This window comes from Nicotiana tomentosiformis, chromosome 2 (assembly GCF_000390325.3).
Source record: "Nicotiana tomentosiformis chromosome 2, ASM39032v3, whole genome shotgun sequence".
NCBI classification, from domain to species: Eukaryota; Viridiplantae; Streptophyta; class Magnoliopsida; order Solanales; family Solanaceae; genus Nicotiana; species Nicotiana tomentosiformis.
Genome location: NC_090813.1, coordinates 93114187 through 93256731, shown reverse-complemented (window position 1 = coordinate 93256731; position 142545 = coordinate 93114187). Strand labels below are relative to the sequence as shown.

Sequence of the window (142545 nt, the reverse complement as noted above, 5' to 3'; positions counted from 1 at the left end):
CTATATTAAAAAAATGTAACAAAGCTAAAAATATATATATTAAATTTCTAAAAATATTTACATAGTAGAAGGTGGTAAAAATTCAAATATAGTCAAAAATTAGGTGCTCATAGCTGCCCCTCTTTGCTTGGAAATATAAAATATTTTCAGGCAAAGACTAGGTGAGCCATGTGACTAATTTTTTACCAAACCGTTATTCAAAAGAAAAAGAAATAAAAGATAGGGTGTAACCGAGTCCTGGTTTTGGACTGTCTATATATCCCGGGTTATAGGGGAATCAGGTCACGTGTAGTTCAAGGAGAATGGTGGAATAATGAGTTGAGGAGTCGAGTGAGGTTCCGTCGAGGCTCCGGTCCGCGATCCTGCTATTATAAAAAATAAAAATAAAAAATAAAAAATAAAAAACTAAACAAACCTATCAGCTATGAGTTACAAGATTCCTATCTATGAGTCTTCTGAAACTTGATCTTGAGTCTTGACTGGTTCTTCATGCAGACTCTGATCTAAGCCTTGATGCTCGCTAGCTGTAGGTGCTAGTTCATTGTTCTATAACTTCTTCTAATCAAAACAGGACTCCAATGCTCGTGGCTTCAGTCATGTCTTGAGCATTCCACATCTTTTCAACTGCTTTTGCATTTTGGATTCACCTATTTTTTCTTTTCTTTTATTCTGAATTGAGACTTCTTCTTTTGGCCATCTCGAACCCTGTGCCTCGAGGTAAAACCTACTCAGACACCAAAACAAACAAACGAACGAAATTTTTCTGCCCCAGTTTGCACTAGGAAAATTTCGTGAGTTATTGTAACAAAATTCTAAACTATTTCTTTATTGAAAGCAATAAAAGGTCGGGAATGGTGTACCCCGAAAAAAAATAGAGACTAGAGAATAGAGACCCTATGTCTAAAATGAAAGAAACTAAGGAGGGGAGACCCTATATTGGAAAAGCGATTAGGGATTGGTGTACCCTGATACTGGTAAGTAAATGTAAAAAGGGGTTGATACCCTATATTACGGGAAAAAAATGTAATCAGGGGTTGGTACCCTGTATTGCTGAAAGGAAATGAAACCAAGGGATGGCACCCTGTATTATGGAAAAGAAATGTAACCAGGGGTTGGTGCCATGTATTACGGAAATGAAAATGAATCCCCTGGGCGAAAAGGTTCTACCTGGGTTAAACTGCGAAAAGTGAGCCTGGGCAAAAATTACTTCTACCCGGAATATGAGCTGGATCCCACTAGGCGAAAAGTTTCTACCTGGGTTAAGCTACGTAAAACAACCTGAGCGAAGCATACTTCTACCCGGAACTATGAGCTGGATCCCCCTAGGCGAAAAAGTTCTACCTGGGTTAAGCTACGTAAACATCCTGAGCGAAGAGTACTTCTACCCGAAAACTATGATCTGGATCCCCCTAGGTGAAAAGGTTCTACCTAGGTTAAGCTACGAAAAATTCCCTGGGCGAAGAGTACTTCTACCCGGAAACTATGAGCTGGATCACTCAAGGTGAAAAGGTTCTACCTGCGTTAAGCTACGTAAAATAACCTCAGCAAAGAGTACTTCTACCCGAAACTATAAACAGGATCCCCCTAGGCAAAAAGGTTCTACCCGGGTTAAGCTAAGAAAAACAAGCCTGGGCGAAGAGTACTTCTACCTGGAAATATGAGCTGGATCCCCCCAGGCGAAAAGGTTCTACCTGGGTTAAGCTACGAAAAATAAGCCTGGGCGAAGAGTACTTCTACTCGAAACTATGAGCTGGATCCCCCTAGGCGAAAAGGTTCTACCTAGGTTAAGCTACGTAAAACAACCTGAGCGAAGAGTACTTCTACCCGGAACTATGAGCTGGATCCCCCTAGGCGAAAAGGTTCTACCTGGGTTAAGCTACGTAAAACAAATCGAGCGAAGAGTACATCTACCCGGAACTATGAGCTGGATCCCCCTAGGCGGAAAGGTTCTACCTGGGTTAAGCTACGTAAAACAACCTGAGCGAAGAGTACTTCTACCCGGAACTATGAGCTGGATCCCCCAAGGCAAAAATATTCTACCTGGGTTAAGCTACGTAAAACAACCTGAGCGAAGAGTACTTCTACCCGGAACTATGAGCTGGATCCCCCTAGGCGAAATGGTTTGTCACGCCCCGAACCTAGGAGCGAGACAAGCACCCCGTGCCTCACCTAACCTGGCGTACCAAATTGCGACTAAGGGACTCTGAACACATAATGTCATACTTTGGTCATGGGGCCACCTTGCAAGACAATTTGCGAAGCAAAATATAAAACTGAATGGAAACTAGCGCTAACTAAACATCAATATAAAGCTAGGCCGACAAGGCCGTCATAGCTACTACAGCTGACAAACCATCAAATATACATACCAGGCCTACAAACCCAACATACTGCACTAACCAACAGGATATGTCTACAAGCCTCTACTGATAGATGTACTATGATCGGAACAGGGCCCCGACCTACCCATAACATATATACAGATATACATAAGATGTACACAACACTCTAGACCTGGTAACTCCGAAAGACATGGAGCTTACCGATAAGGCTGAACTCGGGAAACACCTACTGAGGAGATCTACTCGTCCGTCTATCTGAACCTGCATGCATGAAATGCAGCGTCCCCGGAAAAGGGACGTCAGTACGAAATAATGTACCGAGTATGTAAGGCAATAACATAACTGAAAATCAAAACTGAACTGATAATATAATAATTGGAAGTAACTGGGAGTCAAAGATGATCTGGAGATATACTTACCTGCTGATACTGACTCAACTCCTTCAATATAGTAAGTAAAATAATTGTACGGCCTTATAAGGCTCGGTATATATATAACTGCTCTGCCATAGTAGGCTCGCTCATAGGCGCTCGGCCATACTAGGCTATGTATCTCGGCCATGCTGGGCTCGCTCATAGGCGCTCGGCCACAGTAGGCTCGGTATATAACTTTCCATCTGATCAGAGGTTGCCCAATAGGGGCCTGCCCATCGATTATAGCTCGATGGTAATGAAAATACTGTAATACTGTATATATAGGCTTGCTGCTCTCTTGACTGGAAGAAGACAATACTAAAATTGAATATAGAGTCTCGATAAGGAATAATATTGTAACTTATGAGACTAGAATAGTGTGAATAAATTCATGAATATGAACTTCTCTTTTTGTCTCATTACTAACACATGTAGCTACGAGATCATGCCAAAATGAAGGAAGGCTTAGCCTTAACATACCTTATCACAATCTTTTCAATCACCAAGTTGAACTCACCTCTTCACACCTTAATCTACAAGAATGATAATAATACTATCGTTAAGTTACGAAAGGTACAACTATCGCACAACGAACGACAAACCTATTTTGTATTAAAACGGGCAGCATCTCCCCTATAATATGCCCTTCCTCCAACTTCAAGATAACACCAACAATACAAGGACAGAACAATAACAACATATATACATCATTTTCCAGCCCTATATACACCATCAAATACTACAAAACAGCCCAACACACCCCAATCTCTTCGTACACAAAACGACCACTGTAGTAGTGTCAAACGACCCGAAAATGTTATGACGAACGACCAGCCAACCACCCTACATTTATATGGTGTTTATAAACCCCCTTCCTCCTCCAAAACTCCACAAAATAGTAATAAAACACGCAGCCCAACAGCAACACAAAACAGTCCACAAAACAGTCCGCTACAAGTGAATAACTCGAACTCACGGCTTCCGATCACCATCCCGTGAGTTCTTACAAGTATAGAACGACTTACCATGAATTTACAGAAGAAAAAATGGATGAAAGAGAGCAGTAAACTCACCTTATTTGTTGGATAACTCAGCTCCTATCTTGGTTCTTCAAACTCTAAGTTTTACCTCCAATTGGAACTTGAAAGGGAGAGAAAATCAATTAGGGTTTGTGGGAAATTTTTGGGAGGATTCTTTGCAGAGCTTATGTCTGGTTATTATGCTCTATTTTAAGTCTAATATATGAAGAAAATAGGCCCTTAAAAGGCCTCTTTGGACGACCCGAAATGGCCCATTTTTGGGCTTTCATTTAAGCAAGTAGGTGACACACCTACTTGTCACCTAGCAGCTTGCGCAGTATCGCAAAAATGCACATATCTCTCTACTCCGATGTCGTATTGACAAATGGTTTAATGCGTTGGAAAATAGACTCATAGATCTTTAATTTGATGGGTGGAACACACCATAACTCTAAGTATATTGGGAGAAAATTGCAGTTACAGTTGACCCAAAGTTTCAGTAAAACTTATGAATGTAACTTGTGATGACTTTCATCGACTTTTGTTCCACAACTCGCTTGACTTAAAAACATAACACACGGATGTAATACGACTAATATAAATCATAACATAATCTCTTTATCATATTAATCACCCTAGTCTCACCCCAAAGGTACATGTTATAACATTCCCAACTTGTCGACTTTCGATGAAACATTGTTTTATTTAATTGCTTTAGCTTCTGAACTGTCCAACCCTCTTTGTACTTGTTGTTCATGATCTTCAATATTTGTAACCTCAGAGGTAACATGATTAACTTACTTTATATACTTTTAAATATTATCTCATTTTTTTTGTCCTACATTAGTTTGCTTACGACGCATTTTTACATACGAAAATATAGGGTGTAACATCACTCCCCCCTGGGAACATTCGTCCTCGAATGTTTACTCTTGGAGACTTTGGAAACTTTTTCCAGAGTATCCTTCGTACACTAGGTTAAAACCAACCTGCACGTAGCCAGAAACATACTATGCATGCCACACATGGCCAATCTTTATAAATAGCAGCAATTTGCCTCACCGACCGTAAATCATAAATATTGAAAGTGAAAAATAAAAGCTTACCTGATGACCTGCTAGTCTACATAGAGCTATGTTGTAGCGTCCCATCTCGAACCATATCTTCATTTTGAAATAGGTGGGGGTATTTAGACTTCATTTCTTCCTCCGATTCCCACGTCATCTCTTCTACATTCTTGCTCCTCCATAAAACCTTTACGGAAGCTACCTCCTTATTTCGTAGATTGCGGATTTGTCGGTCTAGGATGGCAACTGGAATTTCCTCATATGACAAGTCCTCTGTAATCTGTACATCATCCGTGGGCACCACTCGGGTAGGATCGCCAATGCACTTCCGTAGCATAGATACGTGAAAAACCGGATGGACAGACTCCAATTCTGAGGGCAACTCTAACTCATAAGCTAGTTGGCCCACTCTCCGAATGATCCTATAAGGCCCAATATACCGTGGGCTAAGCTTTCCTTTCTTGCCAAACCTCATCACGCCCTTCATAGGTGATACCTTTAAGAATACCCAGTCATTAATCCTGAACTCTAAGTCTCGTCGCCGCACGTCAAAATATGACTTCTGACGACTCTGAGCTGTCAACAGTCGCTCCCGGATAACCTTTACTTTCTCTATGGCCTGCTGAACCAGGTCTGGCCCATGTAACCCAGATTCTCCAACATCAAACCACCCTATAGGAGATCTGCACTTACACCCATACAAAGCCTCGTACGGAGCCATCTGGATACTGGAGTGGTAACTGTTATTATATGCAAACTCGATAAGAGGTAGATGTTCATCCCAACTTCTTTTAAAATCCAACACACATACTCGTAACATATCCTCGAGTGTCTGAATTGTGCGCTCGGCTTGTCCATCAGTCTGTGGATGAAAAGCTGTGCTGAGATTCACCTGAGTCCCTAGACCTCTCTGAAATGACCTCCAAAAATGTGCTGTAAACTGAGCCCCACGGTCAGATATAATAGAAACTGGTACTCCGTGTAGCCGCACTATCTCCTTAATATATAACTTTGCATAATCTTCTGCTGTATATGTAGATCTGACCGGTAGGAAGTGAGCTGATTTCGTGAGCCTATCGACTATCACCCATATGGAATCGAACTTACGATTAGAACGAGGTAAACCCATGATAAAGTCCATGTTTATCGCCTCCCATTTCCATGTCGGGATCTCTATAGTCTGCATTAGCCCTCCAGGCTTCTGGTGCTCTATCTTCACTTGCTGGCAACTAGTACATTGGGCGACAAACTCAGCAATGTTCTTCTTCATATCATTCCACCAGTACATATCCTTAATGTCATGATACATCTTCGTCGATCCAGGGTGGATGGAATACCATGAATAATGTGCCTCTAACATAATCCTGTCTCGTAGCCCTGCTACATCTGGAACACACAAACGACCCTTGTATCTGAGAACCCCATCTCCCTTGAGCTCTAACAATGGCTTCTTCTGCTGCGGAACTCGCTCTCTCAACTCGACCAACTCTGGGTCCTCGTACTGCCTTTCCTTGACTTCAGCTATGAGGGATGATTTTGCAGTGTTTTGGATTACAACTCCACCATCCTCAGAATCTACTAACCGAACCCCCAACGAAGCCAATTGATGAATATCTCTAGCTAATTGTCTTTTCTCGGGCTCTACATGTGCTAAGCTACCCATAGATCGGCGACTTAAGGCATCTGCTACAACATTAGCTTTCCCTGGATGGTAGAGAATGTTAACATCGTAATCTTTCAATAACTCAAGCCATCGCCTCTGTCGCAAATTCAACTCTTTCTGCTTGAAAATATATTGTAGGCTTTTATGATCAGTAAATATATCAACATGAACACCATATAAATAATGCCGCCATATCTTAAGTGCATGGACAACCGCAGCTAACTCGAGGTCGTGGGTCGGATAATTCCTCTCGTGCTTCCTCAACTGCCTTGAAGCATATGCAATTACCTTCCCATGTTGCATCAGGACACATCCTAACCCGACACCTGATGCATCACAATACACGGCATAACCCTCTAGACCCTCTGGAAGTGTTAGAACTGGAGCTGAGGTCAACTTGTTCTTAAGCTCTTGGAAACTCCGCTCACAAGCCTCTGTCCATTGAAACTTAGTTTCTTTCTGTGTCAACTTCGTCAATGGTGCCGAAAGGGAAGAAAAACCCTCTACGAACCTCCGATAGTATCCTGCTAAGCCTAGAAAGCTACGAACCTCTGTCGGAGTGGTAGGTCTAGGCCAAGATTTCACGGCCTCAATCTTCTGAGTGTCCACCTTTATCCCTTCATCTGATACAATATGCCCCAAGAATGCTACAGACTTCAACCAGAACTCACATTTAGAAAACTTAGCATACAACTTACGATCACGAAGGGTTTGGAGTACCGCTCGCAGGTGGTCCGCATGCTCATCCTCTGAACGGGAATAAACCAGAATATCATCAATAAATACTATCACGAACAGATCTAAAAATGGCCGGAATAGGCTATTCATCAAGTCCATAAATACAGCGGGTGCATTAGTCAACCCGAAGGACATGACAAGGAACTCGAAGTGGCCATATCGGGTCCTGAAGGCTGTCTTCGAAATATCTTTTTCCCGAACTCTGACCTGGTGGTACCCCGACCTCAAATCAATCTTGGAAAAGCATCTAGCTCCCTGCAACTGATCAAACAAGTCATCGATCCTTGGAAGTGGATACTTATTCTTAATAGTTACCTTGTTCAACTGCCTATAATCGATACACATCCTCAGCGAGCTGTCTTTCTTCCGCACAAATAGTACCGGTGCACCCCAAGGTGAGGTACTGGGCCTAATGTAACCTTTCTCCAGCAAATCTTTTAACTGCTCCTTCAACTCCTTCAATTCGGCAGGTGCCATTCTATACGGAGGGACGGATATTGGTTGAGTTCCTGGAAGCAAATCGATGCTAAAATCAATCTCTCGCTCTGGAGGAATACCTGGAAGCTCATCTGGAAACACATCTGCATACTCTTTGACTATGGGAATAGACTGAAGTGTAGGTATCTCAGCATCTGCATCTCTAACTCGCACAATATGATAAATGCACCCTTTTGCGATCATTTTCCTCGCCTTCAGATAGGAAATAAACCTACCTCTAGGTGTTGGTGTATTACCTACCCATTCAAGGACTGGCTCACCCGGAAAATGAAATTTGGCTACCTTTGCTCGGCAATCAACTGTGGCATAGCAAGCTGCCAACCAGTCCATGCCCATGATAGCATCAAAGTCCATCATCTCTAGCTCAACTAGGTCAGCTGAGGTCTGACGACTACAAATTGTCACCGTATAACCTCGGTAAACCCGTCTAGCAATAATCGATTCTCCGACCGGTGTAGATACCGCAAAAGGATCACTTAGTATTTCAGGCACTATACCAAACTTCCTCGCGACAAATGGGTTAATATACGATAAAGTAGATCCTGGGTCTATCAAAGCATAAGCATCGTGAGAGAAAATGGTTAATATACCTGTCACAACGTCTGGTGAAGACTCCTGGTCCTGTCGACCCGCTAAAGCATAGATACGGTTCTGATTACCACTTGAACTGGAACCTCTACCTCTGCCTCGACCTCTACCAGCCGAAGACTGAGACTCACGCCTTGAAGGATGCACGGACATAGACGATCATGTTGCTGAACTCGCTGGTTGTGCCATTCCCCCAGAATCTCTATTTGGGCAATCTCGCATCATATGCCCCGGACGCCCACATGTATAACAAGCATCAGAACCTGCTCGGCATTGACCCAAGTGTCCTCTACCATAGATGTCACACCGTGGAGGAAATGACCATGTCTGCGCAGATCCTCGCTGTCGCTGCAAACCCAATGCCCGTGAGCTCTCACCTGGTCCTGACTGAGTATAGCGATCATACCTGTAACCCTGTAACCGAGGTGGCGGAGGCCTAGGTGGCCGTCCGAAGTACTGGGTCCTATAACTACCCTGAGATTGCTCCTGAGACCTGGGAAATCTCATCCTCTTACGTTGCCCTTGCTCAGCCCTCTCTGTACCCTGCTGCCGACGCCTACCCCTTTCTATATTCTGGGCGAATGCCTGAATCCGGGAGATATCCATACTATCCTGCAATGCAGCGGTGGCACATGCCTCGGTTAACTCTGGGGCTAACCCTGCTATAAACCTGTGAATCCTGTCCCGCATAGTAGAAACTATGGATGGTGCATATCTGGCCAATGAGTCAAAACGGAGACTATACTCTCGAACACTCATATTACCCTGCTTGAGGGCTAGAAACTGATCGACTCGAGCCTGTCGGATCTCCCGCGGTAAGTACTGGTCAAGGAAAGCATCTGAAAAATTCTCCCAAATAGCTGGAGGTGTATCACGTCCCCTGGACCTCTCCCATCCCTCATACCAAAGGATGGCTATATCTCGGAGTCGAAAAGCTGCTAGCTCAACTGCCTCTTTCTCCGTGGCATGCATAACACGAAAGATCCTGTGAAGCTGATCTATGAAATCCTGCGGGTCCTCCCTCTGATCTGTCCCCGTGAACTCTGGGGACTCAAAGCAATAAACTCTCGGACCCTTGAACTCCCAGACCCCTCAGAAGTTCCTGCACTAGCTGATGCCCTAGCATGTTGCTGGGTAGCTACCAACTGTGTCAACAAATGCACTGCACTCCTTAAGTCCTGATCTGATGGAAGTGGAGGGGGAACTGGATGTGCGGTTTCCCTAAGAATCTCCGTAGTTGGTGGAGAAGCCGGTAATGGCTGAGTAGGGGTCTCCCCTTGAGCTTCAGACTGGGCCCCATCTACTGGGGGTACCTTGTTGGTCCCCTCACCTACTACTGTATCTCTCCTCTGGCTAGCCGTAGTCTTCCTAGTCACCGTCATCTGTGCATGCAAACACCAACACATAAGTTTAATTCAAATTTCCTATAACTCAGTTCTATAGCACGATTTAGATTTCAAAGAAGTGTAACCAACTCCTAAATGCCCTGTAGTTCCTTGCTTATATAATGTGGTGCACAACACATCTATAAACAAGACCCTACTAGACACGGCTTGTAGACTCCCTAGGACAGAACTGCTCTGATACCAAGTTTGTCACGCCCCGAACCTAGGAGCGAGACAAGCACCCCGTGCCTCACCTAACCTGGCGTACCAAATTGCGACTAAGGGACTCTGAACACATAATGTCATACTTTGGCCATGGGGCCACCTTGCAAGACAATTTGCGAAGCAAAATATAAAACTGAATGGAAACTAGCGCTAACTAAACATCAATATAAAGCTAGGCCGACAAGGCCGTCATAGCTACTACAGCTGACAAACCATCAAATATACATACCAGGCCTACAAACCCAACATACTGCACTAACCAACAGGATATGTCTACAAGCCTCTACTGATAGATGTACTATGATCGGAACAGGGCCCCGACCTACCCATAACATATATACAGATATACATAAGATGTACACAACACTCTAGACCTGGCAACTCCGAAAGGCGTGGAGCTTACCGATCAGGCTGAACTCGGGAAACACCTACTGAGGAGATCTACTCGTCTGTCTATCTGAACCTGCATGCATGAAATGCAGCGTCCCCGGAAAAGGGACGTCAGTACGAAATAATGTACCGAGTATGTAAGGCAATAACATAACTGAAAATCGAAACTGAACTGATAATATAATAACTGGAAGTAACTGGGAGTCAAAGATGATCTGGAGATATACTTACCTGCTGATACTGACTCAACTCCTTCAATATAGTAAGTAAAATAATTGTACGGCCTTATAAGGCTCGGTATATATATAACTGCTCTGCCATAGTAGGCTCGCTCATAGGCGCTCGGCCATACTAGGCTATGTATCTCGGCCATGCTGGGCTCGCTCATAGGCGCTCGGCCACAGTAGGCTCGGTATATAACTTTCCATCTGATCAGAGGTTGCCCAATAGGGGCCTGCCCATCGATTATAGCTCGATGGTAATGAAAATACTGTAATACTGTATATATAGGCTTGCTGCTCTCTTGACTGGAAGAAGACAATACTAAAATTGAATATAGAGTCTCGATAAGGAATAATATTGTAACTTATGAGACTAGAATAGAGTGAATAAATTCATGAATATGAACTTCTCTTTTTGTCTCATTACTAACACATGTAGCTACGAGATCATGCCAAAATGAAGGAAGGCTTAGCCTTAACATACCTTATCACAATCTTTTCAATCACCAAGTTGAACTCACCTCTTCACACCTTAATCTACAAGAATGATAATAATACTATCGTTAAGTTACGAAAGGTACAACTATCGCACAACGAACGACAAACCTATTTTGTATTAAAACGGGCAGCATCTCCCCTATAATATGCCCTTCCTCCAACTTCAAGATAACACCAACAATACAAGGACAGAACAATAACAACATATATACATCATTTTCCAGCCCTATATACACCATCAAATACTACAAAACAGCCCAACACACCCCAATCTCTTCGTACACAAAACGACCACTGTAGTAGTGTCAAACGACCCGAAAATGTTATGACGAACGACCAGCCAACCACCCTACATTTATATGGTGTTTATAAACCCCCTTCCTCCTCCAAAACTCCACAAAATAGTAATAAAACACGCAGCCCAACAGCAACACAAAACAGTCCACAAAACAGTCCGCTACAAGTGAATAACTCGAACTCACGGCTTCCGATCACCATCCCGTGAGTTCTTACAAGTATAGAACGACTTACCATGAATTTACAGAAGAAAAAATGGATGAAAGAGAGCAGTAAACTCACCTTATTTGTTGGATAACTCAGCTCCTATCTTGGTTCTTCAAACTCTAAGTTTTACCTCCAATTGGAACTTGAAAGGGAGAGAAAATCAATTAGGGTTTGTGGGAAATTTTTGGGAGGATTCTTTGCAGAGCTTATGTCTGGTTATTATGCTCTATTTTAAGTCTAATATATGAAGAAAATAGGCCCTTAAAAGGCCTCTTTGGACGACCCGAAATGGCCCATTTTTGGGCTTTCATTTAAGCAAGTAGGTGACACACCTACTTGTCACCTAGCAGCTTGCGCAGTATCGCAAAAATGCACATATCTCTCTACTCCGATGTCGTATTGACAAATGGTTTAATGCGTTGGAAAATAGACTCATAGATATTTAATTTGATGGGTGGAACACACCATAACTCTAAGTATATTGGGAGAAAATTGCAGTTACAGTTGACCCAAAGTTTCAGTAAAACTTATGAATGTAACTTGTGATGACTTTCATCGACTTTTGTTCCACAACTCGCTTGACTTAAAAACATAACACACGGATGTAATACGACTAATATAAATCATAACATAATCTCTTTATCATGTTAATCACCCTAGTCTCACCCCAAAGGTACATGTTATAACATTCCCAACTTGTCGACTTTCGATGAAACATTGTTTTATTTAATTGCTTTAGCTTCTGAACTGTCCAACCCTCTTTGTACTTGTTGTTCATGATCTTCAATATTTGTAACCTCAGAGGTAACATGATTAACTTACTTTATATACTTTTAAATATTATCTCATTTTTTTTGTCCTACATTAGTTTGCTTACGACGCATTTTTACATACGAAAATATAGGGTGTAACATCACTCCCCCCTTGGGAACATTCGTCCTCGAATGTTTACTCTTGGAGACTTTGGAAACTTTTTCCAGAGTATCCTTGGTACACTAGGTTAAAACCAACCTGCACGTAGCCAGAAACATACTATGCATGCCACACATGGCCAATCTTTATAAATAGCAGCAATTTGCCTCACCGACCGTAAATCATAAATATTGAAAGTGAAAAATAAAAGCTTAGAAGAACTGATTCTTCCAGTATGGTACTAAGATGCTTGGATACTCTGTATAGCTTCCTGGAGACTTTGGCTCTCCGATGTTGCCCCCGACTATTTCTTATTCGGATGTCCATGGTACTGCTAACCCTTGTCCCTAAGGCAAGGCAAATTTCCTTTAAAATAGAACTTAGTTGTCTTGCAACTAGTACTAGTTCGTGTCTGTATTGCTTATCAACTTTCCCCACGAAGCAAGTCTTGCTTAGGCGACCTTTTCAGTTTCTTTGAGACGCTTTGTTCGTCTTATCAAAAGAGATCATGGATAGATTCGTGCCTTCATCAATGCCGTATATGCCCCAAATTATGATTGGTATTATAGGGAAACTGTAGTCAATTTTCCAGCCATTTCTTTTCTTTGCTTTTGATGCAAGATTAGACCGAAAAATGAATCAAAGAAAAATTATGGGTTAAAATAGAAAAGCAATTGAAAGTGAGAAAAAAAATGAATTGTGTCTAAAGAAAAGGTGCCCCTTTCGGGGGAGGGGAATAGGGAGACTTATCTGGAGGTATGTGCCTACTTCAATGAATCATGACATGCATTTTGGATTGGACGCTTGATCCGTCTGAGCTGTCTAATTCTCAAAAATCTGTCGCAAATGTTCATCTTGAAACTGTCTTAGTTGTGCTCATATCGGAGTATCAAAGACCCTCATTCGGCTAGTAGCGCCCTTTGCGGGTTTTCGCTAACTGGCCTCTCTCATTTCTTTTCTCACCATCGCCTTATAGTGCTCTTTGCTAGTTTTCAAATAAAGACTCTTTCATTTTCATTTTCTCTGCTCGTCATCGCCCTATGGTGCCCGTGAGGGTTTTCACCAATAAGACTCTCTCATTTTATTTCTCTCATTTTGGTTGCATCAGATCCAAATGATTGTATCCTCCAATTCTTGAACATTCTCGTTGATTGATAGGAAGGACTTGGAAAGGATTTGGGTAAAAAGAATTTGGATTGAATTACAACTTTGGGACCTTTCAGATGAAACCATCGCCGAACCATTGTAACATCTTCCCCAGTTTCAACTTTTGGGAGAATATGGATTTTTGTTTTGGTGTGACTGAACCACAGAGAGAGGCTGCCTACGTATCCTTTTGGAATCAAGTCGAACGTAGTTCAATGACTCAGAATATTTTATTATTATTTTATTTTTTTTTACAAGTACACGGGTTCTAAAAGGAGGGAAACCCAAGAAGACAAATATGGCTCAAAAGGTTTAACAAAAAGGTGACACTTATTTGGGGTAGTGAACAAAGATAGCCTTCGTTATCTCGATCTGAGAAAATCAATGCGTGAAAGTTTTTCAGTGGGCATGTATCAAACATAATATCTTTTGACTGTATCTGCGTTAATTATCATGTCCGGTACCAGTCCTTCTTCATCTACCAAGTGCAAAGCCCCTTTTGATAACACTTTCTTGATGATGTAGGGTCCTTGCCAGTTCGGGGCGAACTATCCTTTAGCTTCTTCCTGGTGCGGAAGGATGCATTTTAAAATGAGCTGGCCTACCTCAAAGTGCATCGGGCGCACTTTCTTATTATAAGCGCGTGCTATTCTTTACTGGTATAACTGGCCAAAACACACTACTGCTAGCCGTTTTTCATCAATCATAATTAGTTGTTCTAATATGGTCTTGACCCACTCGGTGTCTTCAATCTCTGATTCCACAATGATTCGGAGAGAGGGAATTTCAACTTCAACCGGTAATATAGCTTCAGTTCCATAAACCAACAGATAAGGAGTTGCACCCACAGATGTGCGAACAGTCGTGCGGTATCCCAAAAGAGCAAAAGGCAACTTTTCATGCCATTGCCTGGACCCTTGGATTATCTTCCTAAGGATCTTCTTGATATTCTTGTCAGCTGCTTCAACGGCTCCATTAGCTTTAGGCCGGAAGGGTGTAGAATGGCGATGCACAATTTTAAATTGCTCGCATACCTCCTTCATCAATGACTATTTAGATTGGCTGCATTATCAGTGATAATGGTCTTTGGGATACCAAAGTGACAGATGATGTTGGAGTGAACAAAATCTACCACTTCTTTCTTAGTGACTGCCTTGAAAGTAACTGCCTCCACCCACTTGGTGAAGTAATCAATGGCGACCAGAATGAATCTATGCCCATTTGAAGCCTTTGGCTCGATTGGCCCAATAATATCCATTCCCAAGCAACAAAAGGCCAAGGACAGGACATGGGATGCAACTCTGAAGGAGGCGAATGAATCAAGTCGCCATGAATCTGGCATTGGTGACACTTGCGAACGAAACTAAAGCAATCTCGCTCCATAGTAAGCCAATAATACCCTGCCCGCAGAATCTTCTTTGCCAAAATATATCCATTCATGTGAGGTCTGCATACCCCCGAATGCACTTCACTCATGATCCGCTCAGCTTCTGTGTCATCTATGCATCTCAATAAGGTCAAATCTGGGGTCCTTTTGTACAAAATTTCCCCATTCAGGAAGAAACCACCGGCGAGCCGCGTTATAGTTCTTTTTTTATCTCCCTTGGCATGCTCTGGTATTCCCTTGTTTTCAGGAATATTTTTATGTCATGGTACCAAGGTTTACCATCTAGTTCTGTCTCAATAGTATTGCAATAGCCGTGTTGATTCTAAATTTGGATTTGCAGTGGATCAATATGGGTATTGCCTGGATAAGGGAGCATCGAGGCTAAGGTAGCCAAGGCATCGGCTAGCTCATTATGAAACCTGGGAATGTACCCGAATTCGATGGATTTGAATCTTTTGCTCAGGTCTTGTACACATTGTCTGTATGGAATAAGATTGATGTCTCGAGTATCCCATTCACCTTGGGCTTGCCTGATAAGCAAGTCGGAATCTCCCATAACCAATAGCTCATGCACATCCAGATCAAGGGCCATTTTTAGACCCATTATATAAGCCTCATATTCCACTGTATTATTGGTACAGAAGAAACAAAGTTGGGCCATTTTAGGGTAATGTTGTCCAATAGGTGAGATAAGGATTGCCCCGATCCCAACTCCTTTGATATTGACAGCCCCATCAAAATACATTTTCAATATACGGATGTCATTCGAAACTACTTCCTCTATTGAGTTGACCTCTTCATCTGGGAAGTATCTGCTCAGTGGCTTGTAATCATCATCAACTGGATTCTCTGCCAAATGATCTGCCAAAGCATGTGCTTTCATTGCGGTGCGAGTGACATAGACGATGTCGAACTCTGTGAGCAGAATCTGCCATTTTGCGAGCCTTCCAGTGGGCATTGGCTTTTGAAAGATGTACTTCAAAGGATCCATTCTAGATATGAGGTAAGTAGTGTAGGCCAGGAGATAATGTCTCAACTTTTGAGCGACCCACGTCAAAGAACAACATGTTCTTTCTAAAAGGGTATACTTAACCTCATAATTGGTGAACTTCTTGCTCAAATAATAGATTGCTTGTTCCTTTTTGCCTGTTGCATCATGTTGCCCCAGAATGCATCCAAAGGAATTATCTATCACCGATAGATATAAAAACAAAGGCCTACCAGGTTCTGGTGGGACCAGTACATGGGGTTTTGACAGATAATCTTTGATCCTGTCAAAAGCTTTTTGGCAATCGTCCATCCACTTGATAGCAGCATCCTTTTTCAGCAACTTAAAGATGGGCTCGCATGTGTTTGTGAGCTGAGCAATGAACCTACTGATGTAGTTCAATCTCTCGAGCAAACTCATGACTTCAGTTTTATTATTCGGGGGTGGCAGATCTCGAATGGACTTTATCTTAGATGGATCCAATTCAATGACTCTCCGGCTGACTATTAAACCGAAGAGTTTCCTAGATGGCACCCCAAATTCACACTTGGATGGATTGAGCTTAAGGTCATACCTTCGAAGCCACTCGAAAAACTTTTTCAAATCGCACACGTGATCAGCCTGTGTCTTTGATTTTATGATGACATCATCAACATATACTTCAATCTCTTTGTGCATCATGTCATGAAAAATGGTGGTCATGGCCCTCATGTAAGTTTCCCCCGCATTCTTTAAACCAAATGGTATAACCCTATAACAATAGGTACCCCATGGAGTGGTGAAAGCGGTCCTTTCTGCATCATCCTCATCCATTAGAATCTGGTGGTATCCGGCATAGCGATCCACAAAAGATTGTATCTCATGCTTAGCGCAGTTATCTACAAGTATGTGGATGATTGGTAAGGAAAAATTATCCATTGGACTTACTTTGTTCAGGTCCCTGTAGTCAACACAAACTCTGGTTTTTCCATCCTTCATTGGCACATGCACAACATTTGCCACCCAAGTGGTGTATCGTACGACTCTAACTATATTGGCGCTCAGTTGCTTCATTATTTCCTCTTTGATTTTATCACTCATGTCCGTTTTAAATTTTCGTTGCTTCTGTTGGACTGGTGGAAAATCAGGATACATGGGAAGCTTATGAACCACTAAATCGGCACTTAAACCCGGCATATCATCATAAGACCAAGCAAACACATTTTTGTATTCAAATAAAATTTGAATCAAGGCATCTCTAGTTTCTTGTTCAGCGTGAATGCTTATCTTTATTTCTCTGACTTCTTCATGACCTCCAATATTAATTGGCTCAGTTTCATTGAGGTTGGGCCTAGGCTTATTTTGAAATTGCTCCAACTCTCTTTTTATTTCCTCAACAGCCTCATTTTCATCATATTCGACCTCTTGATGTATTATTTCGAAATTAAACAGCTTTTTAAGATCTGGGTGTGAATTCCGCAAGCATGTCATGTTATTAAAGCCGGCATTAACAAAACTGAAATGAAAACAAAATGACAAGATTTAGGAAAAGGAAAGATACAATACGAAATTGAACTGCATTTCATTGAAATTGAAATGATAGAAGGGTTAACATCAAAATAAAATAATCATACTGAGATGTTTGGATTACAACCCTGAAAGTAACCCAAATTATAAAAAGAAGCTGCAAAAGCAAACTACCAAGACTCTTTTCTTGTGGGGAGAGGAGTTTCTTCCCAGTTGTTGAGCATGGTGTCTGGGCCAATTAGTTGTACATCGGCACAGCTAGTGCCTTCACCAACCTGGATCATATTCACTTCAGAAAATATCTGGCTAAGGCCATGGAAAATTTCATCAATGTTTGCCTGTGCCGAGGAATTTTGACCCTCTTTGAGTCGTGGCTTGACAAAAGTGTACAAAATGTGAGGGATGGGCTGCCGCAAGACCCAACCATGATTTTTGCGGTGCTTAGCTTTATCTTCATCTGCTTGTGTTGGCCTAAAACCTAAGCCAAAAGTACCATTGTTGCTAAAGGGAGAGATGGGTTCCGAAATTCCTTGCAATGATGCCCCCAAGCCTTTTCCTGGCTCATAACCTTGTCTCAGCATAAGTGCAGCCACCATTACAGATGTGGCAGAAAGACGAGGATGCAGAATAGGCTTTCCTTCCTCAACGTGGTCCGCAATAACCACTTCATAATCCTGATAGACAATGGACTCGCACCCTTCCTTGGCCTCAATACACGGAATTAACAGATCTTTATAAATGGATAATTCGTCTTCTCCGTGAATAATAATCTTTTGCCTGTCATATTCGAACTTGAGCATCTGATGCAAGGTGGATGGCACAGCTCGAGCCGTATGGATCCATGGCCTTCCAAGAAGAAAGTTATAAGAAGTTTCCATGTCCACTACTTGGAAGATAATTTCAAAATCGACCGGCCCTATCGTCATGGTGAGGTTGATCTCCCTAATGGTATCTCTCGCTGAGCCATCAAAAGCCCGGATGCGAATATTGCTGGGTCGGATTCTGTTTGTATTGATCTTCATGCTTTGCAAGGTAGAGAGATAGCATACATCTACACTCGAGCCTCCATTAACCATGACTCGCTTTACATAATGCCCCTCACATTTGACAATCAGGTGCAAAGCCCTATTGTGCCCGGCTCCCTCCTCTGGAAGTTCATCATCAGTAAAGGAGATTCTGTTGACCTCGAAAAATCTATTGGCCACCTTCTCTAACTGATTCACGGTGGTCTTCTCTGAGACATGTGCCTCGTTCAGGATCTTGATTAGTACACGGGCATGCTCTTCTGAGTGTATGAGCAGAGATAACAAAGAGATTTGAGCAAGAGTCTTTCTCAACCGGTCAATGATTGAGTAATCCAGAACTTTCATCTTTTTCAAAAACTCTTCCGCCTCTTCTTCAGTGACTGGTTTCTTTATTGGCATTTGGCCTTCTCTGATTTGCTTGGCCTTCCTCAATTCTTCTGGAGGGTAACACCTCCCTGATCGAGTCAAACCTTCAGTTTCCCCCCACTTCTTCTATGATTTCCTTGCCTTTGCAGGTCACCACAATTTTGTTGTAGTTCCAGGGAATGGTTTTCGTGCTTGTCACACGGGGTTGTATGACAGGCTTGATTATGATCGGCTCTGTTATACCACTCGTACGACCCTGATTCTGCCTTGCGATGAGGTGGCCTCCAAGGACATACAACCTTGGACTTGGAACATTGAAGCGAACTTCCAACCTTAAGACATTGGGAACAAATAAAGTAGCCTTTTTTAAGCTCGGGGCGCCTTTCACAATCAACGGCACATCTTGTCTTAGACTTACTTCCAGTTTAGTTCTCTCTTGAATCGTTCCCGCTGTTATTTCTGCTTGACCAATCGGCTTGTATTCTTGATCTCGGCCAATCATTCCCACAAAATGAACATCATTGTGTACTGACAATGGGGTATTGGTCACATTATGAGGGTCCTCTACATTCATGACTACAATCAATTTTTCAGCAATGAGTCTTTCTATGGCTCTTTTCAGGGTCCAACAGTCATCAGTGCTATGCCTTGGAGCACCTGAATGATATTCACATCTAGCATTTGCTTGAAATCCATGTGAATCAGGATGCATATGGTGGGGAGCGATGGGTCCAATCACGCCCATCTGCTTCAACTTCTGGAACAGACTAGAGTATGATTCAGCCAATGGAGTAATATTTTCCACCGGCCTCTACTCTCGACCATAATCCTGCCTAGGACGAGTATTATAGGGTGCCCGAAAATTTTGCTGTTGAGGTAGGGGGAATCTTGGAGCTGGTGCTCATACCTAATGATTGAGAGGTCGAGCATAGGATTGAGCATTAAACATTGTATATTGTGGTGGGCCCATAAAGTACTGAGGAATTGGCGGGGGATAGTAATGTTGAGGGTAGCTGGATTGCCCATGCTGAACTTGCACATAAGGGTGTGATGCCCCTCTTTGAACTTCCCTGGATCCTGAAGTCATCATGGACCCTTCATCTCTCTTCTTTCTATTTGCCAAACTACCAGACCCATTTTGTATAGCTTGGGTGGTGGCTTTGAGAGCAGCTTGACTTACAATTCTGCCAGTCTTGAGGCCATTTTCGACCATCTCCCCTATCTTAATTGCTTATGCAAAAGGTCTACCTATCGCGGACATCATGTTCTGAAAGTAATCAGGCTCTTGAGCCTCCAAAAAAACAGTGATCAACTCGTGGTTATCTATGGGTGGCTTAACCCTAGCCGCTTGCTCCCTCCACTTTATGGCATATTCCCTAAAGCTTTCAGTCGGCTTTTTCTTCATACTGGATAGGGAAATGTGATCTGGTGCAATATCAATGTTGTATTGGAATTGTTTGATGAAGGCTCAGACCATGTCATCCCAAACATGCCAGTGAAAGATATCTTGGTCAATGAACCATTAGGAGGCTACCCCAACAAGACTTTTCCCAAAATAAGCCATCAACAACTCCTCTTTTCCACCTACACCCCTCAGCTAGTTGCAGTATCTTTTCAAGTGGGCGATAGGGTCGCCATGTCCATCGAACTTCTCGAATTTTGGGGTCTTGAACCCTGGTGACAAATGGATGTGAGGGAACATGCATAAATCGCTGAACGAAACACTTTTGTGACCACCTAGTCCTTGTATGTTCTTTATGTTCTCTTCAAGACTTTTCATTTTCCTGGCCATTTCATCCGGCTCAACCGACTTGGCATGTTTTTCATTTTCCACTGGTGACTCATATTGAGGAGTCAGATTGTGTGGATTCGAGACCTTTAAATCCATATTTGGAGAGTAGTATTGGCCATCATAAGCATGAGATGGTGGCTCATTATTTGGCCTCATCACATGAGGTGGTGGCGGGATTGCATATACCGATGAACCAGACATGACGAGAGGAGTGTTCCTGACCGGTGCGACTGGAGGTCGCACATTAGAGGTACCAGGGGCAGCATGGAGGCTGTAGTTTGGCACATACCCTGATGGTAGAATGTGATGAATGTGATCGCTCACTGTACGGAGCGGTGGTTGAGTAGACCGGGGTACGATGGAAGTTTCCTCTGAGGGACCCTGGGGTGGAGGCTGACTGAAAACCCAAGCTTGATATACATCAGACAATTGTTGTCTCAATTTTCTTATTTCCTCTGACTCTTGCCCAACTGACTAACCCTGGGGATTGTCACTGACCAACTCGATTTCATTTGGTGAGCTCCGCTTTTGTTCGTGGAGTACTCCTTAGAGTCATCTTTATTTAGCTATTTCTTTGTTCACTTAGAGAACTGGCCAGGAATTCTCATGTCCTGAGCAGTGCGTCAGTTTATCAGTAGAGGCTTCATAGACACAGTCGGTGGGTTAAGATTCAGATGTTTTTAATAATAACTTATCAGTATTTTAGTAGTTACTACGAATAAAGTTTTGGAGTTGATTTATTTTAAATATTTAAATTAATCAAAAGTATTTGGTTAAAGTATTGCCTTGTTGCATATAAAGTTTGAAGTTATAATAGATTTGATAAGCACAGATGGTTCACTCGGTCATGTTTAGTGATCAGGTGCCGGTCACGGCTTATTCAGAAAATGGGTCGTGACAAACTTGGTATCAGAGCCTCAGGTTTATGGAGTTCTAGGGGTCTATGAAGCCGTGTTAGTAGAGTCTTGTTTATGGGTATGAAGCGCGCCATACTTATAAACAGGAGGCTACAAGCATTTAGGAAAAATCTTTTTTTTTTCATACTTTAGATCGTGCAGTAGAGCCTACCTCTAAGAAATTATTTAATGTATTTGTTTCTCCAAAACTCGCAGAAATGGCTCGTACTCTCAACTCTAACACCGACACTCAGGATGCTGCTCAAGAAACTATTGCTACTATTGTGGCTCAAGGTAGAACTAAGAAGGCTTCAACTCAGAAAAGAAAGGGTAAATCCACAAAGGGGGTTCAAGTACCCCAGGTTGAACATGAAGAAGGGGTGGAGCATGATGATCCAGTATCTCAGGATCCAGTGCCGCCCCCAACAGTAGCTCCAACTCAGACAACTATATCTCCAGAGGTGGGTCGGATGTTTAATGCTGTCAACAGTGCTATGGAGATGTTTAAAGCCTTCATGGCCAACCAGAACAAGAGAAGAGATGAGATTCCACCTCAATCAAATAGACTGAACAATCCTGAGTCCTCAAGAGTGAATGAATTTTTAAAGTTTAGTCCTCCATTATTCCATGGTTCTATAGCTGATGAAGATCCAATGTTGTGGCTGGAGGGTGTCAAGAAAGCCCTCCGAGCGATGAAGGCATTTGATGATGAAGCTGTGGAGCTGGCTACTTACCAGCTTAGAGATGTGGCTGGCGCTTGGTTTGAGATGTGGGAAAAGGAAAGAGATGAAGATGATGGCCCGCCTACTTGGGAAGAATTTGAAGAGGCCTTCATGGCTAACTTTATCCCGGAAGAGGCTAGGGAAGCTAAGGCTACAGAGTTCGAACAACTCAAGCAAGGGAATAAAAGTGTGCAAGAGTACTACATGGAATTCATAAGGTTGGCTAAGCATGCTCCTCATATGGTTAAGACAGAAAAAGCAAAGATTCGCAGGTTTGTTGGCGGTTTGGCTTACCACATTAAGGATACGACATCAGCTGCAGCGGTAGGAATGACAGCTTTCTCCTCTGTTGTGGGATTCGCCAAGCACTTAGAAAAAGACAAACAACAAAGGAGAGAAGAAAAAGAGCAAAACAAGAAAGCCCGGATAGCGGGCAGGTTTAATGGTACATCCAGCGGAGGTGGAAGGGGTTCCTCTAATAAGGAGTCATTAGCACCAACTCAGTCCAGTCATCAGTCAGGTGGTGGGTCTTCCTTCAGACGTACTCAAAGTTATGAAAATCAGTCTCGCCATAATCAGAATTTTAGGACAACATCCTCACATAGCCAGAGTCATGATGAGCAACATTCACAACAACAAGGTCTTTGTGGAACATGTAAGCGTCAACATTCAGGTCAGTGCAAGCTCGGGTTTCATGGTTGCTATCATTGCGGAGACATTGGTCATATAAAGGCCAACTGCCCAAAGTTACGACGTAATTTTAGTGGTGGATCAACTCGTCCTTCTAGTTCCTCAGCTACTACAGTTGCACCACCACAAGCTCATGGTTCGTATAATCAGGCAGGGCATGGAGCAGGCAGAGGTGCAGATCGAGTTACTCAAGGAGGGGGGACAACCCCGTTTGTTTACTACACTTGATCGTCAGAGTGCAGAGGCATATGCAGAAGTTATTACAGGTATACTTCTAGTCTGCTCAAATAACGCTTATGCCATAATGGATCCAGGTTCAACATTTTCATATGTGACTCCATACTTTGCAATTAACCTCGGGCTAGAACCGGAATAACTTAGTGAGCCATTCCTAGTATCTACTCCAGTTGGCGAGTCACTGAAAGTCACAAGATTCTATAGAGGTTGTATAGTTTCAGTCCAAGGTCGCAACACCGAGGCCAATCTCATAGAGTTAGAAATGGTGGATTTCGATGTGATCATGGGTATGGATTGGTTGTCTTCTTGTTATGCCATGTTAGATTGTCGTGCCAAGATAATCAGGTTCCAATTTCCAAATGAAGAAGTCTTAGAGTGGAAGGGTAGTTCAGCATCGCTGGTAAGTAAGTTTATTTCTTACCTTAAGGCACAACGAATGATCGGTAAGGGGTGTCTCGCCTATTTGGCTCACATCATTAATCCAGAATCAGAACCACCAACTCTTCACTCTATGCCAGTTGTTAGAGAATTTCCAGAAGTTTTCCCAGATGACCTTCCCGGACTTCCTCCTGAAAGAATCATAGACTTTGGCATCGATCTCATACCAGGCACTCAACCCATATCTATACCTCCTTATAGGATGGATCCAGCAGAACTTAATGAGTTGAGAGAACAGTTGAAAGACCTTCTTGACAAGGGCTTCATCAGGCCGAGTGTTTCACCGTGGGGTGCCCCGGTCCTGTTTGTCAAGAAGAAAGATGGGTCTCTCAAAATGTGCGTTGACTATCGGCAGTTGAATAAAGTTACCATTAAGAACAAGTACCCACTTCCAAGAATTGATGATTTATTTGATCAACTTCAGGGTGCAAAGTACTTTTCAAAGATAGACTTGAGGTCGGGGTACCACCAGTTGAGAATCAGAGAAGAGGATATATCTAAAACAGACTTTAGAACTCGCTACGGGCACTATGAATTTATAGTAATGTCCTTCGGGTTGACAAATGCTCCAGCTGCATTCATGGACCTCATGAACAGAGTTTTCAAGCCATTCCTTGATATCTTTATTATCGTGTTTATAGACGATATTTTGGTATACTCAAAGAGCAAGGATGAACATACCGAACACCTCAGGATAGCCTTGCAGACCTTGAAGGAGAATGAGCTTTATGCCAAGTTTTCAAAATGTGAGTTCTGGTTGCAGTCCGTGGCATTCTTAGGCCATATGGTATCTAGTGAAGGCATAAAAGTAGATCCTCAGAAGACAGAAGCAGTCAAGAACTGGCCTAGGCCGACAACGCCAACTGAAATTAGGAGTTTCTTGGGGTTAGCTGGATACTATAGAAGGTTTGTAGAGGGATTTTCCTCACTTGCAGCTCCATTAACTAAGTTGACTCAGAAAGCAGTTAAGTTCCGGTGGTCAGACGCTTGTGAGCAGAGTTTTCAAGAGTTAAAGAAGAGGTTGACCACTGCACCTGTGTTAACCTTGCCGACAGGTTCAGGTGGATTCACAGTGTATTGTGATGCCTCTAGAGTGGGTCTTGGTTGTGTTCTTATGCAATATGGAAAAGTTATTGCTTATGATTCCAGGCAGTTAAAGAATCATGAAAAGAACTACCCCACTCACGACTTGGAACTTGCAGCAGTGGTGTTTGCATTAAAGATATGGCGACACTACCTTTATGGCGAGCATTCTGAAGTGTTTACAGATCACAAAAGCCTCCAGTACATTTTCAAGCAAAAAGAATTAAATTTGAGACAAAGAAGGTGGCTCGAGCTATTGAAAGATTATGACATCAATATCCTTTATCACCCGGGCAAAGCTAATGTGGTAGCAGATGCACTTAGTAGGAAGTCAATGGGTGTCTTGGCCCATCTTGCAGTACAAAGGCAATCTTTGGATCGAGAAATTCAAAAACTAGCAAATGATGGGATTAGATTGGATGAGACTGAAGAAGGAGGTATAACTGCTTATGCCTTAGCGCAATCCTCCCTTGTTACGCATGTTAAGGCTAAGCAAGACGAAGATCCGTACTTAGTGAAGTTAAAAGAAGGAGTCAGAAGCAAAGAAATCACTGTTTTCACTCTAGGAAGTGACGGAGTTTTAAAGTTGAATGATCGGTTATGTGTGCCTGATGTAGATGGTCTTAGAAAGGCCATAATGGAAGAAGCTCACAGCTCGAGGTACTCTATCCACCCAGGTGCTACCAAAATGTATCTGGACTTGAAAGGGTTGTATTGGTGGAAAGGCATGAAGAAGCAAGTAGCAGATCATGTGGCTAAATGTTTGAATTGCCAGCAAGTCAAAGTCAAGCATCAGAGGCCTGGTGGCCTAGCTCAAGATATAGAAATACCACAGTGGAAATGGGAGATAATTAATATGGATTTCGTAGTAGGTCTACCTCGCACATACCGTAAGCATGATTTAATTTGGATTATTGTAGACCGACTGACAAAGTCCGCGCATTTCCTACCAGTAAAGATGACAGATTTCACAGAGAAGTATGCGCAGTTGTACGTCAAAGAAATAGTCCGATTGCATGGTACTCCAGTTTCAATCATATCTAACAGAGGCCCTCAGTTCACGACGCATTTTTGGAAGGCATTTCAGAAAAGATTGGGTACCAAGGTCAATTTGAGCACCGCTTTCCATCCACAGACCGATGGCCAAGCAGAAAGGACCATTCAGACACTCAAAGATATGTTGCGGGCATGTGTTATAGATTTTGAAGGTAATTGGGATGATCACTTGCCACTTATAGAATTTGCTTACAATAACAGCTACCAGGCCAGCATTGGTATGGCTCCTTATGAAGCGTTGTATGGGCGAAGATGTAGGTCTCCAGTGGGTTGGTTTGAACCAGCAGATGTTCTATTGATAGGTCCAGAGTTTGTTTGTGAGGCCTTAGAGAAAATCCAGCTAATCAGAGAAAGACTGAAAGCGGCTCAGAATCGTCAAAAGTCCTATTCTGACAAGAGGCATCGTGACTTAGAATTCATGGTTGGTGACAAGGTGTTTTTGAAAGTTGCACCAATGAAAGGAGTTATGAGGTTTGGTAAGAAGGAGAAACTTAGTCCTAGATTTATTGGACCTTATGAGGTTATAGAAAAGAAGGGAAACGTGGCTTATGAGCTAGCGTTGCCCGTTGAGTTGTCCTCTGTTCATCCTGTTTTTCATGTGTCTGTGCTTAGAAAGTACATTCATGATGAGTCGCATGTAATACCTGCCGATACCATAGAGATTAAAGAAGGCTTGACTTATGAAGAGGTACCTATAGAAATTCTCGATAGGCAAGCAAGAAAGTTGAGAACAAAAGATATAGCATCGGTAAAAGTTTTGTGGAGTAATCATGATTAAAAAGAGGCTACGTGGGAGGTCGAGGAAGAAATATCCATATTTATTTGAGGAAAAAGGTATGTGAACCTAAGTTTGGCTTGGCATATATATTTTATTTATTAAATACAAGTCAGCATATGTTTATGTCATTGCTAGATTACACTTAGTTGTTGAGTAATTTAGTTTCTATCAGAGTATATTTAGTTATTTAATAATTTAGTGCCATGCCAGAGTATATTTAATTCATTAAAGTTATTTACTTTTTGCTGAAGTGCTGTGCTTTAGATTTTGGTTGGTTATTATGGTACCTCCTTGCTGGAGTGTGAGTAATTAGTTTATGAGTTGTGTATGGTGCCTATGAATGGCCTGTTATGGTATATTTTGTTATTGGTGGTGTAGTTGTGATATTGGTGACTGGGATATTTTTGGATAGTCCAATTTACAGGGGAGACTCTGCCAAAATTTTTGAAAATTTAGGGAGTTAGCCAAAATTTTGAGTCCCTTGGGAAAGTGAGTAGTGCTAAGAAACCTTAAAAAGTTCAAGGACTTGAGGAATGATTATTAGCTTAAGAATAAGGCCTTAGCAACATTCGAGGATGAATGCTTTTATGAGGGAAGATTGTAACACTCCTCAAATCTGTAGAAGTTTCAAAACTCGCTAAATATATAATTTAAATTATTTTTATCTTAAATTATACTTCTATTACGGATTTAAACCCTTGTGATTAATTTTTGAGTTACTTCTCTATTTGTAAATAATTGGATATACAATTAGGGAAAATATTAATAATTTTAATATTATTAACTATAAAAAGTAGGTATAATTAAACACTAGTAAAAAAGAAAAAAAAACAAAAAAAAAAAAACAAAAGGAAAACAAGAAAAGAGAGCACGTGAAAGGCCTTGGCCCATAAAGGGCCGTGGAAGGCAAAAGTATTAAAAAAGGGTTTATACAAAGAAACAGAACAAGCATCTGTTCACGCACGAAACACAAAATCGTGAAACAGAGCCTTGTTGCTCAGTACTCGCGCAGGCAACGGGATATTTAGGTTTCTTTACAAATCACTTATTCTTGAACTCAGGTATACAAAATTCCCTATTGTCAATTATCCTACAGTAGCAACAAGTAAGAATTGAATAGTTAATTCTCTTCTTTCTCTGTATCAACAGTAAATTTCATGTTTAGGTGAGAAACTTTAAAATTGATTAAAATGCACTGGTTGTTGTAGAATTGATTATTTGACTGGTGTCAATTGGACTGGGGCCTACGTATTGACTCGAGAAGTTTTGAGGTGAGTTGATATAACCCTTTACTAAAGTGGTTTAACTCACAAAATCACGCATACAATGTATTTGATGAATTGCTTAAAAGAGTTTATATGTACTTTATTGGAGCGAGTGAGTACTTATTAACTTAGAATTGTTCTAGCTAAAGTTTAGATGATTTATTATGATATATGTGCATAAATTTTCAGATTTTTGTGTTATTCTTATATGCCATTTTCATGTTGAAAATGCATGAAGGAGCAAGAATCTTTAGATATACTTTTGAATATTTATTTCATTCTTATACCATGCTTTACATTTAAGGATGCCAGCATAAGTATGTATAGGATGTTCCAGAAAAGATTTAGACTTGAAAAGTCACAAGAAGAAGTTTTAGAAAGAAAAGATTTTTGGGAGTATCCTTTATTCTGAGAAGGGGTCATCGTCTAAGCCGAGGGTCCTGACCAAGGCGTTGACTTCCTGAAACTACTTGTGCCAAAGTAGGGAGCACACGAGCCGAGGGTCTCGTTGTTGAGAATTTACTAAGCCAGGCTAAGGTATGATACATGAGCGCTGAGAACCATGAAGCGAGTGGCACCTCGTGGATTGGGCCTATTCGATCAGGTTGGGATCGAACCCGTGCCAATCACACGGTGACTAAGACAGAAATAGGTCAGGATAGTTGGAACTCCCAAAGTATAAAGTGATATATTTTTTTTTAAAAGAAAAAGAAAAGAATTTCTTTTAGAATATTCATAAACTGCTATTATGCAATTATTTTAGAATTGTTCTTATAAGCTTTATGTTTTACATACATTTAGAATCTTTGCTTGTAATGTATATGTTATTAAAGTTTCGTCCCTTGTCGTTGAGACTCACTGAGTACAATGGATGGTACTGATGTTCTCTTTTGGGAACCTACGTTGGTCTGCGGTACAACGTAGGAACGGGTTTTGCAGGCGAGCAGGCTACGGGTTAGGACTTCCCTCACTTCCAGTGTTATTGGTGAGCTCCGCTTTTGTTCGTGGAGTACTCCTTAGAGTCATCTTTATTTAGCTATTTCTTTGTTCACTTAGAGAACTGGCCAGGAATTCTCATGTCCTGAGCAGTGCGTCAGTTTATCAGTAGAGGCTTCATAGACACAGTCGGTGGGTTAAGATTCAGATGTTTTTAATAATAACTTAGCAGTATTTCAGTAGTTACTACGAATAAAGTTTTGGAGTTGATTTATTTTAAATATTTAAATTAATCAAAAGTATTTGGTTAAAGTATTGCCTTGTTGCATATAAAGTTTGAAGTTATAATAGATTTGATAAGCACAGATGGTTCACTCGGTCATGTTTAGTGATCGGGTGCTGGTCACGGCTTGTTCAGAAAATGGGTCGTGACACTACCGCTCCCTTTGATCTGGTGAAGTAATGATGTGTTGCCAGTTTCACCACAAACCAACCACCTTAAGCTTACTTTATAAGAGATAGCAAATGTGTTAGGGTTAGACATTTTATTGATATGAATCACACGTAATATGCCATGCTCCTAACATCATCACCATTTCTAACATGCTTTTGGAAGGCTTCATGTTTCATTCCGGCTTACCAGGTTATTTTTTATTGACGCTCTTATTTTCTTCTCTCAATTTTTTTTCTTTTTACTCACGCCTCATTTTTATCCCTAATCTTAGAATCGTTGAAAAATATTTTGATCGAACTTTTTGGGGGTTGCCTACGTATCATGTCGCCGCATGAATCAAATCATTACGTAGATCAGGGAAACAGTAATAGTCTTGATTTTTTCATTATTTATTTATTTATTTATTTTCTAATCAATTCCAAATACAATGACAGAAAGGAAATTACATCGAAAATCACATAACAGACTCTAACAAGAATAAAATACAATGATTTAAAAAAACTCAACGATGACTCAAACTAAAATATTGTTGGGTTTGAAAAGTCTTAACAACTACGACGATGTTTCAAACTCCACAATCTTTGCTTTCAACCACTGGAACATCTATTCATGGTGGCGCTTACCCTGGCTGACCCCCCAGTGTATGGTATATCCTCTCTAACTCTGCTGCAAGATTACGGGCAAAGGTAGGTGCATAATCCAAAAACTTCTCAAAATTCATCCCTTGGCAATTCACATAGCTTTGCTCTCTGAAGTACTGAAAGTTCTGGTCTCGATCTTGTAACTGCTGCTGGCGAGTAGTGGCTATCTCTCTTATGTGTCCCTCGCGATCTAAAGCTGACTCCAACTAAGCCCGAAGTCTAGCCTGCTCGAGTGTCACCTGAGCCCTCTCCCTATCAAAATTTGCATGTTGGCAGTCTCTATTGTACCTTATCATTTCTTTCAATTCTGCCTGAAGTTGAGCTTCCAAACGTACCCAATGGACCCTCTCTCTCTTGAACCGAGCCCTCTCTTCTTCAAATTCTGTTGCTTGGCGATCCTTTCTAGATTTGGCCTCATCATTTAACTGTACAATTTTTTCCTTGGCTTTGTCCAACGCCTTTTCAGTTTTTGCCAAGATGGCATCATAATCTTGCACCTTTCCCATCAAATTGGCAATGGTTTTCTGGTCTTTCCAACTTATGACCGGTACCTTGGAGGCTTTCTTCATCTGTTGAAGTTGGACACGAATGGATTTATTTTTGCGGATCAGACTCTTCTTTTCCCCTTCAGATTCTTGTGCTTGCAAGTCTTTCCCAAATTGAAGTTTCATCAGCTTTTCTTCCAAAGTATGGATAGTTTCTTGGTATCCCTTTTTCTTTTTACCCCAAGCTAACCGTTCGTGGATCTTATCATTAAAGGCTTGAACATGCGACCTTTTTGCGAGACTTTCGGGCTCGGGATCTGGCTCATCATTTACGCAGGACCTCTTCTCAAACCACCTAAAATAACCCAGATCTACCTCACCTCTCGCAGTATCTGGTACCTGGGTATCGTCTTTCAAGTATCGACAACCATTCCAAATTTGCTGGATTAAAGCCTCAGGGAGTGGGGCTTCGGGGTGTAGCTCAATCACTTGCACGCTCAAATCTTCATCCTCAGGCACTATCTAGTACCTTCCTAGTTGTCTTAGAATTCTTTGTGGCACATACGGCTGGACACTTCTCAAACCCAACAACAGCAAATAACTTCTTAAGGCCAACATGTGTATCACCTCTCTTACCGGGAGCCATCCTAAAGTCCACTCAATTTGACTTGCGTTTAAAGATCTTAGGTGGGATATCCAGGCTTCCACCCCTTTTGGAGAGTTGTAATCTTTTACTCTTTCTTTGTAGCTCTCAATAAATTGTCCGTGCTCGGACCATAGCTCATGAACTTGGGATGATATCGGAGATGCTCAATCAACCACATTTGTAACAAAATATTGCACCCTTTGAAGAATTTTGCCCCAGACTTACACAAAGTCAACGCCCGATAAATTTCTGATAGAATGATCGGGGTAAGAGTGTGATGTTTTTTGGTAGTGAGGACTTGTACAACTCTGGCTGTGCGGATATCAACTGTCCGCTCCTTGTTTGGGAAGACCATAATTCCCAGAAACACCACCATGAAGGCGATGCGACGGTGAATCTGCCATGTGTCCTTGTTCTGCTTATTGTTAAGGCCCTTTTCATGTATTTCAACCATTTGGCTACCTGAACCTAGAGTACATGAAGTAGAAAGAACAACACCCTTCGACTACGTTGATCTTTCTAATTTGCTTACTGATGTTCAGAAGACCAAAGAATCGGTGTACATAGAGAGCCCTCGGGAATATGAGCTTCTGGTTTCTCAAATCCCTAAAGTGGGAGTAAGCTCAAAATCTGAGAAGCGGAAGACATTATGAACAGGGTCCCAAAAAGTCACTAGTGCCTCAATCAAATCGTTCTGTGGTTTAACTTTCATAATATCTGTGAGGGCTCCTAGGTGCTTGGTGATCCATTTCTGACCATTTTTCCCCAAGTCATACCACCACATCTGAAGCTGAAGTGAAGCTTCGTCTACAACCTTCAAATGTGCGTTCTAAACAATGCTCATTTTGTACCTGTGGGTGGTTAAGGTAAGGGTTGACGCTAGTTCAAAAGACAAAACCAATGCACTCTTTTTGTAAAATAATATTTTGTAAATAACCTAATTTAAAAAATAAAAATAAAAAATAAAAAATAAAGTCAAAGAGAGGGTGGCTATTTTTGCAACTATGTCCCTTCATACTTCTAAGGAAAACTTTAGGACCAAATGGAAGGACATTATGGTAAAAGTGATGCCAATTGACAGACACGTCCGTTCTTGCTAGTACAGCCCTTCGACAATTTTGAAGATGTTCTAAGGCTATTCTGACAGAAACGGCTCGGGATTAACCGAAGTTGGGTCGGCTTATTTGGACAAAACAAAAGAAAACACTAGACACATTTCTTTCTTTTGGTTATTTTTGCAAAAATGGGGCCGAACCCTATGAAGTTTGCCAATGTATCTCACATCCGGTGAGAATCAGACCCGCGTAGTTCGTAAATATTTCAGGAATGGGATGACACCTTATTTTTTTTTTTGGGAAAATTTCAATCTTATTTTGTAATAATCATTTTGGGGTAAACTTTTGACAAGATTTTTGGATTTTCAAATACCGAATTTTTTATTTAAAAAAAATGGGTAAATTTTCTCTTTTTTTTTCTTCCTTCTGGTTTTCTCTCAATTCTTATTTTTATTTTTTAGAAGCCAATCAACATGAACAAACCGAATCAAACATAATGTACATGTAGCACATAAGATGCATCAGGATAGTCTTGTAATTTTCAGGTACACCTGTCCTAGACGGACCCAACCCCTGTGTTGAGTCCCCAAAGTCAAATGCACATGATGCAAACAAACGTTCCTACTAGGGATCCAGCATGAGGATATGTTATTGTAGGCTTAAAATCCTGGGCAGAGTGTTTTAGACCTGGCTTACCCAAGCGACAGCTCGAGCTGAAGTGGGGGCAACGTACAGGGAGCACGAAATTCTACCCGGCCTAGTTACTAATCCAGCCTCGTTCTATTTGGTATGACCTCTAACAGAAAAGTGGGCCACGCGCACGTGTGCCCCATAAATTTAAAAGACTCAAAATGGAGGCGTAAGAAGGCAGTTTATATAGTTCAAATAATATCAAAGCGGTAAATGATCGGCAATTAGCACATTAGGCCCACAAACACAGTAATATCAACAATCAAGAAAGCCAAGTATAGATCATATTACAAGCTCGAATTCTGAACCCTGAACCAGAGGTTCTGGGTTCTTATCCCCAGCAGAGTCGCCAGAGCTGTCATACCTCTTTTTACCCTAAAATGATATATGTGTTATGGATTATTGTGGGTTAAAGAGTTTTTCCAATTAAAGTGACAAATTTGAGTAGGGATTATTTTATTTACAGAGTCGCCACTTGGAATTGATTTTTTGGGTGTTCCAAGTCACCATTTATTTGAATCCCTAGTCAAAGAAAGGTTTGACTCTATTATTATTGGTCTGCGAAAACAAAGTCCGGGTAAGGAATTCTGTTGACCGGGGAGAAGGTGTAAGGCATTCCCCGAGTCCCGTGGTTCTAGCACGGTCGCTTTATTGACTACATTTGGCTTATATTATTTTTGGATAACCTCTGCTTTATTAGTTCTCATATTTTACCTATGTCCGCTTTTATTGCTTGATTAGATTTATGAAAATTATCTTGAAATAAGTCACGCGTACGTGTACTCATTTTTGTTTGGCGTCAAGAATCATGTCACGCGTACGTGTACACAATCAATAACACATTTATTATTATTCGAAGTTGATTGGTCAAGTCATATGAACACGCACTTGTATTATTTTCCTAAACTAATTTGAAATTATTGTAAGACCAAGAGTTTATGGATAGGAAATTATTTGAAAGTCGGGAAATATATTAGTTATTTAAAGTATTGAAAAGTCATCCACACTTAGAAATATTTACAACTTACTACTCTATCTTTGAAATTAGGAAACATTTATCCATTATGGAAGAATGAGCTAATTATTAGTCTAGTGACAAAATTATTGAGCCTGACAGATTTATACTCAATCCAACCCATGTCTAATTCTTTATTTCCTATTAAATATGGTAACTTATTTCTGGTTCACTTACTTGAACTCCAATGCATGGCCCATTAATATGGCAAAATCTTCATTTTTAATTCTAAATAGCAAATCTCATTAAGATGAAATCCTATTCAAATAATCTGTTGACAAATCGCTTGAAATATGTAAAAAGAAGCTACAACATGATAATATGTATAAATAAACCAACACAAAAAATTATCACATGAACCTCTATAAGAACATCACACAAAACAATGAAATAATTAACAAAGGGAGGATAAACAATGAACCTTTAAGCAAAAAATTTCCTTTAGAACTTGATTAATACAAAAAAAATTCTGAGTCAAGCAAATACACCAAACCAAGAAAAAATCGGCAGATGAGCAAAAAATCTAGCGACGAACCTTCTCAAATTCGAGCTCGGACCGAAACTCGACTGTACCTCGTGAGGCTGCTGGTTTTTGGCGTGAGAGAGGTGACTATCAATGAAGCTTCACAAGGTGTTTTTAGGCTTGAATTTGAGGCATTTTTGGGTCTTAAACAGGGTGATGAATTGCTTGAATTTTCGGAAAAAATAATGAAACGAGAAGAAATTCACTTAGCGTAGAAGAAGAATTTTTTTTTCCTCTCAATTCTCTCCTCTATTATTTTCTTCCTCCTCCTTTTTTCTCCTTACATTTCTCTTCTATTTATAGGAAAAAAATTCAGAATTTTTTCAGATTTATGTTTTTTTTTTTTTATTCTTTTATTTTTTAATTAAAAAGAAATCCCACTTCCCATTTTTCTTCTTTTTTAAAAAAAATAATTTTTCACTTTCCTTTAATTTTATTATTTAATTTTCCACTTTTTTTACTTTACTTTTTTTTATTTTTCACTTATTTTACTTTTCTTTTTTTTAATTTCCACTTATTTTACTTTTCTTTTTTTAAATTTCCACTTTCTTTTACTTGTTTTTAAAACAAAATTTCAGCTACCTTTACTTTTATTTTTTAATTTCATCTTTCTTTTACTTTTCATTTTTTAAAATTTTCACATTCTTTTACTTTTATTGTTTTAATTTTCCACTTTCTTTTACTTTTTTTAAAAAAATAATTTCCACCTACTTTTACTTTTAATTTTTAATTCCATACTTTTAAATTTTCTATTATTTTATTCCCATCCGAAAATTAAAAAAAATATTTATTTTTTTCATTTTTTTTGTTAAATTTATTTTATTTTAAAATAAAGATAAAAAATAAAAATATTACTAATAGTAATAATTTGGCCTTTTAAATTATTTTTAATTCTTACCCTATATTTAAAAAAAAAATGTAACAAAACTAAAAATATATATATATATTAAATTTCTAAAAATATTTACATAGTAAAAGGTGGTAAAAATTCAAATATAGTCAAAAATTAGGTGCTCACAGGCGGGACCCCTGAACTCAAGAAAAACTAGAGATTGAAAATTTAAGGAAACTAACAATTGACCCTATTATCTAGGCAGGACCCCTGAACTTTAAGAAAAACTAAAGACTAAAAACTTAAGGAAACTAAAAACTGACCCTATTTTCCAGGAGGGCCCCCTAAACTTTAAGAAAAACTAAAGACTAACAATTTAAGAAAATTAAAAACTGTCCCTATTCTCTAGGTGGGATCCCTGAACTTAAGGAAAACTAAAGATTAACAACTTAAGAAAATTAAAATTGACCCTATTCTCCAGGCGGGACCCCTGAACTTTAAGAAAAACTAAAGAGTAATAATTTAAGAAAACTAAAATTGACCCTATTCTCCAGGCAGGACCCCTGAACTCAAGGAAAGCTAAAGATTAACAACTTAAGAAAGCTAAAATTGACCCTATTCTCTAGGCGGGACCCCTGAACTTTAAGAAAAACTAAAGAGTAACAACTCAAAAAAAACTAAAATTGACCTTTTTTTCCTCTTCATCCAGACTTCTTCTTCTTCTTTTTAATTGTCCTAGGAGAAAATTCATCACACTAGGTTTTTTTTTATATTATCTTAGGAGAAAGATTCATCAGACTAAGATTTCTATCCTAGGAGAAAATTCATCAGACTAGATTTTCTTATCTTAGGAGAAAGATTTATCAGACTAAGACGTCTATCCTAGGAGAAAGTTCATCAGACTAGGTTTTCTAATTTATTATCTTAGGAGAAAGATTCATCAGACTAAGATTTCTATCCTAGGAGAAAATTCATCAGACTAGGTTTCCTTATCTTAGGAGAAAGATTCATCAGACTAAGACTTTGTATCCTAGGAGAAAATTCATCACACTAGTTTTATCTTAGGAGAAAGATTCATCAGACTAAGACATTTATCCTGGGAGAAAATTTATCAGACTATTTTTTTTTTTTTAATCTTAGGAGAAAGATTCATCAGACTAAGACTTCTATCCTAGGAGAAAGATTCATCAGACTAGGTTTTCTTATCTTAGGAAAAAAATTCATCAGACTAAGACTTCTATCCTAGGATAAAGATTCATCAGACTAGGTTCTTTTATCTTAGGAGAAAGATTCATCAGACTAAGACGTTTATTCTAGGAGAAAGATTCATCAGACTAGGTTTTCTTATCTTAGGAGAAAAATTTATCAGACTAAGATTCTTATTGGGAGGAAAATCCATCAGACTAGAATGTATTACCCTAGGAGGAAAAATGTGAAGAGCAATGGCAAGATTTTATGCACACTAGCAAGACAAATAAAGGCAAAGATTTGAGAAACTTCCCTTTGTCAACTCTTTTTTTTTCCTCTTCTTTTTCTCTTTTTTTTCTCTCTTTTGTTTTTGAACCACTATCCTTGCACTGCTTTGTTCCTGTTTCAAACAAAGAAAATTTTGTCAGTTTTGAAAGTGGTGGTCGGTTTGTGGCCTTGATGTCTTTGGCGGCTTGGCTTTATGATCATCCAACTTTGGAAGATCGACTGTATTGGTAGTTGGTCGTACTGCTGGGAGACACTATTGTTGATTTTAAGGGACCTTTACTTTCTGTATCAATCCTGATTGTTTCGGTCCCAATGTCATTGATGTTTTGTGGCTCAATCAGCCTTATCCCAACTGGAGATCTTTGCATAGGTGACCTTTTCGGATATCTTGAATGACTTCCTGCTTTTAAGCAATTTGTCTGTCAGAGAGAATCACAAGTTATCTTTGCTTGCGACAAGTAGGCTGACAAGAGTTTTTTGGGGGGATCCTTTGCATGAATCCTCAAGGCATGTTGACAGTAACAACTAAGAGTGGTGGCCAAATTTACTTTGTGCAACTGAAAAGCTGGTAGCAGATTTTGAAATCTTTTCTTGCTTGTTTTGACAAGGGCGGACTCAGAGTGAAGGACACAATGATGCAAAGAACAATATTAACAAGAAATGCCCGTGTCGGGAAGGATAGAAGGAAGAGTTTTTTTTTTCAATAACTAGCCTTAATGATCATGACATGCATTTTGGACTCAACGACCTGATCTATCAAACTGATCTAATCTTTCCTTTTACCATTCCTATGACCTTTGAAGTCGGGCTTGTTCGTGTCAATCATTTGCATCATATTCATGACTCACTTTCGACTAGTGGTGCCACGAGGGATTTTTACTAACAAGTCTCTCTCATTTATTTATCTCTACTTACTGTCGCCTTACAGTGCCCGTGAGAGTTTTCACTAGTAAGACTCTCATTTTTCTTTTTCTTTTTCTTCTCCTTCTTTTTTCTTTTGTAAGCAACTTGACAGTGTTCTATGCCGTGTGACAACTGCTACTCATTGTATGCGTCTCTTGGCATTCTTGAAGGAATATCGGGAGGTCTTTATTTGGAAGGATTTTGGATAGGGTTGGAAAGAAGGGACGTCATGAAGGCCCAAGTAGACTCAAAATAAGGGGGTTGTAGACTTACAACTCTTGGAATCGACTCTTTCAAAAGTGAAATAAAAATTTTGCCTCTAATTCAGATACTGGGGATTTTTGGATTTTTTTTTACTCTTATTTGGTTAGACCGAACCGTGTAAGGCTGCCTACGTATCCTTTTTTTGAAGGAATCGGGTCAAACGTAGTTCAAACATCTGACCTAACTATTTTTTTTCATCTTTTTTTTTTTTGTCTTTCTTTTTTTTCTCTTTTTTTTCATTTTTTCTTTCTTTCTTTTTGTTTTCAAAACAAGTTGCCCCAACTTTTATTTTCTGGGGGCATGGACTTTGACTGTTCTTTTTTTTTTGAACTTTCTAAGAGTTGCCCCAGTTTGTACCCTTGGGGCATGGACTTTTCTATTCAGCATTTTTAAATTTTTTTTTTTTAACTTTTAACTCTAAACTTGATTCCAAAAGAGGGTGGTCAAAGAAATAACATATGCTCAAAAGAGGTAGCGAAGTATATAAAGTGTTTGGATAACAGAAAAAGGGCCTCCTAGCCTCGAGAATGCCAATCACGGTATCCTTCCGTGATCACAACATTGATGAACATGTCTGTCTTCTTGGTGTATCATGGTCGAAAGACAATTTCTATCCATTAATGTCAAACTTTCCACCAAACTTCAATTGATTCTTCCTCAAACCTGAGCTTCACAATGATTTGAAGGTAAAGATCATTAACCTCCACGAGTATGACTATTCTAATTTCACATGAATTTTACTCGAGCTTAATTCCAAAGTATTTCGACTCTTTATTCGTCCTCAAAAGTGTCTTTTCTCAGTTATCCAATTCAAAAATAAATCAGTTTTCTAGGATCTGGCCAAAAATTTCGCATGCATGTCATGTCACTAGAACTAGCACGAAAAGGATTAAGCACAGAATGACACAAAGGGACAGAATAACACAAACGGACAAACTGTATTTCATTAAATAAAGGACGGAAGGATTTGACAATAAGACAAACAAACTGAAATCTGGGTTACAACCCTGGATAACCCAGATAACAGAAAAGATGACAAACAAGCTATCAAGACTCCTCCGTGTCTAAAAGAGGAGTGACTTTCAAGTTGCTAAGCGACATCTTAGCCACAAATTTGTACATCAGCACTACTACAACATTCAACCATTTTGATTGCTTTGGATTCAACACTCAAATTTTGACTTTTGATCAAACTGCTCCCTATATTGGCTATCGGATTTTAGGACTAACAGCATGGGAACTTTCACAGTAACTAATTTGCCAAAAGACTTGGACGAATTCTCATGTATCCCTATCATCAAACCATCCCGAGCAGCGCATGTTCTATTGCTTAAACCTGCTAAAGTCAACCAATATTTGCCTCCCTTTTACCACCAACTTGTCTGCTTGCCTTTCTGTGACCTTAGTTAGATTATAAATAGCGGTTCTTGTTCCTTCGGTCAAGAAGATGCTTTTATTTCTGAGGGATCCTGGACTCGCCATTGCAAACCAACAAACCGATCACTTTTAACCAGGTTTTATTTCAAAACAACAAATATGTTAGAATGAACACTTTTTTTTTTCCTTTCTTTCTTTTTTCTTTTTTTTTTTGCACTTATTTTTTTAAATCAATCGATCGAACCTGATGTGGGTTGCCTATGTATCATGTGGGAACATGAATCAGATCTTGCATAGTTCGGGAAGACCAAGAATAAAGAAAATAAACTAACTCTTTTTTCTTTTCTTTTTTTAATTTTGAATTTTTTTATAAAAAAAAATCCGAAAGAAATACTTATAAAGAAAAAGGAAAATATTTTTGGATTTTAATTTGTTTATTTTTTTTTTAAGAATTTTTGAAAAGAAAGACTTTTAAAGAAGAAAGAAAATATTTTTTTTTGAATTTCGACTCTTTTTTTTCTGGAATTTCTAAAAAAGAACTTCTAAAGAAGAAAGAAATATTTTTGGATTTTTGGACTTTTATTTTGAATTTATGAAAGAAATACTTATAAAGAAAAAAAAAATATTTTTGAATCTTGAATTTTCTTTTCAATTTTCGAAAGAAGAATGAAAATATTTTTGGATTTTGAGAAGAAATTAAAAAGGAAATGTTTTTATATTTTTTTAAAAATTGGGGTCTAAAAAAATACTTTTAAAGAAGGAAGTAAAGGAATATATTTTTGGAGTTTTTGAAAATTGTGGGCCGGAACCGATGAGGTTTGCCTACGTATCTCACATCCGGTGAGAATCAGACCCCGCGTAGTTCTGCCTGTTTTGACGGAATAGAGGAAACATGACTTTCTGAAAATATTGGCTTATTTTCTTTCTTTTCTTTTTTTTTTCAAAATTTCGGCAGAGTTTCGAAATTTTTCAAATACCTACCTCTCATTCTTTTTTTTTTCCTTCTTTTTTTTCTTTTTTTTTTTGATTTTTTTCCCCTAATCTAGAAGCCAGTCAACATGCCAGCCGAAACAAACAGATGCTCAAGTAGCATATAAGATGCATCAGGATGGTCTTTTAATTTAGGGTACACCTGTCCTAGAGGAACCCAACCCCTGTGTTGAGTCCCCAAAGTCAAATGCACATGATGCAAACAAACGTTCCTACTAGGGATCCGGCATGAGGCTATGTTATTCTAGGTTTAAACCTGGGGGTGTGTTCTAGACATGGCTTACCCAAGCGGACAGCTCGAGCCGAGGTGGGGGCAATGTATCGGGAGCACGAAAGTCTACCCGGTCTAATTGCTGATCCAGCCTCGTTCTATTTCGTACGACCTCTACCAGAAAAGTGGGCCACGCGTACGTATGCACCATATTTTTAGAAGACTCAGAAGGGAGGCGTACGAAGACATTTAAATACAGTTCAAATAATATCAAAGCGGTAAATGAGCGGCAATTAGCACATTAGGCTCATAAACACAATAATATCACAAACAATAAAGCCAAGTACAGATTACATTACAAGCTCGAATTCTGAACTCTGAACCAGAGATTCTGGGTTCAGTCCCCAGCAGAGTCGCCAGAGTTGTCACACCTCCTTTTTTCCGAGGGAATAGGGGAGTTTTTCCAATTAAAGTGGTATTATTCGAAATGAGATTATTTATTTAATTAGAGTCGCCACTTGGAATATTTGTTACGGTGTCTGGATTGTCTGGCCAAAGTCGCGCGAACGCGTACCTTGACCTTTAATTTGAAAAATCTTAATTATGTCACGCGAACGTGTACAGAATCACGATAATTGATTTATTAATAAGCGCCTAAAGAATACTAGCGATCTTCATGAATTATTTTCCTAAACTAGTTTGAGATTATTGTAAAGTCGTAATTTATGGAAAAAATATTATTGTGGGGAAAGATGTATAATTGTTGATAATTTTAACAACATGCTAACTTGTGTGTTTGGTCTACTACATGCCAGCATTCGATACTTATTTATTAGAATGAAAGAAGCATGGTCCACCTCACTCATGTCAGGCCCAATAAATGGCCTAATTTCCTTCGGATTTCAACTAAACCACACAGTCCATTAATAATCAAACTCAAACCACTCCAATTAGCTTTATCCAAACCCCACAGCCTATTAACGTTACAATCAGCTTAAAACCTCAAGACTCTAAAATCTCACAACCTTTTAATTTAACAAGCAAATACATGGCTCATTATTACTAATCCCCATATTATTCAGTTAAACTTTGCAATTTCCATTATTAACGAAAAAATGCAGTAAACGAACATGAGACAACATCAAGCGGAAATGATGAACCAAACATAAGATACTCAAAAATAATTTAACTAAAGGCAGATGAAATACACAAAGCAAAAAGGAAAATATCTACAAGAAACTAAACAGAGAAATAAATCAAGCATTTAATTAAAGAGATACCAATTAAAGCAAATTTAATATCATTGAAATACTAGATGTAGAAACAGTTCTTTGTATGTGCCTCAAACCCAACTTATTCAACAAAAAACTCTAAGCAAAGTTTTGTACAGAAACGATGACTGTTCAGCTAGCAAAGACCAAAACCGACAATAATTCCGGAGCCAAAAACGCGAACAGAACTTCGACTAACAGAAGCGCCGCGGCTCCGGGACCTCGAACGCGACCTCCAAATTTTAGCGGATCTCATGGCTGTTTTTCGCTGATTTTTGGGAGGTTTTCAGGGCTGTAAGTTGGTGGTTTGAGGCTGTAAATTTGATGCATTTTAATGGAGGAAAACAGAGGTCCTTGGATGGAGGAAGAAAGGATCTGTTAATGGCTAAAGCCAAGGGAAGGAAGATCAAATTTATGGGTTATAACTCATGAAGAATAAGAGAAGGCAGCAGCCCTAATTTTGTTCCTTTCTTTTTCAAATCTCTTTTTCCTCTCCTTTTTTTTTCCAGCTCTCCTCGTGTGTGTATTATATAGCTGAATGGAAGTGCCAATGTGTGTGTGCCTTTTGTGTGTGTATTTACCTTGGATGCCACTTCCAAAGAATAACAATATTGTGCATGTGGTGTGTAGTGTAAATTGCCAAGAAAGTGAGTGTGTGGCAGTTAGTTACTAGAGATAAAATGGAATCTTTTGGCATTTGGTAATTCTTCATTGGCTCTTTTTTTTTTGTTTTTTCTTTTTATAAAAAAAAATCTAAAATTAAAAATACTACACTAATATTAAAATTTAAAAAATATAAGAAATTATTAAGGAAAAAGTTATAAAATTGCTAGTCTTACCAAAATTAGAAGAAAAAAACATATTTTTTGTGAATTTCTTTTTTTTTTTGCAAATAAAACACAACTATTATCTAAAATGAGATTCTTTTTGTATGATTTTTAATTTTATCACATAAACCTACTAAAAAGTGAAATAAAGGCTAAAATATCAAGAATAAACTTAACAAATATTTAAACACTTAGGTGATAAAAAATCTAAAGAATGGTCAAAAATTAGGTGATCACATTGACTAAATATCTCTACAGCTTCTATAAAATTCTACTTCAATTCAACAACTTCTTGACATGTACGTGACGGTAAAAAAAGAGAAGGCTACAATTTCTTAAACATAAGGCACAAAGTTTAATACGGGTAGCACTTGCAACCATAGCCGACATTGCTCATATTCATGTATAAAGTATGTGTTGTTAAAGCACAGTAGGCTCACCGTTAATTAGTTTTGAGCATACATTTTTCTTCTTCAAAATTTGTGTAACTCGTTGCACGTTCGGTAAGGATCTTCAGTAAAGATTGTTATAGCCTTGTGAGCAGATTGTGTTGATCTGGAATAATGATTATTGATATACATGCAAATTGGCTCGATTTTATTTTATTTTTTTAATCGGATGTCCCTAAGGGACGCTCGAGGAGCACTGTTGTAAAACATTTCTTTTTCCTCATAGAATAGATTATCAAGTTGATATTTAAGCGGGATAAAACGTATGAATATGATACATCTAATGTAAATGGTTGGACCCATGTTCCCCCGTGAACGGTGCCATGTCCACACTTTTGTTCTCCGCTTCTGCTTCCAGTTACAACATTCCGTCATCTCCACATCGAATCACTATCCTCGTACACTACACGAAACGTAAGCCACTCCGAAACCATTTCATTGTCGTTTCACTGTCCGCCACTTCCTCAAATAAAGATGTCTGGCGAAAGACAGCAGCAACAACAACGCCGTTATCACTTAAAACGCCGCCGTTTTCCTCTCCCCACCACCGACCGTACCGCCGGAGACAGCAATCGTTGCACCTGGACCACAGCGTTGACATGGATGATTTGTTGTTATCCATTGGACAGACGACTAACGAGCACGAACTGTTTGCTTTAATGTCGCCTTACCAAAATCGAAATCTTTCAATGCGTTTCATGGTCACGCTCCTCTCACGTGAGTTTGACTGGCAGCGGTCGTTAGCTTTGCTTGATTGGATCAACGAAGTAGCTCTTTACACTCCGTCTGTGTTCGCGTACAATGTTGCATTGCGTAATGTACTACGGGCAAAGAAGTGGCGGCTTGCGTACGGGCTGTTTGATGAAATGCGTCAAAGAGCTTTGTCACCTGATAGGTACACTTATTCTACTCTCATTACCCATTTTGGCAAAGAGGGGTTGTTTGATGATGCTTTATCTTGGCTTCAGAAGATGGAACAGGATCATGTTTCGGGTGATCTTGTTCTGTACAGTAATTTGATTGAGTTGTCAAGAAAGCTGTGTGATTATTCCAAGGCAATTTCGATTTTTTCAAGACTGAAAACATCAGGGATTACTCCTGATCTTGTTGCTTACAATACCATGATTAATGTGTTTGGAAAAGCAAAGCTATTTCGCGAAGCTCGATTGTTGGTCAAAGAGATGATGTCAGCAGGTGTTATGCCTGACACAGTGAGTTACTCAACTCTCTTGACTATGTATGTTGAGAACCAAAAGTTTTTGGAGGCTCTATCCGTATTTTCGGAGATGAATGAGGTGAAATGCCCCCTTGATCTCACAACTTGTAATATTATGATTGATGTCTATGGACAACTTGATATGGCCAAGGAAGCAGATAGGTTGTTTTGGAGTATGAGGAAAATGGGAATTGAACCAAATGTGGTCAGCTACAATACTCTTCTTAGGGTTTATGGTGAGGCTGAGCTTTTCGGGGAAGCTATACATCTGTTTCGGCTGATGCAGAGGAAAAGTATCGAACAAAATGTTGTCACTTACAACACCATGATTAAAATTTATGGAAAGACACTGGAGCATGAGAAAGCTAACAATCTTATTCAAGAAATGCAGAACAGAGGAATTGAGCCCAATGCCATTACCTACTCGACCATAATATCAATATGGGGTAAAGTTGGAAAACTAGATCGAGCAGCTATGTTATTCCAGAAGCTGCGGAGTTCTGGAGTTGAAATTGATCAGGTTCTGTACCAGACTATGATTGTAGCATATGAGAGAGCTGGTTTGGTTGCACATGCTAAACGTTTGTTGCATGAGTTGAAGCGCCCTGACAATATTCCTAGAGAAACTGCAATAACGATTCTTGCTAGATCTGGACGAATAGAAGAAGCTACATGGGTGTTCAGACAAGCTTTTGATGCTGGAGAATTGAAAGATATTGCAGTTTTTGAGTGTATGATAGATTTGTATTCCAGAAATAGGAAGTACACTAATCTCATTGAGGTATTTGAGAAGATGAGAGGAGCAGGATATTTTCCAAATTCTAATGTGATTGCTCTAGTCCTTAATGCTTATGGGAAGTTGCGAGAGTTTGAAAAGGCAGACATGGTATATAAAGAGATGCAGGAAGAGGGATGTGTTTTCTCGGACGAAGTTCACTTTCAAATGCTAAGTCTGTATGGTGCTCGAAAGAATTTTGAGATGGTTGAGACACTGTATGAGAAGCTGGACTCTAATCCTAATGTTAACAAGAAAGAGTTGCATCTTGTTGTTGCTGGCATTTATGAAAAAGCAAACAGAGTGAATGATGCATCTCGAATTGTTAATCGCATGACTTACAGAGGAACTATGGGATCTTAACCCGACATGATGCAATTGTAACCGCTGTAGATATTTTTATATATTGATTTTTGCAATATGATTTACTGTGTTTGTAACGATATGCATTAAGATACTATTGTGACTGTTTAAGAGTGATCAGATCAGATAACAGTGCCATCACAAAATTTATTTTGTAATTCCCCGCAAATATATAAAGTAGTTAATGTCAGATCTAATGTAGCATAATATTATAGAGAAAGTATATCTTTCCCTAGAACAAAATTAAAAATCTCAAAGATATACTGGTACGATAAAACAAAGTATTAAAAAGATGTTTAAAGAATCATGTGGTGCCTCTTTTTCGTCTGTTTGAGCTAACCAGTTCCAAGTCCCTTAGGGGTGGACAGTTGGATCTTCTTTTATCCTAGAAAATTATATTTGAATTTTTCTAATTAGGATAAGAAAACAGATTCAATTGGCAGTAAATATAGGCAATGCTTATCTCCATGTACTATACTATATAATTAAGAAAAGAGACAGAAACACAAGCAAAATATTGAATGAGTCAATCTTAATTCATAGGTCTAAAATCTGAATCTTTCACACACAGTTTAACAATTGGAACAACCATAAACATTAATTAAAGGAAACAAAACAAAAAATTCTTTGGTGTCAACAAAAGATTACTTATCATCGACCAGAGTACTATTGAAAAGGGTTAGACTCTCAAAGTCTCGAGAGACTTCTTGCTGTTCTTGAATCCCAAATCTAAGTACATGATTGGAAGTTGGATATGCCAATGAATTATGTTTATCAAAATCAGGATATGTGATTCCTTGACTGGATTCACTATCACTAGAGGAGAATGGGGCCGTCTTGATCCCATTACCAACAGAATTAGTTTCACTAGACGAAAGTCCTAAATGTTGTTGCCATAGATAGCAAGCTGAGTGTATACATACTCGCGTTCTTGTAAGGCAAGCTGTAACTGTTGGCGAAGATAAAGAATACACTCAACACAACCATAGACGGGGAACTTCTCCCTCATATCGGACTCGAAAATGATGGATTTCATGGCATCTGCCTTTTGATCGTCACCATCCAATTGCTCGAGTGTTTTCACTATGTTACGGACCCCGAAAAGACGATGTGCATTTTGAAATTTCTTGGGCTGATCTGCTGGGAAATAAGAAGCTAACACACATTGTTGAGAGCATTTTCTTCTTTGGTATTTGCATGCAGCGCAAGCTGGCCGGCTAGTCCCACCTTTTGTCATTCGATCTCCAAAATTAGTCGAGAGAGTGATTAACTCTTGACCCAGATATTCGGTATCATTTATCTATGTATATCGAGATTTTGAAATGGACTAAAGAAGTATAAACTTATTCCCTTGTTGTTGAAGTAGGGAGGATGAAAATGAAAGTGAAGGTGGCAGCTATAGGGAGCTATATGATGACGAGAAATTGCAAAAGTTAAACACACTTTGAATTAGTTGGGATTACGTTTAGCAAGACCAAGTAAATATTTTGAAATCCGCTTCTTAAGGAAGTTTGGTATTTGAACTTTAAACAGAAAATCTAGGTGTCACACATACGTACATTTAGCACGGAAAATGGTGTATCCTGCACCATATTAGACTGCCAATGGTGCGATAGCCCTAATGGATTAATTATATCTAATTGTTGAGTAATTCTTGAGTTAATCATTAAAATTGTATGCATGAAGTTTGCTGATTAGAATATAATTTGATAAATTAGAATTCTACGTGACTAGTCTTTGCAACTGATTATGAACTGATTTGCCGTGTGGAAGCAAAGAGCCTCAAAGTATTTGACTGTTTCAGAGAAACTGAAAGGAAAACGTATGTATTTGAAAGTTAGTTTATTGGATTGGATATATACCTTCTTCTAATCATGGAATTCAGTGACCACTTATCTTTCTAAATTTTACTGTGGTACTTTTCACCGTACGAATAGTAAGACTATTATAGAAACTTAGCTTGAAAGGGGGCCAGATTCATTAATTTTAAGAATACATTGTTTCCTCGGATTATCCCGTTAAATTTGAATTACACTCTTCTAATTCTTTTGAAAAACGATTTTTAACCTTAGTAAATGAGTAGATTCATGTAATAGTAGGACTTCTATTATCTTTTCTTTTTTCCTCTATTGTTTTAATTGTTCCTCAGATGATAATCATTGGTTGCACTGCTCATTATTGACAAACTATGAAGCAAAATTACAAATAATCGACCATAATTTGACCTCTGATTTTGGTAAACATAATTTGGATTTCTAATACATAGTACTGACTGTGAATTTTGAATTAAAATGCAATCACAGGCATGATTCCTTATAATTCCGTAACGTTGATTTGGTCTACGAAAACTTTCAGCAAACGGCATGGTCTTTTGTTTTTTCTTCTTCTTTTTTTCAAATTTTATACCACAACAATCTAGCTAAAAACCCCAATTGGAGTATTGTTTTTTTCTAAGTTGAAAAGTCAAATTTACGAGGGATACATGTACCGAGCCTAATGCATCCAAAAAAAAAAAAAAAATTAATTTCTGAAGTCAACCCTTCCAAGTCGTCGATTTGAACTGGTTCAATAGTACGTATTTTCAATATTAGAGAGCAGAGCCCTTTAAATCTAACTGACCACAAGAATTAGATAAGCACCAAACGGACATTGCTTTTAAAATACAGGAAAGTAAGAGAAATTGACAATGGAGTTCTTCAACAGAGCTAAAGTTATTAGGCTCAAAGGCCATTTGGGCAAGTACCTCGTCGCCGATGATGACGAACAAACCGTCCGACAAAGCCGTAACGGTTCATCAAAAAAGGCACGTTGGACAGTTGAAATGGTGGCAGACAATCCTCACCTCATTCGTCTCAAGAGTTGCCACGAGCGTTACCTCTCGGCTTCTAACGACGCTTTCCTTCTTGGAATGACTGGTAAAAGAGTATTCCAAGTACCAAATAGTGTAACAGATAGTTCAATAGAATGGGAGCCAATAAAAGAAGGATATCAAGTAAAGTTAAGGACAAAGGGAGGGAAATTCTTGAGGGCAAATGGAGCAACACCTCCTTGGAGAAATTCTATAACTCATGATTTACCTCATAGAACTGCAACCCAAGATTGGGTATTATGGGATGTGGATGTAATTGATATATCAGTAACGGACTCTGAATCTTTACAGAGTTATCCTTCATCTCTATCGAGCTTCTCTTCTTTTGGCGATGATGATTTTACAGATTATTCAAACACTCGTCGCACTGTTTCGTCAATTAACAGTTGTACATCCATTGCATCTGATCGTTCTTCACATCCAAGTTCAACACAGGTAATGAATTAAGACTCTCTAGCATATATTACAAGTGTGACATTTTTGCATTTTTCGAATTGGTTGTTAAAATTTCTGACTTCGTCATTGTCTTTGACATTGTTGCTTTGACCTGTGAATGTAGAATGGGATGGAATTTTTTGAAAGAGCTAAAGCAGTAAGACTTCAAAGCCACTTGGGGAAATACTTAGTGGCGGACGAAGATGAACAAACTGTTCGACAGAGCCGAAATGGCTCGTCGAACAGGGCACGTTGGATAGTGGAATTAGTTGCAGGAAAAAGTCACGTAATTCGCCTAAAAAGTTGCCATGGTTTATACCTAGCAGCAACTGAGCAGGCATTTCTTCTAGGAATGACGGGTAAAAAAGTACTTCAAACTGTTGCAACAAATAATATGGATGGTTCTACTGAATGGGAGCCAATAAGAGAAGGATTTCAAGTAAAGCTTAGAACAAAGGAAGGAAAATATTTGAGGGCAAATGGAGCTACACCACCTTGGAGAAATTCTATAACACATGATGTTCCAAATAGGACAGCTACCCAAGATTGGGTTTTGTGGGGAGTAGAAGTTGTGGATATTACTATTTCAGATACTACTGATATTAATTCAGTGTCAAGTTGTTTATCGCCAGCATCAAGTTTTAATTCTGTTCTCGATGATTATACGACTTCTTCTGATATTGGATCCCCAAATGCAGTAACCTACCAATCCCAAAGGTCTGAGAACGCACACGTGAAACAGGTACGAAATAAGTGAAATTAGTAACCTAAAAAATATGTCAATAACATGCTACAATAGTCTAAACTACGCCAATAATGTAATTACTGTTTATGTTACTTCATAAGTTAAATCATGTTCTAAATAACAAAACGGCAAATATTGGTTTCTCCTCCATCAAAAACGTTAAAGCGTTTGCTCTAGTGAAACTTGATTTTTCATCTTATTTTTGGTTAGGAATGAGGAGAAACATCTTTAGCATCTCAAAGTTTGTTTCTTTTCGTTTGGTACGCGGACTAAATTATCTCGGGGGATTATCATCCCAGGACTAATTTATACCCTATGAGAGATGAGATAAATAATCATAAGTTTATTGGGATAAGGTGGAATAAGATGGGATATCCTGAATTAAGTTTGGGATAAAATTTATACTCGATCCACCCTATCCTTCGTACCAAACGACCCCTTATTCTTCTTCTGCTAGAATGAGTGGTTGGTTGCCTTGTGCTGTGAGTTCTAGCACCCCACTAGGCCATGTACTGGTCAACAACCCAATTAGGTAAAGTCAATATGCAAGGCTGGAATATTTCATTTTGACCCTGTGTTGTTTAATTGTACTAATTGAAATATGTTTATGGAATCTTCAAATAGTCAAACGAAAAAAAAAAAGATCATCAATAGTCAAAACCATTAAAAACAATCGAGGTCGTTGCGTCAAAAGTGATAGATCAATCGGGACTTTTAAAGTGACTAGAGTGGATTAAAAAAAAAATTAACTTTTCTACTATGAAATTAGAAACGTTACTAATCTTTTGCTTCAAGTTACTAATTTTGTCTCATTATGCTTTCAATTTACTTTCGAGTGACTTGTTATTGTGAATTTTTACAAAACAGTATAGTAGAAAGAAAAAGACAGCTTCACAAGAGCCAATGTACAGCGTAAACTCCTTTCAACCTGATTTCCATATCACATATGACATTCCTTTAATAACCGTTAATGCATACCTTTAGCTTCCTTTTTCAGCATCTCCTGTTTCTTCATCAATTATTCAGATCTTTCTTCCCTATCCATCCACATGGATCATTCTCTGTAAATACTCAAAGAGTCTGATCCAGGTGGATTTCTAGATTAAAAAAATCAGTTTTTTAAAACAGTGTTTGATCATTGCAATTGCATGATTTTTCCAGTCTTTGCAGAATTCTGGGATGGAATTCTTTCAGAAAGCCAAATCCATTAGGCTAAAGAGCCGCCATGATAAATTCTTATTAGCTGATCCCGATCAAGAAACCGTGTACCAAGATCGCCATGGAACTTCCAGGAGTGCAAAATGGACAATTGAATTCCCTGAAGAAATCGAAAATGTCATCCGATTAAAGAGTTGTTATGGCAAATATCTAACAGCCACAGATGATCAAGTCCTTCTAGGTGTCACAGGTAGAAAAGTTGTTCAGAGTTTGCCTAGAAAATTGGATTCTTCAGTTGAGTGGGAACCAATAAAAGATGGATTCCTCCTGAAGCTTAAAACGAGATATGGGAATTATTTACGCGCAAATAGTGGATTACCCCCTTGGCGAAATTCAATTACACATGATATACCTCATAGACATCAAGATTGGATCTTATGGGAAGTGGATATTATTGAAATACTGCCCGAATTACCAGAAAAATATTCAGAATCAGAATCATTGGATGATTATTCCAGCTCTTCTTTTCATCTTACAACCCCCAAGTATTCCAGGAGTGAGGTTAGTTTTAGTTTTGTCTCAAAAGTTAGTGTCTTTTTCTTGCAGAGTGTTATTAATATTATTGAACTTGCAGTCAAGAGATGCATTTGATACTTCCTCGGTAAAGGCTGAAGGTCGACTAATATATTACCATGTGGCGGATGAAAATGGAAATGCAAATGATGCAGTGGAAGGACCATCTTTTCACTTCAAAGGGCATGGAGTAGAGGAACTGACTCAAAAGTTGGAGGAAATAACAGGGCTGGAGAATATTACTGTCTGTTCGCGCAACAAGTTCAATGGGAATCTATATCCTCTTCGGTTAGCGTTGCCTCCAAACAATGCGAATATGCATGTTGTGGTAGTGCCTGAATCATCCAAAAGTTAGCAGAATTCACCATCTCCTTGAGAAAGAAGCTGTATATTTCCCTTTTTCGTTTCTCATGTCTCAAGCTGGAAAGTTATCCCAATGTCCTAGATACATTTTTCTTCACTGCTATTTTCCTAGAGGCAGTTGCAATGTTACTTGGTTTTTTAATTCATGAGCGCAAGTCTATACAAGCCCTTTTATAAAAGGGTGAAAATTATTTACATCCCTCAAGTTTACTCTAAAAATCAAATACATCCTCCAATTTTGAACAATTGTCATTTTCATCCTTTCGTCCTACACAATGTCTTTTTTACCCTTGACATTTTCAACTCTCCATATATGTTATACCTTTTTTATATTATTTAGATATTTTTTAATGCAGGTATTTATTCATAAGTTAAAAATACTATATCTTATTTATATAATTTAATCTAAGTTCACTAATATTATAAATAAAATAATTATATTATGAATTTATTACAAAATTTATTGCTAGTTTATTATTATTATTATTATTATTATTTTAATATTATGTATATTAAAATGCATATAATGTATCTTGGTGTGTGCGTGTGATTTTAAGTTCTACTATTTATTATTATCTATGGTGAATATAAATTTTTGAGTTTTGATTGTTATTATTAGATTTTTTTTAAATTATAATTAAATTTCATGTAAAGTTTAAATTGATAATTTTTGCAAATTTAATTATAAAATTTACCTCTATTTTACGCCCATTATTTTTTTATTACCTGCATTGTATAATTTATAAAATTTTCACTCTCTTTTATTCTCAGTTTTGTAAATAAATTTTTGATTGCTATTAATAAAATTACTTATATGAGTAAATTATTTATTATAATTTTTTTATTTTTCTCATTTATTTCACTATTGAACATCATTAACTTATATGCTTGACTACTACTTCTCACTCTTTTTGGTTGCGAAAAAGTTTTTAAAATTTTTCTATAGGTAAGTCGATAATATAAATTAAAATAAAAAATATAATTATATTAAAGAATAAAAATAAGAGATAAAAATTGTAGAGGGTAGAATAGGTATTTTAAGAAGTCATCTGTGAGAACAAAGCAATTGTTGAAAAGGCAAAAGGAAGACTCTAGAAGTGTAGGTGCTAAATCTGAGTTGGAAAGATATATTGGTGAAGGACAAGAGCAGTTGTCTAATGATTCTAATGACTTTAAGATCTTAGATTGGTGGAAAATTAATGCGCCTCGATTTCCTATTCTATCCGAGCTAGCTCGTGATGTGTTAGCCATTCCAATTTCAAGTGTTGCATCAGAATGTGCATTTAGCACCGGTGGCCGCATTCTTGATTCATTTAGGAGTTCATTGACTCCTCGGTTGGTGCAAAGTCTTGTTTGTGTTCAAGATTGGTTTAGATGTGAGGGTACTTCTATTAATGTTGAAGAAGATTTGGAGTTTCTTGAGCAAATTGAACTTGGTAAGATTTTGCGTTATATGAGTGTTTTATTAAAAATTAGTTTACTTTGTAAGTTTAATTGACACACTTTATCAAATTATATTTAGATATGGCAACGAGCGAAAGAGAAACTTGCATTGTTGAAAGAGATAATAGCATTGTTGATGCATAGTTTGAACAAGTGGTAAGTTTAAAGATTTGCTTGTTTTATGATATTATTTTGTTATTTATAATTAAAAATATTTTATTAACTTGTGAAATTTTCTAATTTTTTTTTGTAGGTTCAACTATGCCTCGTGGTCCTAAAGCTAGATCGCCTATTTGGGAACATTTTGAGCTAGTTAAAGTAAATGAAGAATCCCGTAAAGCAAAGTGCCTTCATTATGGTCGAGTTTATAATTATCATCCAAAGTATTATGGCACTTATGGCTTAGTGAAGCATATTAAGAAGTGTCTTATGCCTCATCCAGTGATTCGTATTTAAGGCTTTAAGTATCATTTTCTAGACTTACTTTGTGGTTTGTGGCTTGTGACTAGTTTGCCACTGTTTTGTTGTTTGGTGATGGTATTTCTAGACTTATTTTGGACTTTGGTAGCTGCTAGATTTGCCACTGTGTTAAACTATTTTGGACTAGTTTGCCACTGCTGGACTGTGCGGTATTTTGCTACTTAGGTGTTCTGTTTGCACTGATGCCACTGAAGGCCTCCCTGCTCTCTGTGTGCTTGTTCTCTATAGTCTATTCTCGGTTTCATTTATAGTGTTGTTTCAAATGAGAGTGTTATTGTCAGCAAAACTTGTGTTAGACTGCCGTCTGCCACTGTCTTTCTCTGTTGCTGGGCTGGACGAACAACTAAATGACAATTTGCTGGGTTGTCTTTCTCAAAAGTCAAAATGACAATTTGCCGTTGGGCTGGACGAAAAACAAATAAATTCCAGCCTTGTTTATTGATGTTCCTACAAACCGTAAATACTTGTTGTTCCTATAACCGTTTAAAACAGAAAAAATAAACCGGAAATAACCGAACCGAACTTTGAAAAAACTGCACTGAACCGTAAATACTTTGGTTTGATTTGGTTATTACTATTACAAAACCGATAAATCGAACCGTACTTTTATAATAACCGAACCGACCGACGCCCACCCCTAAATATGAGCAGTAGAATGATAATTGTTGAAAGTTGAAGAATGAGTTTGATTTTTAAAACAAACTTGGGGGATGTAAATGATTTTCACCCTTTTATAAAAGGGTTTTCGGAGCGAAAGTACTAATATAAAACGGTAGATGCATTTCTACAATCGTCGATGAATGTTACTCTTTTGGCCATAAATTTTTTAATTTTGATGGCTCTCCTTTATTTGGAGATCAAACTAACATTTCCTCACTTTTCCCTGCGATTGCAGTTCTTCTAATATCTTTTGCTTCCTTTTTTAACCTTGTTATCTATAAAATTCTCTAATAACTTGGAAAACTCTCAGAACATTTTAGACAATGCTAAATGTAGTAAACGTAGTCAATAAGCACACTAAACGTTAACCTTCAAAAGTCAAAATAGAATTCCATGTGAATTTCAAACCACTATAAAAGATTTACACTTTGCAAAAGGTGCTCCCAATTGCTCTTAACAGAAGTAAAGAAAATTAGCGTCTTTTAGTCAAGTCATGAACCTTGTCCTGCCTAACAATGCCCGCTTATGAGCTGTCTAAGCAATGTCCGCCTCCAAGTGAGAGCCAGCCTTGCCAATAACAGCTTTCAATTATGGAAGTGGTGCATGTCCATGGCAGAAAAGTGCACCAATACGCGCCAACTCAAAGCCATCCACGCCATTTACATTACTCTTGGTCTTCACCGCAACACTTACGCCGTAAGCAAGCTCCTCGATTTTTCTGCCCTTTCAAATTCCGCCGACCTTTCCTATGCCTCACGAATCTTCGCGCAGGTTCGAACTCCCAATACTTTCCTTTACAATATTCTCATTAGGGCTTACTCTCGCAGCTCACAACCCCAATTTTCCCTTCATTACTTCAATATTATGTTACAAACCAATAACGCTGCGGCTCCTGATAGTTTTACGTTTCCGTTTCTTCTCATCGCTTGCGCTAATGGTCCTTTGGAAGTAGAGGGAAAGCAAATGCACAGTTGGGTAGTTAAGAATTCTTTTTCCGCGTCAGATGCACATGTACAGACAGCATTAATTCGGTTCTACACCAACTGCAAAGCATTGGATTATGCACGCAAGATGTTCGATGAAATTACTGACATTGATGTTATTCAATGTAATGTTTTAATGAGTGGGCACCTTCAATGCGGACTAGCCAAGGAGGCATTGAGTATTTTCCAAGATATGCTGGGGCATGGAGTTAGTGCGGATGAGTATTGTGTGACCACAGCACTTGCGGCCTGTGCTCATTTAGGTGCTCTTGAGCAAGGGAAATGGATTCATGAGCATGTTATGAAGAGAGAATGGGTTGAATCTGATGTTTTTATCGGCTCTGCTCTTGTTGATATGTACGCTAAGTGTGGGTGTATTCACATTGCTTCTGAGGTATTCGACAGCATGCCTACGAGAAACAGGCATTCGTGGGCAACAATGATTCGTGGGTTCGCGGTCCATGGTCGTCCTGAGCTAGCAATAAGCTGTTTGGAGAGGATGCAAGTGGTCGATGGACTTAAGCCTGATGGTATTGTCATTCTTGCAGTTTTAGCAGCGTGTGCACATGCAGGGCTTCAGAAAGAAGGCCAGCTTTTGTTGGATAAGATGGAATCATTATATGATATTGCACCGGAACATGAACACTTCAGTTGTGTAGTGGACTTGTTATGCAGGGCTGGAAAATTGGATGACGCACTTAAGCTCATTAGAAGGATGCCAATGAAACCGCGGGCCTCAGTTTGGGGCGCGTTATTGAGTGGTTGCCGAAATCACAACAATGTTAGTCTTGCAGAACTTGCCGTTAAAGAGATTTTGTTGGTAGAAGATGGCAATGAAGCTGAAGAAGATTCTGCTTATGTTCAGTTATCCAATATATATTTGGCAGCTCGACAATGTGATGATGCACGTCGAATCAGGAGGATGATTGGTGACAAAGGGTTCAGGAAGACCCCTGGGTACAGTGCAATTGAGATTGATGGGATGGTTAATGAGTTTGTAGCTGGAGATGTCTCCCATTCATGTTTAACTAACATACATGAGGTGCTTGACTTGATATATCTGGATCCTGATTTCAACAACCTAATATAGCATGAGCAAGCTTGCTTGTGTGTCACAACTCATATCACTGAGTATAAGACAGCATGTTGTTGTAAGGGGCATTCAACTATTATTTAGAGATCAACTGGTCTGCAACTATGTTTTCTAGATGGAAGCAGACTTTAAGGCCTGCAGCACCCTTTCAAGCTAAACTTGCCATGTTTTGTACCCTCAGCACCATGAGATCCTGCTACAGCCCCTGCTATTTGACCAGCCTCTTGTGTTTCTCAAATTCGAGCAAAGGCATGAATTTGACAGTGTACTGCTGTCCAGCAGTTGTTTTCCCATGCTATATTCTTGAGGGAAAAGTCCACGTACCAATGGAAAGTGTGGAACTTGGGGCAAGTATACAAGTGTGGATTGTGATAAACTTCTAATGAAATTCGTGCTGCACTAATCAGTCTACTATTTATCAACCCAAATTTGCATGGTACTAGCCTCATTAATTACTTATCTAGATGAAAAGGTGACACCAATTTAGGAAATGCTGCTTTTTTCTCAAAAAAATTATGCATTTACATGATAGGAAAGTACCATGGGCGTCCATAATTTTCAATTTTACATCTTAAGAAATTCATTAGTTTAATCGGGTCTTGCTCTACTTTTCTCATTCTGAGAAAACAAAGGACCTATTTAAGGTCACAGCTGGACCGCTGGAGGTGTCGACTAACATAGGCCAATTCATGTTTCGAAATTGTCTGATTACTTTTAAGCAGAAAAGAACTGTTTGCTTCTATAAGATTTTCTGTCTTTGGATTGAGCATATTTAATTGACTGGAATTGCCATCTAAAATTGACTCGCTCATAGATCTGATGTGATGGTCAACTCATACTTTTTTTTCAATTATTTTGCTTTTGACTATTAACTGGATATACGGAACTATTAACTGGGATATCATTAGCCTACGTAATTGGAAACATCACAATTGGACCGGAATGTTCCATCAATATCAAACCCCATTCCTACTTGGTTTCTCTCTATGGTATGTGCTGGAATATTATGAATTGCAGACAGCGTAAACCTTTGTGGTCCCGAATAATCACACCATGTTAGAAATCCCATTTTCCGTTGACCATTTATGACATTGAATCAATCAAATAGAATAAATTGTAGTAATAGAAAAAGACCATTGAATTTAACTTTTCCCTTGCAACCTATCGAAAGACTTGAAATGACTATACAATAAGTATTTTCCCATGAAACATTCTCTACTTATAGTTATGATAATTATTACACCTAATCGTGACTATCATGCGCATTGTTGTGTCGAATATGGAACGGTTTAACTGATATCCGCTTATATTTAAAGAAAATAACTTTCTAAACTAATTACGACTTGAATTGAAATAATTTTACAAAGGATTTCAGGTATTCTATTTTATTGGTCTAATAATGTGAAAAAGAATTATGTGAGTAAAACGAATATTCGGTATCATCATAACTTATAAGATGATCTTCCCTTATATATGGAGGACCCTATCAAAAAGTTCCATCATTTTCAAAGAATAAACCTGTAAAGTTTGCTAAGGCATTGAACCACTTATCCATACTCCTGATAACTTTTGGCATGAGGTGCTGTTTGTTTGGGGAGAGAAGTGATGGCCCTTCATTGCCTCTACGAGTCCCATTTTTTCCTTATTCATACGTCATTCCCATTTAAAAAATAAAGTAACTCTTCAAAATTTCTAAATGCACCTCAACCAAAAAAATTTAAAATTGAAATTAGTGAATAAAAATATCCCAAATATACAGAAAAGAAGAAGTGAAGATCCCTCCCAGCCAAAAAACATACCACGCCTAGATCACGTGCATAAAATTGCATATTAACAAAATGACAAATTATAAGCCTCGAGTTGATCACCTACTCTTTTTTTTTTTTTTTAATAAAATACGAACATGATAGACAAAAAGACATTGCACCTTTATAACTTACAGTGACAGAGGGATAAAGCAGCCACTAATCTTTATAGATTAGTATCTCCTAAACCTTTCCACGTCCCCTTTCCAGTGTCTTTAACTTTCTAATGTATATTCCAGAATCCAATACTACCCCACAATATTGACCCCTCCTATTGGATTTGTTATATCTAACGGTCCACATGTAGTAACTACTACATTAGTAGCAATAAATAATGTATTTCTTTTTCTTGGTGGCGGTTTGAAGCAGCCTTTTTCTCTCTGTTCTCGTGACTCCGTGTATTTGTACCTTAATGCCTTCGCAAGATTTTCAAGATTTTGCATGTACTTCGGATATTTCGGGTCTTCACTCATTATTTTTCTCCTTTTCCTTTATCCACACGAGATTCTTGAATCTGTGGGTATATCTTTACTTGTTTCGGACTCTTTTTCCTATTTTCATGAAAGAAAAAGGACTCTTTACGAAATAATGTAAATACATACACGTGTATTAAATCTGTTTGTTTCTTGAGCTTTGGCAGTGAAAAGAGAGAATGAGAAGTGGGGTTGAGAAAAGTTCAAATCTTGGAGCTTTTAGTCAGCCAGAGAGAAAGAAAGTGAAAGAGAAAGAGAAGAAAAAGAAGATGATGAAGAAAGTGGAAGAGGACAGTGTTGTTGAGAAGAAGATTACAGTTGGTGTTTGTGTAATGGAAAAGAAGGTGAAATGCGGCCCCGAGGTTCTGTTCTATTGTTTTGATTGGTTGCAATTGCAGAGCATGCACCAACAATACTAGTGCTGTACTTACTTTTTATTAGCTTACCAGCAATTATTAACCCCCCGCTGATTCTTTTCAATTGTTTGATCAAATTTAGGTCTTCTCAGCTCCAATGGGACAGATCCTTGAAAGACTTCAATCATTTGGTGAATTTGAGGTATTCAATCATTTGCTAAATTAGCCAACTAACTTTCATTTTTGTAATATTGGGTCTCCTGAAAAGTACTTTTCCTGGTAATAATTTTTAAGTATTCATCTTATCCAAGATTCAGCATTTTTCTTATGATATTGGCTCTCCTAAAAAGTACTTTTCTTGGAAATATATCACTCAAAGTATGGTGATACTCCATTGATCAAGTGGCGAACTGACTTTGCAGAGTGCATTTCTAGTTTGTTGTTAAAAGTGTATTATCTTTCTGACTAGGACTTTATACTTGCAGGTTATGTACTTTGGTGACAAAGTTATTCTGGAGGATCCAATTGAGAGGTACAATCCTGGAAACAACGTTGACATACCATTGCTACTTCGTATTCTATAATCTCTCTCTTTGTTGAACTGAGTTTTACATCTTTTCCCTGAGAAATTGTGTTTGTAATAAGGTATTTTTGATGGCTTACACATCTTGTTAGCCTTAAGTTTGACGTTTTGTCTTCCTTCCGCACTATATACTATGCGCCATGTTAATTTAGTGGATTATGTCATGGTTGCAGCTGGCCGATATGCGATTGCTTGATTGCCTTCTACTCCAGTGGATATCCTTTGAAGAAAGCAGAAGCATATGCTTCATTGAGAAAGTAAGTTTCATCCATCCTTTTCCGTATGTAGTTTCAGTGTTCAGGCATGCTCGCTTTTGTGTTATTCTGCGTCCTCTGAATATCTATTTTGAATGATCTATGACTGGCATCACCAGAGTAACTGCTAGCACGAGATATTGTAGGAGTCCTGGAAATTTTATTTTCTTTTGAAAAACTTAGGTAAAGTTGAGGATTTTCTTTATCACACTTGCAACATTGGTGTTGTGGCTTCTTCTCTGATTATTAATAGTCCAGCCCATGTCTATGGCCGTATAAAATCACAAGACTTGTCTGTCTGAACATAAAAAAACAAGGTTAAGGTTTTTTATGTCATAAATGATTGTCAAATCCTATCTTATTAATCTTTTGGTTTCTCAAGTGTGATAACATGTATTATGCTCTGGTGTAAAATCTGTTGTTTGTGATTGATTCTTTTGGCAAGCTATAAATGATTGGCGGGCAGATTTGAAGCATTCATTAGGAGTTTAGGGATAGTAGAAAATGCATGATAGAGTTTATCAAAAAGATAATGCAAGATTTAAAAAAAAAATCGTGAGACTTTTGCTTTTGGTTTGTGTCGTAATTGACTAATTTCTTTTGCAAAGACGTTTCTTAAGTTGCTACTTGATCATCAAACTTGAAATTTTGATATTTGTAATGATGACAACAACTGTAAGGTCATATTATTTTTGTCTAGACAAGGTCCCAAGACCAAGAAGATCTGATACTGTTGAGTTGTGAAGCTCCAAGGTTAAATATCTGTCTTGGAATGATGAGAATTTTCCATCTTAATAGAACCTTCTTTTTGAAAAGTAAAAAAATAACCTCTTGTTTTTCCCCTGTAAATGTTGGAAAGAAATATTTAACACACTTATATAAACTTTGGCATCACTGTGGACAACTTATGATCATCAATTATCTCCTCTGTCTTAGGCCTTTCCTTGTAAATGAATTGGAACCGCAATACCTTCTTCACGATCGGAGGAAAGTATACGAGGTATGTATTAGTTCTTGGTTATTTCTGCCGTTCAGGGGAAGCGGAAAAGTGCATGAGTTTTTTTTTTTTTTTTTTTGATAAGGAGAATTCTGTGGCTAATTTCTTTTGTCTAGATCTATGATTGGATTGGCAATACTTTGAAACAAAATTTTCCTCACCTAAATATGTACAAAGATTCAAAAGAAATGTATTGTCTTCTATACACCATAAGAGTCAATGCGTATGCTGATATTGTTAGAAAAGGTTATACCATCATATCTGTCTGAATATTCTGCAAAAGTAGGAATCAGGCTTAATTCGACATATGTTTCCAAGTATTGCCAATCCCATTGTTCTCGCTTCAAGTTGTTGAGCTCTCCACTTTAGTCTACATGTGAAAAAGCTGCTTTTAAATAGTTAATTGCGTCGGCAACTCTACCCTGGTGGGGGCGCATTTTTTTTTATCTAACCTTCTATAAGTTATGCTACTCCTTGCATTTTCCCTTTTCCTTGAAAACGAAAATGATTTTGACATCTTCCTTTCTGTTTTAATCGTGAGATTTCAGCGTCTTGAGATGTATGGAATCCCTGTGCCAAGGTATGCTTGCGTTCACAGAGAAGTACCGCACCAACATTTGGATTATTTTGTTGAAGACGATGACTTTGTTGAGGTTCATGGGAATCGCTTTTGGAAACCTTTTGTGGAAAAGCCTGTTAATGGTCAGTCTCTCTTTCTATGCATGATCAGTTTTTTATATTTTTGCACTAGAACGAAAATGTATGTGTTTGGCAGCTTGCCAATTAGATGAAAAGATAGGACTCATATTCTCAGAGTACCTTGATAAATAACCACTTTGGTGGTATTATAATAGTTGGACAAACAATGATGCCTCTTGATTAAGATTTCATACTTATTAGGTTGTTGTTGGTAACATGCAGTTTTAAAGTTCTGTTTGGTTATTTCAAAGAGTTGTTATTTCCCTTGCATATGAATACTGCAATTAGTATTTAGTACTGTAGACTTTTTGAACCATGGAATTGTTGTCAATGCTGTCTGCTTGTGAATATGGTGAACTTGTGATATTGTAAAAATACCACTCAGGAAGGGAAAAATCAATCTCTTATTTGCTTTTATGTAGCTGATGACCACAGGATAATGATTTACTATCCTAGTTCAGCTGGCGGGGGAATGAAGGAATTGTTTCGAAAGGTAACATATTACTTAAAAAGAAAAATTGGAATTGCTTTCTTGATTAGATTTTGATTTGACCAGCGTCCTTTGCGTCTCTGCTTCTTATTTCTTTTAAGAGCCCTTGTATTTACCCCACCCCACCACCCCCCAATTTTTTTTTAATTCCTTTTGATAAGCAAAATATTTTATTAAATAGTAAGAACTAAACACTAAGGTAGTACAGCACAGGGATATGTGGTAGGCGCGCACCATGTCTGGCATTTAATTGGAGAAAGGGTAGAGGGAGGGTCCTTTATCCACTGGCTATTGAAGCTGGAAACAACAGATTTGCCGGCTATCAAAAAAGACTATCCTCTTCGTATACATCAGAAAATTCAACCAGAATGCTAAATTCCTAAGACATTTATGTTTCAAAATTTGGATAGCAGTAGATTTGCCTACGAAGCAGACTGGAATGGCTTCCAAATCTTGATAAGTTTCTTTTTGACCTTAAAACCAGTTTGGCACAACAAGAGTTCTTTTGCAATCCTCGCCATTACTCGTTGCACCCCAAAAATGATTTCAAACAAAATCCACAGTGAATTGCCATTTGTCATTGCAGAAAAAGATGTTTAATGTCATTCATCTCTCTTTCCCACGTGTTAGAATATGTAATTTCGATTAATGTAATTTGACTTCTTTTCCTTCAGGTTGGTAACCGCTCAAGTGAGTTCCATCCAGAGGTTAGAAGGGTGAGACGTGAAGGATCCTACATATATGAGGAATTCATGCCCACAGGAGGAACAGACGTTAAGGTTTGTAACATTGTACTTCAGTATTGTTGCATGAATGATTTTGCTTTAATTGGCTATCGAATTTAATTTGTTTGTCTGGTCTATTATGAAAAGATATACTTGAAAAACACCTATCTGGCTCGAGGTCTTCCTCTTTTTCCGTTAATTCGGATCTACCAGTTGATTTATCGTATGGTATGGTAAAAGCATACTAATAACTTAGGGCATAAGTCACTTTATGGCTGGTGTATGGATTTGATTTGGTGAGAAGAAACTATAAATATGTTCAAACATTTGCATATACATCATAGGACTTTATGAACTAACTAAAAATTTCAATTTCATATATGAACATGTGCATATTGTGCATGATTATCTAAGCTATATGTCCTTCTCATTCACTTATCAAATAAAATTTTCTTCTGTTTCGCTTTATTACCGGGATCCTTCAAAAATATCGTGGGGTGTGTGTTGGATCCTTCAAAAGTTAATTCATTTTTGGAGCATCCGACATGGGTGTGGCGTCATTTTTGGAGGATCCGACAAACATAGCTTTTTCGAGCTCTTTCATTAAGGGAGCGGGGGGAAAGGAGGCTGAGAGAATTTATTTTTGCATGTACATGAGTGCAGTTCAACTCTCATCCCCTCAAAAATAAAAGAAGAGGTGTAAGTTACATACCTTAGATATATCTTATATATTTATCCTAAGCAACTCTCATAACAGGTCGTAGCTTCCTGAATTTACTACTTGGTTTAAGCCTGTCAAGTGTCTTTGTTAGGTAGGAGTAACCATGCACATGTTTTTGCATTGTGTCAAAAATTTTGTAGCTTATCCCATGATTTGAGTTTTCTTCTTATATTTACATAGGTGTATACAGTTGGTCCAGATTACGCACATGCAGAGGCAAGGAAATCTCCTGTTGTTGATGGTGTTGTAATGAGAAATACTGATGGGAAAGAAGTAAGTTATTTCTTCAACATAACTCTCTATTTTTTCCTATTCTCTAATTCGGAGGCCTGTTGCCAAATAACAAAGAAAAGAACAGGAAAGGAAAGTATCATCTACTTTACCCATTGGATTTTATCCATTCTCTTGCGCTATGTGAGAGACGCACTTATATCCCCCCTAAAGATCCTTTAAAATTAAGAACTTAACAAAGTGATGAGAGATGGTCACTTTAGTGGTAGAGTTCCTCTAGTCCAACTATTATGCTTGGGGTTTGAGTTAAAACCCCTGTTGCCTTGGGAGGAGATAAGTGTGGTTCGGGGTTTGGGCAAAAAAAAAGGAGTATCAAAGTAGTGAGCTTCTCTTCCTCTCATACGGAAATTTTGGGGGTCCAGTGTTATCCTATGAGCATTTAGATTAAACTGTGTGAAATAGTCAGTACAATCACTTTATGTGGCTATAGAAACTTATTTGCAATATATTGAAAGTTGCTTCATTTTGCAGGTTCGATATCCTGTTCTACTTACCCCTACAGAGAAGCAAATGGCCAGAGAAGTTTGCATAGCCTTTAGGCAAGCAGTAAGTCACCTAAGTCTATTACATGTCAACACATATTGGTGTACGATGTTGTTATACTTTCAACAAGCATGGTGGAAACTGCTGCAGTTATTTTGAGTAGGTTGACCGTCCAGTGTCCTCTATCTCACAGTCAATTAAAAGTCGACTTTCTTGGCCTCTAATATCTCGTTGCCTGTGCATGATAGTCCAACTGCAGAAGATAGAATACACCGATGTCCTCGTAACCTATATTTATTAGATATGATTCTGTAATGTATGTTCAACTAGATTTATGGCTTTCTATTCCTTTCTCTGCCAAATAAACATGGTTTATCTTTTATATCGGGGTTTGGAGATACATGGAGATCCCAAGACTGAAGCATATACGCTGGCTAATGTTCCCCTTTTTCTCTTTGATGGTGTTGACTAAATTTATCTTCGTTTTCTCCATGTGCACTGAGAAAACAAACCAATGAAATTACCCTTCCTTTCATTTCAGGTTTGTGGCTTCGATCTATTGCGCAGTGACGGGCGTTCATATGTTTGTGATGTGAATGGCTGGAGCTTTGTAAAGAACTCTTACAAGTAAGTTTCTTCATCTTCCCCAAAAATCAATTAGATGAGACATATAGTCCAATCTAATCAGTGTTTTAAGCTTTCCTCTTATCAGTTTCATAATTAAGGTAGTCTTAAAGACAACAAAGGTCTGTAGGTGTGTCAATATGATGAATAAGGATGTTCAAAGGGTACCAAGTAGACCTAAACTCACGTTGAAGAAGTCATCTCAAAAGACCTACATATGTAAATCTAACGAGACACAATGGAAGCGAAAGACTCATATAAGATTATACATGGAAAAAGACAGGGGTTTCGGTTGACCAGTTCTAGAATGCATCCACCGATGAAAGTCATTATCCCAGTGAGTATTGCCTCTTCTACTTTTGTGCAAAGTGATGTAAGGACCCCTAGCATATGTAGTACCAGTAATGACCAGCACTGTAAGGAAGAATGAAAGTCAGCAGGAAAAAAAGGTAAAAAAGGAAATACTTGAACCTAAAATTTGTGAAAAAGTGAACATGTAAATACCAATAGGTTCACTTGTAGGTTTTTTCTTAAAACAATATTTTTTGGGATTAATAACCTTAATTGACTTAAGATGCATGCCTCTTTTTCCCTCCCTTCCCCTGCCCAATATCTGTTCCATCTAGGTAGAATGCTTTTACAAAGAAACTTAGAGAACAATTATCTTTTATCGGTGAACATCTTCTTTTTTTTTGAAAATGTAATGAAAATTTTATTAAAGAATAGCACCCAGAGAGTGCAATGGAAAAGTATTACAACCCCAACTGTATGCATGTTACTACACTAGCGACATTTGATTCATGTTGTATTATTCAAAAACTCGAATTTATCGAAAAAGTAAAAGAATTACTAGAACTTGTTGTTCAACTTTCTATCATTTTTTATTGTTAGGTTGTATCATGCTTGTTTGGGACCTTCATTTGTACTGCATGTATTTTGGGTTTATAGAATTTTTCTTGCCTTTTTAGTGTCACTGCTGTTGGTGTATCATCATAATATATCCTTACTGCATCATTAAATCTGTTGTGTAATCACAATAGTAGCAGCTATATGACTGGTAGTATCGTCAGTTTGTGCATCATTGGATTGGTCCTAAAGATAGTTCTTGCAACGATGCTTGAGTAAAGGTACTATGACGATGCTGCTTGTGTGTTGAGGAAGATGCTTCTAGACGCAAAAGCTCCACATCTTTCATCGACTATCCCACCAACTTTACCATGGAAAGTCAATGAACCTGTTCAGCCTTCTGAGGGGTTAACACGTCAAGGAAGTGGGCTCGGCACATTTGGACAATCAGAGGAGCTACGATGTGTAGTTGCAATTATTCGGCAGTAAGACATACTTCTTATGCATATTACCCTTGCAGTTTAGAATCTTTTTTCTCCTTTACTTAACCATTATCAACTGGAACAGTGGTGATAGAACTCCAAAGCAGAAAGTGAAGTTGAAGGTTACGGAGGAAAAACTCTTAAATTTAATGTTAAAGTACAATGGCGGTAAACCTAGATCTGAGGTGCTTCTTTGCTTTCATGATACAATTGCTTTTTTCTATCCTTCTCAACGTTTTAGATGATCAATATTGTTCTTTTGCTTTTAAATCTTGCGCAGACAAAGCTTAAAAGTGCTGTGCAATTGCAAGATCTTTTGGATGCCACCAGAGCGCTGGTACCACGTTCTAGGTAAGTGAGACTCTGATACTTAAAGAGTCATGTATAATCACATTGATTTCTTTATCTCATATTTGATTTTTGTAGCTTCATACCCCTCAAACAAAGATAATGTTCTTTATGCTCCGATAAATCTTTATGCTCTAATAACTTACATCATTTGATTTTGCGTTTTTTCAACCTATTTAGTTTGTGATTGCTGTGAGACTTTGGGGGGGGGGGGGGGACTTTATTTCTCCAAATAGTGCCTCTTAAGGAATTTTTCAGGATAGCTACTCTAACCAGCAGAGGGAGGGAGAGAGATAATCTTAACTCTAGTTTTAATCTTGTGCCTAATCAAACTAGAAATCTATGTTTTGGGCAGCGGGATAGATACATTACTGTTTGCATGGCCGTGAACATGGCGGGATGTGTGCTTTTCATCCTGTTACTTAAATGCATTATGCTGTATAGTTTCTACCATTTCCAACATCGTATATCTATGTACCACAGATGGATATCTGCGATCGCTTGTAATGTTTTCCTTATGTAGAACAGCTTTCCTAGTTGTTAATCAAGCCTATCATTGTCCATGTCGCTCTGACTCCCTTAGGCGAAAAGACCTCTACTTTTATTGATGGACCTGTTGATGGACCTCTACTTTTTAGTTGTTAATCCCTTGCTATCGCTCCTCTGAACTTTGCTACTTTACTATGGATTTCTAAAGTTGAATGAAACTCAATATTTCACTTGCACTTTAAAGACAGCTACATGTTCTTTATCTATAAAAAATAGTAGTTTTCAAATTATATGTTCTTATTGTGCTCAATCCGTTCCTTATACTGATCTTTAGTGCTTCATAATTTCTGGAAGTCAATTTTCTAAAACTACAGAGGTTAAGTTAGATATGTTTTTCTGTAGACTAGGTAGAGAGAAGGTGGTCACTCTTGTATATGTGGTACATGATGCATACAATATAATAACTGATCCAATTTATTCAATTTTGTCCTGACTCACTTCTAGTTTTCTTGTCTTATCGGTGATGTTGTAATGTGCTAATAAAGCTAAAAGAATGTCATTTGCTGATGGAATTTGTGTTGAAGCAAAAATGGTTTTCTTGCTCATTCTTGTTGTGTAGGCCTGGTCGGGAAAGTGATAGTGAAGCTGAAGACATTGAGCATGCTGAGAAACTTCGTCAAGTAAAAGCTGTTCTTGAGGAGGTCAATACTATTTGCTTGAACTATACATCTGGCAATATGCAATATCAATTGGTATAGGAGAAAATATTAGAAAATATACATGTTCGCATTGATTTTGTGACCATCTCTAAATAGGCTTTAAATGGAAGCTGGTGCAGTTAATACTTTTCTTCTTTCAATTTTCTCAGTTCTTATTGATTGTTAAGATGTTAATCTGAATTGCAGGGGGGACATTTTTCTGGCATTTATAGAAAGGTTCAGTTAAAGCCGCTAAAGTGGGCTAAAGTTGCCAAGTCAAATGGTGAAGGTGAAGAAGAACGACCTGTTGAAGCTCTTATGGTTCTAAAATATGGAGGTGTTCTCACTCATGCTGGCAGAAAACAGGTTCTATTATGCCTAATTATGATTTATTATATCGTGATCTAGCTCGGCCTGTTGAAGTGAATATTTTCCTTGTGTCATGGATCAAAACCTTTCTTTCTTGCTTTGATGAAATTTCTTGGCAGGCTGAAGAGCTTGGAAGATACTTCCGGAATAACTTGTATCCAGGTTGGCTGGTGCCCTTATCTTTCATTTAACTTCCAAAAGTTTTCTCCAAAATCAGATCTTCCTTTTGCATCATCTATTGCCAAATGAGGTTTAAGAAAGTTTCAGATAAACTACTTTCAGATGAAGCATCTAGAATTTAACAGTATTAGAAAAGTTTATTTTGCATAATCTTTGAAAATGGTGTATCAAAGCTTTGCAGCTACCCGGTTCCTATTTGATCAAATTGGGTATTAGGGGGTGGGTGGTAGGCTCAGTGCTTCTGCCTCTTAATCTCCATCTGCTTTGAACCACAGGTGAAGGTACAGGCCTCCTTCGCCTCCATAGTACATACCGCCATGACCTAAAAATATACAGCTCCGATGAGGGCCGTGTGCAGGTTAGTTCCTTACTTTTGCTCAATAATTACTTAGTAATCTTAGTATCTGAGTTTTTATCCATTTGTTTTCAATTTTTTTTCCTGGTTGGTTTGTCAATTTTTCTCATACATGTCCTGGGCTATTTGTTTTGTCCTCTGATGTTGAGTTTGCATTATGCATGTTATGTCGGCAGATGTCTGCCGCTGCATTCGCCAAAGGTCTACTTGACTTGGAAGGACAATTGACACCAATCCTGGTTTGTGTGTTGTTATAAGGGTATGCTTCTTGAGTTGGATTCTTACAACTGAGACGATTGAAGTATGTGTTTTCTTCTTCACTTGAAGGTGTCGCTGGTTAGCAAGGATTCTTCTATGCTTGATGGACTTGACAATGCCAGTATCGAAATGGAAGACGCTAAGGTTTTCTTTTCCTTACACTGTGTTCAAATCTACAAGCACATAGTTATCTTGCCATTTTCGGACACCTAGCTCAATCAGATAGGTCTATCTGTGGATGGTCTTAGTATTCTTTAGAACTTAGTATTCTTTATAATGACTAGGCTCAGTGTCTCTATCCATTATACTGTTAACATTGAAGGACAAGGCATGTGCTGCAACTTTGTTGCTTTTTCATGTTGTTGTTTGGTTGTTATTTGAAGTGTATGAGAACCTTTGAAATTATATGGTCTAACACCATAAGGAAGTATTTTTTGGTGGATGCTGTTATGCAAAACAAAGAATACAGTAATTCCATTGCACGGGTATGTTTGGCAATTACTTGAAGCATTAAAAAGTTTAGATCACTGTAACAGTTGAGTTAAATCCTGTTTACAAAGGTAGGATCTTTCAACTTACAAAAATGCTTTTATCATTCTGCTGTTAAAATACCTCTTCCCTTGTTCTCTTTAGGCAAGGTTGAATGGCATAATTACTTCTGGAACAAGGACACTTCATAACAATGGATCATCAGAGAAACCTTGGATGGTTGATGGGGCAGGACTCCCTCCTAATGCATCTGAACTTCTGCCCAAATTGGTAAAGTATTAATGTGTATCTCCTGTTGAATCAATCTTCTGGTAAAAATCATTTTGAAGTTCATGATTCATCTTCTGATTCTAGTCGAATATTTATCTTTTTACCCCCTTATTCTACTTTCTTTTCCTTGTCAGTGGAATCCTTTGTTCTGAATCCTTGATGTCACTCAACTAATACTGCAAGCATTTAAATTTTGTTCTTTGGTGCTTTTCCTTCTCTTATGTTGCTTTGTGTATTTCTATATTTTTATTCTGATTTAATCTGTGTCTTGCAATCAGGTGAAATATACTAAGAAGGTGACGGAGCAAGTGAGGCTTCTCGCTAAGGATGAGGATGAAGAACTTGCAGAGACAAGCCCATATGATGTAATTCCACCTTATGATCAGGCTAAAGCGCTTGGTAAAACAAATATTGATGTTGATCGTATTGCTGCGGGTTTACCTTGTGGTAGCGAGGGATTTCTACTAATGTTTGCAAGATGGAGAAAACTAGAAAGGGATTTATATAATGAACGGAAAGAGTAAGTTTTGCTAACTTAATCAATTTTTTTTTTTTAGCTTGAACATATGCTTGCTGCGTCTTGGACCTTTGGTGCCCAGATGCTAATTTGTTGGGATTGTTCTCCTGCCAATCTTCACCAATCTGCTCATTGTGGATTAAAATGGTTTCCTTGTTGGTGTTTTCCCTAACACTCTATATTTAAATACAGCCGTTTTGATATCACACAAATTCCAGATGTTTATGACTCGTGCAAGTAAGTGAACTCTATAACATTCTTAGCATATTTGGTTAATGAAGAATATTTCCTCTCTTTTTTTTATCAACATGCCGCATTGACACTAAAAGAGCATGCTCAAGCTTCTGGTTTTTGTCTGTTATGTCCTTGACTTTATGTTCTTTTGAACTTTTTTCTTTTGTTTACAGGTATGATCTTTTGCACAATTCACATCTGAATCTAGGGGGGTTGGATGAACTCTTTATGGTTGCTCAGGTACAATGAGGATCAACTACAAACATGAGTAGCTTCTTAGAAAAAGAACCGATAACTCCAAAACCATTGCTCGCTTGCCCTCCCACCCCACCGCACGAAAAAGGGAAAAAAATGACTCCAGAACAAGATAAAAGTCTGGTATCATATTACTAATCTTAATTTTCTCTGTAGCAACACTTGTATATGGCATTGCTGCTTTTCCGGGTCTTTAGGTTACGAGTCTGCTTTTCTGGGCTTTTCAAATTCTAAAAGAAAGTATGATTGTTTTTGAGTTTCAGCTACTTGCAGATGGTGTTATTCCAAATGAATACGGGATAAATCCAAAGCAGAAGTTAAAGATTGGATCAAAGGTAAACATCTTACATTCAGAGCAATGTCCATTTCTCGGTGTTTTCCTTTATCTGTAGTAGAAAGATTTCATGCGTTCTTTCTTTCTACCTATTGTTGGATAGACAGTAACATATAACATTTTGTACCACCTACTCACTGCTATTGGCACTCTTAGATTTCGCAACTTAATTTGAATGGGGTAGTCTATAGTTATTAAAGAAGTCTGGGCAAGTTGTGTTGTGCTTAAGAGTTCCTGGTATATCTATTGGGTATCTTTAGGAGCTTGGCAGTTGGACCTCCACATCTTGTCAAATATTAATGTCCACTGAAGCTAGAATTGGTTCACCAGCTTTCACAGTTTCTTGTCTCTTATCACTGGTCTGCAGTAAGGAATTGAGACAACAACAACCCAGTATAATCCCACTAGTGGGGTCTGGGGAGGGTAGTGTGTACGCAGACCTTACCCCTACCCCTGGGGTAGAGAGGCTGTTTCCAATAGACCCTCGGCTCCTCCCTCCAAGAACTCCCCACCTTGCTCTTGGGGTGACTCGAACTCACAACTTCTTGGTTGGAAGTGGAGGGTGCTCACCAGTAGAGCAACACACTCTTGTCAAAATGCCGTTTGACATGCTGGTTTGAGTTTGACTTTGCTGAAAAATAAGATTGATATAGTTCTTCTCCATTGCTGTTGGTCAAGGTGTGCTTAAGGAAGGCAGTGAAAATCAATCATTTTACCTAGCTAGAGTTGTAGTTGCACTATAACGTTATGAGTCAATGAACAGTCAACAGGTTTGATTGACTGGTGGTAAAGTAAATTAAAGCCTGCTTCTAACAAATTAGAAGCTTATGCGTGTATTGGAGGAAGAGTAGTTTGTGTATTGCTTCTTGTCCACTACAATAACCATCACTTTGGCAACCATTACGTACAGAATTTGAGGTTGCACATTAACTTATCTTGGATCCACCGCTATTTTTAACCAGAATGCGATGAAAGAAGGGTTGTGTAATATGTTTGCATTTATATGACATCTTGTTATATAGTGCGGCTTATATAGATATCAATGCGTAATTTATGAGTTGTTCATTCAGATTGCTCGCCGCTTGTTGGGTAAAATTATGATTGATCTAAGGAATACCCGTGAAGAAGCTCTAAGTGTGGCTGAGTTGAAAGGTTGTCAAGACAATCATTTGGCAGTGAATAAGACAACAAAGGAAGATACAGAGCACCATACCAAGCCTCACACTCGGAATGAAGAGTCTAGAAGAACTAGCTTCAATAGTGAGAGATCCATGGATCAAGATGATGATGATGACAAGGAGACTAAGTACCGCTTAGATCCAAAGTATGTGGTCCCTTGTGTTCCCTTAATTAGATGTTCAACAAACTTGTATTTCCCACTGTTATTTTTGTTTTTATCTAGAAATGTCTCTGTAAATCAAGATAAGAATGCAGAAATACTTTTTTGTATTATATTTGATTATTTTGTGCTTTACCTTTTCAGGTATGCAAATGTCAGAACACCTGAAAGACATGTGCGAACACGCCTGTACTTTACATCAGTAAGTGAAAACTTGTAATTGAATTGTGTTGTAATTCTACTGTATTTTCAAGCTGCTGTTCGTACTTTTGGCCCAAGGGAACTTTCTGGCTGACACGAGAGCAGCATCTTGAAGATCAAAATTAATAAATAAATAAATATGTAGCTTATAATTTTGGTTGAGATGGTTCACGTAACTTAATTATTGTAAAAACTAGTTAGCAAAGATCAAACTCTGAATCAAATTTTATTTATCAAACATGGATGGTTAATCCAAATCTTGGAGTTTATAAACAGTTTATGTGTGAATGAGAATAATCTATCACATCAAAGAATTTTCTCAGTTTTCTTCAGCTGACTCATTCTGTCATAGATAACTATTTAATATGCCTGTGATGTGGTATTTCTCTCTTTGAACTTATTAACTCTACTTATTTTATATGATTAGATTTTGTTTAGACACTGTAGTGTCATGAACCTTTTGTTTACTGTTATTTTCTCTATTTAGATTTTTCTCTTTTTCCCCCTCTTCTCTTCTCCAAATTCTAGTTTACCAATTGTTTGACTTGACAGGAGTCGCATATTCATTCTTTGATGAATGTTCTTCGTTATTGTAATCTGGATGAGTCTCTTCAAGAAGAGGCCAGCCTTGTCTGCGACAATGCTTTGGATCGCTTGTTCAATACCAAGGAGCTGGATTACATGAGTTATATTGTACTGAGGATGTTCGAGAACACAGAGGTTTGTACATTCGTTTATACTACTGAAGCACAAAAAAAAATGAAAAGGCAGGATAAGTTGTGAATTAGTATTTTGGTGTACCTTAAATATATGGAAGCTACTTTCTGTTTTTCTTTGGGTGTTTTGGAGAATTGGGTGGGAAAGAGAACTAGGCAGACTCAACACAGCCATAACTCTGCACCTTTCTCTTATGTTTTTGCAAGCAAAGAGGTTATCTTAAATGTGATAGTGTTCTAAAGAACAGAAATCATATAGTAATCCCCTCGTTTTTTTATTTGTAAGTAAAAAAGATGTGTTATTTTCGAATATTTTGAGCATCACTGAACTTCACCAGAAACTTTCCCAATAGAACCGACTCCTCAACGCCCGTCCCCCACCCCATATCCCTGGGGAAAAGTCAGGTATGATTCTGACATTTTTGGACTTTGCATATGAATCGATGACAGCAATGTTAGCGGAGTATCGTATATTCCAGAAGATTTTAGGTCTGAAGTTCCTACTTAAACTCTTTGGTTTGAAGACACAGTGTCTGGGATGAACACTTGATTAGCCTTGTAGCAACATGTGATGTAATAGTGTTTTTGTCTGATGCGGAACTCCTGATAGATGTCTGCCGGATTCATATTGTATCCATTTGGTGCAGGTGGCTTTGGAAGACCCTAAAAGGTTCCGCATAGAGATGGCCTTTAGCCGTGGTGCTGATCTATCGCCACTGGAGGTAGTATGTTTTTCTATTTCACGAAATGTAATTGAAAATTTGATCTTTACAATAAATCTCTGACTGCTATAACCACCAATAATGCCATCTCATTTTGGTGAATGCCTATGCTAAGCTGTGTTAGAAATGAGAAACTCCGGCTTTATTTTTGTTCCATGTTTTTGTAGAAAAATGATGAGATAGCTGCTTCATGGCATCAAGAGCACACATTGCCAATAATGGGTCCTGAAAGGCTTCAAGAAATTGGTTCATATCTTACATTGGAAAACATGGAAAATATGATTCGTCCTTTTGCCATGCCGGCTGAAGATTTCCCACCACCATCAACTCCTCAAGGATTCTCAGGCTACTTCTCGAAAAGTGCATCCGTTCTAGAGCGCCTGGTAAAAATTTGGCCATTCCACAAACATGGGAACACTAACGGGAAGTAGTGCAATTTCTTCCCTGTTGGATGGTTCTGCTCTCAAACTGAGGTTTGGAGATTATTTTCTCTAAGTGCTTTGTCACAATCAAATCAAGAATCAGTAACAGCTGAAGAATTCCAGAAGAGAAGCTATAATGTCGATTATCGTTCTTTTAGATGTGCTTTTTCCTTCTCTCTCTCTCTCTCTCTCTCTCTCTCTCTCTCTCTCTCTCTCTCTCTTCTCTTCTTCCATCATTCATTCTTGTAGATAGCAGAAAATTTTGCAGTGACCTTTAGCTCCGGCGGGAAGCTCACAGCCTACATTTATAACAGAGTGAGCCTAAAATGTAAATGTGCTCTGCTATGAATTCTTGTTTGCTAGTTAATCTTATAAGTCTTTTGTTTCTTGCTTAGTTATGACTATTCTCGTTCTACTGATATTCGTGTGATGATGCGTTGATAAGAAGCAGGAAGTTCCTGAATAATTGTTATCGTCCGACCAAATATGAGATCCTATTATTGAATCTTTCTCCCAAAAACTTTTCTCCAGTTAACCGCAGTGATGAATATAACTTGTCTAAAGTTGGTAATAAAGCATTATATTGGATTGAATATAAGAATCGTCATTTTGACTTTTCAATAACAAGTGACATCGTCAAATAGCCATGGACTGGTGGATGAGAGCGATACTATAAAGAGTTAAATGTGAATTTACTATATCTTGTGTCGGTTTGACCTTTACATGACCAATGACATGCCGAAAATCCGGCGGTGGGGGTGTGAGTGACAGTGAGGACGGAGAAAATTGCTTTGAATATGTCACTACACCCTTTACGTCAGTCTCATGTCACTTCTGCAAAATTGCCATTCGGAATTCATTGTTATAGACTCAAAAGATAAAAGAGAAAAACTAAAAGAAAACAGCGACACAATGGTGAAGAATGATAGTAGTTCACTCTTTTCTCATTTCGCATATTTAATGTCATTTACTGATTCTCTTTTCAGCTATATTTTGAATTTTGTTTATGCAATAACGAAGAAAAATGGTCGGGGTATAATATAATTGTATGTATAGCAATTTCCCGAAAATTACAGAACGACACATGAAAAGCGCCGAAGGAGATTCAAAGTGGGAAACGTACAAAAAGACTACCATACGATCATTGGCGAAAACTAGTAAAAAGGGCTAAAGGGGAAATAAGAAAGCCATTAATTTGCCTATTTATGACTGATTGAGCTTTTAAGTTTCATTTAGTCACTGATAATGCCAACGCCTCCAACTTCTGAAGCCTTTCACGAAGTTTTACATTTTCAGCCATGATAATTCCAAGATCTTGCCAACGTTGCTTTGATACCAGTTGTTACAGGGTCGATTTGTTTCGTATTGACACTGCACGGCCATGGGCGGATTTATATGGACCCAAGCGATATCACGGGACACCGCTTACTAGCCTGATGGTTATTAACTCTTGGAATTGAGTGAGAGGTTAGGTGTTCGAACTCCCATAGCGGCAACCAATTCTTTTTGACTCTTTCACTTAATTTAAAAACATGGACTGCTATTGTCAAAAGCATGGGATCCACTTAAAAACTATTTGACCCAATACCCATTGTACAAGAAATCATTAACCCTTTTGACATGGGATTAAAACCCTTTCCTTCAAAATAAAAAGAAATATTGAGTTGCCCACTTTTCAAACTCCAAAGAAGCGGTGGAAGTAAATTATTCCAGGTTAGTAATAAATCTCTCTCTCTCGAGATGATTACTTTTGCTAACTGATTTTGTTTTTCCTTTTTATTTGTTTATGAACAAAACTATGAATTTGTGATGTTAATTTTGAATTTATGATTAATTTTTGTTGGGTGTCTTTACTGATTTTGGAGGTTAATGAAATTTTGGGTTATTGCCTTATTGAAGACGAACAATTTTATAGTTATAATAAACTTATTTAGGGTTTATCTAAAGATTAAAGTAGGTACTTGAATTTTTTATTCAGATTAAATTACAATGAAGAGGAACTTTCCTACAACTTCCAAAGTTCCAAAATCAAGTTCAACATCTCAAGATTTATCTAACTTGGAAGAAAGAGCTAATGAGTTGGAACAACATCAACAAAGCGAAAGAGTTAATTTAAGCTCCTTAGAGGTTGATCCAGGGGAAAGATTAGCAATTCGAAAATATCACCCAAATGACCATGATGCAATAAGAAGAAAGTATCTTCAAAGAGGTCCTTTCCAACCTCGAGAGCACAAATTTCCTCAAAGAATTTTTTATGGTAAATTGCGTCGCTTTAATCCTCAATGGTTTGATGAGTATGATCGATTGGAATATAGCATAACAAAAGATGCAGCTTTTTGCGTATATTGTTATTTATTTCAAGATGAATGCATCAATCAAGGGGGAGGAGATGTATTTTCAAGTGTAGGATTTACAAGTTGGAACAAGAAGGATAGATTTGATACGCATATTGGTAGACCAAATAGTATTCATAATCAGTCAAGAAGGAAAGGTGATGATTTGATGAGACAAAAACAATCTATTTAAAGTGTACTTGCGAAACAATCTGATCAACAAAAGTTAGAATATAGGACTCGTTTAGAGGCTATGATTGATGTGATAAGATATCTTTTGCACCAAGGATTATCATTTCGAGGGCATCGTGAAGATGAATCATCTTTTAATAGAGGTAACTATATTGAACTTCTTAGATAGTATATTAAAAGATGTGATCGTGTTGCTGATGCATTTAAAAGAGCTCCAAAACATAATCAATTGACTTCTCCATATATTCAGAAGAATATTATTATTACATGTAAGATGGAAACAATTAAGTGTATCATTGAGGATTTAAATAGTGATCACTTTTCCATATTAGTTGATGAATCTCGTGATGTATCATGTAAGGAGCAAATGGCTATTGTTTTGCGGTATGTTGATAGAAGGGGAAGTGTGATGGAGTGATTTATTGGTATTGTTCATGTTCGGTGCTTTGTCTCTAAAGAAGGAAATTGTTGGTTTACTTGCTCAACACTCTTTAAGTCCATCTTCTATACGTGGACAATGTTATGATAGAGCAAGCAATATGCAGGGTGACTTAAATGGGCTTAAAAGCTTAATGCAAAAAGAAAGTAGAGGTGTTCATTCTATTCATTGTTTTGCTCATCAACTCCAACTAACTCTTGTTGTGGTTTCTAGAAGATGTGATGAAGTGCAAGAACTTTTATTAGTTGTTTATGATATATAAAATATGGTGGGATCTTCTTTCAAGCGTAGAGATGAACTTCGTGAATCCCAAGCGGAAGAAATTGAAGAAGCATTACGTAAAGGTGAGCTTGAAACTGTGAGGGGGTTAAATCAAGAATTAGGTCTTGGTAGGGCTGGTGATACTCGATGGGGATCTCACTACAAATCCTTTAACAATTTTATTCTTATGTTTGACCCTATCACTGATGTACTTGATGCTATTGATGTTAATGCACGTTTTGAAGAAAAGTGTAAGGCGAACGGATATGTTAAAGCATGTTTAACATTTGAGATTGCCTTCATGTTGTATTTTATGCGTACTGTTTTAGCAATTACAAATGGGCTTAATGTTGCCTTTCAAAAGAATGAGCAAGATATTGCAAATGTTGTGATACTTGTTAGAGTGGCAAAGGATCGGTTGCAACTACTGAAAGAGGAGGGTTGGGCTTCACTTATTGATGAAGTATCTAAGTTTTGTATCAAATATGATATATTGATACCTAACTTTGATGAGCCTTATATGATCCTTGGAAGATCACGTCGTAGAGTTGCAGAGTACTACTCTATTTTACATCACTATCGTGTTGTAGTGTTTTGTAAAACTATTGATTGACAATTTTATCGCTTTGATGAGGTGTGAATTGCTTCTTGGAGTTGCTTGCTTGAACCCGGTTAACTCTTTTTCAAGTTTTGACATTGAAAAGATATTAAGATTGGCTGAGCTATATCCTGATGATTTTGATAAATATTCTATAGTTGACCTTCGTTTTAAGCTTGAGAATTATATTGTTGATGTTCGGGATCATGACAAAAGGTTTTCTGATTTTACGGGACTTGGTAATCTTTCCAAGAAACTAGTAGAAACAAAGAAGCATGGGACTTATCCTCTTATGTTCTGGCTAGTGAAATTTGCTTTACTTTTGCCGGTTGCTACGGCTACGGTTGAAAGAGCTTTCTGTGTTGTTTGGTGCCTTATATAGAAAAAGATGTATTTAGTAATATTTCTAATGAGGCTATTATGGATACATTTCAAAACAAGAATTAGAATTTATTTACTCGTTTATTCACTCTTTAAATAGTGAAACCGCTTGCCAAAAATTCTGCTTATGCCACCGTGCACGGCAGTCACACAACAATGACCCAGCCCTCTTTCTTTTTCCCTCACGTTTTGGCCTCTAACACTTAGATTATGACAGCATAAAGAAATCAGACAAGGCACACAGCTTACAGGAATTTCATGCATTTATGTAAAGCTCATGTTCAGGATTAAACTATAAATAAGACCATTCCAAACACAAACTTAGAAACATTGTTTTCAATTTCTTTTTTGGGTGGGGAGGGAGAATGATAAAACACGCACACACACACGCACAGAAAATTGAGCATGAAAAACTGGAAAAGACTTCAAAGAGATCCACCATAGTCAAATCTCATCAGTATTACGTTACATCACAATACGGTAGAGACAAAGTAGAAATGATGCTTTTCTTTTTCTGTTAACTTATTGGATATGAAATGTAGCTCGATAATTACTAGGCAGCAAATTTAGGAGCTTCTCTGTGCTTGAGAATCTTCTTCTCGAGCTCATCTTTCTTAGCCCCAACCACTCTCTCTACTTCTTTTCCTTGCTTCAGCAGCAAAAATGTTGGCATAGCTTGCACTCCAAACTCTTTTGCTACATCCTATTTATTTTAAACACCAAAGAAACAAAATCAATCACTTCAATCATAGCTGGATCTAAAATTTTAAATCAATTTCTATTGTGCCATAATAATATGTATATTGTTAATTATATTTCAGATTTCACGTACTGAGAGCTCATCGACGTCAATTTTGACGAAGTCAACGTCGGTATACTTGGCAGACATGGCGTTAACAACCGGCTCCATCATCTTGCAGGGCCCACACCATGTAGCCGCAAAATCCACTACTATCTGGCAATTAGGTTAATCGATCGAAATCAGATCTCTCGAAATTAAACCCTAAAATTTTGCATAGCAAATAGATAACAGAGTGATACCAGTTTATTTAATTGCTTTGAGGAATTGAAGTGAAGTTGCCACCGATTGGAAGAATGAAAAGCAATCACACGCGACGGTTCTGACGACGATCCTGATTCTGCCTCTGCCGCTTCTGCCGCGCCTCCGCCGAGCAAACTTGAAAGATACGACCCCATCGGATTCTTCACTCTCTCTCTCTCTCTCTCTCTCTCTCCTTACGCACAAAGTAGTCAAAATAGGGAAGAAACTACTGAGCCAGTAACAATAGCGCTGCTTTTATATTACGCGCGGCTGCTATTGTCAATTGGATTTTTGCTTTAGCTTAGTTGTCACAATGCTATTGGTGTCTCTTAAAACTTAGGAGTCCTTGCTTTCTCTAAGTTGTAACGACTATTTAAAATCCGACTAAATTGAGGAAGTATCACATTTCCACAGGGAGATTTGACACTTTATGTTTATATAAAGTGGATCTATTATGACTGGCGTAAATATAATGCATTCAAAAATATTATTTTTGTTAAGTGGTCTAATAAAGTGCAAATATAAATTCATTATCCATGATTAAGTGATAGAAGCATGTAGTCAAACACGTTCACACATTTATTAATTTGGTGTAGACACCCGGAGATCTTGAATGATTTTAGTTTAGGTCTATTACATCTAAATCACCTAAAGTGTTTTATTATGTCATAAATAAAGTTTACAATCACCTTAAAGCTCTTTCCTTAACAAAAGAACTCTCTAATGATTTTTTCAAAATCGGAGAGGCATAAAGTGTTAGAAATTATCTTTGGTACGTTGTTGGAAATATATTGATTCCTTGAAAGTATAGTAATTACTGAAGACTATTAATACTAATTAAACTGTCAGGCCAAGAGAAAAGAAGAACAAGAACTTTAAAAAAAAAAAACTTTTTAAATACATATATCAGGCCATTGTCAAAGGGGAAGTTAGTGGTAACTTGGATTCAAAACTATGCGTAAAAACGCTACACAAAGTTGTCTTTAAAGTGCAAAACAGCAAAATATCCTACGAAGGAACTATTCTCATATAATTATTTTGGGAAGCTTTGCCTGTGAAAAATCGACCAGATACTAGTACTAGTAAAACAAAGGAGAGACGTTATACTGGTAAACACGCAAATATGATCCTTATGATTTTATTCCTGCTGCATACAGTTAGCTCAAGCCTCTGAGCTCGCTTCTAAAAGCTTTTAATAAATAAACCAGTCCCACGAAGATCTTTTTCGATCTTTTAGCTTCGGCTGAACTTGCAGGACCAATAGCTTAACAACTTGATGTAGGATCTGCATTCTTCAGTAGCCCAAAATCTCTCCACGGTTGAGAATCGAGAGTACAGAAGAAACAAAGACATTATATGAAAAGACTAGACATTCTCTCCTTCAGAAATAAAGGAAAAGAGACATTGCACGAAAACATGATAAAACTATTATCACCACCGCATTTCTTCCTAGCCTTTCTCCCAGCTATACACATAATTCAGAAAATTCATAAAGCCAATTCCACTTGTCCCCTAAACTAAGGGGATTTGGCCATTTTACCAGTACGATGTCAAAGCCCATTTGGGAGATTCTTCATTGAAATGGAACAGGTGCTCCTTGCTTCTTATTCACAATAGCCATTGCTAAATATCTGGTGCCCATTCCAATAGGAGCCTGCTCCTCAGGACCCTCCCAGAATGGAGCCTCGCCTTCACCCACCAAACGCCAATAACCTGTTCTTAAAGAATCAGCTTGTTCATCTGTGCAGTTCTCCAGCAATGCCTCAACTCGAAAATTGATTCCAAGTGAACCAAGAAACTGAGACTGAGTCATTGGGCCATGCACAGACACATCATCTGCAAAGTTGATCATTTGAACAATTAAATTAAAATTGCACTTTTACCACTAAAACTTTAGCTTGAGAATATAGAATACAACTGTATGCCACTAGAGTTAAGAAGATTCTGGTGCAACCTACCTGAAGCTTCCTCTGCAGAGTGCCTGATGGCAGCAAAGTCAACATAAGCACTAAGATCAGCAGTTCCAGGATTATCCAGTATATTGACAAATTCATGTTTCCGGATAGCCTGTATGATAGATAGAGAATAAGCAATGTGATCAACAGACTCTAATGCTTAATCATGATAGAAAACAAAATTTCCTCTATTACCAAAATCACATACAAGTAAAAGTAACTGCTCATATTTCATGTCATAGAATAAGATTAGTTCCCTCTTCCCCTAATTGCATATTCATAGTTTTGACTTTAAACGGTTACTAACATAAGAGTTCAAAAGTTGTAGATGCATAATGTTTACCAGGATACTTGTATTCCATATACCATGTTATTACTACGGGATAGTTAGATGGAGCGTCATAGACAGTAAGGATTTCATATAAATTGAGGCGTAGTTGTTGTTGTTGTGTAATGCATGATAGCACAAAAAGGGAAGTGAAATTCAATTTGGATGGAAAACTAAATCTTAAGAAAAAATAGTCTGTTTTCCTCTTAAGCTGAAACATAACATTGAATTTGAAAGGTGGACAACTTAGGATCTTTGATACACTAGCATTTATTAGACAATATGCACCATAGAACTTTTTGCTATTGATCACCTAGTAATCTAACAAGAAAAAATATCGACCCTATGTCTGGCCCAATCCGAGATTGAGCATAGAGAAATAGAGATGGCACTTTCTCAACCAGTTTCTTGGTCCAACCACAGTTCCCACTTTCTATGCAAATGGAAGCAAAGGCAAAAGCAAATGGATTGAGCTAGCCAAAAAAAGGAAGCAGGAAAGAGTACTTTTAGTATTGCAACTGACCTGAAGGCTGTCTGAGACTATTCCATTTAGCCCATAATCAATAATGAGAGCCCCACCACCATCTGAGCCAATTCTTTTAGCAATTTCTAGAGTCAAATCCATTGCTTTGGGGCATAACTCAACTTGTTCAAGCTTGGCTATTTCTTCATTCTCAGCCCATTTGAAGCGCTTCAGAAGATATAGAGTTGTAGGGGTAGGCTGTGCAGATAAAACAAACTGAAACCTATCCAGCAAAGTACAACAAGAAGTTACAGACAGCCAATACTACAAGAAATTAATGTACGGATAGCCAAATGATAGACTAGGTTGGAACCTTACATTGAATTTTCAGAAACATCAACCATTTTCTCACACCAGCCTCGAGATGCTCTCTGCATGTATATAAAGAAATCAAGCTGATGCTCGCAACACCACAATACATGCTAAGCCAGATAGAAAATAGATCCTTAATTTATACTTCCATAGGCACAAAATTAAGATCCTAAAGAGCCACCTATCAAATTTTCCACACTGTAATTGTAAAACCATTTCCAGGATATAGGGAAATCAAGCCGATGCTCACTATACTAATAATACGTGCTAAGCTTGATAGACAAGATATTTCATTTAAATTTCCTTTTGTTTTCTTTTTTTTTTTTTTTTTTGGGGGGGGGGGGGGGGGGTGTAATTCGATAGACACAAAACTAAGACTAAAGAATATTCCTAACATATTTTCAATTGTATTTTCAGTTCCAGAATATTCTTAAGTTGTTTTGTAGTTTGAAACCATATCAAATTTTCCACTTTGTAAATGTAATTCCATCTCCAGGATATTCTCTGGTGGTTTCATAGTTTAGATAATAGATGAAAATAGATAATTTGCAGTAAAAAATCAACTGGGAACTGTTGAGTAAAAATGGATTAGCAAATCATATTAACCAATAAAATGGAGGTTATAAACGAACCTGAAATTGATGAACAGGTAACGCATCATAAAATTCATGGGCAATGATGATTGTAGGTACTGAGAAGTCAAGGGAAAGACAATGTAAGTAGAAACCTATATATAGATGATAATACAATTTTCCATGAAGCTTCAAGATCAAATAGAACAAAACAATAGTATGTCTATATGAGTTCACGAACTGGTTTACACTTTACAAAACAAGTAATCTATTAAGTTGCAGGTAATAATTTCTTACCTCCTGCCGGGACCTGCTCCAAGGTGGCATGCCATGATACACTGGTCCCAGTCAACCTGCTAATTATCTGTTCCTCCGCATCTCCATCTGCGTCATTCTTGTTTATACACTTCAAGTTCTGATATTGGAGCTTCCGTAGAGTAGGACTACATTCAACCATGTGTATCTGCAAAGAGTCTGTGAAGTTCCTAAATTTCGATGAACCCTGTGGTTCAGAAATCAACAAGTGCAGTTTAGGCATATCAAAATTAGATTAATACTCTATGAAACAACGTAAGAACTTTAGAATATGCAAGTTGGAGAGGTGGAGATCTATGGGACTGTACTCGTAGAAGATCAGCGATAAGAGTTCCTCGTCCTGGTCCCAGCTCAACAAGATTTAATTTTTTTGGCTGCCCCATTTGCTCCCAAAGACACATCGCCCAAACACCAACCATCTAAAGAAAAAGAGAAAATCAGAAAATCAAACAAAACTGTGGCGGTAAATTTGCCTATTCTTTTGTTTTTAGAAGTCAACCAATGATGAATGAAGAAAACCAAGAAGAACAACCCAGTGTAACTAAATTACCTCTCCAAACATCTGGCTAACTTCAGGAGAGGTAATAAAATCACCTTCTGTGCCAAACACATCGCGATTGATATAGAACCCTGCCTTCGGGTTAGTCAAAACTTCCTCCATATATTCAGCAACTGATATAGGCCCGCCTCTGAACTGAAAACTTAACCAGCTTGAGATACAGAACCTCACTATCACCAAAAAAACAAAATATACAGACATCGCCAAGTTTCTCAAATCACCATTGCATATCTGAATTTGCATTTAGATTAATGATCTTTTACAAATTGTAATATATTTTCAACAGTTTTTAACCAGCAAAAGAATGATTTCCACCAGAGATTACATGTTATTCGCGTACCAAACAGGGATTATGGCCAATATTCCGAGTCAGACTTGTTTAGGATTGAAGTGTAGCTATTAATTGATGCATTATACCAAACAGGGACTAAACCTGATTGAGACATCATAAAAGTCTAGAAAAAGGAAGAGAAATCATAAATCTTCGTTAAGCTAAACTACTCGCTAAAATTGATCCTGAATGGCATAACACCAGCTTGGTGTGTTATCAATGAAATGATTTTTTATTTATCAAAAAACAATAAAAAGCACAAAAGGCAAATGCATATCAAAAGACATGCTCAAGTCGGGAGGGGGTAATTTCAAACCTTGATGACGCTCTTAAGATGCTTAACAAGCTCGGAATCCGAAGACGGTTCATGTGAATGCTCTGCAAGTTTTACAAGGCAATTATCAAATTATCAAAAACTAAAACTCCAGTAGAGGAACAGTACAAAGAGTTGGAAATACTTTACGCATTGAAAGACAAATTACCAGGAGGATTATATAAGCCGGAGCGGTCGATGGAGATTGCTGCAGAGGGGACCGTGGGACTAGCTTCCGTGTCCTCCAAGTGTTCGACAGAAGTACTATTAGGAGATTGGGAGGTTAATGGAGGAGAAGAAGAAAATTGACGACACCATGAGAGTGAGGCAGAAGTACCAAACAGCGAACGACGCTGAGTTGAAGCCTGAGACAGTAATCTCCTTAACATTTCGATTTTGGACGAGCTCCACTGTTGCAAGCCGGACAGGCTCTGCCGCTTTGAATCTTGTACAAATCTCGAGTCTCTGAGGGGCCGTTTTAATAAACAAAAATTAAAAGGGGCAGGAACCTCCCGTAACACCAAGGGGATGTAGCTCAGATGGTAGAGCGCTCGCTTAGCATGCGAGAGGTACGGGGATCGATACCCCGCATCTCCATTTTTCTGATAACATTTTTTCCTTCTCTTTTCCTTAGTTTGATTGGAAAAAAAAAAGGTTAGCACTCTTGTAAGGACCATTATTCCACTTGAATAAGGATTTTTAACTTCAATTAAATTCAAAATAGTTGACAAAATAAGGGCATATTGTAATCTTGATTTTGTCATCAATTCCTCAAAATGAGTAAATTCCTTGGATTGTCACCTGGGATCATTCTATTAAAGTCACTTTTCTTTCTTTTAGGATAACAAAGTCACCTAAGTATTGCATTTTGACTAAGAAAATAAATACTATACATTTTGATATGCCATGTCATATTAAAACTCTATTTTTTCAATGATAAAATTTATTTAACCCATGACCCGTCTAACCCCTCCAAAGGTGTATCGTATGATTACTGAATAATTATATAGATATTATTATTTGCTCTTTTTTAATTTATTCAAATATTTTGAACTATTCTGCTTACCTCCTCCTCATGTCGCCTCCCACCATATCTTTGTTATTTGTTTTAATAGTTCTTATTTTCATGGTTTTGGGGTTCTTATACTATTAAAATTATTAATTTTCTTAGTTTATAGTTCTATTCTATTCTATTCTATTATTATTAATATTATTTGTAATGATTAGTTTATCTATATATATATATATATATATATATATATTATTAAAGCATGAATGTTCTACACTAAATGTTGAACGGCTAAAATATCCCTAAAATATTGATTGACTTTTATACCCTTTAGTATTTAAATTATCTCTTTAACACTAATATCCAAAAAAGTAAAAGTATTTGAATTCTTGTAGAGTCCAAGTCTTTTAAAAATCAAAACCATCGGTTGATATCTTGATACTCCAAATGATCCGTTGGTCATTCAAACAAGGAGTCTAACTGGCTCTCCAATTTGCTTTAGGATGCAAATCCTATTTGGTCCGATTTTCCGATTATGCAAACTTCATAGTTTTAGTAGGAGATGACCTAGAGATTTAAGATTAAGTTTAGTAGGTCATTGAATCCCGCACGATAAGAGCAGATGACTCTGTCTGAAAGATCATAATCTTTGGTCTTTGCCGAATTTGAACTCTCGTCATTACTAAGAGAAGCTTTGAAATATCACATTATATTGATGTTTTGGTCGTGCAACTTTCTCCACGACAAAAGCACTCCTTCGAACTCTGACATGAAAGCTGTATACGGTCGAAATAGATTTCAGCCTTGACATGTCCGATCGAGTTTGAAGGGTGATGTATCGAAGTAAGATCCCGAAGGGGGACGAACTAACCTCGAACCCGGGGAGGCCGGTCCGTGTCGAGATCGATATCATAATCAAACTCGAATAAGAATCGAACCATGATGCAGGGTAGACCTACCGTGCTAATAATCCAGAGACCAACTAACATTGATCTGGAATCAATTCGAGGGCTCGAACCAAGATCACAAGTTGGAGCCGAAATCAAGCTCAAACCAAAATCGAGGATTCTAAGCAAGATCGAGCTCGCAGACAAAAGCCGTTGCAATCCCACTAGAGAGAATCTTGGCAGAAATTATGGAAAAACTGACTTATCATGGGGTCTCCCACTGAATGTTTATTTTATTATACTTGGAGCCGAATCCCTTCACTATAAAAGGGCTTGGTTATCATTTGTGTAGGACAAGTTTTTCTGAGACTTACATTGTAATAAAAGTACTATATTCTTCTATAGTAAAGAATAGCTCTTTCAGTTTCTTAGATTGATTCTATTTGTCGAATCCTAAGGTTCATTGTTCTTGATAACCTTATCTAGATTGCATTCTATCCAATCTACATTTACATTTTTATTTATCCTTGCATTTTGTATCAAGTTACGCCACATATCCTCGGAACTGCATATAAATTCAACTCTATCCATTTTTCGGGTAAACAGTTTGGCGCCCACCGTGGGGCCGAGGATAATAGTGGTCATTTGATACAAATCTGAAAAAAAACACGCCATTGTGCTTTGCACTTATTTTCGAAAACATCTTGAATTTCGGGCCAGCTACGAATAACCACCGATCGAATGGCTTCACCGATCGATTACAAAGTCGGCCTTCAAGATGAAACCAACAACTTGGCACCCGAGGCTCGAATAGAAGTACCCGAAATTCGAGCCGAAATACCATTGGATGTCAATTCACAAATAGCTTTGGAGGCGAACCAGCGTTCCGAACCGGAAAGAAGCATTCAGGGTGGTACTCGATCCGTAGCCCGAGACACCCAAAACCCAGGGGAAATCGGGGCCAGCTTACGTAAGATCTTCGAGATGCTGCAAGCCCAACAAGTAGCGATAGCTCAGCTACAGAGCCAAACCCGCGCACAAACAGGCCGGTTTCCAATCCACTTCGAGAAGTCACTCCCAGAACAGAGCCTGCCATAGTGAAATCTAACGAGCAAGAATCGGGGACTACTCCCGGAATTACTAAATTGCTGGAGGAACTCACAAAACGAGTCGAAGCCAACGACAAGAGGGTAGAAACGTACAATGCCAGGGTCGACCAAATCCCGGGGGCTCCACCAATGATAAAGGGGCTTGATTCGAAAAAATTCATACAAAAGCCTTTTCGGTCGAGTGAGGCACCGAAGCCAATCCCCAAAACAATCCGTATGCCTAAAATTCCCAAATATAACAGTACGACCGATCCTAACGAACATGTCACCTCTTACACATTTGCCATAAAAGGCAACGATTTGGAAGATGATGAGATCGAATCCGTGCTGTTGAAAAAGTTCGGGGAGACCCTCTCGAAAGGAGCTATGATCTAGTACCACAATTTACCGCCGAATTCCATCGATTCTTTTTCCATGTTAGCAGATTCATTCGTAAAGGCATATGCTAGTGCCATAAAGGTTGCAACGAGGAAATCAGACCTCTTCAAAGTAAAGCAAAGGCAGAGTGAAATGCTGAGGGAATTCGTATCCCGATTTCAAATGGAACGCATGGAATTACCCCCGGTCACAGATGACTGGGCCGTACAAGCCTTCACCCAAGGGTTGAACGAGCTAAGTTCGACAGCATCACATCGGCTGAAACAAAATTTGATCGAGTATCCAGCGGTAACTTGGGCGGATGTGCACAACCGATATCAATCGAAAATTAGGGTCGAGGATGATCAGTCGGGAGCCTCGTACGGACCCGTTCATCAGAACAGGACAGTTATTAATCAAAAGTTGATCGACAGAGAACAAAGGTCGAACAGAGACCGATATCGACCATACATCACAGATCGGGTGAACAACGATTCAACACGCAACGCAGTTCGGAACAATCGAAGGATTGATCGAGGACAAAATTCTCAGGGGCTTATGAGTAAGAGCGGCTTCGATAAGTATGTTGATCCTATAGAAGCACCTCAATTATCAGAATATAACTTCAGCGTTGGTGCATCCGCTCTCGTGTCGGCCATCGGACGCATCAAAGACACTAAATGGCCTCGACCAATGCAGACCGATCATGCCCGAAGAAATCCCAATCAAACGTGTGAATATCATGGTACCCATGGCCACAGAACAGAAGATTGCAAGCACCTAAGAGAGGAAATAGCTCGCTTATTTAACAAAGGGCACCTTCGGGAGTTTCTGAGTGATAGGGCAAAGAGCCATTTTAAAAGTAGGGATTTCAGCAAGCAAAACGAGCAAGAATAACCGCAGCACGTCATCCACATGATCATCGGCGGCATCGATACCCCTCAGGGACTAATGCTTAAACGCACTAAAACATCGATAGTGAGGGAAAAGCGATCTCGGACTCAGGATTATGCACCCACGGGGACTCTGTCCTTTGATGATAAAGATGCAGAGGGGGTCATCCAACCTCACAACGATGCACTGGTAATATCCGTACTCGTGAATAAAACTAAAATTAAGCGTGTGTTAATCGATCCAGGTAGCTCGGCCAACATCATCTGATTGAAGGTAGTGGAGCAGCTCGGCCTACAGGATCATATCGTACCCGCAACTCTGGTGCTAAACGGGTTCAATATGGCATGTGAAACCACCAAAGGTGAGATAGTCCTACCAATAAACGTGGCCGGAACCATCCGGGAAATAAAGTTTCACATGATCGATGGCGATATGAGATATAATGCCCTTTTCGAAAGGCCATGGATCCACAACTCAAGCTGTGCCTTCGACCCTACACCAGGCCCTCAAATTCCCGACGTAGGGAGGTGTCAAAATGGTGTACGGAGAACAACCAGTCGCGAAAAAAATGTTCGTCGTCGACGAAGCTAAACCAGTGTCCTCACTTTCGCCGATAAAAGGATCGATCCCGGAAGGAGAACGGGACACCAAATAGCAATCACAGACATCGGCTTCAACCCAGCCAGACAACCAGAAAATCGAAGAGGATGGTGATCAAAGGGTCCCTCAATCTTTCGTGATTCCCGATGACTCTGACTCCATAAAATCGACGATCGAGGAGCTAGAGCAAGTCATATTAATCGAGCACTGGCCCGAGCGAAAGGTATACTTGGGAACGGGGTTGAGCTCTGAACTCAGGAAGAAACTCGTTCAATTTCTTATCGATAACATCGATTGTTTTGCCTGGTCCCATTTAGATATAACAGGGATCCCTCCGGACATAACGACGCATCAGTTAAGTTTGGACCCCAGGTTCAGACCGGTGAAGCAAAAGAGAAGACCCCAGTCCGATAGAAAGCACGCATTCATAAAGGACGAGGTAACCAAGCTTCTCGAAGTAGGGTCTATTCGGGAGGTGAAATATCCCGAATGGTTAGCCAACGTAGTTGTGGTCCCTAAAAAAGGGAACAAACTTAGAATGTGCGTGGACTATAAGGATTTGAACAAAGCATGCCCCAAAGATTCCTTTCCGCTGCCCAGTATCGATCGCATGATCGATGCTACGGCCGGCCACGAGATCCTCACTTTTCTCGATGCCTATTCCGGGTATAATCAAATCCAAATGAACCCGGAGGACCAGGAAAAGACTTCATTTGTCACCAAGTATGGAACGTATTATTATAATGTGATGCCCTTCGGGCTAAAAAACGCAGGGGCTACTTACCAACGCCTAGTAAATAAAATGTTTGAAAAACAAATAGGAAAATCAATGGAAGTTTATATTGATGACATGTTAGTTAAGTCCCTGCGCGCAGAGGACCATTTAACTCATTTGCAGGAAACGTTCGAGATTTTAAGAAAATACAACATAAAGCTAAAACCCCGAGAAATGTGCTTTCGGAGTCGGTTCGGGCAAGTTCCTCGGCTTCATGGTGTCACATCGGGGAATAGAGATTAACCCCGATAAAATCAAGGCCATCGAAGACATCGTCGTTATGGACAGCGTGAAGGCCGTACAAAGGCTAACGGGTCGGATTGCCGCCTTAAACCGGTTCATCTCAAGATCATCTGATCGAAGTCATAAATTTTTCTCCCTAGTCAAAAAGAAGAACGATTTTTCTTGGACCCCGGAGTGCCAACAAGCATTAGAAGAACTAAAGCGATATCTATCAAGCCCACCACTGCTTCATACTCAAAAAACAAATGAGAAACTTTGTTTGCACTTGGCAGTATCGGAAGTCGCCGTAAGCGGTGTCCTAGTTCGAGAAGAGCAAGGTACGCAATTCCCCGTTTATTATACGAGTCGAACCTTAGGAGAGGCGGAAACTAGATATCCGCTCCTAGAAAAATTAGCACTTGCACTAATAAGCGCCTCAAGAAAGTTAAGGCCGTACTTTCAATGTCATCCCATATGTGTATTGTCCACTTACCCGCTTCGTAATATTTTGCACAAACCCGAGTTATCAGGCCGACTGGCCAAAGGGGTCGTCGAACTCAGTGGGTACTATATCGAATATCAACCCCGCACGGCCATCAAATCTCAAATTTTAGCAGACTTCGTGGACGATTTCACACCAACCCTCGTACCCGAAGTCGAAAAAGAACTGTTGAAATCAGGTACATCATCAGGGGTATGGATCCTTTTTTACGGACGGGGCTTCGAACGTAAAAGGGTCCGGGCTGGGCATAGTTTTGAAACCACCCACGGGTAGCACTATTAGGCAATCTATTAAAACTATCAAGTTGACTAACAACGAGGCCGAGTATGAAGCCATGATTGCAGGTCTCGAGCTAGCTAGAAACTTGGGAGCAGAAGTCATTGAAGCCAATTGCGACTCCTTGCTGGTGGTGAGTCAAGTAAACAAAACCTTCGAAGTTCGAGAAGGTAGAATGCAAAGGTATTTAGATAAACTGCTTATCACTTCGCGCCATTCCAAACGATGGACTTTACGGCATGTACCACGGGAACAAAATAATGAGGCCGATGCGTTTGCGAATTTGGGGTCGTCGGTCTAGGTAGATGATACGAGTTCGGGGAATGTTGTTCAACTTTCGAGATCGGTAATCAAAGAAGGTCACGCCGAAATAAATTCTACTGGAATTGGAGAAACAAGTATATTGAATACTTGAAAAGCGAAAAACTCCCATCGGACCCTAAAGATTCCAGAATCCTATGGACCAAAGCTACTCGATTCACATTGGATTCAGACGGAACGTTGTACCGAAGAACGTTCGATGGACCGTTGGCGGTATACTTGGGTTCGGGGGATGTCGATTACGTCCTACGGGAAATGCATGAGGGTACTTACGGGAATCACTCTGATCCGATACATTAGTCCGAAAAATAATCAGAGCAGGGTATTATTGGATCGATATGGGCAAAGATGAGAATGAATTTGTTCGTAAATATGACAAATGTCAAAGGTTCGCACCGATGATCCACCAGCCCGGAGAGCAACTCCACTCAGTCCTATCCCCGTGGCCATTCATGAAATGGGGAATGGATATCGTCGGCCCTCTGCCATCGACCCCAGGTAAAGCCAAATTCATTTTGTTTATGACTGACTATTTTTCTAAATGGGTTGAAGCGCAGGCATTCGAGAAAATAAGAGAGAAAGAAGTTATAGATTTTATTTGGGATCATATCATATACCGATTCGGGATACCCGCCGAAATAGTATGTGACAATGGAAAACAATTCGTTGGCGGCAAAGTAACAAGATTCCTCGAAGACCACAAGATAAGAAGGATATTGTCGACGCCATACCACCCCAGTGGGAATGGGCAGGCCGAATCAACAAACAAAACTGTCATTCAAAACTTAAAGAAGAGGTTGAACGACGCTAAAGGGAGATGGAGAAAAATCCTGCCCGAAGTCCTTTGGGCATATCAGACAATGTCAAAATCCAATACGGGGGCGACCCCGTTCTCCTTAGTATATGGGTCTGAAGTATTGATACCAGTCAAAGTTGGTGAACCCGGTGCCAGATTTCGATTCGCGATGGAAGAATCAAATAACGAGGCTATGAATACAAGCCTCGAACTATCGGATGAAAGACGAGAAGCTGCTCTCGTCCGAATGGCCGCCCAAAAGCAGCGAATCGAAAGATATTATAATCGAAGAACCAAGATCCGTCATTTCAAGCCAGGGGACTTAGTGTTAAGAAAATTTACCATCAATACCCGAAATCCGAATAAGCTAGGACCGAATTGGGAAGGACCATATCAGGTACTCGAGAACATCGGAAAGGGGTCGTACAGGATCGGCGTTATAAACGGCAAACAGCTATCAAGTAGCTGGAATGTATCACATCTAAAACAGTACTACTGCTAAGGTACAACATTCCCATATTCATTTATATCTCAAAACTGACCTCTGCAGAAGTCCGAATAAGGGACGGACCTCTCGCTAGAAAGCACGCGTTGCACTCTTTTTTCCTTAGACCGGTTTTATCCCAAATGGGTTTTTCGGCAAGGTTTTTAATGAGGCAACTATTGATCGTGCAGCATTTACGACAATATTCAAGGTCCCGCAAGAAAGTTATTTCACAGCAACAGGGTCCCAATAGGTAAAATTATAAGAGCCAAATGGTCGAAGCGAACCATGCTCATATAGATTGGCCCGAACCCAGGCATGTAATAACGTGCAAAGAAAGTTCTCTTCTTTATCAGCATCTTATATCCAATGAAAATTCCTCTATTTTGAGATTTACTGTGCAATCAGAATTAAGATTCACTCGACCAAGCCTACGGGCTATTTTTATTTCGAGTTCGAGCAAACACTCACTCGACCATTAAGCCTACGGGCTACATTACTTCGAGTTCGAATCATTCACTCGACCAAGCTTATGGGCTATTTTTATTTCAAGTTCGAGCAAACACTCACTCGACCATTAAGCCTACGGACTACATTATTTCGAGTTCGAACCATTCACTCGACTAAGCCTACGGGCTACATTACTTCGAGTTCGAATCATTCATTCGATTAAGCATACGGGCTACATTAATTCGAGTTCGAATCATTCATTCGACTAAGACTACGAGCTACATTAATTCGAGTTCGAATCATTCACTCGACTAAGCCTACGGGCTACATTACTTCGAGTTCGAATCATTCATTCGATTAAGCCTACGAGCTACATTAATTCGAGTTCGAATCATTCATTCGACTAAGCCTACGGGCTACATTAATTCGAGTTCAAATCATTCATTCGACTAAGCCTACATGCTACATTAATTCGAGTTCGAATCATTCATTCGACTAAGCCTACGGGCTACATTAATTCGAGTTCGAATCATTCACTCGACTAAGCCTACGGGCTACATTTTCGAGTTCGAGCAAACACTCGCTCGACCATTACGCCCACTGGCTATATTTCTTCAAGATCGAATCATTGACAACTAATAAGCCTAAAAGGCTACATTGCCCCAAGTTTGAGTAAACGCTCGCTCGGTTGCAGAGGCTACGAGCTCCAAAGTTGATTAAGTTGTTTAAAACATTGTGGAAACATTCATAAGGCGAATAAAGTCCTCGCAAGACGGGAAACAAAAATAGAAGCAAGTCGGCAAAAGGGGAGATATGTCTATACACAAATTTATCTGCATGGGTGATTACAACGTAAAAACTAAGAACTAAATTTCTCGTCCGGGAGCGGTCTCTTCTTCATCAGGTTCCCACCCATATTCGGATCCGCTCTTACTCCCATCGTCATCATCATCACCATCAGAAACCAGAGCTTCAGCATCAGCTTCGAGTTCTTTTGCCCTTTTTATCTCTTCAGCGAGATCGAAGCCACGAGCATGAATCTCCTCGAGAGTTTCCCTTCTAGATCGGCACTTAGCAAGTTCGGTGACCCAATGCGCTCGACTATCAGCGGACTCGGCTGGCTCTCTTGCCTGGACTTGGGCAGCTTCAGCATCGGCCCGATAGACGGCCACGAGCGCATCCGCATCGGCCTTTCCCTTTTCAGCATCGGATTCGGCCTTGGCGAGTACAGAGGCCAACCGAGCCTCAAGCTCCTCAATTCTTCTTACTTGAACCAGGCCTTTTTCCTTCATTTTCTGAAGTTGGGTTTCGGACGATAATAACTGGGCTCGAGCAGTCTCTTTTTCTGCAGCAAAGCGGTCCATACCTTCTTTCCACCGCAAGGACTCCATCCTTTTCACGTCGACCTCCTCACGAAGCTTCCCGATCATCTGGATTTTTTGCTACAGTTGTGAGACCGAAATGTTAGCTATCGTTTTGGTATCAAGCCCATAGGCATTCAAAAGCATCATTACCTGCTCAGACAAATCATTCTGATCTCGATAAGCCATGGCCAGCTCAGCTTGGAGGTCTTTTATTTCCTCATCTCTCTGTCCTAAGGAAAGTCTAAGGGAGTCCCTCTCGTCAGTAGCGCGGTGTAGGTTGGTCGCGTATCGATGCAGCTCATTCTGGGAATGAGAACATTGTTCTCGATGGACTGTCGCTGCCTACAAAGAAACAAGAAGCGAAGTTAATGAAAAACGAACATAAAGATAATACCGACAAAATAATTTTAAAGGCTCACCTGATTCAAAGCCTGTCGCAATCCGTGAAAAAGATCTGACTCATCACCGGCACCGGCAACGTCCTCAATACTGGTAAACAGGTCACGCAATAGATCTTCTTCATCGTGAAGCCTGTCTAGATCGAGGGCTCCCAGAGATTGAGCTTCCCGAATCACCCCTGCGGAAAAAGCGGGAAAGGTAGGCGAATCCTCGATCGTTGCTGCCCTAAATGACTCGTTTGGAGCGTTCCCCTCGGCTCGGAGGGGTGGAGGGGCTCTTCAATCGTATCCCCTGCCGGTTGACTCCGATGAGAGGCATCTTCGACATCTGATAGTTCGGGGACTCTACCTGAATCTTTCTCCGGTATATCTTCAGTTCGAGGCGGAGCCTCATAGAGCATCATCGATCCAGTCGGTGATGAGGCATCGGTGGCTCTCTTCGTTCGGACTGCCAGCGCGAACTCATTGTTCTCTTCTTCTTCATCATCTTCATCCCTTAGACACAGAACGGATTCCACGGTCAAGGAAATGACATTCGTGTTCGGCTTACGAGTCGTCCTCTTCTTCGATTTTGGATATTCGGGAACCGAGGCTCTCTTCCTTTTATTTTCCTTTACCTGCTTTGGGACAGAGGTCGAAACATCCTCCTCATTGGACAGGGGCCTCAAGACCGCGTCTTTACCCAAACCTGCATATGGGAAACCTTATAAAAACTATTTTGAGAAACGCCTCGTTCGGATCATCAGAGTTTGAAAAATCAGCTTATCGTGATTTTTGGCCTCCCACCGACCCTTTGACAAATCACGCCATGAGCGCTCGGCGTATGTGGAGGTCGAAATAAGAGCTCGTACCTAGTTCTTGAGATCGGGAACCGCTCCGGGCATCTAGAAAACCGCAACATCACAAAAGGAGAAGTGTCGATAAGAGAATAAATGGAAGAACAAAATAGAAGCAACAACAAGATTACACTTACGTTTCATATTCCACTCCTCGGGAAAGGGCATCTTTTTAGTCGGAATCAGGTCCGAAGTCCTTACTCGAACGAACCTGCCCATCCAACCCCGGTCCATGTCCTCGTTAATACTCGAGAACAGAGCCTTGGTAGCCCGACGCTGGAGTTTTATTAACCCTCCTCGAAAAAGTCGGGGACGGTACAACCGGATAAGATGATCGAGGGTGAACGACATCCCCTCGATTTTGCTCACAAAATATCGGATCAGGATAACGATCCGCCACAAAGAAGGATGGACCTGGCCTAGGGTTACCTGATATTGTCGACAAAAGTCAATAATGACGGAATCGAGGGGACCCAAAGTGAAAGGGTAAGTATATACAGTCAAAAACCCTTTCACGTAAGAAGTGATATCTTCGTCAGGGGTAGGTATTATTATTTCTTTTTCACCCCAATTGCAATCCTTCTTTAACAGATCGAGGTGCTTCTCAGTTATCGAATACATGTACCTCGATACCGGCTCACACCGGCCAGGGACCGATGAACCTTTATCAACCTTAAAATTCGAAGTAAGGACACACGCATCGGGAACACATTCCTCAGGCCGTGGTTCTGCCGGTGTCTCATCGGCGTCACACTGTGAAGATGAAGCCTTATCTTTCTGAGGAATGGTTTGCGATGTTTTCGCCATTTTGAATTCAAAAGTAAGGAATAGAAGAAAGTGACAGAGATTTGGTAGAATTGAAGAGGGGTTTTTGCGGAAAGAAATCACAGCTTTACTGGTAAGTTGGAGAGTACGAAGAAGAACTTGGGAAATTTTGGAAGATAGAAGATGTAAAAATGGTAAAAGATAAAAGTAAGGGTTATTTATAGGTTCAAACGATGGCGGTTCAGTATCAGCAGTGGCCGACCACCGCCTGACATGCATTAAATGCCTTGAAAGACTAAATCGACGAGACAACTACCAGATGTGTCATGGTCGAACCCGATAGAAACGACAAGATATAATCCAATCGAGCTGTTGAAAATCATATCGTTTCTCGCCATATTCTTTCTGAGAAACGAGGGGACTATGTCACGGGCCCAAATCCTTACATTAGGTAGCGGCACCTGCTCGCCCGTGCGGCACCCGCAATTCCCCTCGCTGCAGGCCGGTCTGTTTCCTATCCCAAAATTCTCAAGCATGATCTTGTGCCTGTTGGTGGGGCTAGCCCGTAGGCTCGCCCCAACTTGTGCCGCCCGTAAGATGTCTAGGCCCTTGGCCCTAGACATGTCGTGGAACTTTATCTTAGGATCACAATCCATGTGCGCCCTGGGGGATTGGCTTAGGACATGTCTTGTCCCTCGCCCAAGACTGAGCATTGCTCCCGCGTACACAGCCCAATCCTCAAGCTTGACACTCGCCTAGTGCATCCGCAACTAGCTCGTGCCTCGCCCGAGTAAGGCAACATTTACCCCTTGGCCATTGTCATGCGCGTCTTTCGTGCCATGCCCATACATTGCCCTCGTGACACGCTTCCATCCCGAATTGTACAGTGTCGCCCCACAACTACACCTTTAGGCCAACGGACCCTTGCTTGCATGGTTGAACCCAAGCCATGCTCACAAGTCGACACATGATGCCCCTATGACAGGTGCATCAAGTATCCAATCGGCATGGAGGTCTCGTTCCAACATTCGGCAGCCCGCGGGGCTGGCCGTTCCACACATCGAGCCTCCAACACCACTTTGATGCCCAATGCTAGCCCGAAGGCATTGCGCCCCATAGAGTTTCCCTAACTCGTATGGGTACCTTTGATACTCTTTTTGAGTCATCTAGGCAGGCGCTTGAGGTTACCCCCAAGGTAGCTCGTTCTATTCGGCTCTGTGGCAGCACGTATGGGGGAGGCAGGTCAGAGCTTTCATCACCTATACCCCCCTTATATATGCTTAAAATTAAAAAGCCCAAGTTGCCCGAGTAGACAGTTCTACGTCAGACCATCAGAAGGACCTTTTCTCACCAGTTCTTAGTCGAAATCACAACTCCAAAGTGCGAGTTGTGACATCCTCCCACACTCATAATGTCATCGTCCCCGATGACACATCATGGCTTAAGACATCCCGGAGTCTGCCCCCTCAGGTATGCCCATTTCAGCTCCCTTTGTCCTGTGGGTTGGACTTCCTCGAAGTCCTTTCTTAAAAGGAGTCGTGCCCCATGCACTTCTCCCCCAAGTATCTTCTAAGCGTGCCTCTGCACTTCACCTCCATTCGGTGTTCACTTGGAAAGTGCGGTCTGGTGTCTAACTTTGTGATTGACCCACACTAGTCAATCACACCATGACCCTCACGGTCTTCATGTCCGTCTGAAGCTTTCCTTCACAGGTTAGCACATCAGTGTGCTCTTTTGACGTCGCTCCCATAGCCTTAAGATGCCCTTGGCATGGCTCCCGTAGCCTTTCGCTCCCGTAGCATTAAGACGCCCTCTTGGCATAGCTCACGTAGCATTCCACTCCCGTAGCTTTTAATTGCCCTCACTACCTTGAAGATGTGTTCGCTTCCAGACCCACGACTTTGCCCATATGCCTCTTGCATAGGCGGGATCCTCCCACACTTAATGTGGAGGATACATATTAGCTCTGTCGTCCCACTTGGCATTCGTCCAGCTCTTGGGATGACCTTTGGTGAGTACTACATTCCCAAAGTCATAGTATCGCCGTATTTCCGAACAAAGCTCTTTGTTTTCCAGTTGTCACTTCCTCAACAAGTAGCTAATGCTCCCGGTAGTACTTCAATACTCGCCCTATAGACAGGCACCCTCTTGGCCCTGCTAGCACGGCTTCCCGGTTCGGTGTGCCTCGCACCTGGACACTCACGGTCCCCGATCATTCGACGTACCTCTTTCCAGATTAACACCTTCTAACTTGGAAATCCGCCCAGTTCCGAAGCTTCGCTATACCCTCGAATTCGTTTCCTCACCTTGGCAATGCCCTCAGTCAACCCAAAGGTCTTCTCCCGTAGGAAAGACACTTAACTTGATGCGTTGCACGCATCCTTGGCAAGATCTCTGCTATGATCATGCCTAAGTTTATAGTCCATGGCTCCCACTCTTCGCAATATGGTTGCATGACCTGGAAAACATGGCTTTCTCTTGGCCATCCGAGTCATCGGCATATCACCTCATTCAATAGCACCTTAGACTCACGAAAGACAATGGAATCACCCATTTCTTTCGTCGACCATCAGTATCGGGTTCTCGATCTTTGGTGGCATATGAACATCAATCTCTGCTTTGACGTGATCTCTGCACTGACATCCAAAATGCGCTCACCATATCCACCCTTTGCCTTGACGTTGTGCCATGGCATAGTATGGCCTTAATCAGCTCTGATACCAAGTGTCATGGGCCCAAATCCTTACATTGGGTAGCGGCACCTGCTCGCCCGTGCGGCGCCCGCAGTTCCCCTCGCTGCAGGCCAGCCTGTTTCCTATCCCAGGATTCCCAAGCACGATCCTGTGCCTGTTGGTGGGGCTAGCCCGTAGGCTCGCCCCAACTTGTGCCGCCCGTAAGATGTCTAGGCCCTTGCCCCTAGACATGTCGTGGCGCTTCATCTTAGGATCACAATCCATGCGCGCCCTGGGGGATTGGTTTAGGACATGTCTTGTCCCTCGCCCAAGACTGAGCATCGCTCCCGCGTGCACAGCCCAATCCTCAAGCTTGACACTCGCCTAGTGCATCCGCGACTAGCTCGTGCCTCGCCCTAGTAAGGCAACCTTTAGCCCTTGGCCATTGTCATGCGCGTCTTTCGTGCCATGCCCATACATTGCCCTCACGACACGCTTCCATCCCGAATTGTACAGTGTCGCCCCACAACTGCACCTTTAGGCCAACGGACCCTTACTTGCATGGTTGAACCCAAGCCATGCTCACAAGTCGACACATGATGCCCCTATGACAGGTGCATCAAGTATCCAATCGGCACGGAGGTCTCATTCCAACATTCGGCAGCCCGCGGGGTTGGCCGTTCCACACATCGAGCCTCCAGCACCACTTTGATGCCCAACGCTAGCCCGAAGGCGTTGCGCCGCCCATAGAGTTTCCCTAACTCGTATGGGTACCTCTGACACTCCTTTTGAGTCATCTAGGCAGGCCCTTGAGGTTTTTCCCAAGGTAGCTCGTTCTATACGGCTCGGTGGCAGCACGTATAGGGGAGGCAGGTCAGAGCTTTCATCACCTATACCCCCCTTATATATGCTTAAAATTAAAAAGCCCAAGTTGCCCGAGTAGACAGTTCTACGTCAGACCATCAGAAGGACCTTTTCTCACCAGTTCTTAGCCGAAATCACAACTCCAAAATGCGAGTTGTGACAGACTATCTGTATACGGTCGAAATAGATTTCAACCTTGGCATGTCTGATCGAGTTCGAAGGGTGATGTATCGAAGTAAGATCCCGAAGGGGGGACGAACTAACCTCGAACCCGGGGAGGCCGGTCCGTGTCGAGATCGATATCATAATCAAACTCGAATAAGAATCGAACCATGATGCAGGGTAGACCTACCGTACTGATAATTCAGAGACCAACCAACATTGACCTGGAATCAATTCGAGGGCTCGAACTAGGATCGGGCTCGAACCAAGATCACAAGTTTGAGCCGAAATCAAGCTCAAACCAAAATCGAGCTCGTAGACAAAAGCCGTTGTAATCCCACTAGAGAGAATCTTGGCAGAAATTATGGAAAAGCTGAATTATCATGAGTCTCCCACTGAATATTTATTTTATTATGCTTGGAGCCGAATCCCTCCACTATAAAAGGGCTTGGTTATCATTTCTGTAGGACAAGTTTTTCTAAGACTTACATTGTAATAAAAGTACTATATTCTTCTACAGTAAAAAATAGCTCTTTCAGTTTCTTAGATTAATTCTATTTGTCGAATCCTAAGGTTTATTATTCTTGATAACCTTATCTAGATTGCATTCTCTCCAATCTACATTTATATTTTTATTTATCCTTTCATTTTGTATCAAGTTACGCCACATATCCTGGGAACTGCGTATAAATTCAACTCTATCCATTTTTTGGGTAAACAAAAGTAATAATTCAACTCTTAAAAATTCCTTTTGATTGTTTGAATGCTATTTGTAAATTGTATCTGTAGTATTTTGGCTTTTCCATAAAATAGAATTATGTCATGAATATCACTTAGGCAGGAATATCATGACACTGCCGAAATCAAGGAAGCTCAATGTAAGCACAAAATAATGAATTATTGAAAGTTGAAACTTTATCATCTATACACGTGGTAATAACTGTATAACATTGTTGTGAATATTCTTGTGTATATTGGCTATATAATTTTAACTGTTGTTAGTATTTAAAGGAGTATCTTTCCTTCTTAAGTTAATAAATATTTTCATGTACTAAATACATATATGTATAGAAACTCTGACATAGAATTAAGCCCCCACGTGAGGGGGCGTGCTGAAGATGTAATTAAATAAATAAAAGTATGTTCTCACAAATAGCTTAAACTTTTAGGTGAGATGATCATACACATTAACAATATATAGTTAAAACAGTTAATATACAATCTTCAAAGTCAAGCATTTTTTGTCCTACGTGTCTTCAATCAAACGAACTATGAGCAACACTCAGTATAGAAATAATAACGTTTATTATCATACATATCTTGCTCCAGAATATTTCTTTCATTAAGTAATATTGGATATAATTGTCACAGTGCAGACAATTCTTTTAAATAATAACGTTTATTATCATACATATCTTTCTCGTGCAAGAGATGAATAACTCCATTTATTTAGTTCAATAGTGGGATTTTATACGATCATCAACGGCATATATAATTCCTACTATTGGTAGAATCTTTTTAGGATAGTATTTTACTATTTTTGGACTACTTCCCACATAATTCTCATTGAGAGAATTCCTTTAGGATGATATTCTAATTGTTATTGGACAACTCACCGCTAATATAATTCTCATTGATAGAATTCTTTTAAGATAGTTCTAATTGTTACATTGGAGGACAACGAGTAAATATAACAAAGACCAATGCAAAGAAAATTCTAATTGCTAGCTTTTGGACAACGAGGACTCATTGCCAACTGATTCTAATTCCAATTCTTTTTGGATAGTAACATGAGTATAACAAAAATCAATTCAAAGTTACTTTTATCAGATTGTATATTGTTTGGATATCTTAATCCCCTTTCCTTTTTATCATTGAACTATATTGTCAATGCAATGGGATAATACTAACTTTTTTTTTATATAATTTTTTTTTATTCCCCTTCCCTTTGATTTTCTTTTGATCCCCTTTGTTGGAGCTTTTGCTCCTTTGCTGACACGACCCACGATCTTGGGGTTGTAGGTGGGGGATGCTGTCTATCTGAGCAACCCCTTCTTGCCAGATAATATTAACTTATTTAATGAATCCATTTCTAAAAAGAAGGAGCCAAACATGAACTTATTCTTTTACGATCATTATATTTGTGGAGCTGCAGTAGTAACTTCGTTATTTTCATGTATTGCTTAATTTATGTAACTAATCAAGCTTTGTATCTTTAGGAAAAAATATTGTAACTTGACTAATTAATTTCACTTCACGCCATAACATATCTTCTTAAAAGGTTTCAATATTGGAATGTATTTGCCGCAATATGTTTTCACATAGAGATAACTGTATGTTGCTCTATTATTTCTTTAGCTCATAAGTAAATCACCCGCCAAAAAGGATTAACCAGAATAGAATGAACTAATAATTCGATTCCACACTATGTTGTGTGTAAAGGGGAGAGTTGCTCTACGAAGCTGTGCATTCAATATTCTTATAGAGGAATCATACTAGAAAGAGAATCGAAATGGCCTTCAAAGAAAGCCAGGGAGTGATGGGATACCAATATCGTAAACAAGAGTTATGAATATGACAATGTACACATTACTCTGGATCAGATCGTACGACCTCGGAATAAATAGTGCGTAAAAATGTTTGGAGCCCGAATACACTTGATATTATTTTTATGACTTGAGAGGTTATAATTTATTTAATGGTCTATTTTTAAATTGACTATCAGTTAAAGAACCATTTATTCACTAATGGTTATTGTGTTTATTTTTATTCGTGTATTCCATGCCTATTTAGAATTTCTGTATTTTTATTGTTGGCCCGTAGTAAGTGTCGATGTCGACCCCTCGTCACTACTTATTTGAGGTTAGATTAGATTCTTACTAGGTACATGTTATTTATGTACTCACGCTACACTTCTGCACTAATCGTGCAGGATCTGAGGCAGATGCATCTGAAAGTCATTCAGGCGCGTACCTCCGTTACCCTGAGGTATAGTGGTGAGATACTTTTTGAGTCCGTTCTGCAGTACCCGCAACCTCTCTTTTGTATTTACTTTATGTCTATCGTATTTCAGACAGTAGCATAGGTGTTTTGTATATTTTACTAGTTGCTCATACACTTGTGACACCGGGTCTTGGGAACATGCTAGTAGATACTTTATGGTTTTGAGTATTTGTTTCACTATATCTTGCTCTTTCATTGGTTCACGCTTTACTTTAACATAATTTTCCACTTCCCATTTACTTAATAAATAAGAATCAACTACTTTGAAGTTATTAAAAAGAATAAATACATGGCTAGTTCCCCGTTGACTTGCCTAGCGACAATGTTGGGCGCTACCACGGCCTATAAGGGAAATTGGGTCGTTACATTAAAATTCACCAATGAGTTTTTTCACAATGAGAATTAGTGTAAAATATTACAAGTAGTTTAAGCTACTAATATTTTTCTTACTTGTAATGCTTACTAACATAAATACATTTAATATGCTTGTGTATCACATGATTCTAAATATTTTGCACTTCATATATATATCAAAAGAAAAAACATACTTAAATATTAATGAAAAAAGTAATTAAAGTAATTAACCTGAAAAGACAGGCACACATAGTATTATAGTTGAAGAATATACAACAGATAAATCTGGTCAAAAAGTGTTGCTTCCGACACCAATTGGATATTTTCACTAATTTAGATGAGTCGAGCAATCATTGATCATTCACATAAAATATGCACTTTATTCTTAGACGTATAATTATTTACTCAAAGATTTTTAGTAATATTGATGTTATTCTACCGAATAATATATTATTTGGCTCGGCATACACGTGCAACGCACATGTCAAGGAACATTTTTAATAAATATGTTAGCACTTGTTAATCTACTTAATTTAATCAAGAAATAAAGTAGTATTTTGGTATAAATTGAATTAATCTTTGTTAAGTAAAATTTCATAAGTTTTTGAAGTTTAAAAAATTGACAAATTTAAAAAGTAAATAGATATATTGTTAACTTTTACTATTAGTTTTAATTTCTTAAAAACTTATCCTCAAAATAAAGAGGTTATGAACCAAATAAAGAGTAGAGGAAAAACCCATTTGCTATGCCTAGTGTTGTTTTTAATGTCAAATAATATCGATAACTTAAGTATCTGTCTTAACCCGCTTGCACATATTTTGACTTACCTTGGATATAAAGTACTCACATAGATTTAAAAAAAGAAGTCACTATATAGATTATTAGAAATTGGGTTTTATGGATTAAATGAGTTTTATTATTAAAAACTAAGATTTTAATATGACATGGTATGTCAAAATATATAGTATTTATTTTTTGAGTCAAAATGCAGTAGTTGAGTAATTTTGTTATCCTAAAAAAATAAAATAACTTTGGTAGAATATTTTGATAAGTTGAGTGACGATTCCAAGAATTTACTCTCACAAAGCAGCAACCCGAGTGGGTACACGGGTTTTGAGCTCGGATCCGGTCGGGTAATCGGGCTTTACCAGAAACAGTTTCAGTAGCTGCATGATGCGTACTAAAACAGGTGCTTCAATGGCAAAATCATTTGATTCCCAGAAATGCCTTAAGAGAATCGGATTAGGTGTTTACCCGAAAAATCGGATAACGTTGAATTTATGTATGGTTCTAAGAGTAAGTAGATTCCTTTGATCTGGAAATAACAATACACGTATTTATGGTGCAAAAAATAAAAAATGATGAACAAAGATATTTAGTGAGCTTTAGAAAGATAAACACAATGTATTCTTAATCCTAGCGAAAAGTCCTCTCTATTACAATCTATCTTGCCTTTTATAGCCAAGGATCACTACTTTATCTATAGCAACATGATGGAATAATATTACTAGTGGAGGACCCATGATGGTGTGTCTCCTCCTTAATTCCCGCCGAGATTCTCTCTTTTGGTGCGGTTGTAACAGCTTTTTGTCTGTGAACTCGATACTGACTCGAGCTCGGTATCGGATCGGAACCTCGGCCTTGGTTTCGAGCTAGGTGATCACGTTCGGGCATCGATGTTCGGGACATGTATCGGTCGATGTTACCTCGGTCAATTCGAACGCCTCGAGCTCGACGCCCCCATCTCGGAATTCGTTCGGGTTCTCCATGAAGACCCCCCTTGACTGAAATACCATCCTCGATCGATCTTCATGATCGAGGATCGGTTTTAACCGTATACAGATAGCCCCCTCGTTTCTTGAAAAGGAGATGACGAGAAACGATGTGATTTCCCTGAGGTTCGACCGAATCAATGATGACGTTTCTATCGACTTTGGCTGTGACGTGCGTGATAGTTGTCCCATCGATTTGGTTTCATCGAGGCATTTAATGTGTGTCAGTCGGTGGTCGGCCACCGCTAGAGACGAATCGCCATGCCTTATAAATAGTTTTCCCATATAATGTTTTTCACTTTTGTGCTTCCTCTTTTCCCAAATTCCCTTTGATTATTTTCTCTTATTTCGTTGCTTTAGTGCCGCTTATACCAGAGTTTTGGTGTTGTCCCCTCTTTCACCTTTCTTTGCGGCTTTTTCTTCTTATATTGATGGCGAAAACTTCAAAGATCGTACCTCACAAGGAGAAAGCTTCTTCCTTACGGCCGTGTGACGATGAGGCGCCAACCGAGCCGTCCGTTCAAGATTATATTCCCGGCCCGTGTATTTTAAGAACTGATTTTAAGGTAGAGAACCCTTCGTCCGTTCCGGGTTGGTGTGAGCACGTATCGATGTATATGTGCTCTATAGCGGAGGTTCACCTCGAGGTCGTCAGAAAAGACTGCGGCTGGGGTTCTGAGGTTGTGTTACAAATTCCATCCTCCGATGAGAGCGTCACTACCTATGTGGAGGGATTTTTAAGTGTTTACACCTATCCCTTTACGTTGGGAGCTGTCGATCCCGTAATTTTTGATTTCTCCAGGAGATATTAGGTCACCCTCGGCCAAATTCATCCTTCCTTATGGCGTATAGTCATCTTATTGTGTTTCTTCTCTATCAAAGCCGGAGGGTTGAATTTTTCTCTGAACCACCTTATATGACTGTATCGGCCTCAGATTTATCGTGGACTAATTAGGCTATATCGTCGGGCATCGAAGGCTTTGATGTCGAGCATCGATGAAGATAAGGATCGAGGTTGGATGGGTCGATATATTCGAGTGAGGACTCGTGATCTTATCCCGGAGGAAAAGATGTCGTTTCCTGAAAAATGGAATTTCGACCGTAAGTGATCCATGTTTGCTTTTCGTGTCCTTTTCCGTATTTGTTAATATTATTTTCTGATGTCCAGCTGCACCTTGGATGCCACAAGCTGTGCCTGATCTCGAGGATTGGGTTCGAAAGTTAGCCTTGACTTCATCCTATGCCGAGCGTGCTTGGCGTGATTTAGCTAAAGGTAGATGGGAGGCCAAGAATCATGGTGAGGTTTGGTTCCTGTTTCCCTCGAGGTATATTCTGCATTCATTTCGTTATCAATTTTTCCTTTGTATATAGGTGTAACTAGGGATGCCATTTTGCGGCCTTCGAGCAGTGATGAAGGAAACAAGCCCCCGGTCCTGGAACAGGGAAAAGAAAAGAAACGAAGGGCTTCCTCTCGGCCGGAGGACCCTAAGCCCAAAACTCGAAAGGTGAGGAGAAAAATCATTGCCCTTTCGATCGACTCGGTCCAACGACTGAGGGAGGAAGTGAAAGAAGAAGATAGCTCCTCGGCTTTGGTAGTCCGACCTACGGAGGCAGTCGAGTTTGCTAGAGCTGCTGAGCCGATGGCGGCCGTGCCCATCGGGGTTGGTTCCGAAGACCTAAGTCTCGATCAGAGTACTCCGAGTGATTTGCTCGGGGCAATGGCAATGGTCATTCACCTTCCCTTCCGTCTTTTTTTGAGGAGGCGTTGAAGGAGGCCCGAGAGCTGAAGACTCCTGATATTTGTGTTGGCTCAGGTGCAGCGGATCCTTTTAAGGATTGTTTTACTGGTGTTGATGACAGTTCTGATATCGGTGATGCTTCTCTTTTGTTAGAGGAAGCTCAGCGTTTTATTACTCGGGTAATGATTCTTCCATACTTGGCTTCTTTGTTCTTTTCCATACTTGACTGTTCCGATATCGGTGATCCCTCTTTGCTTTATTGGTGCTGATGATAGTTTCTAACTATGCAGACCATCAGTAGGTTTCGAGTTGATCTTAGCCATTATGAGGCCGAACTCCGGAAGGTCCTAGGTGAAAGAGATGACCTTCGGCTTCTTTGTAGCAAAAAGGAGGAGACTATAAAGGATCTTCAAGCGGATTTGGCTAAGGTTCGTGAAGAAAGGGTCGAGCTCGATCAGCTGGTGAGCCTCGTTCTGTTAAAGTATGGATTCGACTCGACTGTGGAATTTAACCCTTCGTTGTCTCAGTTGCAGCAAAAGATCGAGAAGATCGGGCTACTTCGAGAGGAGGTCGATCAAATTCGGGCCGAATGCAACCAGTGGAAGAAGACAATTGACCGTCTGGCAGTGGAGAAAGAAACCATCTTAACAAAGTTATTATTAGCCGACGTTCAGCTTCGAAACGTCAAGCAAAAGGTGTCGGTTCAAGCTAAGAAAATCGATGAGCTTGAGATACGACTTGCTGAGGCTAAGGCGGAGGTTGAGTCGTCGAAAGTTTTGGCGGATAAGTCTATTGTTGTATATCGAGCTGATGTTGAGGCCGCTCAGGTGGAGGCCCGGGAAGCGGCAAAGATTGCCGATGCTCGAGCTCATTGGGTTGCCGAACTTGTTAAGTGTAGATCTCGGAAGGAGACCCTCGAGGAGATTCATGCTCGAGGTTTCGATCTTACCGAAGAGGTAAGAAAGGCAAAAGAGCTTGAAGCGGAAGCGGAAGCCTTGGCTTCTGATGATGATGATGATGATAACGATGATGGTAGCAAAAGCGGGTCCGAGGGTGGGGAAGACCCCGACCCAGAAGCTTAGAGTCTAATTCTCATTATCTGTAAATTAATTACGTAGGCAATTTTGTATATATATAACAAGGTCGATTTTGATCGGTCAGATTTGGAGTGACGTCTTGCTTGTTGAGTTGATCGTAATGTGGTGGTTAACGTAAACTCGTAGCTTTTTCAATGTTTCAAATTCGATTGGGTCCTTGTTCGAACTCGGTATCCCGTAGGCTTTAATATTTGAGTGTTTATTTCGAACTCGATATAGAAGTGGGCCGTGGGCTTAATATTCGAGTGTTTATTTTGAACTCGAGATAATGTGGTAGCCCGTAGGCTTAATATTCGAGTGATTATTTCGAACTCGAGATAATGTGGAAGCCCGTAGGCTTAATATTCGAGTGATTATTTCGAACTCGGTGTTGAAGTAACCCGTAGGCTCAACGGTCGACTGAGTATTTCGAACTTGATATAGAAGTAGCCCGTAGGCTTAATATTCGAGTGATTATTTCAAACTCGAGATAACGTGGAAGCCCGCAGGCTTAATATTCGAGTGATTATTTCGAACTCGGTGTTGAAGTAACTCGTAGGCTCAACGGTCGACTGAGTATTTCGAACTTGATATAGAAGTAGCCAGTAGGCTTAATATTCGAGTGTTTATTTCGAACTCGAGATAATGTGGTAGCCCGTAGGCTTAATATTTGAGTGATTGTTAATTCTGGTTGCATAATAAATCTCAAGTCATTGTACATGTTTTTGGGGCAATCTATTATGAGCATGGTTCATTTTGACCATTGTGGCTCTTACAATTTTTCCTCTATTGTTGTGAGAAGGCTTTGTTGCATCTGAACTTGATGTATTTGAGGCCCTGGTGCCCCCCAGTATTCTAGGCCGTTCGGACTAAGGGTCAAAAGCCTCGGATACTGTTTTGAAAGCGCAGCACGATCGATGGTTGCCTCATTAAAAACCTTGCCGCAAAAAACCCATTTGGGAAAAAAAAATCGGTCTAAGGAAAAAAGAGTGCAACACGTGCTTTTGAGTAAAAGAATACTTCTGTTCTTTGTTCGAACTTCTGTACGGGACAGTTGATTAAATATGGGAGAGGTCGGACCTTAGCAGTAGTACCGTTTTAGATGTGATACATTCCAACTGCTTGATAGCTGTTTGCCGTTTATGATGCCGAGCATGTACGATCCTTTCCCAAAGTTTTCGAGCACCTGGTATGGTCCTTCCCAATTTGGTCCTAGTTTTCCTTCGTTTGGATTCCGAGTATTGATGGTGACTTTCCTTAACACCAAGTCCCCTGGCTTGAAGTGGCGAAGTTTAGTTCTTCGATTGTAATACCTTTCGATTCGTTGCTTTTGTGCGGCCAACCAGATGAGGGCAGCTTCTCGTCCTTCGTCCGATAATTCAAGGCTGGTGTTCATAGCCTCGTTATTTGATTCTTCCATCATGAATCAAAATCTGAGACTAGGCTCTCCGACTTCGACTGGCATCAATGCCTCGGAGCCATATACTAAGGAGAATGGGGTCGCCCCTGTACTGGATTTCGATGTTGTTCGATATGCCCAAAGGACTTCGGGCAGGATTTCTCTCTATTTTCCTTTAGCGTCGTTCAATCTCTTCTTCAGATTTTGAAGAATAGTTTTGTTTGTTGATTCGGCTTGTCCGTTTCCACTGGGGTGGTATGGGGTTGCTAGTATCCGTCTTATTTTGTGGTCTTCGAAGAATTTTGTGATTTTGTTGCCAATGAATTGCTTCCCATTATCACATACTATTTCGGATGGTATCCCGTATCGGCATATGATATGATCCCACAAAAAGTCGATAACCTCTTTTTCTCTTACTTTCTCGAACGCCTGTGCTTCAACCCATATAGAAAAATAGTCAGTCATAAACAAAATAAATCTGGCTTTACCTGGGGTCGATGGTAGGGGGCCGACGATGTCCATTCCCCATTTCATGAATGGCCATGGCGATAGGACCGAGTGAAGTTGTTCTCCGGGCTGATGGATCATTGGAGCAAACCTTTGACATTTATCGCATTTACGAACAAATTCTTTTGCGTCTTTGCCCATATCGATCTAATAATACCCTGCTCTGATCACTTTTCGAACTAACATGTCGGCACCGGAGTGATTGCCACAAGTGCCCTCGTGTACTTCCCGGAGGATGTAATTGGTATCTCCAGGACCTATGCATACCGACATCGGTCCATCGAATGTTCTTCGATATAACGTTCCGTCCGCAGTCAAAATAAATCGAGCAGCTTTAGTTCGAAGGGTCCTGGACTCTTTGTGGTCTGAAGGGAGCTTTCTGTTTTTTAAGTATTCAATATACTTGTTTCTCCAATCCCAGGTTAAGCTGGTAGAATTTATTTCGGCGTGCCCTTCTTCGATTACAGATCTTGAAAGTTGAATGACAGTTTTCGAGTTCAAATCATTTACCTCGACCAATGATCCCAAATTAGCAAGCGCATCGGCCTCGTTATTCTGTTCTCGTGGAACATGTCGTAGACTCCATTGTTTGAAATGGTTCAAAGTGATAAGCAGTTTGTCCAAATACCTTTGCATTCTGCCTTCTCGGATTTCGAAGGTTTTGTTTACTTGACTCACCACTAGCAAAGAGTCGCAATTGGCCTCAACGACCTCCGCTCCCAAATTTCTAGCTAGCTCGAGACCTGCAATTATGGCTTCATACTCGGCCTCGTTGTTAGTTAACCTGATAGTTTTAATAGCTTGCCTAATAATGTTACCCGTGGGAGATTTTAAAACTATGCCTAGCCCGGACCCCTTTACGTTCGAAGCTCCGTCCGTAAAGAGGATCCATGCCCTCATTGATAAATTTGATTTTAACAGTAGTTCTTTTTTGACTTCGGGTACGAGGGTCGGTGCGAAATCGGCCACGAAGTCTGCTAAAATTTGAGACTTGATGGTTGTTCGAGGTCGATATTCGATATCATACCCGCTGAGTTCGATGGCCCATTTGGCCAATCGGCCCGATAGTTCAGGTCTATGTAAAATATTACGAAGTGGGCAGGTGGTTAATACGCTTATGGGGTGGCATTGGAAGTACGGTCGTAATTTCCTATAGGCGCTAACCAGCGCAAGCGCCAATTTTTCCAAGTGCGGATATCTAGTTTCCGCTTCCCCTAAGGTCCGACTTACGTAGTAAACAGGAAATTGCGTACCTTCCTCTTCTCGAACCAGGACACTGCTTATGAAAACTTCTAATACTGCCAAGTACAGGTAAAGTTTTTCGTCGGTTTTTGGAGTGTGCAGCAGTGGTGGGTTCGATAGATATCATTTCAGTTCCTGTAACGCTAGTTGGCATTCCAGTGTCCAAGCGAAGTCGTTCTTCTTTTTGAGTAGAGAGAAAAATTTGTGGCTTCGATCTGATGATCTCGAAATGAATCGGCCTAAGGCTGTTATTCTTCCTGTTAACCTTTGTACAGCTTTCACGCTGTTCACGATGGTGATGTCCTCAATGGCCTTGATTTTGTATGGGTTAATCTCGATTCCCCGATCTGACACCATGAAGCCGAGGAACTTACCCGAGCCGACTCCGAAAGCATATTTTTCGGGGTTGAGACTCATGTTGTATTTCCTCAGAATATCGAATGTTTCCTGCAAATGGGTCAGATGGTCCTCTGCGCGTAGGGACTTGACTAGCATGTCATCAATATATACTTCCATTGATTTACCTATTTGTTCTTCGAACATTCTATTTACTAGGCGTTGATAAGTAGCTCCTGCATTTTTTAGCCCGAAGGGCATTACGTTATAACAATATGTTCCATATCTGGTCACAAACGAAGTCTTTTCCTGATCTTCCGGGTTCATCTGGATTTGATTATACCCGGAATAGGCATCGAGAAAGATAAGGATCTCGTGGCCGGCCGTGGCATCGATCAAGTGATCGATGTTGGGCAGTGGATAAGAATCTTTGGGGCATGCTTTGTTCAAGTCCTTGTAGTCTATACACATTCTAAGTTTGTTTCCCTTTTTAGGCACTACGACCACATTGGACAACCATTCGGGGTATTTTACCTCTCTAATGGATCCTATTTTGAGCAGTTTAGTTACCTCATCTTTTATGAATGCGTGCTTTACCTCCGATTGGGGTCTTCTTTTTTGCTTTACCGATCTGAATCTAGGGGACACACTTAGTCGATGTGTTGTTATGTCCGGCGGGATTCCTGTTATATCTAAATGGGACCAAGCAAAGCAATCGATGTTATCGATAAGAAATTGAATGATTTTCTTTCTGAGTTCGGGTCTCAAACCCCTTCCCAGGTATACCTTTCGTTCGGGCCAGTGATCGATCAAAATGATTTGTTTCAATTCCTCAATAGTTGATTCGGTGGCATCAGAGTCATCGGGGGTCATGAAGGATCGAGGGATCCACTGATCATTATCTTCTTCGATGCTCTGCTTATCTTGCTGGGTCGGGGCCGATGTCTTTGGTTGCTATTTGGCGTTCCGGTCTTCAACTGTGCCTCCTTTTGAACCCGATCCATTCACTGGCGAAGACGAAGATGTTGGTTTTGCTTCTTCGATGGAGAACATTTCCTTTGCGGCTGGTTGTTCTCCGTACACTATTTTGACACCTGTCGGTGTTGGGAATTTGAGGACCTGGTGCAGGGTCGAAGGTACAGCTCTCATGTTGTGGATCCACGGCCTTCCGAAAAGGGCATTATATCTCATATCGCCTTCGATCACGTGAAACTTTGTTTCCTGAATTGTTCCGGCGATGTTTATCGGTAGGTTTATCTCGCCTTTGGTGGTTTCGCATGCCATATTGAATCCGTTAAAAACCAAAGTTGCGGATACGACCCGGTTTTGTAGGCCGAGCTGTTTTACGACCTTCGATCTGATGATATTGGCCGAGCTACCTGGATCAATTAACACACGCTTAATTTTATTCATGAGTATGGATATTACCAGTACATCGTTATAGGGTTGGATGATTCCATCTGCATCTTCATCATTGAACGATAAAGTCCCTAAGGGAGTGTAATCTTGAAATCGAGATCGCTTTTCCCTCACAATCGACGTTTTAGCGCGCTTGAGCATAGGTTCCTGAGGGGTATCGACGCCGCCGATGATCATGTGAATGATGTGCTATGGTTCTTCTTCTTCGTTTTGCTTGCCGAAGTCCTTGTTTTTAAAATGGTTCTTCGCCCTATCACTCAAAAATTCCCTAAGGTGCCCTTTGTTAAACAAGCGGGCTACTTCCTCTCTTAATTGTCTGCATTCTTCCGTTTTGTGATCATGGGTGCCATAATACTCGCATATTTAATTGGGATTCCTTTGGGCCGGATCGGTCTGCATGGGTCGAGACAATCTGGTATCTTTGATGCGTCCGATAGCCGATACGATGGCGGATGCATCGATGTTGAAGTTATATTCCGATAATCGAGGAACTTCTATAGGATCGGCATGTTTATCAAAGCCTCTCTTGCTCATAAGTCCCCGAGAATTTTGCCCCCGATCATACCTGCGGTTATTCCTAACTGTCTCATGTGCCGAACCGTGGTTCACTCGATCTGTGACGTACGACCGGTATCGGTCTCTGTTTGACCTTTGTTCTCTGTTGGTTTCCTTCAGAATTTTAGTGGTTGCGCGGTTCTGACGCGTGGGTTCATACGGAAATCCGAATTGATCATCTTCGACCCTGATTTTCGATTGATACCGATTGTATATATCCGCCCAAGTTATTGCAGGGTATTCGATCAAGCTTTGTTTCAGCCGACGTGATGCTGTCGAACTCAGTCCGTTCAACCCTTAGGTGAAAGCTTGTACGGCCCAGTCGTCTATGACTGGTGGCAAATCCATGCGTTCTATTTGAAACCGGGATACGAATTCCCTCAGTATTTTGTCACCCCTTTGTTTTACTTTGAATAGATCTGATTTCCTCGTTGCGACCTTTATGGCACCAGCATGTGCTTTTACGAATAAATCTGCTAACATGGCAAAAGAATCGATAGAATTCGGTGGCAAGTTATGATACCAGATCATTGCTCCTTTTGCGAGGGTCTCTCCGAACTTTTTCAATAATACGGACTCGATCTCATCGTCTTCCAAATCGTTGCCTTTGATGGCACATGTATAGGAGGTGAGATGTTCGTTAGGATCGGTTGTACCGTTATATTTGGGAATTACGGGCATACAGAACTTTTTTGGGATCAGTTTCGGGGCCGCGCTTGATGGAAAAGGCTTTTGTATGAATTTCTTCGAATCCAGCCCTTTCATCATGGGCGGAGCCCCCGGGATCTGATCGATCCTAGCATCATATGTTTTGAATTTTTTGTCGTTGGCTTCGACTCGCTTTGTGAGTTCCTCGAGCAGTTTAGCAATTTCAGGAGCGGTTCCTGATTTTCGCTCGTTCGGTTTCACTGTGTCGGGCTCCGTTCTGGGGGTTACTTCTCGAAGAAGTGGATTGGAGTTTGGATTACTTCGCATATGAGTTTGGCTCTGCAACTGAGCTATCGCTACTTGTTGGGCTTGTAGCATTTCGAAAATCATACGCAAGCTGACCCCGATTTCCCCCGTGCTGTGGGTGTCTCGGGCTATGGGTCGAGCGCCACCCTGAACGCTTCTTTCCTGCTCGGAACGTTGATTCGCTTCTAGAGCTATTCGTGAATTGATATCTACTGGTACTTCGGCTCAAATTTCGGGTTCCTCGATTCGAGCCTCGTTGCCGTTGTTGGGTAGCCTTTCGGCCACGGGCACCAAGTTGTTGGTTTAATCCTGAAGGCCGGCTTCGAGGTCAATTGGCAGAGCCATTGCTGGTATGAAGTTGTAAGCTGGAGTGTGCTGTATATTTGTATCAAATAATCACTTGTTATCCTTAGCCCCACGGTGGGCGCCAAACTGTTTACCCGAAAAATCGGATAACGTTGAATTTATGTATGGTTCTAAGGGTAAGTAGATTCCTTTGATCTGAAAATAATAATACATGTATTTATGGTGCAAAAAATAGAAAATGATGAACAAAGATATTTAGTGAGCTTTAGAAAGATAAACACAATGTATTCTTAATCCCAGCGAAAAGTCCTCTCTATTACAATCTATCTTGCCTTTTATAGCCAAGGATCACTACTTTATCTATAGCAATATGATGGAATAATATTACTAGTGGAGGACCCATGATGGTGTGTCTCCTCCTTAATTCCCGCCGAGATTCTCTCCTTTGGTGCGGTTGTAACAACTTTTTGTCTGTGAACTCGATACCGACTCGAGCTTGGTATCGGATCGGAACCTCAGCCTTGGTTTCGAGCTAGGTGATCACTTTCGGGCATCGATGTTCGGGACCTGTATCGGTCGATGTTACCTCGGTCGATTCGAAAGCCCCGAGCTCGACGCCCCCATCTCGGAATTCGTTCGGGTTCTCCATGAAGATCCCCTTGACTGAAATGCCATCCTCGATCGATCTTCATGGTCGAAGATCGGTTTTAACCGTATACATTAGGCAAAGAAGATTATCACTTTTGGAAGCAAGTGGGAAAGGCGTTGCTATGCACTTACACGGAGGGGCGGAGCTACAGTAGTGGGTGGGTTCGGGCGAACCCATTGACTTTTTTCGGAACGCTGTATTTGTATTGAAATATTGATTAAATCTATATAAATATATACTGATAAACCCATTAATAAAAGTGGTCTTTGTTCAACAATAAGGGTTGTGAGTTCGCTGGAAAAGATGGAAGTTCGATTTTTCTGCAAACAGTGTTTTATTTTAAAATTTATAATTATGACTCTGCTTACACGTTGTTCGGGGTAGCAAGGGTGTGGAATGAAACGTCGCCGCTTGGTTGGTGGACCTTAAAGCCAAAGCCCAAAGAAGAAAAAGAACTAGCACAACTTTACGAACGCCGTAAATTTCCATATCCAGGGGACGAGAAGGCCATGGAAGAGTTCGTTGCCAAAGGTGGAATGATTGGTACTACAATTGGTCCTAAAGGAATCGTTGAATCTGATAAAGATTCGTTTAATTATCAGAAAGTATTGCAGGATAAGAAATTTGAGCAAGAAGCCTTCAAGCCGTGGATCAGGATGAGGAATGAAGTCATTTCTGAGCTACAAGAGAAAGGATATGATGCAGAGTGAGTGAATTTATTTAATTCTTGTATTTTCTTTTGCAAATTAGTAAGTAATATTGTATTTTGGACTTTGGAGTTGGACATATTTGCAGTGTGAGGAATTATGGAATAAGGTTTTAACTATTTTAGCTCAATCAAGTGTTATTATCGGATATGGTGGACCATTGCCATTTTGTAGTGTTAACAACTGTAATGTCATTTGTCATTTTAACAGAAAAAAGTGTTAACCACACAGTTTTACCAAACACATCAACTGCATATTTTCAGATTCAACACTTAAAAAGTGCTTTTAAGCCCAAGTGCTTTACTTTTATTTAGCTAACCTAAACGGGCTCTTAATCTGCAGAATGTGATTTTTTTTCCTTGTCAAAGTCTTAGTATTTACTTCATTTGTAGTACCTACATATCCTTTTTGGTTGACATCAATTTATATGATGCTATACTTGTGAACTCATTAGTTTTGTCGTTCAAATGTGTGCTGATTATCTTAAAGTTTCACGGCCTAGATCACCTCCTTGTTGCTCTCTTTGATTATCTGAGAACTCATTAGTTTTGTTGTTGAAATTGACGTGTTCTCAACAATATTGTTCACGGTCATTTATATTGTTCATGTAATCCTCTTTCTCTTGAAAATTTTGAACTTGGACACTCTGCATTGACCAGATAGTGCATGTACTGGATTTATTTATGCATTCTAGCTGATGTTTTATAATAAATGAGTTGGTAAGTGAACTCGACACACATTCATCCTTTATTATTTTTATACAAAAAACTATACTTCACTAAGATTTTTGCCTTTTTCTTTACTATAATCACTCGACAGTTGAATGATGTTACAAGAGAACAAATTGTCTCTCTTTTGAATTTGTGAATATCTGCTATCCCATGACCATGTCTGAGTTTCATATTTCCAAAAGGAAATAGTATGCCAAAGCAATTGGTATTGCGATCAGCATGCCAAAGATTACCCTACAATCAGAATGAAACCACATCAAAAATCATATCTGCTTAAAATGTTCTTAGTGAAGAAGTTAAAAGTTCGAGTTGATAGTTCTATCTGGTACCCTGTACTTAAGATAGTAGGATGTATGTTATATTCCTTGGCAAACACAAAAGGAACAATTCCTTGGGGAAGGGCTGCCTGCAATACAAAGTACAGTGTTAACTAATCTTCCATGAATCGACAACAGAAAAACAATATACTTTCACCTGCACTATCGCCAATTTTAGCAATTTTCCCCTTAGTCCAACAGCAATAGATGAGATTGCCATGAGTACAGGTCCAAGAACAAACTTTAGTGCCATTGCTAATATTGCTTTTCTGGTTCCGCATGCTATAATACTAGCTTGGGATGCCATGAAAACACCTGTTAAATTAGTGCAATATGAGTAGTTGAGCCATTTGCTTTCTCGTTGATACTCTAGTAATTCATGCGATGAGTACTTTTTATCCATTGTACCTATGCTAAACATTGCCATTCCTAGCCCTCCATCTGAAAGTATTGATATTGATCGTCCAACAATTGTTGGTAGATTGATTCCCCACCTGCACTTCATTTTGTGTAAACAAAGAAGTCCACTGATTTTTTATGAGGAGTTTCTGAAGATAGATTTGTTTTTCTAGAGATCATTAATAAGGCTTTACCTGAAGTGTATGCCGGACCAAATAATACCCGCAAGAGTTGCATGTGTATTAGGATTTATTATGAGTTTCCTTCCAACTGTTAGAAGAATTAGCATAATCTTTGTCTTCCTCGGGCATATGGCTTTTGCTTCCTCCTCCCTGTCCTCTTCTAGTTCTGATTCTTCAGGGACCTCGAGCTCAACTTTCAATGGCAGAATATATATTTCATAAGAAAAAGAGCAAGCATATTGATGTTTGCTTTAATAGTTGTCACATTGGATTTCTGGAAATTGTCATGCTGAAGATCATAGATAAACAAAGACACTAACAGCTTAAACTACCTGATCTCCTTTACATTTCTGTTGGGGTTGGTCATCATTTTAAACTTAATTGCTAACTTCTAATGAGCTGTCCTTTTTTTTCTTCTTCTTCTTTCGTTTTGTTGGGGGGACCGGGGGGGGGGGGGGGTTGAGTAAGCTGGATGGATGCATGATATAGTAGTTCTGTTAGTTCTAAACTTCAGGAACCAATTATGACTACTGTCAACTTTTGTCATGGTTGTCTAACCAAACTTCCTGTTTGTTTCATTTAGGTGAGTTGAAAGTGCATCTGTCTCTTGCAAGTAGATGAATCACCTCTCAGTTCTTGAGTTTTTGCTACCAAACTACGTTAATAAGTTTAAGGATTAACCTATGCCTTCCTGTAATTGTGAAACTAGTTTAGAAAATGAGAAAGGAGCATTTCACAAATTGAGTGCATGCTACACGATATCACAAATTATTTTATCTAGAAATCATATGATACAGGCTAATCTGTGGGGCCCAGAATAGGATTCTCTTTTCACTTTAACACATTTGCAATCTACTGCTTTCTGGTTCTTAACAGTTAAAATTGGAGTGCTTTAAATAGGTTCTGTTACACGGATGCCATTCAAATAAATATCCAACATTTAGGAACCATGTTCTGTTATCTGTGTACATACCTGCTACTTCCGATGGTGATGGCACATAAGATTCTTTAGTTGCATTGAGCTCAAACAAGAATAGTAGGAGGTTGTACCAAATTAAACTCTGTAGTACAATTATCTGCACTAGTAGTTCTGCTGCTGCATCACCAAAAATGGCCTTTACTAGTGGAATCCCCAAGATTAAGGTGTTTGGAAGGGTTGAAGCCGAAAGACCTGTTATGATCCAAGTCAGGTTTCCTCTGGGCTTCAGTTTGGCAAAAACTGCCAGTAGAAAGAGAGCAAGAATTTTTTGTATGAAATCTGCTAATAGAAGCTTCAGATTTACTTTGTAGAGGTTGCTTTCTGATATCACTTGGAAGGATAATAAAGGTATTGAAAATTTCGCCACAAACTTGTTGATGCCAGAGCATTGCTCTGGTGAAAAGAGTTTCCACCATCTTACAGAAATATAGGCTAAGATCATGACGACATATAAAGGGATAGTGGCTGCCACGACATGGTAGACATCACGTAGGGATATCATGGTACTTCTTGTTTGGTTTTCATATCTTGAAACCTTGGTAACAGGGCCTTTTATGCTGTTTAGTTTGCTTTATTGGCATATGCTGGGAAAGTGAAGACTACATCTTTCCGTTGAAGCTTTCTGACTAATCTTTTTGAGTTTTATCCCAGCATCAGTTGGTTATCATATTGTGAAAGTTTTTACTAAATTATGGCTTTGTAGATTCACATACACTGCAGAAAGTAATCTAATTTCCCTGTGCGTGCGTCTCCCCTCAGATAATGCACCTTTTTAGGTTGTAAATTTGATATTACTGATGTTTATCATGTTTACATGCTCAAAATGCAAGTGTATCTAATCTTGTTTGCCAAAAAGTTGATTCTGTTTTTCTTCATGTGGTTAAGCCCTTTTTGCTCATTTCTTCATGCGGCATAGGTGTTTGCCTAAACCTATCTCAATAGGCTGGAAATAGTAAACTCTACATGCTTTATTTTTTCTCCTGTTTTGTACCCCACTTGCACTTTATTTTCCTATAAGTTTTCATTTAGGAAGAGGTATTGTACTGCACTTTACATGCAGTGATCTATACTGCACTAAAATGCCTTGATTGAACAGTTGAACTATTTGTCTTTACTTTGATGGCAGCAAAAATCAGGGAAAACTGTTAAGTGATCCTGCCTGATGCCTATATCTTAATTTATGCAGTTGCATAGACTAGACTTTAGCTGCCAGGTTATCTGAAAAAGTAAGCTAGGAGAATAAAGAAGTGAATTGCAAAAGAAGTAACTGACTTGATGAGTAAATAACGTTGTTGAAGTAAGAATTTTTGCTATATATGGTCAAAGTTTTGGAATAAGTATTACAGGGTTTTGCTTTTACAGGTATGAAATTTTCACAGGCTAAGTTCTGGTGCCTCTTTATTGAGTATTATTATTATTATTATTATTATTTTGGGTGTATTACATGACTGTTGGACTCTTGAAATATGAGGAATCCCAAAAGCTTTTCTGTCTTAACGGACAAATTATTTACTAATATCGAAGTCAAATGGATCTGAATAGAGAGGTGAAAGACTCACATAGTCGATTAACTAGTCTGGAATTTAAGGCGTAATTAATTGATTGATTAATCATTGATATTCTTCATGGAACTTTTCATGAGTCCCTTTCTTATTAACATAGGGAATCATTGATAATCATTGTTCTTTGTCGCAGCTCTAAAATGGCTGTGTATTGATTCACTTACGTTTGACTGTTTATATTGTAGTTTTTTTGCTTTTAACAAGTAAACTATTCTTAGAGGTAAGCTTAAGCTTAGCACATTCTTTCCTCTCCGGAAAATATGCAGATAGCTTTTTCTAAAAAATGCTCCTATTGAAATGGTTTTCCCTTGGTTAAAGAAACCTTCTAACCAATTGGCTTAAATCCTAGAAAATTACATACACGCCTTGTTTTTGGCGAGGGCAAGACTAATTAGAGTAAGAAACTGGAAGAAAAAATCTCGGCATTTAAAAAAGAAAAAATATTTGAGCTGAAGTTGAAATAATAGTGATACTGTTGTTAAAGGTTCATTTGAGGCTCTGAAACCGGGTTGCACGTAAATCAAAATTTTAAGTAAGTTTTACTCCGTATATGTTACTCTATCTTTTTTATGGTAGGGCTAACAGGGATGGCAATGGGGCGGTGCGGGTTTAGACACATGCGGGGCGGTGTGAGTTTAAAAATATGCGGTTGCGGGGCGGGGCGGGTCAAAATAAAAACATTTAAAATTTATGCGGGTGCGAGTTTAAAAAGGGTATGTGGGTTTAAGTACAGCTATATTTACTGATATTTTTGCAAATGACACTTCAACTTTTTTACTCTTGCTTTCTATAGTTCCTTTTGTTGTTTGTCTTACGGCTGTTGTGTTTTTACGTGAAATTGCACCTTCATCCACAATAGCTGAAGAGAAAGAGGCAGTGAAATATTTTGGTGTTATTAATATTGTTGTTGTTTTTATAGCGGTTTATTTGTTAGCTTTTGACATTTCAGGGCCTCATGGTATTGTTTTTTGAGATTTTTACATTCCTATACACTATTTGAAACTTTATTACTCATCATATTCAAAAGTTTCAATTTAATTATATCCTATATACAAATTTACCAATTATATATATTTTAGGAATTAAATGAGTATCTCTTTATATTAGGAATCAATTATTTCTCTTCCTTATTCTCTCTCCCTCCTGCCCTCTCTCTCTATTGGAGCCCAACCAAACAGCCGCCTCTCTCTCTCTCTCTCTCTCTCTCTCTCTCTCTCTCTCTCTCTCTCTCTCTATATATATATATATATATATATATATATATATATATATATATATATATATATCAATCCCTAATTTCAGTAATGTAGAGCAAAGGAAAAGAGAGCAGCAACTCCACCATTGATAGCCATTAAAAAATTTTGAAACTTTGAATTCGAATTTGGGTTTTCAAAAACCATTATTTGTTTGGGTTGGGTGTTATTGCAAACAATTGGGAATATTGTTTGGAGTTTATATCTCAATTTTGAGGGTATTTTGGTGAAGATTAGACTTGATTTTGACTGAATTTCAGATTGAAACTCGAAGAAGAAGAAGAAAAAGACATAACGTATATTATACTTACGAAATTGTAGTAAAGTAGTAGTAAAATTGTAGAAAAATTATATTCTGTTGTTTATATATATATTTTTTTATTTAAATATTGTATGAAACTTGAACAATATTTGTATAAAAAATATATTTAAGTTGTATGATATTGTAGTTGTATATAACTGGGTAGAAATAATGTATGAAAGTTGTAGATAAGTTGTATAATATATAATTAGTTGTATTCCCAATTGTTTTTACTATGTATAAATTAAATACAAAATATACAAAAGACATATTGTATAAAATTTGTATAAAAATTGTATTTAAGTTGTATGATATTGTAGTTGTATATAATTGGGTAGAAATAATGTATGAAACTTGTACATAAGTTGTAGATAAATTGTATAATATATAACTATTATGTATATATTATACTTTTATACTTTTATTTTTTCTATTAACTTCAACCAAATATTGTCCAAATGCCTAGTAATGTGTATTTCAGGTGTTGGATGGGCAGAAGGTGGTTCCATTGAGGGCCAAGGAGTTGGGTTTTCCATTCAAATACCGATATATCAAAGACGCTCTGAAAGCAATCATGTCATGACTCATGAGACCATCAATCATCAACCAATTTTTTATACATCTTGAAGTTGTCAACTTCATAGGGTCCAAAAGAGTATTGAGCTAATGCATTTCAATGGCACGAGAGAAAAAATGACGAAACAAATAATTGTTCTCTTCCTTGTCTGGCGTAACACTTTTTCCTCATTTTTATCCAATTTGTAAACATCAAGCATGTTTGAAAAGTATGTGCACCTTCAATGGAGTATGTCTTTTCCTCCATTGAAGTCGTCAACCAATACTACTAAATTTATTAGACTTGGTATGTCAATTGCCTAAAAAATGGAGTATGTCTTTTCCTCAATTTTTGCTAGAACCAACTGGATGTCATTAGAAAAAAACTTCGTACAATTTTGCGAAAAATTAAAAAGCTGCTCCGGAAGCATTTCTAATTTTAAAATGACACAGTCCCGTTCACAACTTGCCCCTTCTCGCTCTAATTTTAAAATATGAAAATGGGCCAATCTTGTATTATAAGAAAGAGAGAGGAGAGAAAAAAAAAAGAGTGTAACTAAATCTCTTGATTGAAGACACAAATAATAGATTTGGAGCCTTTTAAGATGGATTGTATATATTTTGTAACTAAAATGTGTTTAGGTCCGGTAAATACCAAAATATGAATATTTTTCGTAATAATGTTTCAAATAGTGTATAAGAATGAAAAAATCCCTTATTTTTTCGCAAATATTTGCTGTTATTCTTCTAATCCTATTAGCATCGCCTATTTTCATTCCTCTGTATATAATGGTCAAGAATTTTATCTGTTCGAAATTAGAAATTTAGTATTTCTAACGAAAATATCTATTAATTGATCTTCACAAAGATTTTTTGTATTTCTAACGAAAGCTTGAAAAGGGTAAATTAACACATATACTTTTAACAAATATAAAAAGTTAAAAAACAAAGAGGTATTATGAAATCAAAGATTTTTGTTAAGTAACTTTTATTGCATATGTGCAAGATTTAATTTTCTTAAGTATCTTATCTTTCCATAACTGAAGTCTTCCGTAATCTTTAGAATTAATAAAAAGTACGAGTACATATAATAAAAGTGTGAAAAAAAAACCCAGCCAAAAGATTAACAAAAAAAAAATTGAAACTAACAAAATGAAAAAAAATCACTTATGCGGGGCGGGGCGGGGCGGGTGGACGTGGGTGTGGATGCGGGGCGGGTGAATGCGGGTGCAACTGTTATGCGGGGCGGGTGAATGCGGGTGCAAATACTATGCAGGGCGGGGCGGGTTGAAATTTTGCGGGTTAAGAGAAAACCCGCCCCACACCCGCACCGCACCGCTTACCATCCCTAAGGGCTAACAGTATTTGTTTTGCTCAAGGCTAGGCGTATAATAGATTTCTGGATCTCGAGATTAGCTTGTTTTGGGCATTACAGATACACATTTGTAGTATTTTCTTCACTGTACGAGAATTATAATATGGGGGTTGTAATACAATGAGTAATAATCAGTCTTGGATCTTTGTTCATAATATACTAAAATCTGGAAAAGCTATGTATCATTTAAAAGATTCGTGGTATATAAGATGGATAAAGTCTTTATAATCATGTAACATGGAGTTTATAATTAAAAAAATAGTGGTTAATTAATGTATAATCTTACTTCATTAAATTCATTTTACCATAGTAAGTTATATTGATTTGATGTAAATATTGTTTTAGGCTCAAAAGCAAATAAAACTACCGAAATATATAGAAATAATTTGTTCCATCTTGAAATTGAGTCAAATTTTCACGAAGAATCCTCGGGCATTTTTGGACCATTGGCAAGTAACAAAAATTAACCATCAAATTTTATAAGCGGTTTACCTTTGAAAGAAATGGCTATGCGCATCTTACGATATTGTCATTTTGTCCATTGTCTGATCTGAAGCATTTAGTATTTAAACAACATTTTTTCACCAACAAAGACTCATATTTTTAACGTTGTTGCTTTCGTAAGTTACAACAAAGAGGGTTTGACCCCTAAAAAGCCAAGGGTTTGACCCAATTAAGACCTTCTTCCATACATTTTAGAAAAACAACAACAGATTAATTCTTTAGAAAAACTTCAACTGCAATTCTTAGTTAACTAAATAATTTTTTCTTCAGCTAGTCTTCCTAAAAGAGGAAATATCCTTAAATGGGAGGACCTAAGCTGATAAATTTGTCTCTGTTTCTATTTTCCACTTTTTTGGCTATAATTCCAAGCTTAAACGGTCACATTGGTGACTTTGATGAAGTGTGGCGGAGGCGAGCCCAAGAAGCAGAAGAATGGGCCCTTAAGGCCTATGAGCCCGACCCGGTTAATGTCACCCTTGCTTTTGCCAAGCAAACTAAGGAGTACGTTAATTAATTTCGTGTCTCTTTCTAATTTTCTATTTTCTGCATGGCTATTTAATAATCTATTGTATATGTTTCATTTCTATATAATTTGGGGAACCAAACTATTTTTCCTTTCAAGACTACAACTTTTTGACACATTTAAATGTATTTAAATATAAAAAGTTACAATTTGTAGCCATTTTTATGTTGGATGAAGAAATTTAGAGATGATGGCTAGCAATTACTTATTTGATCAAGATCTTAATTATTACTAACATAAAACTTCAAAACAGATCAATGAAGGAATTAAAGGAAGTGAAGAAGCTGGCAACAAATGACACAAGGAGGGAGTTAAGAGGTTTTCACAAAAATTACGCTGGGCCTTGTTTAGTCACCAATCCCATTGATAGGTGCTGGAGATGCCAAGGTAATTGGGCCGACAATCGGAAAAGATTAGCAGATTGTGCATTGGGCTTTGGTAAAGGGACCACCGGCGGCAAAGCCGGCCGATTCTACGTCGTCACTGATTCTTCCGACGACAGTAGCAACCCTAAGCCGGGAACCCTACGTCACGCTGTCATTCAAAAGGAGCCATTGTGGATCATTTTTGCAAAAAGCATGAACATTAGATTACATCAGGAGCTGATAATGCAAAGCGATAAGACCATTGATGGTCGTGGGGTTAACGTTCATATTGCATATGGCGCAGGTATTTTTGAAATATACAATTTAAGTGGGGTTTGGACATAAGAATTGTAAAATTCCAAAAAAAAAGTGAAAACAAATTTTCAAGTCAAAATGGTATTTGAAAATTAGAGTTGTGTTTGGACATGAATATAATTTTGGATTGTTTTTGCAGTTTTATGAGTGATCTGAGTGAAAAATTTTGAAAAATAATTTTTTGGAGTTTTTCAAATTTTCGATTTCAAAATTCATTTTTAAGTGAAAATTAAAAATTTTATGGCCAAACACTAATTTCGGAAAAAGCGAAAAAAATTTCAAAAAAAAACGAAAAAATTGTTATGTCCAAACCGGCTCTAAGTGTTTAAAGCCGCGATTTTAAGTGTTTGGATAATAAGCTCATAAACTGAACAGTTCAAACTAATTTATAACTACTTTTTGGTCTATCTACGTGTGATAAAAATCAAACGTGCTTAAAATTTACCAAAAGTCATAATAGTGACCTGACTTTTCAAACTTATAAGCTCTTTTCGATTGATTTTTATTCCTAATATTTTTTCTTTATAATTTTGAAATACCGTTCTTGAATAAAATCCTAACTCTCTCCCACCATTATGCCTTTCATTATATTTATCCTTTTAATTTCATGTAAAGATATTTTTTTAAATAAATTAATAGCTAGAACGACATTTTCATTATTTTAACTGAAAAGTTGCTTAATAGAGAACACCTACCATGTATATCCAAACACGTAACTTTATGAAATCAATTTCAACACTGTTTATCAGTTATTTCCAATCAGCTAACACGAACAAAATTTTAATTTTATTATGTCTCAACAGGTATCACCTTACAGTACGTGAAGAACGTGATCATCCATGGTCTCCACATTCACGACATTGTCGTAGGCAATGGTGGCATGGTCATAAGCGCGGTGGACCATGTCGGAATAAGGACACAGAGCGATGGAGATGGTATTTCCATATTTGGTTCATCCAATATTTGGATTGATCATGTCTCAATGTGGCGTTGTAGTGATGGGCTTATTGATGCTGTGGAGGGATCAACTGCTATTACCATATCAAATGGACATTTCACCGATCATAATGAGGTGATGCTTTTTGGTGCAAGTGACAGTTCTTCAATTGATCAAAGGATGCAAATTACTGTGGCTTTCAATCATTTTGGTAAGAGATTGGTACAGAGAATGCCAAGGTGCAGATGGGGTTTTATTCATGTTGTTAACAATGACTACACTCATTGGAATATGTATGCTATTGGTGGTAGCCAACATCCCACTATTATTAGTCAGGGCAATCGTTTCATTGCTCCTCCTGAAATGTTCAAGAAGGAGGTAAATCAACGCTCCATTCTTTATTTTTTTGGACACGCATGCTTTAACTTCTATGTACTGTCAATATAAAAGAATTTTTACATTGAATCACTTAAAGATGTATTTTGTTCAGAAAAAGTGAAATTAGTAACCTCAAAGAATTTTACGCTATCAGGTCATATAAAAGATTAACTATAGATAGTAGTCCATAAAAATAGGAATAGTAACCTGACGAATAAGATATATGTTACCTTACTATATAAAATGAGTTAAAATATGTCGGTGCATATAAATTAAATTCCTGAAAAATACAGTAAGTTACCTACTACAACAGGTTAAAACGCACTTATAGTGTAGAAATCTTTTACATTGTCGGTATATATAAATTAAATCCATTTGGAATTGAGGTGTAATAGTTTTGGTTTCTGTACAACTGCTCATCTTTGCATTTGTATTTTCTCATGTGCACAGATAACAAAGAGGGACTATGCCCCAGAATCAGTGTGGAAACAGTGGACATGGAGATCACAAGGTGATCTATTCATGAATGGAGCATTCTTTGTTGAATCTGGAGATCCAGATTGGACCAAGAAACACCAGAACCTTTTTGATGGGATATCATCAGCCCCAGGGGAACAAGTCACTTGGATTACAAGGTTTGCAGGGGCACTCAATTGCAAGCAAGGACATGCTTGTTAACAAGAACTTTTGTCCTATATATATATTACCATTCCACCATACCAAAGTCATTAACATCACATATATGTCCTTGAAAATTATACGTTGTATGCATGTGTCAAAGTTCTTTGTAATTTTGAGCTGTCAAGTATGAATATTCATACTAATTAACCTCTATTAGTTGATGTACTGGCTATGCAACTCTGTGTCAATCTTTTGGTTGGCCAATTTAAATGCATTTTCTATATCAGTACGCAATTTGTTAAAAAAACTAAAAAGAAAAGGGGTCGCAAACTATTCAACGAGTTTCAAAACAAAGGAGAGATCCCGACTTGTAGGTATAAAGAAAACCACATTACTGTATTTTCATAACCTAGTTCTAAAATAAACATGGGCTGTGTTACGATCAAATTTGTGTAGCAGTAAATAACATTTTTCTTTTATATTTCTTCTGTTTGGGAGGGATACTAGTCGTTTATCCTTAACTAACAATTTCTTCAAACATAAAGTAACCGTGAAAAACTAAAATTTGCTTGTTGGTTCGTAAATAATCAACCTGCCATGTTACAAAATTGTAAGAACATATATTTCTTACTAATTGCTGCAGTACATGTTTTACTACGACTAGCTTGTTTAGGTAATTCGACGAAAAACAGTATCTAGAAATGGTAAAGAATTTTTTGCTCCTTACTTCTTAGTTGTTCCAACTCAAATCCTGGCACGCGGAGCATCTACTTACTAAAACATTTCCGGCTTGTAAGAGTTGGAATTCTTTTGGCCTATCCCTTTGGCTTTCTTCCGAGACGTCTCTATCCTCACAAGGTAGGGGTAAGATCTGCGTACACACTACCCTCCCCAGACCTCACGGTGTGAGATAATACTGGATATGTTGTTGTTGCTTTGGCTTTCTTCCGAAATACAAATATTTTCTCCTCGTTTGTCCTACTTCTTGCCACGGACCATGGCCAAGCGGCAATGAAGTGAATATTAGTATATAATATACCAAAACAATGCTGACATTTCGTTTGAAAATTTGGATGGAAGATGATATGATTTCTAAAGTGAGATTTTTAACTTGCTATGCATGATATCCACTATCAGCTAGAACGTTTTTCAATAGATGATTGGCACTCACTGGAGTGACGCTCATGTAAAGAGCACACCAAACAATAAAACCACCTCTTTATATTCTTAAACATATGTGAAGGATAATTTATGCAGTCGGCTCCTAGATTATACCTGCTAATACAATGGAATATCTAGAAATACTCAGCAGATCGCGGACAATTAAGATTCGTAGGCTGTCATAAATAAAAGTGTCTCACGACACCTATTTCTCGTCTGCCCCAAAACTTGAGCTTCACATACACTGTAAAGATCAAGTCCTTCCCACTACGAGCCCTGATTGCTGATTAGGCACGTCGACCTTCAAAGCTCCCACTCCCAATCTAAAATAATTTTGCACTTAGGAACTCTCAGATTCGTTCCCTGAATCCATGGCGGTCGACTGAGGGTTCTTGTAACCACTGATCTGTTCGCTGTACCGCTTCTTATCTGCCCTAGCCATTGCCTCATAGGGTTCTTTCTCCTCAGCTGCAAAATCATTAATCCAACACGTGAGCCAACGTTGTCTTAACCGCCTTAAGCATAAAATAATTGAAGAAAATAAAAACACAAGCAAACTGCAACAAACGCGACCAACATTGTGTCAACCGCCCTTAACTGTAAAATAATTGAAGCAAATAAGACAAACACAACGCCACAAAATAACCAACCTGACAGCTTGTTCCATCTTTCACCAAGAACCTTCCCAGTCTCAGTGAAGGTGATTCCAGGAAAACTTTTCTTCACTCTACAAAAACAAACAAAAGGGGTCGGGCGACCTGGACTGCTAAGTTCAGCCAACAGTTTCATTTGAAGGGGTAGCCTAAAGCCGTACTTGATCACTTATTTGGAAGGCATAACTTGGTGCCTATGGTATTCATGGTGATGCCGAGATGGGGAACTATGCAGCTGATCGGGTGGGTCTTGGCTTCACCGATAATCATGTGACATGTTCTACTGGATAACATATATTCTTCCGGAGGGAGGTAGAAAGAGAGCTAGAACCATTACAAAAATGAAGGAGACGGGAGCGGCAAAGGATACAGTGACAAGCTGGATATAGATTGAGAAAGAAGTCCATAGTTTTGTAGTTGTGGATCAAATGCATCCCAAAACCATGATCATTTATTTTACCTTGTTGGAGTTGTTTAGACACACAAGGGATGAGGGGTATGTACCAGATATCAGGTTCATACTATATTACATATAGATTGTGAGAAGGAATTTTCACTAGATTTGCAAGATGCATGTGTACATTTGGCGGCACGCGGTAGTCAGTTCTGAACCTACGTAATATATTGAACGTTGCAACATTTTCTTTTTGGGATGAAGTATCTTGAATGTTGTAACTTGCAACCATGGGGATGTTTTGTTTTATGTTAAGAAATGAGGAATAGGGAAAATACTTGTTTTTGGTTGACATGTCCAATATATTTTGTGTAGAAAGCTAGATTCGATACGCATCACCAGGTACTTGCTTTTATACATCTGAAGAGGAAAAAAGACATTGTCTCCTTGAAACATGAACATTATCTTTTTCAAGAACTCTCATCACGAAATGCTGGGAATAGACCACATAATTCAGGGAAAAGTCATTTATTTACTAAGACTACTAAACTCTTATCATCAAATTTCAAGCAGTATGAGAAACGCAGAGAGATGAGAAATCCTGTAAGAAAGCACCTACCTCTCTTTCACTCTGTGAGAAGAACATGAAAGCACCAATTGCCCTCTTCGGAGCATTTAGATCCTTCTTCTTTTTCTGCCCTCTTCGGAGCATTTGGATCCTTCTTCTTTTTCTGCTTCTTCTTTTTTGATTCATCATCATCTGCCTTTTTTTCCTGCTTGCAGATGGCTTTGACACAGTAGCCTCCTTTTTGGGCTTCTTTGCAGGTTTCTGAAGTCACCATACATGAATGTCAGCTCATATTTTGCCAATTTGCAAGTTAGAACTTGAAAATATATAAATGTGAAAGGACAATTATACCTCTTTTTCACCACCACTATCACTGGCATCAGATTCATCCCCTCCAGAATCATCAGTAGGAGACCCTCCATCATCCTTGTCAAGGACAAAATCTTCGTCCTGAGAAGTTTATGAATGTCAGACAGGCTTTCAAGTATTTTCCACAACACAAAGGGTAGGAAAAAGACACAATCCAACAGACACCCTGAAAATGATTTAGAAAAAGATAATCAGGGAGTTTAAGAAGATGAAATTAACTGAAATTACAAATAGGCATGATTACCTCTTCATCACTATCATCTCCACCGGCTTCATTCTTAATACGCTCAAGATGTGGATCAACAGCATCATCTTCATCAGGCAAAACAGGAACACCTTCTGTAGCCCGAGCTTCATTAAGGTTCATTATTTTCAGACCCTTTGAACTGCATCAATAATTGTGTCAGAGAGACAAAGTAGACTTGTTATCCCCAAATTAAGAAAGAAGGCTTGAAACTCAAGCTAACCTGATGAAATCAAAAAGATTGTGGTACTCAGTTCTCTGGATATTCCGGAAAAGATGTTCTTGTTCAGTCTGATGAGAAGATCAAAGTAATGCATGTTGGTTGTGCCCGCAGTGTGCCTCTCAAACTCCACATAATTAATCTAATTGCATAACGAATTAAGTCAAATATTCAAGAATGAAAATGTATAACTCACAAGTTTATCAGCTTTACAGCAACTTGAGTATACCTCCTCACGCAGTATAAGAGTTGGTGGTTTAGGTAAAAAGAAGAAACTCTTTTCAAGAGGATAGAGAAGTCCATCTTCAGCTTTCAATGAAGACTTCACCGCATACCCATCTTGACTGCTACGGAACTTCCCTGGTTTAGTGACTTTAGCACCAGACAAGCCGCGTAAAATTTGAGTAAAGATGTTCATGGAGATTAACACACCTATCGAGATTAACACAGTAATGAAGAAATCAAGCTGAGACAGAAGCTCCAATGGAGGTTCTCGAATATTCTGAGAGAGTAGAGAGAGAAAAGGTAAAGAGTGATTTGTAAAATGAAACTCTACTACTTTTCATTAGCGTAGAATGTGTATATATATGTACAGGTATGACACCTGTACGAAATGTTGTACAAAAATACAACTAAACTAACTACTACAACTAATAGGTGCTGACTCAGCACAATACAAAGTTGGAACCATACAATAATTAAGTTTTAATACTCTTAATACCCCCCTCAAGTTGGATGGGAAGATCTCACAGCCAACTTGCCAAGGACAGCAGTGTGTTTAACGCCTGTGAGAGCTTTGGTAAGAATATCAGCCAACTGATCAGTAGTAGCTACATGATGGAGAGAAATCAGACCTTCCTGGAGTTTGGTCCGGACAAAATGACAATCTACTTCAATATGTTTGGTGCGCTCATGGAACACAGGGTTGTGAGCAATATGGATGGCAGATTGGCTGTCACAGAAGACAGTAATACGGGATAGTAAGCTCTTCAAATAACTTGTTTAGCCACACTAGTTCCCCAACAACTTTCCTAAGAGACCTGTATTCAGATTCAGCTGAGGACAAGGAAATGGTCTCTTGTTTCTTGGACTTCCAGCTAATAGGACTATCTCCCACTAGAACAAGACAATCAGTAACAGATCTCCTGGAATCAAGGCATGCTGCCCAGTCAGAGTCACAATATGCAAAAATGGAACAATCAGTACTATTGGAGAAGAATATCCCTAGTGTGGGATCCTTCATGAGATATCGAAGAAGATGGAAAGTTGCAGTCAAGTGTGTGTCTCTAGGTGCTTGCATGAATTGACTGAGGAGCTGCACACTGTATGCTATATCAAGTTTGGTGTTGGTTAAGAAATTCAGCTTGCCCACTAGTTTTCTGTAATATGTGGGATCTGGTAGAAGAGTGCCTTCATTGGCTTTTAATTTCAGGGCAAGATCAAGGGGAGAAGATAAGATGATGTAGGCAAAGCAGTCATACTCCTTTAACAAGTCTAAGGCAAACTTCCTTTAAGAGATGATAACCCCATCAGGCTTGTAAAGTACTTCTAAGCCTAAGAAGTAGTGAAGTCTCCCTAGGTCTTTGATTCTGAACTGTTTATCAAGAAAGGCCTTCAAGTTGGTTATCTCAATTGAATCAGTACCAGTGACCATAACATCATCAACATACACAGCTACAAAAATAGTAGAAGATGAGGTCTTTTTGGAGAACAATGAATAGTCATTCTCAGAATGTTTGTACCCCATTGATGACAGGACTTCAGTTAGCTTGGCATACCACTGCCTGATGGCTTGTTTCAATCCATACAAGGACTTATTTAACTTGCAAACCATCTTATGTGAGCTAGACTGATCAATCAGAAGACCTGGTGGCACCTCCATATATACTTCTTCATACAAGTCACCATGAAGGAACACATTGTTTACATCAAGTTGGAATATATTCAGCCTTTCTTCACAGCAACACTAATCAAGGCTCTAACTGTTGTCAAGGGAAAATGTTTCTGCATAATCAATCCCTACTTGTTGAGTATAACCTTTTACCACTAGTCTAGCCTTAAATCTTTCAATGTTGCCATCTGCCTTATGCTTAACTTTGTAAACTCACTTACAGCCTATTGCTTGTTTTCCAGCTGGTAAGGGAACTAAATCCCAAGTATGATTGGCATGAAGAGCCTCAAACTCTTGTGTCATAGCTGCCTACCATGCAGGATTAAGTGTTGCTTCTCCATATGAGGATGGCTCACTATCATGGCAAATATTTGTCACTAAGTGCTGACTTTCAGAACACAGAGCATCAGGGCTAATGTGATTATGATTGGAGAAGAGGGCATTTAAGGAAGGCGAGCATTAAGAGGTAGTTGGTTGAGTTCTATTAGGAAGGGTGCATATATAGTCTTTGAGGTAGGTAGGAGTTTTGTGTGTTCTATTGGACTTCCTGATTATAGTTGTTCTGATTGAGTAGATGTGGGTGAATTATGGCTAGCAACCTCATATGAAGATGCAGGTACAGAGCCATAAGGGGATGAGGTATTAGGTTGTGTTGAAGTGTCATTAACAGGAGAGAATTCAAGGTGTTGGTGCACACTTGGAGATGTGATGTCTGCAGCACCTTGGACATCAGGAAGTGGACTTTCACTTTCAATGCAAGTAGGAAATGTGACTGATTTGAAGACACTGTATGGGGAAACACTCTTAGAAGTTAGAGCAAAAGGAAAGATATTTTCATGAAACATGACATCTCTAGAGATGTGTATCGTCCTAGTGGCTAGGCTTAATACTTTGTAACCCTTTGTCCCAAAAGGATATCCTATAAAGACATGAGGAGCTATTCTGGGTTCAAACTTATCCCTGTGTACCTTAGGTACAGTAGGATAGCAAAGACAACCAAAGCTCCTTAAGTGAGAATAATTTGGTTTCTTATGATACAAAAGCTCAAAAGGACATTTGTTGTTTAGGTAGGTAGTGAGTAACCTATTAATTAGGTAGGTGGCTGCCAAAATGCATTCTCTCCAATATCTAGTTGGTAATTTGGATTGAAACATAAGTGCCCTAGCAGTTTCTAGGAGATATTTGTGTTTTCTCTCCACTATCCCATTTTGTTGTGGTATGTAGGGACAAGTTTTCTGATGAATGATGCCTTTGGATTGATAGAATGTAGTAGCTTCATGACAGGTAAACTCCAGTCCATTGTCAGATCTGATGGTTTTAACAGAAGTGTTAAATTGATTTTCAATCATGGTTATAAAGGCTTTGAGGGCTTGTAGAGCATTGCTCTTACTGAAATGTGTCCAAGTGGATCTACTGAAGTCATCCACTAGTATAAGAAAGTACTTGTAGTTATCATGAGTAGTGACATGGTAGGGACCCCATATGTCAATATGGGGCAGTTCAAAAATTTGGGTAGAGGTACTGGTTCTTTGTGAAAATGGAAGTCTGGTTTGTCTAGCCATAGGGAAAATTAAACAAATGAAGGGTTGTTTGGGTGAGAAATGTACAGGTATGGAGGATATTCCTCTCATTTTGACAAAGGGAACATGACCAAGCCTATTATGCCACAAAAGATTCACATCATACTTATCAAACACAGCTGAGAACTCATTCTTATTAGGCAAAATACGTAAGTACCCACCTGAACTATACCCCAAATCTCTTTTACACGCTTTCTGAGGACCAATATAACCTTACACACGCAACATTTCAAAATTGTGTCTAATACACATTACTTTTGCTACGTGGCATGCGCATACTTAACACAAAAACTGAGCGCGTAAAACTTGTAATATTTTGTCTAAATCCGCATTTTAGTGCCGTGTGTCAAAGTAATAACATTGTCCTTATTTTTTCTTTCTATCAAATGAAAATACATGTCCAATTTCTTCCCCAAACTACCAGGACCCCTCCCCACAACCCACCATTTCCTCATCTGTCTTCCCCAAATTCCCCTCTGTTTCATCTCTTCCCCGTGTACCTTTAAAGAATTCATCAAAACCTATGATAAAGAATTTAAATAAGGTGCTCTTTTTGAGAATTGACAGAAATTAAACCTTCTTTTCGTCTCTTGCCCTTCCAGACTTGCTCTTACTTTTCTCTCTGCCACTAAAACTCACCAAAACGTCCAATCTTTACATGAATAAAACAGAATATTTTTTTCGAATTTCATGAGAATGAGTAAAATTACAAGAGAAGATTGGAGATTTTATTCACAATGGAGTTCTTTAGTTAATGGAAACTAAAAACTACTTTGATTTACTTTGTTTGGGAGTGGTATGAGATCTGAAAATGGAGAAAAGAGAAGTTGCAATTTCAATTTTCATCTCTTCCACTCTCGGATCTGAAAATGTTTTTGCACACTTGCACTCATGATGATGATGGCCTTCTTGGCTTGTTTGTTGCCGTTGATTTTGCTCCTCTTCTGAGCTCCATGTATTATTCTTGATAGATGGTATAGATGATATTACTCTCCTCTTATAAGCTCCATGGCTGAGGACGAAGTTGACGGGAAAGGGGGGTTTGGGAAAGATGACATATGTTCTTTCTTTTCTGTTTTTTTAATTTAATCGATTAAAATTTATTTTAAATATATTAGTATTTATTTATATATGAGTTATGACACGTGTCACATTTTGATTGGCACGTGGATGCAATCTCCAAACAAAAAGTTGGTCAAGAAAAAAATAGTGTGTATTAGACACAATTTTGAAAGGTTGCGTGTGTAAGGTGATATTGGTCCTCAGAAAGTGTGTAACAGGGATTTGGTATATAGTTCAGGTGGGTACTTATGTATTTCGCCTACTTAATATTGTGAGTGGGTGTATTTACATTTGGTGAATGATGATATGAATGAGTGAAACTTCTGAAGCCTTCATTATTTACACTAGTAGAAGAAAAACAGTTGCAACAAGAAACTGATTCATCAGTATTTGAGAAAGTACTTTTACCCTTTTGATACCTGGAATATAGGTAGTATAGTCCCTCCCTACTACTATTACCAATCACCTGAGGCCTCTTCACTGAACGGGCATGTAACAGACACAGTGCATCAGTAAAGAGTACAATACATCTAAGATGCACTGCAAGAGAATGGACAGAAATTAGATTGTATTTGAAAGAAGGAACATAAAGGACTTTGTGTAGGATGATTTCAAGACTGATTATCATATCTCCAAATTCAAGCACTTTCACCCTATATCCATTTGGTAAGCTGATCAATAAAGGATATGGTAGTGTGGTGATATTGCTAAGTGTTGTTTTATTGAAGGTCATATGGTTAGATGCTCCTGAGTATCCAAAGGTCAGACTTTTATTCAAAACATTTGCATGATGGTTTGTCAAAATCAACAGAAGAGGTGCAGACCACAATACCTGCGAAGTTGACAGCAGTATTAGTGATGTTGGCATTGCTCGAGGATCATCATGTGTTGGCTGTCTGAAAGTGCTGCAGCAGATTCATTATCTGCCCATATTGCTCCCTAGTTAGGTTGACACTTTGATTCTCATCATGTGGAACTGAATTATCTTCCTTCTCATGAAGTAAATCAGCTGGAACTCTATGTACATTTGCCACAACTCCTTTTCCTCTATTGAACTTGTCACCCTGAGTCTGACTTGGGTTGTTACTCTGATTGAACTGTTGAGCACTGGTGCGATTGAAGCTTTGATTGTTGTATGAGTTGCCTTGGGGATACCCATGTAACTTGTAACATTTCTCCTTTGTGTGACCCAGTCTCCTTCAATAGTCACAGAATGGGCGACCCCTGTTGTTTGCAGTGTACTGTGTTTTGAAGTTCCTAGCTCCGAATGGATTTTTATGTTGTGTAGATGTGGCATTCACATGTAGTGAAGCAGACTCGAGGTTTAATTGATTATTCGGCCTGAATTCCCTTTGTTTCTCTTCCTATATTATGAGGGAGAAGGCTTGCGCCAAAGATGGCAGAGGTTTCATCATCAAAATACTTCCTCGCACTATTGTATAGACCTTATTTAAGCCCATCAAGAATTGAATGAGTCGTCGATCCTGTTCTGCTTTATGCATCGTTTCATTTGACCCACACGTACAAACACAACTGCACCGAGACTTAGCACTCAGGGTGTTTAATTCTTCCCACAATCTCTTCATTCGTGTGTAGTAGGCAGTGATGTCTAATGAGCCGTGAACAAGGTCGTTGATCTCCTTTTGGATTTGATATAGCTTCGCCCCATTTGTTTGATCATATCGATCTTCCAGCTCCCTCCATAGCTCGACTGAGTCATTTACATACTCGACACTATCATAAATCTCTTTCGCGAGGTAATTAAGAATCCAGGAGGTCACCATATCGTCGCATCTCTTCCATTGATGAAACTGAGGTGAATTAGGGCTAGGTTTCCTACATTCCCCATTTATGAACCCTAATTTATTTTTGACTGATAGGGCTCGTAATACACTCCTTCTCCAAGACCTATACCCAATTCCATCAAATGGAACCGGCACTAGCATTACTCCAGGACTATCCGAAGGGTGAATGTACAAAGGACTGCTCGCATCGATGACTGGCTGGTCATTTCTGCTCATACGGGGCGTTGTTTCTTCGCTTTGATCGATAGCCATTTGAAAAGCTCTAATCGAAGAAACTGACTAATATATCAACCGAGTTTGTGAGTAGATAGATCGATTTCACTGAAAATTCTTCAATCCGCATGAAAAATTTCAGATCGAAGTGACGAATCTGAAACCCTAGCATATGACAGAGGAAAAGAGATTTTGAGATACTGAAAAAGGAATTCCGGTAGACTTTGGGCAGATGTGTTCAACCGTGCTCTGATACCATATCGAGATTAACACAGTAATGAAGAAATCAAGCTGAGACAGAAGCTCCAATGGAGGTTCTCGAATATTCTGAGAGAGAAGAGAGAGAAAAGGTAAAGAGTGATTTGTAAAATGAAACTCTACTACTTTTCATTAGTGTAGAATGTGTATATGTACACGTATGACAGTTGTACAAAATGTTGTACAAAAATACTACTAAACTAACTACTACAACTAATAGTGCTGACTCAGCACTGTACAAAGTGGGAACCATACAATAATTAAGTCTTAATAATCTTAATAACACTAAACACATTCCATAACTTTAAGCAACAAAAAGCAAATATAATGAACTTGCATTTCTATTTTCATAGTCGATGTGAATCCAAATGACGGTAGACGCAATAAACTAATTACCTTGTAACCCGGAAGCAGCCTATCTTTGTATTTCGTATTTAATAGATCTTCACTCAAAGCCAGCGAAAGGTCTATCACATTGTCTGTCTCAAACTGGTAAGACAAAAAAATCAACAGGTTGATACCAAAAATAGAATGTACGTCATTATCCACCATACATCAATCAATACCTGCAATACAATGTGCAGATACAAAGTTTGCCCCTTCCTAATCGGAGGATCAAGAGTGATAACTACTAAAGTGTGTGGTTGGTTATACTGCAAAAGCAGAGAAAAGTTTGATAAGACGATTTCAAGACTGCATGAAGAAATATAAAAGAGTAGGCATAACTAGAACATTGATGAAGATGCTAAAAAGGGGCTGAACATAGAAATAACCTTTGGCAACAAAAAAATACGGACTACGCTGCTGTATTGAATTTTAAAGTCATTGGCTTGCCCTTGCAAATGCAAGAATGAGAGATGAAGCTCAACATTGTAACGGCCCCTGCAGCATATGGGCACATGTCATTCACTCTGAAGCAAAAAATAGAGAGTGATACTAAATGACATGAAAAGCGCTTAACCAACCTTGGAGTAAGTATGGCAATGCCGTCAAATGTGACAACAGCTTCCTCACCTCCGGCACCAACATCAGCCATCGACATAATTTTGTCACGAAAAACCTAATAGGCACAATCATATTACTCAATCTTTACCAAGAGAAGCTACCATGTCATGGAAGGGATTAAGGATCCCCTCCAGTGAATTCAAGGAATTGAATTGATACGCCTTTGCTTACTTGAGCAGGAGGTCGGTTTTCATCACCAACAAATTGAGTGTTTGAATTAGGGATGTGAAAGCTGATTTCCATCAGCGAGTCTTTCTGCAATCAATAGAAGTGTGGCTTACTAAGAATAGAGTGGCTTCAAAGCATGAATCAAGAAGAGTGTCATTCAAGTAGATTAGGCATGACAACCAAATTAGGAACACATAAATATAAAATGTAAGAAAATGAAATCTTGAGAAATCCTTGACGAAAGTGAGTAACCTCATTAGCCCCAGTTGTATCATCTACATGGAACTCCAACATTGCATCATTTTTTCCTTGAAGCTGTGTTTGCGAAACATCTGCTAATGATATCTCAAATGCTTTTTTAGAACCAACAAGAAAAGCAAGCATATTCCCTGCAAAAAGTGAAGCAGAGTCAAATATGTAGACAGAAGAAATACTAGGATAACATCTCTCTTCAGTATTAACTCTTGATCCCATATATGATCTGTTGCAGAACTATAAAAAGCAATATGGGCGGTCTGAACTTTCCATTTAGGCCACTTTCATTCAACCAATGAAGTTGAAGGCATAACAAATCGGTTTTGTATAGTTGAGGTTAATATCAATTACAACTCATTTACACAAGAAGAGAAAATATTTATTTCAAGCAAAAAAAATCAGGGAAGCTAATAAACTTATGAAGGGAAAACATCTGCCAACCATTTAGATCAACTTCTCCCTAATTTTTTCCACTAACTGATAGCTGTTTTTCCTCCAGAGATATTCCATAAGTATTCTGGAAATAGGTGGTCAAACTCGCAAGTCGCAACATCCTGCAAAGCAGTAAATACACAAACACAAAACCAAGGGGCATCAAAAACTAATAACACAAGATACTGTGCACTATCCCAGAGGTTTTCCAGCTACCACATACATTGCAAAGGTTCAGAGGTAAAAACTTGTACAAATACGTTAGACACGGTCAGATTCTACAAATAACTTGAGAAAGGAATATCGCTTAAACACCATGCAAAAACACTGAGGACTTTCTTCCCCTTATTTCTCTTTTCCTCAAAGCATGTAATTACGGTAACGGAACTGCGACACTAAGCACTTCCAGTAGCCAGTTCCAAACTAGATATATGCGTTTAGTGTCCAAGTTACCCCTAATTCAATTATGTTACCAGTCAACGTGTAATATTGATAACCATTACATAGCCAGATGTGTCAATTCCCTGAGTTTCCCAAAACTAAATTATTGTTAAGTTGCTAATTACCATGTACTTACGGCTTGCACTTAATCAAACCAATGGTGAATAACTTAGTACTAAAATTTCAAAACTTATTATGGCTAATCGTCTATGTCTCTCTGCATTGATTGAGCTGTTTCTATTCTATTACATCAGCAATGAAATAGTTCAAGAAGCTGATAAACTAAACCTTACTAAAAGAACAATAATAAAACACTTGCCTGGTCACGGAAGCTCGTAAACTTGTAGTAAAGACCATCCTTAATCCGTACACTCAGTTGATTAGTTCGAGGAACCTTCATCCAAGTAAGGCCCATTATGTCTTCCTTGTCCACCTCCACTGCTTTACCACCACCTTGTTTCTTCCATAGTATACCTCCAGACTGAACCTTGAGCTGCCCTGGATTCGGCATTTCTCAGAAAAGAAAAAAAATAAGTTTTACTATCAATAAATGTGTAAAGCAGCTACCCAATTCTTTTTACCATAAGTAACAAAACATTCCCCTTTACTTTTTGCGTGCATCCCATAAATTCTTTACTTTTAATCCTTTCCTTTTGTCCAAATGGATCCAAATCAGATGGAAATATCCCACAAATATAAAAAATTTGAATTTAAAAGCAAGAAAAAACACTAAACAGGGAGAACAGAAAATTAGGGTTTACAACATTATAACAAGTTCATCAATAAATAGAGCTAGGGTTCCAAGTATCCATCTAAAGACAACAACAATGATGAAATTATATCAAAACTGAAAAATAGAGTTAAAAATGAGATTTTTACAACAATTTCATCATTAATAGTGGCTCCTAAAGAAGTAAAAATCATATTGAACAACATCTGGAAACTTGGAATTAAGCAACGAGAATAAAAAGAAGTGAGCATAGTCAAAGAATAAGAACAACTTATAGTGCCTCCACGGCCGCCGAGAGAGATGTTGTTGAACTGATGACCGTCAGTCATTGCTACGTACACGAAAATGGGAAAATACACTGCAGCAAGCGAGAAAGCGTTGAGAAAAAGTTTATATAGATGCACGAGCATCAACCTCCTCCCGCGCGAAAATGCATTAGGCGATTTGGTAATTTGGGGTCTGACCCGACCCGAACTGACTCTTTGCAACTTAGCAGTCCTTTACGCTAATAGCCATTCATTTCATTCATTAGCCTTATTTGAGACATCGAGTAGGCCTTGCGGCAAAAATGTCTAATTTCCTTCTATTTGAATCGTCTTTGGATAGAATGTACTATTATACGTTAAATTGCATTTTAATCACACAAACTGTTACTCCATAAGAGACTCATTTTTACCTTGTTAGTGACGTATTTATTTAACATGATAATTTAATTCATGACTGCATTTACTTCTTCAAAAATGATATTTAAATTAATTAATTAACCTCTTATAATAACAATATGGTAGTTAATTCTCTATTGGTAGTAGTACTATTCCGTACATTAATAAAATTAATTAATTAACCTCTTATAATAACAATATGGTAGTTAATTCTCTATTGGTAGTAGTACTATTCCGTACATTAATAATCTCAATATTAAATGGAAATAATTTCGTCGACATGATAGAAAGTAAAATTTCTGGCATTGAATTACCCTTTATATTTATTATAGAAACTTTAATAGTGATTATGCTAATACGTTGAATTTTTTCCAAACAATAGAGGTAATTTAAGTGTATTTAAAACCGTGCATATTAATTTTTCAAAGAAAACTTTTTAAAAATCTGCTTCCATCTCACTATTAATTTTTGTTATACATAGGGAAGTGATTATAAGGTGAGAAATCAAACTAAGTATTCAACCAACTAAGATATTATTGTAATGACCCGTCCAGTCGTTTTGAGTATTATAACATCGTTCCCCCATTTACTACTCAATTTATGCTTTACATTTATTTTATGACTTACCGAGTTAGTTAGTTCGGGTCCGGAATGATTTCGGAGTGAAATGAGACACTTAGTCTCTTAATTGAAAACTTAAGTTGGAAAAGTTGATCAAATATTGACTTATGTGTAAACGACCTCAAAATTCAATTCAGATGATTCCAATAGCTCCGTATTATGATTTTGGACTTAGGAGCGTGTCCGAAAAATTATTTGGAGGTCCGTAGTGGAATTAGACTTGAAATAGCGAAAGT

General features: G+C 38.9%; 10 protein-coding genes, 3 long non-coding RNA genes, 1 other non-coding gene and 1 pseudogene across 20 annotated transcripts; 10 read left to right on the top strand and 5 right to left on the bottom strand.

Annotated features, from left to right (window-relative positions):
• Positions 1–21787: 21787 nt before the first annotated feature.
• Positions 21788–23209, top strand: LOC138905262 (uncharacterized). The gene has a single exon (XM_070193767.1). It carries the CDS (start codon positions 21788–21790, stop codon positions 23207–23209), a length of 1422 nt encoding a protein of 473 aa, XP_070049868.1.
• Positions 23210–35928: 12719 nt separating this feature from the next.
• On the bottom strand, positions 35929–36422 carry LOC138906611 (uncharacterized). The gene is made up of 2 exons (XR_011414100.1): positions 36167–36422; positions 35929–36103 (listed from the first exon to the last, which is right to left on the bottom strand). It is a non-coding gene; the product is annotated as an uncharacterized lncRNA (long non-coding RNA).
• Positions 36423–43107: 6685 nt separating this feature from the next.
• LOC104097437 (pentatricopeptide repeat-containing protein At5g39980, chloroplastic) lies at positions 43108–45395 on the top strand. The gene has a single exon (XM_009603989.4). It carries the CDS (start codon positions 43207–43209, stop codon positions 45235–45237), a length of 2031 nt encoding a protein of 676 aa, XP_009602284.1. The 5' UTR covers positions 43108–43206; the 3' UTR covers positions 45238–45395.
• A 2455-nt stretch (positions 45396–47850) lies between these two features.
• Positions 47851–51580, top strand: LOC104097439 (uncharacterized). 2 transcript variants are annotated; one of them, XM_018771253.3, is made up of 4 exons: positions 47851–48541; positions 48666–49283; positions 50457–51005; positions 51079–51580. In XM_018771253.3, exons 1-4 carry the CDS (start codon positions 47924–47926, stop codon positions 51370–51372), a joined length of 2079 nt encoding a protein of 692 aa, XP_018626769.1. In that variant the 5' UTR covers positions 47851–47923; the 3' UTR covers positions 51373–51580. The 2 variants fall into 2 exon arrangements, with proteins under 2 accessions (XP_018626769.1, XP_009602286.1); XM_009603991.4 differs by having other exon boundaries at positions 50448–51005.
• A 610-nt stretch (positions 51581–52190) lies between these two features.
• LOC104117359 (uncharacterized) lies at positions 52191–53467 on the top strand. Its single transcript, XR_004512381.2, has 3 exons — positions 52191–52816; positions 52903–52979; positions 53077–53467. It is a non-coding gene; the product is annotated as an uncharacterized lncRNA (long non-coding RNA).
• Positions 53468–54364: 897 nt separating this feature from the next.
• LOC104097440 (putative pentatricopeptide repeat-containing protein At3g28640) lies at positions 54365–56594 on the top strand. The gene is made up of 2 exons (XM_009603992.4): positions 54365–54734; positions 54916–56594. The coding sequence occupies exons 1-2, from the start codon at positions 54554–54556 to the stop codon at positions 56034–56036; spliced, it is 1302 nt and encodes a 433-aa protein (XP_009602287.1). The 5' UTR covers positions 54365–54553; the 3' UTR covers positions 56037–56594.
• Positions 56595–58189: 1595 nt separating this feature from the next.
• LOC104097441 (inositol hexakisphosphate and diphosphoinositol-pentakisphosphate kinase VIP2-like) lies at positions 58190–74458 on the top strand. 5 transcript variants are annotated; one of them, XM_070195774.1, is made up of 31 exons: positions 58190–58360; positions 58485–58679; positions 58816–58875; positions 59159–59205; positions 59430–59513; positions 60447–60510; positions 61056–61209; positions 61629–61699; positions 62371–62475; positions 63323–63415; positions 63905–63979; positions 64458–64543; positions 65668–65871; positions 65954–66053; positions 66149–66219; positions 67325–67406; positions 67611–67769; positions 67892–67934; positions 68228–68310; positions 68484–68546; positions 68635–68709; positions 69199–69324; positions 69603–69844; positions 70034–70078; positions 70249–70315; positions 70594–70665; positions 71735–71988; positions 72148–72205; positions 72757–72924; positions 73568–73645; positions 73810–74458. In XM_070195774.1, exons 2-31 carry the CDS (start codon positions 58497–58499, stop codon positions 74071–74073), a joined length of 3276 nt encoding a protein of 1091 aa, XP_070051875.1. In that variant the 5' UTR covers positions 58190–58360; positions 58485–58496; the 3' UTR covers positions 74074–74458. The 5 variants fall into 5 exon arrangements, with proteins under 5 accessions (XP_070051875.1, XP_009602291.1, XP_070051876.1 ...); XM_009603996.4 differs by having other exon boundaries at positions 58190–58364; positions 58485–58661; positions 73568–73642; XM_070195775.1 differs by having other exon boundaries at positions 58190–58364; positions 58485–58661.
• A 755-nt stretch (positions 74459–75213) lies between these two features.
• Positions 75214–77930, top strand: LOC104097442 (uncharacterized). The gene is made up of 2 exons (XR_004507304.2): positions 75214–75777; positions 76043–77930. It is a non-coding gene; the product is annotated as an uncharacterized lncRNA (long non-coding RNA).
• A 737-nt stretch (positions 77931–78667) lies between these two features.
• LOC104097443 (thioredoxin H2) lies at positions 78668–79608 on the bottom strand. Its single transcript, XM_009603998.4, has 3 exons — positions 79310–79608; positions 79101–79223; positions 78668–78971 (listed from the first exon to the last, which is right to left on the bottom strand). Exons 1-3 carry the CDS (start codon positions 79463–79465, stop codon positions 78822–78824), a joined length of 429 nt encoding a protein of 142 aa, XP_009602293.1. The 5' UTR covers positions 79466–79608; the 3' UTR covers positions 78668–78821.
• Positions 79609–80411: 803 nt separating this feature from the next.
• Positions 80412–84961, bottom strand: LOC104097444 (uncharacterized). The gene is made up of 10 exons (XM_009603999.4): positions 84688–84961; positions 84522–84583; positions 83866–84009; positions 83624–83734; positions 83298–83502; positions 83061–83119; positions 82435–82487; positions 82117–82339; positions 81269–81377; positions 80412–81146 (listed from the first exon to the last, which is right to left on the bottom strand). Exons 1-10 carry the CDS (start codon positions 84905–84907, stop codon positions 80884–80886), a joined length of 1449 nt encoding a protein of 482 aa, XP_009602294.1. The 5' UTR covers positions 84908–84961; the 3' UTR covers positions 80412–80883.
• An 81-nt stretch (positions 84962–85042) lies between these two features.
• Positions 85043–85115, top strand: TRNAA-AGC (transfer RNA alanine (anticodon AGC)). The gene has a single exon. It is a non-coding gene; the product is annotated as a tRNA-Ala (tRNA).
• Positions 85116–85281: 166 nt separating this feature from the next.
• LOC104109836 (uncharacterized) lies at positions 85282–116428 on the top strand. Its single transcript, XM_070195772.1, has 4 exons — positions 85282–85298; positions 104707–104865; positions 115649–115708; positions 115946–116428. Exons 2-4 carry the CDS (start codon positions 104790–104792, stop codon positions 116281–116283), a joined length of 474 nt encoding a protein of 157 aa, XP_070051873.1. The 5' UTR covers positions 85282–85298; positions 104707–104789; the 3' UTR covers positions 116284–116428.
• A 503-nt stretch (positions 116429–116931) lies between these two features.
• On the bottom strand, positions 116932–119519 carry LOC104109832 (auxin efflux carrier component 8). Of its 2 annotated transcripts, none has more exons than XM_018775479.3 (6): positions 118848–119519; positions 117922–118091; positions 117737–117822; positions 117486–117643; positions 117341–117417; positions 116932–117245 (listed from the first exon to the last, which is right to left on the bottom strand). In XM_018775479.3, exons 1-6 carry the CDS (start codon positions 119388–119390, stop codon positions 117179–117181), a joined length of 1101 nt encoding a protein of 366 aa, XP_018630995.1. In that variant the 5' UTR covers positions 119391–119519; the 3' UTR covers positions 116932–117178. The 2 variants fall into 2 exon arrangements, with proteins under 2 accessions (XP_018630995.1, XP_009617494.1); XM_009619199.4 differs by having other exon boundaries at positions 117922–118102; positions 118883–119517.
• A 5014-nt stretch (positions 119520–124533) lies between these two features.
• LOC104109833 (probable pectate lyase P59) lies at positions 124534–127802 on the top strand. Its single transcript, XM_009619200.4, has 4 exons — positions 124534–124939; positions 125215–125630; positions 126445–126956; positions 127407–127802. The coding sequence occupies exons 1-4, from the start codon at positions 124740–124742 to the stop codon at positions 127632–127634; spliced, it is 1356 nt and encodes a 451-aa protein (XP_009617495.1). The 5' UTR covers positions 124534–124739; the 3' UTR covers positions 127635–127802.
• Positions 127803–128778: 976 nt separating this feature from the next.
• On the bottom strand, positions 128779–141401 carry LOC138906610 (FACT complex subunit SSRP1-like; annotated as a pseudogene).
• Positions 141402–142545: the final 1144 nt, after the last annotated feature.

Bases quoted from the DNA above. Each gene is read 5' to 3' on its own strand.
- LOC138905262 (XM_070193767.1), top strand. From the start codon at position 21,788: ATGGCTCGTACTCTCAACTCTAACACCGACACTCAGGATGCTGCTCAA.
- LOC104097437 (XM_009603989.4), top strand. From the start codon at position 43,207: ATGTCCACACTTTTGTTCTCCGCTTCTGCTTCCAGTTACAACATTCCG.
- LOC104097439 (XM_009603991.4), top strand. From the start codon at position 47,924: ATGGAGTTCTTCAACAGAGCTAAAGTTATTAGGCTCAAAGGCCATTTG. The intron at 48,542-48,665 runs GTAATGAATTAA...CTGTGAATGTAG, and splicing joins CACATCCAAGTTCAACACAG to AATGGGATGGAATTTTTTGA. The intron at 49,284-50,447 runs GTACGAAATAAG...TGATTTTTCCAG, and splicing joins AGAACGCACACGTGAAACAG to TCTTTGCAGAATTCTGGGAT.
- LOC104097440 (XM_009603992.4), top strand. From the start codon at position 54,554: ATGGAAGTGGTGCATGTCCATGGCAGAAAAGTGCACCAATACGCGCCA. The intron at 54,735-54,915 runs GTTCGAACTCCC...CTTTGGAAGTAG, and splicing joins CCTCACGAATCTTCGCGCAG to AGGGAAAGCAAATGCACAGT.
- LOC104097441 (XM_070195774.1), top strand. From the start codon at position 58,497: ATGAGAAGTGGGGTTGAGAAAAGTTCAAATCTTGGAGCTTTTAGTCAG. The intron at 68,547-68,634 runs GTTTGTGTGTTG...CTTCACTTGAAG, and splicing joins GACAATTGACACCAATCCTG to GTGTCGCTGGTTAGCAAGGA. The intron at 73,646-73,809 runs GTATGTTTTTCT...ATGTTTTTGTAG, and splicing joins ATCTATCGCCACTGGAGGTA to AAAAATGATGAGATAGCTGC.
- LOC104097443 (XM_009603998.4), bottom strand. From the start codon at position 79,465: ATGGGGTCGTATCTTTCAAGTTTGCTCGGCGGAGGCGCGGCAGAAGCG. The intron at 79,224-79,309 runs GTATCACTCTGT...CCTAATTGCCAG, and splicing joins CAAAGCAATTAAATAAACTG to ATAGTAGTGGATTTTGCGGC. The intron at 78,972-79,100 runs GTACGTGAAATC...TAAAATAAATAG, and splicing joins TTGACGTCGATGAGCTCTCA to GATGTAGCAAAAGAGTTTGG.
- LOC104097444 (XM_009603999.4), bottom strand. From the start codon at position 84,907: ATGTTAAGGAGATTACTGTCTCAGGCTTCAACTCAGCGTCGTTCGCTG. The intron at 84,584-84,687 runs GTAATTTGTCTT...TAAAACTTGCAG, and splicing joins CGGCTTATATAATCCTCCTG to AGCATTCACATGAACCGTCT. The intron at 81,378-82,116 runs GTCAGTTGCAAT...TCTATCATACAG, and splicing joins TAGTCTCAGACAGCCTTCAG to GCTATCCGGAAACATGAATT.
- LOC104109836 (XM_070195772.1), top strand. From the start codon at position 104,790: ATGATGCGTACTAAAACAGGTGCTTCAATGGCAAAATCATTTGATTCC. The intron at 104,866-115,648 runs GTGTTTACCCGA...CGTATACATTAG, and splicing joins CCTTAAGAGAATCGGATTAG to GCAAAGAAGATTATCACTTT. The intron at 115,709-115,945 runs AGGGGCGGAGCT...CTGCTTACACGT, and splicing joins GTTGCTATGCACTTACACGG to TGTTCGGGGTAGCAAGGGTG.
- LOC104109832 (XM_018775479.3), bottom strand. From the start codon at position 119,390: ATGATATCCCTACGTGATGTCTACCATGTCGTGGCAGCCACTATCCCT. The intron at 118,092-118,847 runs GTTGGATATTTA...GTTGAGCTCGAG, and splicing joins ACAGAACATGGTTCCTAAAT to GTCCCTGAAGAATCAGAACT. The intron at 117,418-117,485 runs GTGAAAGTATAT...TTTGTATTGCAG, and splicing joins TAAAATTGGCGATAGTGCAG to GCAGCCCTTCCCCAAGGAAT.
- LOC104109833 (XM_009619200.4), top strand. From the start codon at position 124,740: ATGGGAGGACCTAAGCTGATAAATTTGTCTCTGTTTCTATTTTCCACT. The intron at 124,940-125,214 runs GTACGTTAATTA...ACTTCAAAACAG, and splicing joins TTTGCCAAGCAAACTAAGGA to ATCAATGAAGGAATTAAAGG. The intron at 126,957-127,406 runs GTAAATCAACGC...TCATGTGCACAG, and splicing joins CTGAAATGTTCAAGAAGGAG to ATAACAAAGAGGGACTATGC.